This window comes from Folsomia candida, unplaced genomic scaffold (genome assembly GCF_002217175.1).
Source record: "Folsomia candida strain VU population unplaced genomic scaffold, ASM221717v1 Fcan01_Sc039, whole genome shotgun sequence".
Lineage (NCBI taxonomy): Eukaryota > Metazoa > Arthropoda > Collembola > Entomobryomorpha > Isotomidae > Folsomia > Folsomia candida.
Genome location: NW_019091231.1, coordinates 51,893 through 196,071, shown reverse-complemented (window position 1 = coordinate 196,071; position 144,179 = coordinate 51,893). Strand labels below are relative to the sequence as shown.

At 37.1% G+C, this 144,179-nt stretch overlaps 11 protein-coding genes and 1 long non-coding RNA gene across 13 annotated transcripts; 5 read left to right on the top strand and 7 right to left on the bottom strand.

Annotated features, from left to right (window-relative positions):
• Window positions 1-11,834: 11,834 nt before the first annotated feature.
• Window positions 11,835-15,132, top strand: LOC110861237 (gastrula zinc finger protein XlCGF52.1). Its single transcript, XM_035844587.1, has 7 exons — window positions 11,835-12,047; window positions 12,183-12,254; window positions 12,411-12,810; window positions 13,208-13,508; window positions 13,603-14,155; window positions 14,231-14,309; window positions 14,575-15,132. Exons 4-7 carry the CDS (start codon window positions 13,394-13,396, stop codon window positions 14,986-14,988), a joined length of 1,161 nt encoding a protein of 386 aa, XP_035700480.1. The 5' UTR covers window positions 11,835-12,047; window positions 12,183-12,254; window positions 12,411-12,810; window positions 13,208-13,393; the 3' UTR covers window positions 14,989-15,132.
• Window positions 15,133-17,867: 2,735 nt separating this feature from the next.
• Window positions 17,868-18,373, top strand: LOC118433021. Its single transcript, XR_004833141.1, has 3 exons — window positions 17,868-17,939; window positions 18,138-18,203; window positions 18,280-18,373. It is a non-coding gene; the product is annotated as an uncharacterized LOC118433021 (long non-coding RNA).
• A 4,895-nt stretch (window positions 18,374-23,268) lies between these two features.
• On the bottom strand, window positions 23,269-23,931 carry LOC110861236 (putative GPI-anchored protein pfl2). Its single transcript, XM_022110339.1, has one exon. The coding sequence runs from the start codon at window positions 23,929-23,931 to the stop codon at window positions 23,269-23,271; it is 663 nt and encodes a 220-aa protein (XP_021966031.1).
• A 41,125-nt stretch (window positions 23,932-65,056) lies between these two features.
• On the bottom strand, window positions 65,057-67,498 carry LOC110861234 (leucoanthocyanidin dioxygenase). Its single transcript, XM_022110338.2, has 3 exons — window positions 67,251-67,498; window positions 66,177-66,776; window positions 65,057-65,621 (listed from the first exon to the last, which is right to left on the bottom strand). The coding sequence occupies exons 1-3, from the start codon at window positions 67,428-67,430 to the stop codon at window positions 65,367-65,369; spliced, it is 1,035 nt and encodes a 344-aa protein (XP_021966030.1). The 5' UTR covers window positions 67,431-67,498; the 3' UTR covers window positions 65,057-65,366.
• A 176-nt stretch (window positions 67,499-67,674) lies between these two features.
• Window positions 67,675-70,781, top strand: LOC118433041. The gene is made up of 2 exons (XM_035844582.1): window positions 67,675-68,863; window positions 68,946-70,781. Exons 1-2 carry the CDS (start codon window positions 68,821-68,823, stop codon window positions 70,751-70,753), a joined length of 1,851 nt encoding a protein of 616 aa, XP_035700475.1. The 5' UTR covers window positions 67,675-68,820; the 3' UTR covers window positions 70,754-70,781.
• On the top strand, window positions 70,729-72,567 carry LOC110861233. The gene is made up of 7 exons (XM_022110337.2): window positions 70,729-70,970; window positions 71,045-71,263; window positions 71,339-71,572; window positions 71,629-71,840; window positions 71,987-72,155; window positions 72,239-72,344; window positions 72,414-72,567. Exons 1-7 carry the CDS (start codon window positions 70,763-70,765, stop codon window positions 72,478-72,480), a joined length of 1,215 nt encoding a protein of 404 aa, XP_021966029.2. The 5' UTR covers window positions 70,729-70,762; the 3' UTR covers window positions 72,481-72,567.
• A 4,574-nt stretch (window positions 72,568-77,141) lies between these two features.
• LOC118433029 lies at window positions 77,142-82,968 on the bottom strand. The gene is made up of 3 exons (XM_035844574.1): window positions 82,512-82,968; window positions 81,227-81,568; window positions 77,142-77,687 (listed from the first exon to the last, which is right to left on the bottom strand). The coding sequence occupies exons 2-3, from the start codon at window positions 81,351-81,353 to the stop codon at window positions 77,218-77,220; spliced, it is 597 nt and encodes a 198-aa protein (XP_035700467.1). The 5' UTR covers window positions 81,354-81,568; window positions 82,512-82,968; the 3' UTR covers window positions 77,142-77,217.
• A 1,025-nt stretch (window positions 82,969-83,993) lies between these two features.
• On the bottom strand, window positions 83,994-86,213 carry LOC118433025. The gene is made up of 2 exons (XM_035844564.1): window positions 85,723-86,213; window positions 83,994-84,648 (listed from the first exon to the last, which is right to left on the bottom strand). The coding sequence occupies exons 1-2, from the start codon at window positions 85,901-85,903 to the stop codon at window positions 84,188-84,190; spliced, it is 642 nt and encodes a 213-aa protein (XP_035700457.1). The 5' UTR covers window positions 85,904-86,213; the 3' UTR covers window positions 83,994-84,187.
• Window positions 86,214-86,462: 249 nt separating this feature from the next.
• LOC110861232 lies at window positions 86,463-89,749 on the bottom strand. Its single transcript, XM_022110336.2, has 3 exons — window positions 89,175-89,749; window positions 88,432-88,776; window positions 86,463-87,926 (listed from the first exon to the last, which is right to left on the bottom strand). The coding sequence occupies exons 1-3, from the start codon at window positions 89,620-89,622 to the stop codon at window positions 87,457-87,459; spliced, it is 1,263 nt and encodes a 420-aa protein (XP_021966028.1). The 5' UTR covers window positions 89,623-89,749; the 3' UTR covers window positions 86,463-87,456.
• A 21,477-nt stretch (window positions 89,750-111,226) lies between these two features.
• Window positions 111,227-112,532, bottom strand: LOC118433037. The gene is made up of 2 exons (XM_035844579.1): window positions 112,219-112,532; window positions 111,227-111,697 (listed from the first exon to the last, which is right to left on the bottom strand). Exons 1-2 carry the CDS (start codon window positions 112,487-112,489, stop codon window positions 111,243-111,245), a joined length of 726 nt encoding a protein of 241 aa, XP_035700472.1. The 5' UTR covers window positions 112,490-112,532; the 3' UTR covers window positions 111,227-111,242.
• A 3,684-nt stretch (window positions 112,533-116,216) lies between these two features.
• LOC110861287 lies at window positions 116,217-121,120 on the bottom strand. 2 transcript variants are annotated; one of them, XM_035844567.1, is made up of 2 exons: window positions 120,573-121,120; window positions 116,217-116,858 (listed from the first exon to the last, which is right to left on the bottom strand). In XM_035844567.1, exons 1-2 carry the CDS (start codon window positions 121,033-121,035, stop codon window positions 116,392-116,394), a joined length of 930 nt encoding a protein of 309 aa, XP_035700460.1. In that variant the 5' UTR covers window positions 121,036-121,120; the 3' UTR covers window positions 116,217-116,391. The 2 variants fall into 2 exon arrangements, with proteins under 2 accessions (XP_035700460.1, XP_021966083.2); XM_022110391.2 differs by lacking the exon at window positions 120,573-121,120 and adding an exon at window positions 119,794-120,497.
• Window positions 121,121-130,499: 9,379 nt separating this feature from the next.
• On the top strand, window positions 130,500-131,801 carry LOC110861230 (uncharacterized protein F54H12.2-like). Its single transcript, XM_022110335.1, has one exon. The coding sequence runs from the start codon at window positions 130,500-130,502 to the stop codon at window positions 131,799-131,801; it is 1,302 nt and encodes a 433-aa protein (XP_021966027.1).
• The last annotated feature ends 12,378 nt before the right edge of the window (window positions 131,802-144,179 follow it).

The window sequence follows — 144,179 nt, the reverse complement described above, 5'->3', positions numbered from 1 at the left end:
CGTTTGGACAAAGTTCACAAGTCTGCCTTAAAAAACACGGAAGTTTACGAGATAAGTGAAAGTCTTCAATTTCTTATTCACTGCTACCCCTCGGCACAACAGGGGGAGAAACAGGTTGTTTTTTTTTGGGTGAAAGTAAGATTTTAACCCTTTAACGTGTATGATTATCAACAAGAAAATCGGGGACGCTATAACTATGTTGTGGTCATGGCGCGGGAGGAGAAATTCAGGAGTTTTAATAAAACTCGAAAAACTGAAAAATCAAAAAGTTTAACATTACGTTGTATAGGGAAATATCCAAATTTTCGGGAAGAAAATCTTCAAATTTAGCATTGTGTTGGCATAGGAGAAATCCCTCAAAATTTGAGGTCGCGGAGAGAAAATGGTGTAAATCAAGGACCTCCTACATAGAAACGACAATTGTCTTCTGTCCGCTCCATGACCACAATTTTTCATGACAACTTTTTTCCTACTCCCGAATTAAACCATTTCTTATAAAACGACAATTGTCGTTTAAAAGGTTAAGGCCCTTTTGGATGACGCTAAATAAATCTCACTTTCCCCTGTCCAACGTGTTTAAATGAAATTACTAAAATTGAATCAATTTCATAGGTCTTGAAATAATTTATACTTTTGATACATATTTTCAATATGCAAAGCTAATTTTTCCTACTACATACATATGTATGTAGAGACAAGTCGATTTGAAAAAAATTAGTGCATTTTTGGGAAAATTTATTATAAATAAAGGCAAATGAATTTTTTTTTCAAATCGACATTCTTGTAGTGACGAAAATTTGCTTTGCTTTAAAATATCAAAAGTTGAAATTATTCCAAAACCAATGAAATTGATGCAATTTTAATAATTTTATTTATTTAATGAGGTTGGCAAGAGGAAAGTGAGATTTACGAGTCATCCAAATAGACCTTAAGCATGCAGAATACTATAAAGGTTTTCTAAATTCTACTGCATTCTTAATACCACCAGTCATAAAGCTGTCACCAACTGTGTATATGTATTACCTCTAGTGACCATGTACATATTTCCAGGTCGGTTACAATTTGTAACCGTGGTGGTAATTTGTGTAAATCAATATGTGCACTTTTTGGTTGTACCTACTTGAACTTATAACCTGTTATTAAGGGATGCAATTTTCAACCCTTAATTTATTTATGGATTTCTTTATTTTAAATTTGCAAATTTATTTAACTAGCGTATAAGCCCGTCTCCCACCGGGTGAGGGTGGATTTGATTTCCAAAATTCCACCAATTATTACGTAGTATTTTATTCTCAACTTTCACTTCCGTTGCAGACAAACATTTCCAGCTTATGTTATTTTACTTACGCACATACGTAATTTTTTTATCCCTGAATGTAATCCTTGAATTTGTAAATTACTTAATTATTTAAAACAGAGCATGGTCGCGCAAACACTGCTTGAAAACGCGACCGAGAAAATGATTCATATCTTGCCCAGCGTCACGGAAGGAAATCAGTTAATCTCGGAAACATTAAAAGAAGGGGCGCAACTCATGGAGAAATATTCGGAATCTGAAAAAGGATCGGAAACCAGACAAATTGTGTCTTCCCAGTTGAAGAAATTGTACGCGGATGCAGTCTCACCGAACAGCACGGGATTTCAAAATTTTGCCAACAATACGATGTCAATAGGGGATCTTTTTGTACGTATTTAGAGTTTTAATAATTAATTACTTAAAAAATAGTGAGTGGCCTCAAATTTATGCTTGAGGAAGAGGTCCACAAATGAGCATAATTTTAATGCCTCGACCGTTCATAATTAAAAAATTACTGGAAAAAATATGTATCCACTAACAATGGAACCTTTTTTCAAGCTACACCGGGATCGCTACTGTGCTCTGGGGAGTTACATATGCCAAAAAATCAAGCCAAAAATTTGGAGTCAAATAACTCGTATCATTCCATTGAATGGCCCTTTTGAAGAAAAATATTGGGGGTCAAAGTAGTTCACACTCCTCCCTGGTTTTCGCCCAGTGGAGGAAAAGCAAGAGAAAATTTGCTCAAAACTTGAACTTAACGACCAATATTTTTCTTCAAAGGGGCCATTCAAAGGAAAGATAAGTGTCACAGGATTCCTAATTTTTGGCTTGATTTTTTTAACATAACTCGCTACTCGATCCCGGTGTAGCTTGAAAAAAGGTTCCATTGTAAATAATGCTGCAAATTTAAACTTGGCATATTTTATTGTTTACAGGAAGCCCAAAATGAAATTTTTCAACAGGCTCAAACCGCTGAAAAGGAGGTTTACGAAATTCTCCACAAATTTGACGAGATTGAAGAAATATTTAAAAAACACGTGCACAACGCTTTACAACACGTCATGGAAAAACAGCGGGAAGATGTGTCCGTCCACTCGAAAATAGCATCAACCTCACAGCTCCCCTTCCTGGAAGATATTGATCTCGAGTTCTTCCAAGTCGTGCAAAACTTGTACGAAAATTTGTAAAGGACACGAAAGGTTTTTTTTTGGTTTGGAAATACTTAATTTATTTTTAAAGAAAAAACGTTCTTTGGAATTTTGCATGTACAGGGTGGTTTAAATGTCACGTTACAGTGGAAAATTTGTCAATAAGAAAAATTCGCAAATCTCCATTGGTTACCGAAATTTTGCGTCTCAAATTCAATATTTTGTCCTCATTGTTCCATAAGTTTTTGATAAAAATTACACAGACTCTCAATCCCAAATCTGTAAATAATCGAAATTTACGAGTTTTTCCCATTGAAAAATTTCCATTGTAACCTGACGTTTAAACCACCCTGTATAAATAATTCATTCATTCATTGAATTCAGATGGAGAAAGATGACGAGGAAGTGGAAAAAATTATGAAAACTATACAAAATCAAGAAGATCATATTTTATCCATAGTCGCGAAGACGGAAGCATTTCGCCAAGTATTCAGCATTCAATCGGTTACAAATAACATCCGGTCGAGAACTTTGGAAAATAAAAAGGTTTCATTGTCCAAGGTAGGAAAAAATTAATTGTAATTTTTAAAATAAAATCGATGTCAAATTAAACAATTTAGAAATTTTAATATGTAGTTTCAAATCTACCAACAACACGTGGCCACGTTTCAAACACTTATGGAAGTCAGACTGGTTGGTCAAAAAGAATTTGTCAAGTTTCGTAAAAGCTTGGAAGAGCTGTTAAAAAATGAGAAGAACGGAAATGAAATCGAGCAGAATTTATTGAAGGAAGAGCTCTAAAATTTGAGTTTGATAACAGAAATTAAAGTACTCTTGTTGAATCTATTTTTAGAAAAAAGAACTGCATTTAGTCTTTCACCGTACTTTTTAAGGGATTTTGTACCGATCTCAATTAATAGCTTCCAGGTGACTTAAAGTTATCCTTATCTGAAATTAAGTTAATTATGTTATTCAAGTCTGGGTAAATATTTTGAAATGATCTAAATGACGTGTAATACTCTGTACTATTTATAATTGTTTATTTATTATTAGAAATAAAAAATCTTTGTCGTACTATTGTCATGAGACCATTATTGTGAATGGCTGCAATTGGAGCGTGCATGAGAGGCCTATGCCGACAAATTTTCATGATTTTCCAGCGTATCAATGTTGAAGGAATAGAAATTTAAATATTTCGGCGTGGAAAATACTGCAATTTTTTAAGAGTAAAAAATTGCAGCCCAGCGGAAATTATGAGTTAACCTTGGAGAATTTGCCCTCAATACTACTAATAATATTGTGCACGCAGTAATTTGATGGACGACTGGTGGAAATGGTGGAAATAATAATAATAATTATTAACCGTTATAATAATATATAAATAACGACCTACAATAATAACTTGTACTTTTGTAAATAATAATGTTTGATAACGCTTATAATGTCACGTATTTTAATTTAATTTAATTATAATGAAAAATAATCACTAAAATTTAAATATTTCCTAATTGAAGTCAAAATTTTTATCTCCTAACTTTGTAAGCCTAACAATTACCGATTTTGGGTTCATTAATATCTTCATTGTTAAAAACGAAAGGCGGTGAAAATTTTTCAAAATCGCCATTTGAATACATGGAGGAAGGGAAGGTTGAGACACAAAAATTCAAACAAAAAACCCCGCATCAGCCAGCATGCTATTCCGCCTTAAATACTGCTAGATACCCAAAAAGGCACCCTCGTTTTTATAATTATAACAATATACAAATCGTTTTAAAAAATTAATTCTGCATTAGCGTGGAAAACTCAAATCGCTTTAAAGAAGTGTTGGCGAAAAATGCATTCAAAGTAGATATCACGTGAAAAATTCCACTATAGGGGCGCCGTCGCGATTTTGCTCCGGGAGCAAATTTCGAAGATCGGGCACTGCCAAAAATCACTCTTATTCGTTAACAGAAAATTTGAATAATTTTTTTTTGCAAACACGGGCGCGATTTTTTTTCCTGTTTTTCGGTCGGCTGATGCACACGAGTTTTCCGACCAAGTCATTTTTTCAAAATCTTAATTTTTCTTTTCACTCAACGCTTAGACATCCCAACCTTACACTCTCAGTAATTTTTGACGATATTGTTACCGGCGGAGGTACTATATAATTCTACCGCTCGGGTAATAATTTATCACCAATGGGTAGCATATATAAAGGGGCTAAATCCTGCCCAGCCCCCAATGTCAACGCTCAGGTAATAAAAATATTACCCACACCGGAGGGAATTTCTTACCCTCAGAAGACAATTTGTTACTATAGTGTTACCACGCGGTAGAGTTACATAGTACCTCCGCCGGTAACAATTTTGTCAAAAAATTATTTAGAGTGTACGAAGTTTTAGAAGAAAAGAGTAAAAAATAATTTCAGCTCGACTTTAATGTATTCAAGTCCATGGAATAGTGGGAAATTTAGCAATGTAGAAAAGAAAATTATTTAATAACCAAGCATAATCAGGCTAGTATATATTTAGTTTATTCCTGGAAATACTACATCACTCAATCATGTTTTAATAATAAGATGGTATTAACACAGGTAAATGCCGCGGATTAAGTTCTCAAATTAATGAACTCGTGTTTCGATAATGAGTGAAAATCGCATGGAATAATTATTCTAACTCCAACTACTTCAAATTGTGATTTGCCATAAGATTATGCGGGTAATGGATGGTTCGATTTTTTAAAGAAGCATCACGAAGACGCCCGTCGTGCTTTTCATGTCGCTATGACCAGGCCCGTGCCGACGATGGTTGTAAGTGGAGCGCTGGCTCCAGGCCGTACCGGCACGGCCTGTAGACTACATATAATTGCCCTATCATACGCCGCAAGATAATTACATATTAAGCTTATGAATATGGAAGACGTGCTTCAATTGCGAGGCCGAATGTTAGTAATAATATTTATTAATTAAGCTTGCTTCTTTAGAAAGCTCGTGACGCCTGACATATTAATACTTCACAGCACATAAGTTTAGTGTAAACAATTTAGCGCTTTTAAACACTAGTCTTCTCTTACAAATCCAATGCACTTTATTTACGAAATAGTCATGGCACACAAGGAATATTGACAGTTACTAAATCATCTCACACACTATTTATGCAGAAATCGTTACCAGGCCCACCAACGGAATTGACATAACTTTGTAACGATTTCATAAATTTAAATGCTATAATACGGAGGCAATTTCTTACGGGATTTTGTCAAACTTGCCATAATGAATCTAGTAACGTATTTATTTTTCGGTAGCGATTCTTAACCGGTCCGGTGTAAATTTTGGAGTTAATTTTGACACAATTCTGGTAAGAATAGCCTCAACTACGGCTCGGTAGTGATCAAATTCTAGCTTTTGCTACAACTTTGCTTAGAGTGTAGCATTAACATTACACGTAAATAGATACGTACATATGTAGAAGAATCAAATGCAATATTTATGAGTGTCAAATGGTAGTTTTATCATGGGATTAGAGCTTTCAAGTGAAAAAATGAGATTAGGAAGCGTTTCTGCGACTACATTCTCCGGGCCGTGCTTTCGCTCCTAAGTTCTTCGCCGTCGGGTTCTCCATCGGCCATCAAACAAAAAAATTATTCATATAAATTTCAAAAACTGAGTATTTTGTTAAATCCGGGGTGAAAATGAGTTTAGGAGCATTAGACGTGGTCTTGTGGAGGGGGGGTCTACGCCAATAAGAAAACCTTGAGAAGAACATGGAAACGGCGGAATTATCGTTTATGAAGGAGCTAAATTAAATTTGTGCTCGGCCTAAAAACTTACGAACTTGCCAGGTTGGCAGATAAATATATTATTGTAACTCATAACATAACCTGATATTTATGTGAGTTTGATTCAATTAGGCTGCTTCCTAATGAAAGCTTTAACCTAAAAATATCTATTAGGTAAGTTAACGTCATTATAGAATAATCTGCATAATTAAAGCACTAACTTAAATTGAAAGTTTAAATTCTTCTTCTTTCTGTCAAGCCTCTTACGTTAACGTTCGTTACATACGTCTGAAGATCATCCATCGATAACAATTTTTAACTTTTAAACACCAAGCCAAATTTTCTGCCGATGAAAAGTAGCGACTAAACAACTTTACGTATTGTGCAAAAATACTTATGTTGTAAAACTTGTTTTATGCACGACCCAACACTGATTAAAAAGTAATTAAATCAGTACGCAAAATGTGTCCACCCCGACGAGGTAAATTCAATTTGGCCTGTCCAGGGAAATTTTTATTTAATCCCTTACTGACTCTAAATATGTTCAAGACTTTCCCGAAATGCCAAACACTCACGCCTTACACATTTACCGTAAAGTTTTCCTATTTTATTTCAAATTCCCATGTTCGTACAACCCGTCGACGCGAAGATTCTATGCGACGTCGGGAAAGGATTTATTCTTCTCCTTCTGCGTCCCTGAATTTGCCGCGCTCGGCGGAATAATCCTAAACACGACGGAAGCCGTGTACACCGTTTATTCGGAAAGGATCAGAATTTTGTCAGTCTTGCTTCTGCTGATTGGTCTGATTCAATGCGTCTACAACGTCACTGCCGCGGTCGCGTTTTGGCTTGTGAAGTATGAACAGGCAGCTTTCTTAAACGATTTGGTGCGACAGGTAGAGAAATTGGAAGAAGGTGAGCCCCTTGAGATTGGAAATTGTTGTATGATTCGGGATATTCTCATCCTAATCTGGTTGATCTATTAAAAACGGGTCACTTTAGGGTCTGTTGAACTTCCTGTCAGTTCAAAGTTTTCAAAACGGTGTAAATTTTGAAAATAGGTAAAAAAAAATTGCAAGAACGGCTCAAACTCAAAATTCATACGAATTACGGCACCCACCAAATAATTTTGTAGGACAAAAAGGACACATTTTTAATTAATGAAACCAAGAAATTTATGACATTCTTAATATCCTCTCACTTAAGTTAATCTTACACAATGTATTTAGTAATCCATGAAGCCACAATTATCCTAAAGTAGCTTAATTTAAAAAATTTCTAAAGGTATGTGTGTATCATATTTAGGTTTTGGAAAACGTGTCCAAAAATGGGACACACTGACGATCATGTTATTCCAATTTATCGTCATATCTGCCACTCTGCCATTTCTTTTCTCCATGTTTGTCGCGTTCTTGACCGTCCACGACAAATACTATCACCTTCAGTACGCCGTGGTTGATTCAGTATGTCCAATGAACACGCACCTTTCTTGTAAATTGATCACTTTCATGGTATTGACGATCACTTATTCATACGTCGGGTTCCACTGCGCTGCCATCCTGGTCGGATCAATCGTAACGAGCGCGGTAGTTTTAAACATGCTGCTAGATTCGGTGCGGGACTTGGCTAAACTAAATCCCCGGCTGCGATCGATCCGAATGTATCAAAGGTAAACTTTCATGTTTACATACATAAATAAGTGCATGGTCCAATTACAGTAGTCTGATCTCCGTTCTGCCAGTGGTTTGGAATTTCACGGCCCTTCTCAAAACCTTAAAAAGTCGAGAGTCTAAATACATGGAGAATACAATATTCATTGGAAATTAGGGAAGTTTTCTGAAGAAATTAAATTTTTATCGGGGTCAATTACTTTATTTTTAGAAAAATGTAATTGGGAAATATTAAATTTCCTCACAAAACATATAATTTCGAATGAGTATTATATTTATGCTCGACTTTTTTCAGCTGTATAGGCCCTGAAAATCCCAACCACTGGAAGAACAGGTCAAATTAGGGAACGTCCATTTATTATTTGATCATTTTAGTTGGTGGGTGCCTTAGGTCCTCCAATCTTTCCTGTGTTAAAATTCCCTATCCCGTAATGTATATCTTGGGTGCTAGAATGTAGAATTTTCGATGACGTAATAAATATATGGGTGCATGTAATTATAAAATGTGTTTAATTGGCTTATGTTTTGATGAAAGATTTCGTATTATCTTCAAAACCGTGGAGAATATGACCACCTTCTTGGCCACGTTGATGCTCTCGATCGGATTTGGATTTACGGTAATGTGCAATTTCACCACGGTTCGAATGCTGGGTGTGATTCGGATGCCGTTCTATCTCTTCTTTCCCACCGCGGCCCTCGTGGCCATGGCGGCGATTGGAATCCTGCTCCCGTACGGGATCGCGAGCTGGGAGCGGAGCGGCAAGTTGTTGGCGGGGTGGAAGGTCAGGCTGAGGGTGAAAGGGGGCATCTTTTTAATGCGAAGATATTGCGAGAAGACGGTGAAAGGGCTGAGGCCCATTGGACTTCGGGCGGGAGGGGGGGAATTCAATTTCTTCGTGTTTAAAAAATCGACAAAATCAAGCTACTACGTGGCCGTAATGGATAAAACGATTGAAGCTTTGATGACATAAGGTGGCATTGTATGCCCAGTATGCGGGTCTTTAATTTGAATCATTGTGTCTCATCTTTCTCTTCTTTTATATATTCAAATGGCGATTTTGAAACTTATTCACCTTTGTGGGTTTTTCACAATATGAAGATTTTAATGCGCATAAAAATCGCTAATTTTTAGATTTACAAAGTTACGACTGTAAAATTTTGATTTTTTTCTTGCATGAGGACATAAATTTGAAATAGATGAAAAATAATCAGTAAAAACCAAATATTTTCTCATTTAAGAAAAATAAATCAAAATTCTAGACTCCTAACTTTGTAAGGCTAAAAATTAGCGATTTTTAGGTGCATTAAAATCTTCATATTTTAAAAAACCAAGGGAGATGAATAGGTTTCAAAATCCCCATTTGAATACATGGAAGAAGGGAAAGTTGAGACACATCAATTCAAACTCAAACCCCGCATACAAGTCCACGATAAGTTGTACACAGAGTAAGACAAGTGTAGGGTTGTTATTAAGATTGGTGTTTCGTTAATATGGTGGGTGTACTTGGACACAATTGATATACAATTTTCAGTAATATTTATGTACGGGTTAGAGCAATTATAATTTCTTTAGAACTTGTAGGTGCTTTTTTGTGTAAATCTTTACTCGGAAAATATGCATATTTGCACTGGCAGTTCAGTATTTCTGAACAAATAATTTTGAATGAACCTGAGATGTAGGAAGTATATGTCTTTAATTTTAAGTTTATGAACCGTACCTATATATGTTCTTATCTTAATATTGTGAACTTAGCTTGTTTCAGATAGCTTAATTAAATTATTTATGTATGTAGGATAAGGTCACATGACGTATCAAAATACGTATAAGTAATCAAATTCCTTAAGTGTATGTATATAAATAAGTTATGTAAACACAAAAGTCTTTCCCTGTACGTAAAAAAATATCACTTGAAATAAAAATTTATTCAACTCGTCGGTGCGTTCCTTGAAGCAGGTTTACATTTTTCTCATCAATAATTTATCAGAGGTTTAGAAAATTTTACTCCGTATTTATTCAAAGCAACTTGTTAAAGAAGTGAGCAGGGTCAAGGTCGGGGTCGGTCAAGGAATCAGGGTCAAGGTCAGGCTTGCTGAACTTCTCAGTCAAATACGGTTTACAACATGTGACCCTAGATTTGTGGGTCCATTCGTACACATCATCATCACTATCACTACTCGGACAAAAATTAGATATCGACGAAACTAATTTTACTTTTCCATTTTAACGAGAAAATAATTTCCGTGCAGAAATTTTTAATTTTTGTGCTTATCTGAACCCGTTATCAAGGGATCAAGATAACCACTAAATATGTCAGATTTCAGTCATACTCATTTTACTTTTCCATTTTAACGAGAAAATAATTTCCGTGCAGAAATTTTTAATTTTTGTGCTTATCTGAACCCGTTATCAAGGGATCAAGATAACCATCTGCATCTTACATTAATATATTGCTACATTTTATTAACATATTTCACACATGGTTTGCTCACTATAATTATCTAAATTATGTATATTAATTATATGAATTGCAAATATATTTTATAAAATTGATAAAAATGAGTATGAATGAAATCTGACATATTTAGTGGTTATCTTGATCCCTTGATAACGACTTCAGATAAGCATAAAAATTAAAAATTATTGCACGGAAATTATTTTCTTGTTAAAATGGAAAAGCAAAATGAGTATGAATGAAATCTGAAATATTTAGTGTTATCTTGATCCCTTGATAACGACTTAAGATAAGCACAAAAATTAAAAATTTGTACACGGAAATTATTTTGTTATTAAAATGAGAAAGTAAAATGAGTATGAATGAAATCTGACATATTTAGTGGTTATCTTGATCCCTTGATAACGGGTTCAGATAAGCACGAAAATTAAAAATTTCTGCACGGAAATTATTTTCTCGTTAAAATGGAAAAGTAAAATTAATTTCGTCGATATCTAATTTTTGTCCGATTAGTGATAGTTGATGATGATGTGTACGAATGGACCCACAAATCTAGGGTCGATTTTTCACATGTTGTAAACCGTATTTGACTGAGAAGTTCAGCAAGCCTGGTCAAGGTCCTTACCTGGGACATAGATATTATCCGCAACTGACTGAATTTTCATTAAATTTGTCCTTTATCGAGTTCCGGTTTCAACGCCCAAGTAGAAATTGCTGGAATTCTGCTGTACTCGACAAAAATGCCATACATACATATTTTATTCTGCATATTTAGTTTTTACATATTAATAATGCAGAAAATTTCCATGGGTATTATTCCCCACCCACGTGGCTTCCTGTGAAACAAGCTTTTATCAACTTTTTATCATGCAAATTTATAAATCTGGCTGGTCTCCATGCATTTTTTTCATTGAAAGTTTTCATGCATTTTTTCATTGAAAGTTTTCATGCATTTTTTCATTGAAAGTTTTCATGCATTTTTTCATTGAAAGTTTTCATGCATTTTTTCATTGAAAGTTTTCATGCATTTTTCATTGAAAGTTTTCATGCATTTTTTCATTGAAAGTTTTCATGCATTTTTTCATTGAAAGTTTTCATGCATTTTTTCATTGAAAGTTTTCATGCATTTTTTCATTGAAAGTTTTCATGCATTTTTTCATTAAAAGTTTTCATGCATTTTTTCATTGAAAGTTTTCATGCATTTTTTCATTGAAAGTTTTCATGCATTTTTTATTAAAAGTTTTCATGCACTTTTTCATTAAAAGTTTTCACGCATTTTTTTTCGTTAAGAGATTTCATGCATTTTTCATTAAAACTTTTCATGCATTTTTTCATGGAAAGCCTTTTTACGCTTTTTGTTTTCATGAAAACTGTTTTCCATGAAACTTTTCAGTTTCCATGCAATTCGTTTTCATGAAAAGCTTGCATGAATTGGGCGACGACCAGTTTTGAGAAACAAAGTCTATGGCGCGATCCATTTGACACTTTCACTACTCATCCTCAACTCACATCATCATAAGTTGTTTTGATATTTAAAGTTTCCATAAATATCAAAGTTTCCTTGTAATAAAAGAAGTATTTCTATTCACCTCCTCCATGAGGTAAAAAAATTAAGGCTGGTGGCCCTTAACCCAACAAAGCGGCGGACAAAAGCAAAAAGCAACGTTAATGAGGTCACAGAAAGTTTCTTAATTTTGCAGAGTTATCAACAAACAACGTAAGTTTTTCATGAATTTATTCAATTAAAATAATTAATTTTCTGATCATACCTGCAGACATATTTATGTATTACGTACGTATTTACATAAATGGAAATTTAATCTAAATAATTTAAACGATGCTAAATTTTTAGTGCAGACTCTCCACTTTTCTCCTTGGTTTGACGAAGAACTGGAGTCTCTTCGCTCCTCCCATTTTTGAATCGGTACGAATCTAAATAACTCCATTTGTGCTATAAAGTTGTTCGTTTTTAAGTGATTCCTTACTGATTAAGGAATATTTTATTAGATTATAATTGAAAATTTAAAAAATATATGCATTTATATTTAAATCACAAAATCTCTATTGTCACTTAAAATAGGTCAGGATGTCCTGCTTCCTCTGCTCTCAAGTTCTGCCCACACCCATCCCGTCGACAGCCTCCTTGGATAATAACGAAACCAGAAAAATAGTACCAATCTCGCTCCTGCTGGAATTGCTGTCGTCGTCGTCGTCACCATGTTCGCCAACAATGTGTCGTCGTCGCAGGAAAATTACTCCACCCTTTGGCAAGAATTTGGACAGCTGTGAATTTTGTCTAGATTGTGCCCCCATGATAAGCGAGATGGAAGAAATCCGGCACAAGATGTCCATCCTGGAGGGACAGATGGGGCAGAAAATTTCGAAAATTCAAGACACCCTGGCGAATTCTATATCCGTAGGGGGACAAAGTGGGGACCAGATTATGCAGCTGAGGACAAGTATACTCAACATGATGATGGGTTGAGTGAAATTTTATTGTACTTTGGATTTAGGGGTTGTCCATAAATTTGGTAACGCCAAACGCGATTTTTTAGCCTCACTTTAACATGGCAACATAGGCAAAATATCATATGCTGGAGCCTTAAGCCCTCCCACTCGCATTACATAATTTATGAATTGCCCCTTACTTTATTAATCTATATTATAAGCTGCTGGGAATGCAACGGAAATAAAAGTAATTTTCCGTTTCACTTCCCTCGCCAAGAGGCATATATTATATAATAAAAAATGATTCCCTGGAATTATGAACACTCTTACTTAATTTTCACAAAAATCAAATAAGCTCTCGCCCCGTGGGGGACGGGCTTATACACTAGTAATAATTATCAATAAATTTATTTTGATATTCATACTTAGGAGAGAATAATGAACAACGGGGGGACGGCCACATTGTGCTGGAAGACGTCCCCCCAATCAAAGTTGAAGCGGACGAGGGAAATCTGTTCCTTGATGAAAATTATGAAACTTTTGAGTACCCTGTTTCCTCCATGGATCACACTCATGGGGAGACTGACCCCTTGAAGTGTGAGGGTAGCGACGACGATGACGAGTCAGCCTTCTGCATCCAACCAGAACCCCGAAGGAGACCTGTCAAACCCAAAACTAGGCGGGGGCGACCTCCGGTCAAGGTCAAGGTCAATAAAGGTCAAGCAGTACGGTATGAAATTATAAAAATATATATTCAGAATTTTATTTTCTAACTTTTTGGTTTTCATCCTCATCTAATAAATTTATTTTATTTGTGACACTAGAAAGGAAAAAAGTTTCTCTTGGGGTCAAATCCAAAGAAAACAATAATTCCCCTCTTGACCGAAAACGTTGTTCAAATCGTCCCAAAAAGAAAGTTGTTCTTCAAAAAGTTGCTGTCAAAACGACCTCCAAAAATGTTAAAAAGATTAAAAACCGAAAAATTCTAATTTGTCCCTCTCCCTACTGCGAGAAATCCTTCGTCGCCGAGTACACGCTGAACTATCATATCGCCCGACATCACCACATTCCTTGTCCCGAGTCCGGTTGTTCCGCCAAGTTTGGCTCTGAGAAGGAAAAAAGGGCCCACATTAAGGACGCCCATGGAACCAAGGTCGCCCCCAAGACGTCGTCCCACCCCGACCACGACCACGTGTGTCACATTTGCAGGAAAAAATTCATAAGTAACGACTCCCTCAGGTCACATGTTCGAAGAAGGCACGATGAATCGAAACGTCCCCAGTGTGAAACGTGTGGAGAAAAGTTTTTGCATGAAAGTACTCTCCAATCTCATCGTGTCAGAGAACATGGGGCTGACCATTTGGTGTGCGAGGAGTGGTATGTAAATAATTCTTTTCTATCAAAATTTTGGGGAATTACGTAAAATTTATTTTTTACAATTTGAAATCGCAGTGGAGCAATTTTCTCGTCTCAGCTAGGATTACGACAACACAAGTGGAGACACTCGGGGATAAAGCCGCACAAATGTGAGGTAAGCTAAGGCTAAGTTGCAATAGTAATTAATTTTGGATACCGTGATTATGAAGAGGTTGCAAAAAATGTGCAAAAATCATTTCCTACCTGTAAGGATTCTGAATTTTCGAAAATGATTACGGGAGGGAAATGTTTGCGGCGCAATCTTTTTACCGTTGGAGAAATTGTCGTGAAAAATGATTTTTTAACGCCATTTTTAATTGCGAAAATATTTCGAAAAATATATCATCTTTTCCGTCAAGAAAATATTGTCATTTTTTCAGCAATGTGGCGCCTCCTTTTCCATCAAGAGAGACCTCGACCTTCACTTGTCGTCTCACTCAAGCCAGCGGCAAGACCCGTGCCTCCACTGCGACCTCGTGTTCAAGAACAAGGAACAAGTCCGCGCGCACGTGAAGCGGATCCACACCGTCGGCTATGTCACGCCCACCCCGCACAAATGCGCCCAATGTGGAAAATCCTTCCAGTACCCGGTCCACCTGAGGGCGCACGTGCTCCAAGTGCACACGGGAGAGCGGCCCTTCATCTGCGCCCAGTGTGGAAAGGGCTTTGCGAGCAAGTCCCTGTTATCTGTGCACTTGAAGAGGAAATGTGGTGGTGATGTCGTCCCTGTGAAGAAAGATAGGCTCCCGAGGTCGAAGAGGGACTCGTTTCAGGAGGAAGAAGTGGATTGCTAATTTGTTTAATTAGTGTATTTTGCAGTGTTTAATGTGGTTTTTACCATCCCTTTTTCCTACAATAAAAAGTTATCCATGTAAACCTCATTGTATGAATGCATACATATGTATTTTGGCGATATGATTAAACACTTTGCATACATATTTCGGGGTTTTTTCCAACATATTTAGCCGGACTCTGATAAGCACTGGTGGGCTAGTATTTTTCAACTGGTCAGATTGTTTGCGGGGCCATGTCACCAATTTTACTAAATTTTTTACCATAAAATGCATATGCTCAGCAGCGACACTTATCGTATTCAGAAAAAAAATTGGTCAAACCCCACCCCCATAAATAATTAATTAGTGATTATATCATAATATTACAATGCACAATAACTAGCCACAAAAAAGAGTTACGTCAAAACACTCGATTCATCTACCATAGCTATATTTCTGAGGAAATTTTTGCGACCAATTTTGAGTAGGTATTTCAAAATTTAGGGGTGTAACTGGGTTAACTATGACCTTAAAAAAATCTATATGCCAGGATCGGGGCCATTTAGGTTGCGATCTATATAAATAGGTCTTTAAAAGTTGAATATCATCGACGTTTTTTCAACCTGGCCCCGATCCTGGCATAACGAGATAAACGAGGTCAAAGTTTCGGGGGTGGGGTCGCAAAACAGGGGCGTACTGTTATTTACTATTTAGGAATTTAATTGCAGTTAAATTCCACAATATTATTTTGAGAGAGTTGAGATGTTGCACGTGGAAATAATCCCGGTTAAACATTATGCCTGCCGGCCCTGACGAGTTTTTGAGATTTGTGAGGTGTTGCAACATACCTCTCTTCTCTTGGTTGAGAGAGTGGAGTGGCAGAGTTAACCTGCGTGAGACGGCAACACCTTCTCGTCGACTCACCACTCACCCACAACTATGACTTTCAGTTTCTCTGATCACTTGAAAAATACTAGCCCTGGTACATAGAAGAATTTGTGTCATTTACAGAGACCGTCTTCGACATGTTACAATAACATGTTGTCTCTGTGAGTAGCGTAAACATTGTTACTCACAGAAAATGAGAATCAGGTAAAAAAATTGAATTAATTTTAAATCATCAATGGGAACTTGGATCATGCATATTAATAAGATGAGTACAATAGTTTTAATTGTGAATGAAATGAACGAAGTGCACAAAATTTCATATAAGTACTTTCAGAATTGTCGAGTAAAAACGATTAGAGTATTTCAATTGCATCATTTTCGACACGGTTTTGCTAATTAAAACTTTTAGTTAACAAAACCGTGTCGGATAAAATATTTTTATACATAACCCTTTTAATTTATATTGGTTATAAAAATATTTAGTAGTTACATACATACCATTTTATCTCCCTAAATATGTAAGCAGGGTTTATAAACGTCATCAAATTTTTGGGTCAATTAATTTAGATTCCTGTAAGTATGCAAGCAACGATATTGCTTATTGATATTGGGATATTGTGGACATTCTAGATTAAAAATTAAAATTTGACTTTCAACAAGGTGATTAAAATAAATATTAATATTATCATCAAGCTACTTAATGAAGGTAGTTGAGACGATTAATTAATTTTCTTTGAATATGCTGATCAAACTCTACAGTTAAATTGTGATATTGTCTATCATAATTTGAAATGATTTAATTTTTTCCATTTTTTATAGTTTATTGCTTCTGAATTGATTTTAGACATTTATTAATGCAACGTTTCCTCTAAAAGCAACTACTATTTACTTTATCCAGTAAATCGTCGGACAAATGGAACATGTGCTTGCTAAAGTCTTAGCGGAGTAATTACAATAAAAATTAAAGCTTTTAGCAGCAACCAGTTGCGTCTTCGCGAATTTTTCTCAGCTTCAAAAAGTTTACTTTCTTCCCTCTGCATTTCATTATAAATACACGCACACAGCGTTTGTTCAGATTTCATTTTGGTTGCAAAATATATGTACATACATACATATTTTATTACAATTAGACTTTTTTGATTGATTATTTTTCCATTTAATTACACATTATACGATTTACACTTTCCGACTGAAGTAATACATTGTCCTTAAACGAATAGTGTATAGTAAATTGCAAAATTTCAGGAAAATTTTCATTTTGTGCTAGTTGCGCATCGTAATTTCATACCTCACATCCGCAAATATGATTTGAGTTCCGTCACGTTATTCAGAATTTCATGTCATCAAACGATGTATGTATGCATGTACGTGTGAGATGATGTTGTACCGTGGGAATATTGGGTTCTCATGGTTTTGAGAGAAAACTTGGCAGGGAGCTTGTACTTGGCCAAAAGGTTCCAACGGTCGAGAAGTTGAGATACATACATAAACTCCATGCACAGTATTGAGATGGGCAGAAAGAGCGAGAGAAATCATACTTTACTCGCTCTTTTAGCATGAAACATATGTTATCATGCATCTCTCGCTGCTACCGTTCCATAACAATTTGCAGGAAAAAGCTGACTCAATTTGATTGCATTTAAGGTGAAATTGGATGACGACATTCCTAACACCCCTATTCAAGTTGGACTCGTCCCGCCCCATAAGCATGCATGTATAGTTTCAATTGTCATCATCTCCTTCATTTCTGCATCAAAATTAGTGAGGTGTGTTGCAATATGAGCTTAATTTATAGGTGAACAAACAAGTGTAGTTGAAATTTGCTAGAAATGAATTTGAGCTGAGATAAATCCTTTCTTAATTTATTAACCTAAGAAAGGATTTATCTCAGCTCAAATTCATTTCTAGCAAATTTCAACTACACTTGTTTGTTCACCTATAAATTAAGCTCATATTGCAACACATCTCACTAATTTTGATGCAGAAATGAATGAGATGATGACAATTGAAATAGTTTTTATTAATTTTTGTCGAGATTGGGGTAAGCTGACCCTGCCAAGCCCACGGCGGATAAGTCATAATACGTGAGTTTTACTTCATCACGAGGAAGGGGGAAACTCAAAGAGCAACGTTATTTGTAGTTTTACGTCATTTCGGACGGGCTGAGTTTTGTGTCCTCCCAAGACCGGTGAAAATAATAAAAAACGTGAGTTTTACTTCATCACGAGGAAGGGGCAGTTTATTGTCATGCCCAGGACTCATTATTGTTTCTTTATTTCTAGTTTTACGTCATTGCGGACGGGCTGAGTTTTACGTCGTCCCAAGACCCGTCACGATAATAAAAAAACGTGAGTTTTACTTCATCACGAGGAAGGGGCAGTTTATTGTGATACCCAGGACTCATTATTGTTTCTTTATTTCTAGTTTTACGTCATTGCGGACGGGCTGAGTTTTACGTCGTCCCAAGACCCGTCACGATAATAAAAAAACGTGAGTTTTACTTCATCACGAGGAAGGGGCAGTTTATTGTCATGCCCAGGACTCATTCTAGTTTCTTTATTTCTAGTTTTACGTCATTGCGGACGGGCTGAGTTTTACGTCGTCCCAAGACCCGTCACGGTAATAAAAAAACGTGAGTTTTACTTCATCACGAGGAAGGGGCAGTTTATTGTCATGCCCAGGACTCATTATTGTTTTTTTACTCGTAGATTTACGTCGTTCCGGACGGGCTGAGATTTTCGTCGTCATCATCATTATATATTTAGATTACCTATTTTTTGTGTATTTTTATTTATTTAGTTTTATGTTTATTTTAGTTTTGAATTTTGTCTATCGTGTATGTTAGTTATTTGTAGCAATGCCTCAAGTCTCAAAGTTCAGGCTTAGCCGAAAAGAGAATCATAGAAAAAAAAGTAAAACTATTGAAGCTACACGAGCATTAGAGGGGACAATTGAACCACAGGGGACAGTTGAACCACAGGGGACAATTGAACCACAGGGGACAATTGAGCCACAGCGTACAGTTGAAACAGAAGCAAGTATTGAATTTGAAGGGACAATTGAACCAAACGGAAGTATTGAATTAGGCGGGATAGTTGAATCAGATGGAACAATTCAATCAGATGGAAGAATTGATTTAGAGTTGACAGTTGAACCACAGAAGACAATTCAAAATTATCCATCGCCTGAATATTTAAAAAGCATTTCTGTAAAAAATGCTTCCGGAAGAAGAATTTTGTCTTTCAAAAGTCTAATCAATGGAATTACTGATATTTCAACTCACTCTTCAATTTGCCCGATCGCAGAAGTTTCCTTAGATTTGGAAAGACGTAATGGGTTATCTACTGAATTTGTGTTTAAGTGTGTCTGTGGATGGGTTGCTGTTATTTCTAGCGATTCGGATTGCAATACACTTACGATTAATGACAGTTTTGCATGGGGGTGTGAGTGCTCCCCCGTTGGCTTGACGGCAGCGACGTCATTACTAACAACAATGGACCTCCCAGTTCCAGACTATAGAACATTTAAGAAAGCAGAGGAAGAGTGCAAGGCCAAAATGGAGGATGCTTTTGTGCAAGAAATGAATGAGGCTTTGGCTCGAGAAAAGGAGCTGGCCATAGAAGAAAATAGTTTCGTTGTAGTTGAAGGCGTTCAATATGCTGCAATAACAGTATGTGTTGATGGTGGATGGTCAAAAAGGAGCTACGGTCACTCATACTCAGCTAACTGTGGGATTGGTGTAATAATCGGAATAAAAACAAAGAAAATAATATTTGCAGACACTCGATGTAGGACTTGTGTTGTATGCGATAAAGGTCGCGAAGAAAATGGGGACCATGATTGTCCAAAAAATTGGTTTGGTCCACCAACAGCAATGGAGTCTGATATTTTAAAAAAAGGGTTTTCAGAAAGTCGCGAGCACGGACTAGTTTATACTAAATTTATTGGCGATGGAGACTCTTCTGTACATGCAAACATTGAAAATATATACCCAGGTATTAAAGTAAAGAAAATTGAATGTAAAAATCACTTATACAAGAACCTAACAAAAAAATGTATGGCTTTAGCTATGAACAAGATAACAGGAAAAAATTCTCATAATATATCTCTAAATGAAAGACGCGATTTAAATAAACATTTGCATCGCATTCCCATTGCAATTAAAATGTCGGTAAAACATTACATGGAAAACAAGACAGTTAATTCTTGGAAAGATTTACAACAGGATATCCTTAATATTCCATTCCACATTTTTGGGCGTCATTTAAGATGCAAATCGTATTTTTGCGATCCTTCTAAAGCAGCTGAACCGGACACAGTGGCAAAAATGATGACCTGTAGTTTTTGGGAACCACTGCAATTAGCTCTTAGGAAAATAGCTAACGAGAGTTATAGTTTGATGGAAAACCAAACGAGCAACGTGTCAGAGAACTTCATGTCAGTTGCTAATAAATTCATGGAAGGCAAGCGAAAGAATTTGGGTCAGAAAGGACTATACAGACACAGAATTCTGGCTGCCGTGTTTTCCTATAACAATTGTTCATACTGGCCAACCAAAATCTATACAACACTTTTTAATAAACCTCCGTCTAGTCCATGGAGAAAAAAATATGCTGCTTCTGTTAGAGAAAGATGTCGAGCTAAAAAACCTAAAGCCGCACGAAAAATTGTATTTCCGGTGCCTAGTAATGCAAGAGGTGATAGCAACTACGGTACTAACCCAAGCAAGCCGGATCTGCCAGATGATGTGTTAGCTTGTGCAATAAGATCGCTCAAGAAATCCTTACAAGTTACCGAACCTCAGCAACAGGAGATCGAAGAGCAAACTAGAGGCCAGTCGGATAATTCAATGTGGCAATTGGAGAGAAGGAAGAGAATTACCGCATCAAACGCTCATTTAATCACCAAGCTTGGTAGGAAAACCGATAACACAGCCGCGCTAAATAAGCACTTTGGCAGACGAGTGTTTAAAAAATTGATACCACTCATGGAGTATGGAAAAAATAATGAAGTAAATGCCATAACACAATATGAGAAAGCAAAAGGCTTGGATCCCGGTTCAGTAAAAAAGTGTGGACTTTTTGTATATTCAAAAAATGGCATTTTTGCCGCATCACCAGATGGACTGCTCAACGAAGACGGTTTATTAGAAGTAAAATGTCCACCATCTATCCGTGATAAAGATCCGAAAGACTGGCCTATATTTTCGCCAAGAACAAGCTGCCTTGAAAACCGTGATGGGCAACTCCGGCTGAAGTGTTCTAATGCGTATTACTATCAGGTAGTAATGCAAATATACGTTACAAACCGTCAGTGGTGTGATTTCTTTGTTTGGACACCTGTTGGGTATCACCTAGAAAGGATCACCCGTAATGATGACACTGATAAATTATGGGAGATTATGCAGTTAAATATGGAATATTTCTGGGAAAATGATTTAGCACCAGAGCTTGTTGATTCAAGATTTGAACGGGGTTTCAACAACTATAGATGCCCTGAATCTAGGAAAGATGCGGTCGCGAAGAAAGCGAGTAAAAACGCACTGAACAGCGCACCCTCGAAAACCCAAGAGACAACAAAACGTAACTATAAGGGTCAACCAGTCGATAAGTTGGCTGATATTTAGAAACTCCAGCAAGATTCTCCCAAAAATCTCATTTTCTAATAAAGGTAGGTGGTACCAGCCCCTGTGCACTGTCTTTCTATTTCAAAACCCTTTTGTTTCATCGTCTCAAACTTTCATAAAATTTCAAGTTGTCCCATTACAGAAGAAATCATAATGATCTGCGATCAGGCCTTTCCAATTAATTAGCTAATTAAATAGCATTGTCTGTCTAATTACTAATTACTAATTAAAGTTAATTAGTAGAATACTACCTAATTAAAATTACTAATTAATTAGAATGATCGACAAACTAATTACTAATTAATTTGTTTTTTCTAAATAAAATTTTTTAATGCATATTTCTCGTTTAGCTCGTAAAAATTTTCGTGGCGGCTGCAAATATATTCGTGCTTTATCAACTTCAAAGCTTTTTTTAAACTTGTAGTTGTAACTTTAAACCTTTGTATTAAATTAAAACAACGAGATAGCAATATATTTTTGGTATGTTTTTGAATATAATGGACTCCCTTGCGCAGAAGCTTAAAAACTTGTTTGATAATATATGGCATATGGTATACTTTAAAAAAGTTGACAGCTACAAAGTAACAACTGCTTGTAAATTTTGTCCAAATAAAGCGATTACCGGCACAACTAAGGTCACCTCTAATTTCCACAGCCGTCTCAAGGTAGTGCGTAATTTGCAGAGTCCGGATAAATATGTTCTTAAAAACCCCGAAATATGTATGTAAAATGTTCAATCAAATCGCCAAAATATGTATACAAAACATATTTTCAATTCGCTCTAAATTGCTTCAAATTTAACTTATTTTACTGCAGAAACGAAAAAACAGCTTTCGCATTTCCTAATGACGAACTAACAGGGTTTCCACCTGCTCTGGTATTATTTCTACGATCATTGGAATTTTTTATGTATTGTGAATTTCTGAGGTTTCTCTAAAAGAATATATTTTTTTCGAAAAAATCGCTGAAATATGTAAAAACATATTTATGTGTATCAAAAATAATATAATTTTTTTTTAAATCGCCGAAATATGTAAAAACATATTTATGTGTATCAAAAAATGCATATTTTCTGCAAAATCGTCGAAATATGTTAAAACATATTTATATGTACCAAAACCTGAAAATACGTAAAATATGTGAAAACATTTTTTTGACCGTCTGACCTATGCCTGACCAGGAACAATATCCCAAAGTTTCAACCCGATCGGGTTATTATTGAAAAAGTTTAAAATACATACATAACCGGACTCTGGTAATTTGTTATAAATTTCAAAACAATTCGACATTTTTCATTCGCTGAAAGACGACTTATTCGAGATATCAGCCATGCTTAAATGTTGTAAAATTAATTCATCAAAAATTATGAATATGGTAAATTTAATTATTCAGTAATTAGAAGTAATTAATTAGATTTGCTTGTCACAAGTAATTACTAATTAAACAATTAATTAAATCAAAATTTTCGGAACTAATTACTAATTGCTAATTAATTAGAAAAGTGAATAATTAGAAAGCCCTGTCTGCGATAAATAACACTAATATGAAATAAATAATGATATGTAATAAATAGCAATAATATAAACAAATTAACTCCTTTATTCAAAAAATGTATATTGAAAATAACAATAATTAAAATTCCATGAGGAGCCGTTCTTCTTCTTCCTTGCTGATTTCAAGTGGAGGGGGCTGTTGTTGTTGATCCTGTGGTTGTTGTTGCTGATCCTGTGGTTGTTGTTGCTGATGTTGGGGAGGTGGGTGTCGCGGCCGCTGCTCCAACCACGACTCTAGCTCACGTGGGGGAGCACCACTCTCCAATTCCCGAAGACGTTGCATGAGCACAGGGTCCGCCCCACTGCTTTCGTGCTCTTGGTGGCCCGACCCGCGACCTCGGTGGACGAGGCCGCCATATCCGCGATCTCGGTGGACGTGGTCGCCATGCCCGCGACCTCGGTGGACGTGGCCGCCATATCCGCGACCTCGGTGGACGTGGCCGCCATATCCGCGACCTCGGTGGACGTGATCGCCATGCCCGCGACCTCGCTGGACGTGGTCGCCATATCCGCGACCTCGGTGGACGTGGTCGCCATATCTGCGACCTCGGTGGACGTGGTCGCCGTGCCCGCGACCTCGGTGCACGTGGTCGCCATATCCGCTACCTCGGTGGACGTGATCGCCATGCCCGCGACCTCGCTGGACGTGGTCGCCATATCCGCGACCTCGGTGGACGTGATCGCCATGCCCGCGACCTCGCTGGACGTGGTCGCCATATCCGCGACCTCGGTGGACGTGGTCGCCATATCTGCGACCTCGGTGGACGTGGTCGCCGTGCCCGCGACCTCGGTGGACGTGGTCGCCATGCCCGCGACCTCGGTGCACGTGGTCGCCATATCCGCGACCTCGGTGGACGTGATCGCCATGCCCGCGACCTCGCTGGACGTGGTTGCCATATCCGCGACCTGGGACTTGCTCCCTACATTGCTGGCGTTGCCGGCGACCCTGGCTGGACGGTCGACCTCTACCCCTACCCGCCTCGTATATGTTGACGGTGATCATCGTCCGGAACGACGTAAATCTACGAGTAAAAAAACAATAATGAGTCCTGGGCATGACAATAAACTGCCCCTTCCTCGTGATGAAGTAAAACTCACGTTTTTTATTATCGTGACGGGTCTTGGGACGACGTAAAACTCAGCCCGTCCGCAATGACGTAAAACTAGAAATAAAGAAACAATAATGAGTCCTGGGCATGACAATAAACTGCCCCTTCCTCGTGATGAAGTAAAACTCACGTTTTTTTATTATCGTGACGGGTCTTGGGACGACGTAAAACTCAGCCCGTCCGCAATGACGTAAAACTAGAAATAAAGAAACAATAATGAGTCCTGGGCATGACAATAAACTGCCCCTTCCTCGTGATGAAGTAAAACTCACGTTTTTTATTATTTTCACCGGTCTTGGGAGGACACAAAACTCAGCCCGTCCGAAATGACGTAAAACTACAAATAACGTTGCTCTTTGAGTTTCCCTCAAATTTTGGGCGGAACAGTACACTTTTTTGAGGGGTTTGGGGCAACACGCTACCATGTGCGGTTTAAATGGTGTAAGATGAACCTTAATCTGCTTTAATTCACAAAATTATAATTGTGTTGAATTAAAATCGTACTCAAATTATGTGCATTTAATTTTGCATTCACTCCAGATGTGAAATGAATCAATTATTTATACCTCCGTATCATGAACTTTTTCTTCATCGCGATAAAAGGAGGAGCGAAGTTGTCTGCCGAATACAGAATTCCTGAATCACCAGTGGGGTCAGGGGTTCCACAAAATTTGTCCCAAACTGGATTCTTAACGGTGCTAAAGACCTGCCAACTCTCTTATCCAGAACCGATCTGTTTTTTCCCTTGTATTTGGCAATCCAACCTCCACTCAACAGGATAACATTTCCCGCCACGGAAAACGCTATAAGACTCAACGTTACCGCGGCAAAGTATGCAGCGACGAACAAACCTATTCTAAACATATTTGCATCTGGATCATGCCAAAGTTTGATCGCTAGGAAGCACGAAGACAACTGTGTAAGGGGGAAGAAGTAGCCATAGGTTGCGAATGTCCGGTCGCGAATAACAGCATTGACGATTTTTTCAAGGACCTGCAATTCTCTGTACTTTGACATACCTGCGTACGGATTATTGGCCAATTTTAATTCGGAAAGTATGAATACAATGCATGGGACTACAACCACCAGACCGTGGTATCCTCCACCCCCGGCAAGGATGCCTATATTCGCAAACTCGATGAAAATGACGACAAGCTGCCCTGCAAAGTTTAAGTGTATGATCCCTGTCTCGCAAAAGAGGGCGCTTAGCAAGGGTGGTTTGCACGGCAGGAGGACCGCAAGAATAGTTACTAACGCAGGAACCATAAGGTATTCCAATTCTCCCATGTCCATGCAATAGTTGACACATTTCCAGACGAATTTTGTTTCCTCTGTGATCACATAATTTGCACCTAGAAACGATATGAATGAATTGTTAAACTCAATAATTTTGATTGTTTATCTGTAACCAACACATATGATTCAGAAGAGGAATTTGATCTCGATCGGGATAAAATTCCGCCCTGAGCAGCCAAGCGCCAATAAAGATGGACGTGATTCCATATCCTTCCGAAGTTTCGAGAAAGCTGATCGCTTGTGTTCGGGTACAATGCAACTGGAGTAGGATAATTAGGAATTGAAGAAGTATTGAAAGTCGAACGATATTGTGGTATCGCTTATTTCGAAGGATCAGTTTATTCTTATTTGAATCCCAGGTTGGGAAGACGCTAAGGAATGGGTCGCAATATCGGAGGTGCCTTTGAACTTTGCTTGCTAAAGGGGTTGGGGGAGTAGCATTTGGTTTATTTGGGATCATTGCATCAATAGCTCTCGCAGTGTGAGACATTTGTGGGATGGGAAAGCGAAAATAAATGAGATGTGAGGTTATTTTGGAACGCTTGGCAAAACGTCGATTTAATATGTAAATATTGAGAAAGTTATGTAGGTAGGTAATTCATGCATAACGCCTAATGTTAATTCGGTATTTTCGGTGGTGGTGGTAATATTGTAGCATTTATGCTTTAATATTACAAAACTAGTGGCAATTCCAGAGTTAGCTTTGGGCGTAGACGTTTAACGGATGTTTAATTAGGGTAAGTTTATTTATGCAAAATTATACAAACCTGTACTTGTTTCTCAAATTTAAAGCAGATTTCCTGCTTATTTACTTATCTACATAAAACACCGTTTTCTCGTCCATTGAACAAAATTGTCCAGCGAATAAATTTATACTATGATAGTCCTGTGATATATTTTAAGCTACGCATTTCATATTATCAGGCGATGTAAGCGGTGAAAATCATAAACATGTTTAGTACCATTTAATTTGTACACGTGCAGTTTGCTTAGATGAATCAGCAATTGTTTTTGTTCAATATTTCTTCCCCGTTGATTTTCATTTGACGATAAATAAATTATATAAATGCGACAGTACCATGATAAATTCTTAAATTGACTATTTGTAAAATTTATTTCGGAATTGAAACCCCAAAACCCTAAAAAAGTTTTTAAATTGAAAAATAAATGACGAAGAAGAAAGTTATTACAAACGCTGGTGTTGAATTTGTGGATGTAACATAAGGTATACATACATATAACACTAAAGTTGAGGAACCTTGGTCAAAGTAGAATGGATCCTATTTGAATTCATAAAATTGTAATTTTGTCGAATAATATGGTGGAAAACAATTACTCATCGTGATAAAAGTAGGAGCGAAGCTGTCTGTCGAACGCAGAATTCCTGAAGCACCAAAGGGGTCAACTGTTCTACAAAATTATTCCCAAATTGGATCCTCAAGGGTGCCAAAGACCTACCAACTCGCTTATCCAGAACCGATTTATTTCTTCTCTGATACATAGTAGAGGTGAGCCGGGCCTGGACTTTTCAAAGCCCGGCCAGCCCAAGCCCGGTTCAAAAGCCCGTCTCAAAAGCCCAGGCCCGCCCAGGCCCGGAAAAATTGAGCCCAGGCCCGCCCAAGCCCATTGGGCTTTTTATTAAAAAAGCCAGCTCAGGCCCAGGCCCACCGGGCTAAGCCCACTGGGCTTTTTTTAAGGCTAGGTTTACATGAATGATTATCAAAAATATCCATCATTCAAGATAGTTATTGAGGGGCACCCTAAAATTTATAAAATATAATTATTTAATAAGATGTACATAAATAAAAATTCAACTTCCTGAATTAAAACTGCAATTTTTAATTGATTACAGTACAATTTTCAAGCTGTGTAAAGGGTGTTAATAAAGTCCGATCCCATGAATTTTTTGGAGCGCGGTTGTTACAAATTCAGCTGGAACTTTTGAACCAGTGAAGTTATTTATTTCAAATTTTTACCATGGGAGGAACAACTAAACGTGTAAGTCATGAGCATCTTAGAGTTGAGATACCAACATTGCATCAGCAGGGGCTTAAACCTACAGAAATTGTGCAAAAATTGGGCTGCAGCCGCAGAACTGTTTGGAAATGGAAGAATAAAAATTTTGTCCACGACAAAAAGCGACCAGGGCGACCCAGAAAGGTGTCACCTACCACAAAAAGAATGATTAAAAACAGACTTTGCAAGAAAACCGGTAGTTCATTACGTAATTGAGCAAGGGAGTTAAATGACTCAAAACGCTATAAAGAGAAGAAGAAGCAAATTAACTGTGTGACCGTGCAAAAATTTGTGAAAACTACGAAGTGGGGTCACACAGCTTACAAACTAACCAAAAAAACCTCTCATGTCACAAAAATATATCGATGACCGTCTGAAATTTGAAGAACTCCTTCAGAAAAGTGCCCATTTGAGTGAAAAAAGACTTGGTGAAGAATTGCGCAGTCACATCCTTTGGACTGACGAATCTATTATTGAACTATATCCAAAATTGAACCAACAAAATGTTCGTTACAGGACAGAAAACAAATCGGATGTACCATCAAGAGCGATCCCAAAATTCGGGCTTAAAGTTATGGTAGCGGGTGGATTTTGTGCACGTTGCGTGACCCCTCTACATATCATACCAAAAGGCCAATCAGTCAATGCAAAGCATTATATGGAAAAAATATTACCTATCTATTTCGATAGCATGGGGAACAAGGAAATATTTCCGAATGAAAGAAAAATAGTTTTCATGCAGGATGGTGCTATAGCCCATACAGCAAAAGCGAGTTTGAGTCTCATCAAGACGCAAGTTTCAACGGTCTGGAGCAAGGGGGTGTGGGCCGCTAACGGCCCAGATTTGAATCCCCTGAAGAACCAGTGGTCCATACTTAAGGAAAATGTATACAAAGAGCCACAACCCCGGACGAGGGAAGAGCTAGTAAAAAAAAGTTCAAGATGTATGGAATTCGATTTCCAGAGGCACATTGGAAAAATTAGCACAGAGCCTTAAACAAAGAGTTGAGGGCATGGTTAAAGTAAATGGTAACAAGACCAAATACTAAGGTAAATATGTCGAACATTTTTTGTAAGTATCACGGGTAGTTTTTTTTTATACTAGCCTTCACTTTTTTACAGGAAAAATGGGATCGGACTTTATTAACACCCTTTAGTACCTGGGACTAATTTCAAGTTCCCTAAGTGTAAGATATGTTGAACATGTGCCAAGAAGTGATTGTCCTGATTTTAGCATTAACAATAAGGATGACATATACGTATGTATGTGTATATAAATATACATATTGTAATGATAACAGAAAGGAACAAGTAAATTTGTTGTGTAAGAAGATAACTGATGGGGTGAAAAAACATCAAGAACTTCATGCAGTTGTACTGGTGTGCTGCAATTTTGAATATAATCTCATTCACCCCCAACAAATATGAGACTGGGTTGTTTTGATTCGGGCTTGGGCTTTTCCTAAAAAGCCCAAGCCCGGCTGGGCAGAAGCCCGCCCAGGCCCGGCCCAACTAAATTTGGTTCCTCAAAAGCCCAGGCCCGCCCAAGCCCGGTTGCTGACAGGCCCACCCGCCCAAAGCCCAATGGGCCTGGGCGGGCCCGGGCTAGCCCACTTAAAGCCCAGGCCCGGCTCACTTCTAATGCGTAGCAATCCAATCTCCGCTTGACCGGATAACATATCCTGCTACGGAAAACGCTCCTACGGAAATCTGACTGAACGTTACCGTAGCCAAGTAGCCAACGAACATTCCTATTCGAAAAATATTTGCATCTGGATCATGCCAAATTTTGATCGCTATGAAACATGTGAACAACTGGATAACCGGGAAAAAGTAGCCATAGGTAGCAAATGTCCGGTCTCGAATAACGGGATTGAGGATTTTTTCAAGAATCTGCAATTGTCTCTACTCTGAAATACCCGCATACGGATTATTCACCAATTTCAATTCAGACAGTATAAATGAAATGCATGGGACGAGGACGACCAGCCCGTGGTATCCTCCACCCACAGTGGCAATACTTATGTTCACAGACTCAATGAGAATGAGGACAACTCGTGTCGATATACTCGAGATGCCTCTTGGACAAAAAATCGCGCTCGACAAGGGTAGTTTGCATGGAAGAAGGACGGCAAGAAGGGTCATACACGCGGGAATAACGAAGTAATCCAATTCACCCAAGTCCAAACAAAAGTTGGCACATTTCCAGATGAATTTTGTTTCGTCGGTGGTCACGCAATTGGCACCTGGAGAAAAGAACGAATGAATTAATCATTTTTTAAATTAATATGCTAAAACACTAATATCGTCGTACTAATTAATCAAAGGCCTAAGTGCAATCTATGCTTAATTCAGAAACGACTTATGTGCACAGAAAAAAAGCAAGAAAAGACCTACGCGCGATTTAGCCATAAGTAAATACATACTTGCACATAGGTCTTTTCTTGATTTTTTTCTGTGCTTATAGGTCGTTTCTGAATTAAACATAGACTGCACTTAGGCCTTTGATTAATTAGTACGACAATATGTGAATAGATTGTTCAGATAGTTTGACCAACAGATGCAATTCAGCCGAGGAATTAGATCCGGATCGGGATAGAATTCGGCCTTAAACAGCCAAGCACCGAAGAAGACCGACGTGATTACAAATCGTTCCGCAGCATCGAGAAAGTTTGCAGCGTTTGTTCGTGTACAATACAACTGGAGCAGGATGATCAAGAATTGTAGGATTATTGAAACTCGAATGATTCTATGCTTTTGCTTATTTCGAAGAATCAGTTTATTCTTGTCTACATCCCAGGTTGGTAAGACGCTAAGGAATGGGTCACAATAGCTTAGATGCCGTTTAACTCTGCAGGATAGAGGGGATAGGCGAGTGGTAATTTCTTTAACAGCGCTCATAGTATCTATGGCGCTCATTGTGGAGATTGATTGTCTGATTAAAGTTTTATTAATGGTCTAGTGTGAACGTCAGCACAAGTACTGATTTTAAACCTTAGGCACAATACTAGAATATGATTTGACAGAAATGATATTGTCATAGACGGATAGATAACTGAGCTTAGCTAACGAGGCTAAATCCCCCTTCCATCATCCAATTGCCAATTTCATTCAGGTTAGATGTTATTGCAGGAAGCTGAGATAAAGTACATATTTAGCTGTATTTAATAAGTAGCTTCTGCTACTTTATGCGAAGACTTTGTCTGTTTGTCAGCAGGATAAAAGGAGAACGGGTTGAGATAATCGAAATCGGTTTTCGCCATTATGCATAAGACCCCAGGGGGAGGATCCTATCAACTCTTGGGGTCTACCGCACCACCCCCCTGGAGTCAAGGGGTGTGGTCGAGGCAAAATTAGATTTTTAGTGCAATTTGATCCATAGATGAAATAGAGTGAAATTAAGTTGTCCCGAATTGCGCCACACCCCCTCGTCGCCAGGGGGTGGGGTCGTGGCAAAATGGGATTTTTTACAAAAATTGAATATATAGATGAAATACAGCGGAATCGAGTATTCCCGAGATGTTGTAGGAGTGGCTGGGGTGCAGAAGTCTGAAGCTACTTCCTTATGAGCGTTTATTTTAATATGCACTTATTGCAAAAGGGAAGGAAGAGTATCGAATAGTGTAAATAGCTTGTATCTGCATATCCAAAATTATGCTAAAGCATTCGTGTCTCTACAATTTAAGGTACATTTCCTGATTATTGACTTACCCACACGAAACACCGTTTCCACCCATCCCGTACATGAACAAAATCGATGTAACCATAAATTTATATATTGTCCTATGCCATTTCTAAGCCTAGGAATTTCAAATTACCAGACGAAATAAGAGGTGCAAATCATTAGAATTAAATAAACATGTTTAAGTGCATAATATTTGCACACGTGCAGTTCGCCTTGGTGAAAGATATTCCACCCCTTTAATGGTCAACTGGCGATGAATAATTTATAAATATGGAACAGTATCGAGGTAAATTATTTATTTGCCTACTGGGAAAATTTAATTCAAAGTTTTAAATCTAAATTAATGTCTTACATAATATTGAAAAAGGAATGATGGAAAAGGATTACACATGCTAGCATTGCAAGCGGTGAGTAGAATATGGTTTTATAAGTAAAATATGGTTCAGCTTTATATTGTGCGTGAATAGAAACTATGAAGCTTTATTCATTAAAAATTGAGGAAATACAGAATAAACGGGTAATTTCGGGAATAATGAGTTCCTTTCAAATAATTGGGTAATTTATTTAACGATTGCATATTCATCATTACAAATTCATGAAGTACTTGCTTCAATTCATAACAATTTGCATATATTAAAAGCTTTGTTGTGAAATGAATCAATTACTCAAAGTTCATTATCCCAAACCAATTATTCATCCCGTAAAGTTAATACATCGCCATAAATGTTCATCGAGACAAAAGAAGGAGCGACGCTGTCTGTCGAATGCAGAATTCCTGAAGCACCAACGGAGTCAATTGTTCGACAAAATTATTCCCAAATTGAATCCTTAGCGGTGCCAAAGATCTACAAATACGCTTCGACAAGGCTGACTTGCTTCTCTCTTTATACCTCAAAATCCATTCTCCGCTGATCGGGATAACATTTCCCGCAACAGAAAATGTTACCAAAGTGAGTGTTACTGCAGCCAAGTATGGAGCAACGAACAACCCTATCCTAAAAATATTTGCGTCTGGGTCGTGCGATAACGTTATCGCTACGAAACACGAAAATAGCTGTACACCTGGGAAAAAGTATCCAAACGTAGCGAATTTTATGTCTCGAATAACAGCATTGACGATTTTTTCAAGCACCTGCAATTCTCTGTAGTCTGAAATACCAGCGTAGTGATTATTCGCCAATTTTAATTCAGATAGTATGAACGAAATGCACGGGACGACGACGACGAGTCCGTGGTACCGCCACCCGCAGCGTGAATACATACATTAACAAACTCAATTAGGATTAGAACAATTCTTGCTACGATGTTCAATTCAATGACCCCACTGAGGCAGAAGAGTGCGCTCAGCATGGGGGGTTTACATGGGAGGAGGACTGCCAGAATAGTCATGCAAGGGGGAACAAGGAAGTACTCAAATTCTCCCAAGTCCATACAGAAGTTGACACATTTCCAGATGAATTTTGTTTCTTCTGTGATCCGGTAATTGGCACCTAAATAAAATCAGGATTAATGCATCGATTAAAATATAAATACTTTAATAAGTACGATAGTTTGACCAACAGATGTAATTCAGGAGTGGAATTTGATGTGGATCAGGATAAAACTCCGCCCTCAGCAGCCACGCGCCCAAGAAAATAGACGTGAGACCAATCCCTTCCGCAGTATCGAGAAAGTTTGTCGATTTCGTTTGTGTACAATACAACTGGAGAAGGATGATCAGGAATTGTGCGATTAATGAAAGACGAACGATTTTCTGGTGCTTCTTATTTCTAAGGATCAGTTTACTCTTATTTGCATCCCAGGTTGGGAATACGATAAGAAATGGGTCGCAATATCTGAGGTGGCGTTTAATTCTACAGGAAAGCGGGGAAAGATGAGTTGTAGTTTGCTTAATAGAGCTCATATTTAGTACCGATGGCGCTAAAGGTGCTACAGATTACTTGGCTGGTATAACCAGAGTAAATCCCTTCGATGAGGTACAAAATTGTCCTCAACGATATTGGAGGTCATTGGTCAAAGCTGAATAAAACGTCGGTATATGTAATTTAGTATGAAGGCAGGGAACGGAAGCAGTAAATTCATGGGTGTTGAAAGGATGTTTGATTGGCGTAGGTTTGTGTATCCAACGGCTAAACAATACCTAAACACGAGTTTCTCAAAGTTAATCTAAATTGTATTATTATTTACTCAGTTAAACATAACACCCTTTCCTTGTCACATCAAATCATCAGAATCGATCCAAGAATAAATTTAAATCTGTATACATTAGTTTATCAGACTTTCTAGACTTATGGATTTCAAATTATCGCGACAATTACTTAAGAGATTAAAATGATGATAATTCACTCAAAATGTTTAATAATATCGTATTCGCATACGTGCATGACGGCGATTCGAAAATTGTTTTAGTTTCTGGTTTGTGGTTTCTGTTGAAGAGCATCAGATAAATACTGTATGACACGCAAATACACATTAAATCAGCATGCGTTGAAAAATTCTTTGAGCTATCAAAAAATCATAAATTTTTATTTTATGAATAAAATAAAGTTTGGGTTTATGATCAGACACGAATTAATATTTAAAATTACGTAGGTTTCGTCTATTAGTACTCAAACAGAGGAATTATGCTTTAATGCGTTTCGTTAAATTATGGTTTGATTTGAGAACATATTTCAAGAAGAAAATGTCCAGTTAAATGCATACTTTATTTATTACTTGCTTTAGTCATGATTCGTCCCACCAACCGAATCAATATATCTAAGCTTTTCTGGGAGACTTTTTAAATTGGTGCATATGTACATATTTATCTAGGACGAAATCATTTTTATATTTAGTATTTATGTATGTGCATATTTATATACTTAAATCGATTATTATTAACTCCTTGCAAGGGATAGTTCCCAACTGTTGTTCATGTCCAGGCTTTCCACTAACCCTAACGTTGGACGTCTCTATGTCACCCGATTTTGGCCAAGAGAAACATGTCTGAAATGTGCATTGTAAGCACTGAAGGATCGTGACTTCAGAAAATCTGAGTAACTTCTATTTTTACCAAAATACATACATGTTTTCAAAACTTCTGAATGCAATAATGGGCTTGATATGTATGATCATTAACATGGACGTTTTTTAAATATGTATCCATCTATGAATAAAAACCTTTTATTCTAATATATTTTTTTTAAATTTAACAGGACGAATCCATGGCCCACGAAAAATTCGAAATTTTTCAAACCCTGGAAGATATCCATTTTTGTTAGCATGCTAAAGTTGAACCTCTCGTTATCAAATTAGTAAACCACGTTGTAAAATACAGTATCGCTATGCAACGGTGTCAGGGTAAAAGAAATTTTTAATGGATCCAAAATATTATCAAGTCCTAGCAGTCCGGAAGCAAACCTTGTTAGTTATGCCCCCTACATGGAAATAAGTACTTCACAAAAAAGTTACCCTTATTAAATATGTATTGGTGTAGTTCAAGTAATGCGTATGATAGCAATATAATATTATCTACGTACATTCGTCCAAGGTCTACATGGCGGAGTTATTTTCTTGAATTTCGCAATGCCATAATTAGATCATGAAATTATATCGTTAGATTGAAAACGTTATGTAAGTACATATGTATATGTATGTATGAGGTCTATGTATGTATGAGGAACTGAAACACACTGAAAAATTTGGTAAATTTGCATAAGTATGTACTCCGCACTGTTATTAATATAGAAATAATTTCGGACCGGATGGATAGCAGGTTTTTTCTAAGTGGTAAATTTCTCATTGCCACAGTTTCCTTAAGGGTAATGCCAGTAATTACCGTTGCCGCTACATAGAGTTAAGTACGCACTCTGGTCATTCATGAGTTAATACCGGTTTTCTAAGAGTGTATGAATTTCTTAGTTCTCAAGTATGCATGAAAACAAGGCTAGAATTATTCTAGTTCGGTTCACATAGACTGAATCCTTCCTCCGCTAGAAGTATCTCGTGGCCGAATTTTTATTTTACATATCTGATATTTACTAGCTGCCGGTAAGCCCTACAAATATGGCTACCCCAGGAATGTGGGAACTTATCGACCTATTTGTTCGACTGTATGGAGATAAGTTATATCTACTCCCGTACAAGGCATCCATTCCTAACAGGCAATTGCTCCTAATCAGCAATATATCAAGAAAAAGACGTTATTTCACAAAGTTGTGTACCCTTTACGTCTCCTGTCATACTCTGTTTTGTTTTGCGATTTTGTGTGAACCTATTTTCAAGGGGAAAGATCCAGCAGCAGTTGAGACATCTCAAACTATCAGGGTCGTTCGAGTATTCGTACAAATCCTTGCGGCATTATTGCCGTCTGCTTTTTTGGCAATGAATTATGTCATCGCCGTCACACCTGTAGTTGCTGAAGTCATCTTGTGCAAAATTGCGGATTTTCAGAAAGAAGCACAAGGTAACTATGGCAACCGTATATTTCCAGTTCTATGCTATTAGAAATTTTGTTCCCAAGTAATTACTGGCCGGTAAATACATGTAACTCGACCGGATGGTGTTCATGCCCAACAGTTCGTATTCAAAAGTTCATACCCGAGCACGGTCATGCCCTGGGCACTACAGGAAAATATCCGAGAAGCAAGCACAGCCACAAACTGTTAAAAATCTAGTAGTTACATGGATACTCCGTGCTGGTATTGATTTGGTAATAATTTCCCACCGGATTGGTGGTAAATTATTCTTGAGTGGTAAATTTTTTCATTACCACAACATTACTGAACTAGTTCATACCAGTGCCGGTACAGTCACATGTGTACTCCGGTCGGTAATGATTTAATTCCAATTTTCTAAGAGTGCACCAACATAGCAAAAAACGATTACCATAACGTAACAGATAGACACCTATCGGTGGAAGTTTTATGAGTTCTGAAAACTGTCGAATCTATATGTGTATTTGAAATGTTTGATATCAAATTTCAGAGATAGCCGGGACTAAAACCCTCCATAATTATTTCCTCGTCGAACTTGGCATGAAACTAATGCTTTGGATCACCTTCACCATAATCTTTCCAGCTATACCAACCGGTGTGTACTTGGCAATTGACCCACGTCATGTCCTAATGGGAGGAAACATTGAAGAGAACAATAAGTTTGGCTTAATTTTAGCTAGAAACATAATAGCATTACTTGCCTGCTTTGAAGTTATGAAGGCCGTGAATGCATTCTTTATCGTGGGACTGATGGTCGTCTCTGCGATGAATGATATCATCCACGATCTTTCAAACAGATCCAATCTTGATTATAATTTGATTAGAAGATTAAACGAAATTAACCTCTACAGAAAATTGTTTATTTGGAATAAGTATACAAACCAGAATTTTTGCTCATTTTCGGTCCCGCCATTGATTTTTTTTTGGAATTTCTGTCGTAGTGCTAGCGTACTATGGCACGATTAGAATGTGGGGCAAGGTTGGTTTTCTACTTTACTTGGTTGTGCCTGTGCTTAGTGTGCTTTCGTCATGCTTCGTAATAATTTTGATTCCGCTGGACGCAAGGGTATTTGAATTTTCGGAAAATTTCATTTCCTTTCGGTTAAACGGAGCAAATATATCCAGATTTGAGCGAAAAACGTGGAAATCCATGAACCCATTGAGTATTCAGGTGGGTTCGTTCGGTAGTGTGAAGAAGTCTTTGAAAATATTAGCGTTTAAATACATTGTTGAAAGTACGATTAATTTATTGCTAGCTTTTTAAGGTACCATACATATTTACGGTCTCATTCGACAGTTGTTATACAATTTCAATGTTGAAATAAGTAGGGCACAGCACAGTCAATCATAAGCTCTTTTATGCAGAATAGATTGGAACATAAAAATAAAATACTTAAATAGATATTTAGCTAATTTAAAACCTTCCAAATAAATAACTAGGCACAGTATGTCGCCAAATAAACCGAGGGCAACTATTGTCATTTGTGTTACGATTGTACTTAAGTATGTTCAAGGAACTGAAATACGGAGAAAATAAACGAATTTTGTAAATAATTAAATATGTGCTTGCACAAGTATCGAGATTTTACTTTTTTTGATTGTGCATGCAATTATCCAGATGTGTATTACGTATTACCCGTAAACCTATACTTGAATTTTTAATGAAAAAGGTTGCAATAGGGCATGCTTAAGTTTGGATTAGAAAAAAAAAAATTTACCATTACATGTAGTCGTGGAAAATCTTTAACTTGTAGCATTTATCGTTCGAGGAGGTACAGTCCTATTAATTATACCTAGTCTAAACTTAAAAAGTGATAGTAGAGTAGATGACTATACACGCTTAAAAATGTTCCCGACTTTGCAAGAAGTAAACTGGTAGACAACTATATATAAAGTAACATTGACTAAATTTAGCGTTAAATGGATAACTTCAATTTTAGTTATGCATCATTTAGCCATAATTTTAGTTAAGTCGGTATATTACTTTAAAATAAGTTAGACGTTACACCAATCAGGGTCAGACTGTACTAGCATTTACTACATTCCGGGTACTTTGTCCCGCCAAAAAAAAGCTTAGTCCACGCTCAACTTTTCCCTCGCCGTTGTAACAAGAGTGAGAGCCCGATTGCGAATTAAAACTAAAGTATACATTAATTAATTTGCCTAATAATTAATTAGTTGAAGCTCGTGAAATATTCCACACCAACTGTACTAGATATGGAAGAAAATACTCGACTACTATCGCAATGTGGGCTGGATTATTGTTTTGATACTTTCAAGGGTAAGTTTATCTACAATTGTCCATAACTTACACTTTGCTCATTTCATTTTATTTTATTCTGTAAAATAGAAAATGCAACGGACGACGCGACGCGGAATAAAATTTGGCAACAATTGTACCAATACGGAACTTTTGAAGGAATTCAGAAGTAGCAAAATGGCACTATTTACGTATGTTTTCAATGCAAAAATTCCTTCACTAAATTACCATTACTCTCCGGTCACTTTAAATATGTACATAGGTTATCAAAGGCGATTATTTCATATTATTTTTGGTTGTTTTATAATTGTGATTTAAAGAGTGCAAGTGGATTTAATTGAAATAAAAATATGCTAATGAGGATATTTACAAATACCGCATTCATTTTATTGAGACACTAAATACCGCGACCATTATTCATTTTACTTAATATGGGGTTAGAACAGTAACCCCAACCAGGGTTAGCACCAAGACGAGAATAGGGTAAATGGCTATTTGCAAAGGGTAACTACCGTTACTTTGTTGCTGCGTGGTGGCTGTATACCCCAAATCGGGTAAAGTCACTTTTACGTTTATATGTAGTTATATTTTACTCCTTTTAGGGTAATAATTTTTAAGCGTGTATTAGGTTAGTTTTAAGGAATTTCAAATTTCTTTTTATTCCATTGAAAAGCCAGTTAAATTTCACGTAGAAAACATGTATCAGACTTGAAAATATATGCCTCCTGTGACCATGAAAAATTGGTTATCAGAGGAGAAGCCTCTATCAAAAATACGCACGAAATTTATTGAAAAAGTGTATCATTCCCGGGTCAGAAATTTTTTTGTGACCCTGACACTTCGATGGGGCTCAGAACAGACCTTTTTCCTCAATTTTAATCATGATTTGGCGGTGAAATCAATTTCGGTTCGAAAATACCAAGGACAAACTTAAATAGGAAATGAAGTCAGAAATAGATTTCGTCAGCCAGGTTTTCACGAATTTCGCTGCATTTTTGCTGTGGGGCCCTGCACAAAGGTCGGTGGCTTTCCACCCAATATGGACTGGCCGAGGGGGTGTTCCATCTTCATTATGACGTCAATCAAATATTTTTTAAAACTATCCCCTCTCCATAATCGAGGAAATTGGGCGGTTTTTGCCCAATTCCGCCGATTCCCGCCAAAACAATATATGCAAGCCCGATAAGATAACATGCGACCTCCTTTTCGTAATCAACTAACCCTAAGAATATTCAGCATAAATTCGGCTTCTTTATTTGTGGAAATATGGTTCCGTCTTAAAGAAATTCTCATCGGTAAATGGAAAATTTTGTTTGTTTTTTTACCGTACCGCTGGGAGAGGGAGGTCGATTTATTGACCTTAGCTTATGTCTAGAAAATCTGTAGCGCGTGATGCTTTCTACTATAAAAGGCCTCCATCTTAGGATCATTTTTCCGTGCTCATCTCATTTCTAAAGTTGGAGGGTCATTTGTATGGCCAAAGCCTTCGGCGTCAGACAGAGATTTTATGCTATTCTGGCGTTCAAAGCTTCGGACATCACTGTACTCCTCCTTGACCTTGGACCACCGGAACTTTTATGTCATAAATAGTCACAGTCCCTAGGGTTAATTTAATGGCTTGGGCAACCAGATCGTAGTTGTCCTTGAATTTCTACCTTATATCTAACATTGTGAATTTTTTGTCTCGCGTAAAAAGTGAAAACTTATTGTCGCGCGCGTGTGGTAAAGCTCCTCTAGCTTTTGACCTAGTGAAGTCAGGCAAATGAGGTTAACAACAATGACCAGCCACTGAATGCAGGTACAAACTGCAACTTACATTTTAATTTTATGTTGACCGGGTCAAATACTACGCTCTACTATCACTTCTTATTGTTAGACTAACAATGGAACCTTTTTTCAAGCTACACGAGATAAGCTTCGTGACATATGCTAAAAAATCAAGCTAAAAATAAGAAATGACGTGGTACTTATCTTTCCGTTGAATGGGCACTTGGAGGTCAAATATTTGAGGGCAAAGTTCACAGTAGCGGCCTGTTTTTTCTCAAGCGGGCGAGCGGAGGAGTGAAAATTTTCTAATTCGAGGTCACTCCGCTCCCTTCACTGTCGCGCTAGTTTCGTTACTAGTATGCATTTCCAAAAATATACAACGAAATGTGGCAATAAAAATAAGTCAACTTTAAGGATTATGATTTCTAATTAATTAATACATTAATTAAATAATTAGACGCAGTTATAATTTTTAGTAGTCATCTCTGCGGTTTTCGAGGATAATATTCGATTTATAATTTTAATTTATAATATAAATAATAATAATTTATTGAACCTATCGGCACTTTTTTATTACGGATCGGTGGATAGTAGGATTTTAAAAAGAAAATATAAAATTAGATGAATGTATACACCAATTTACGAGATTGTGAAATTTTGTCAAAAATAATATGCATTGAATGAAGTGCGAGCGTGCGAGAGTGACCTCGAAGGAGAAAATTTTCACTCCTCCGCTCACCCGCTTGAGAAAAAAACCTGCCGCTACTGTGAACTTTGCCCTCAAATGTTTGACCTCCAAGTGCCCATTCAACGGAAAGATAAGTACCACGTCATTTCTTATTTTTAGCTTGATTTTTTAACATATGTCACTAAGCTTATCTCGTGTAGCTTGAAAAAAGGTTCCATTGTAAGTACACAGCTTTCAAAATATCCACAAACATACCAGTGGTTTTATTTGTTCTTCCATAATAAGAAACGAAACTTCATCGTACTACTGCTACTTGCAGCACTGCATAAATTTACAATTAATTCGGAAATATTACAAACCGTGCTTTACCTCCATTCGAGGATGCCACGCAATCCTACTTTTTGAACCCCTATTGTTTTTCCCAGTCTTTAAAGACCCAATACCAATACGCAAGAAAACATTCACTTATTCTCGCAAGGAATAGGTTGATTTCCGTTTTCAAATTCTACGCACAAGGCAAATCAATTGTTTCCTGATCGCCATGCTGGTAAATCACGTAACCTACATGACCGTTAAAGGCAAACAGCATATTCTCCAACTTAACGCGCATGTTCGCACTCAAAAATATGTGTACCACGACCTAGCCAAGGACGACGGCGGTGGTAGTGACAGGTATGGATCCCCGGCAAGAATTAATAGGCACATAGTTATGCAAATAATTTTACTCCACTTCAGTAAAACTGAAATAGCTGATCAACTAAATTTATTAACGCGTAGTGTCTTTCCAGTCCGATCTTATTTATTTATGCGGATTATGATCTATATATTCCACCCTGATAGCGACTCCTCATTTTATTTACTTTGTCACGTGAACATAAAGTTAATTAGATCTGGAACTTCCAATTTCCAGATAACATAGAAGCGTTCAAGAAAATGTTTCAGGAAATTCATACTATGAAATATATCACAAACGTGCAGCATTTTCACAACGTTTTACTAATTCTCAACGTTTCACAAAAAGTTTGGTATGACGGCCTACGAAATGAGGGGCTGGTTTGGGAAACAAAGATTATGGACGACTTGTTAGACCGACATGCTCTGTATTATCAACTATCCGAGCATGTCATTCCTTTAAACACCTTATCCTATCGATTCCTGACGTGCTACTCCATACCAGAATTATCGTTTCAGTTTTATCTTAAACCATTCCCCCCTGGCTGTTTGGGCTTCAATAGGCATTTCGATAGTTGTTCTGGTAGCATTTCTAAAACTTCACCAAATCCAGGGTAAATACCCGACATCTTTTTCTCATTTCTTCCACGTTTTTGCTATGCTATTCGAAGAAGCCTACTCTGCACCTGGTACCCTCTGGAAATCGACAACGTTCCGGGTTTGTCTGATTCCATGGCTATTGATGTCCCTCATTTTAACGAATGCGTACATTGGTGTTGCCGTTACGGATATCTGTTCACCCCTTAAGTTAAACAGTGTGAATAAATTTGAATATTTGAAAACAACTCTATGTAAAACAGTTTGTCAGTGCGCGGAAGAATTTGGATATAATGAGGAGATATTTGAAAGATTTCAGACAGCATTGGATAGAAGAGAGTTTAATCCGGAATATCATTTTCAGTGGTTTTCTAAGCGTGAAGGGAATCAGTATCTACCAAAGGGAAATTCAAAAAATTTTCAATTTGGAGATTCTCTTAGCAAGATTATTAACAAATTGGTGTACACAGTTAAACCTCGGCCTACTAAAAGTTGTGGGGAACATCCGAACGACATAATGGAACATTTCAACTTGTTAAGCACGCTATTTACTGCTCGAAATTACCTGCCAGACTTAAACGACGATGAGCATGGAAACAATAGCCTCTCCATACTTTCTGGAATTGAAAGACAACTCGCAACTTGCGGAAGGGTTGTATTTGTGATGAAGTCTAACGAGGTTGAAGACGAGTATCAATTCTTGCAAAATAGTTACAAAAATCTAACATTTTTTAAGAGTGAAGAATCTCTGAAATCGTTATCAATAATCATAATAAACTTCGATGGATCCAACATTCGTGAGAAGATTGTGCGAGTGCTGGAGGCCGGAATTTATGCAAAAATAAAGAAAAACTCTTACAGGTTTGATTTTGTACAAAGATACAATAATTTTACGAGGCACCACTCGAAATGGTTTGTCAATAGGGTTAAACCAATTTCGATGTTTGGGAGTGTGCAAACCATTTTTATAATATACGTCATGCTATCATTGATTAGTGTGGGTGAACGAATAATAGAAATCATGTGGAGTACCCGTATTAAATTTTATAATACTGTTTGTCGTTTAATGGAGATTTTATGGCGTAGAATTCATGCACTATGGGTATTTTTGATAATAAGAGGGGGAGTGTTTAGTATATGCTGCGATTGAAAGGAAGTGTTTTATCCGGGGGAATCGAACTAATAGGAACAAAATAATATAATTAATTGCTTAATTTATTGTTAAATCGCATCTCAACATTATTATAAGTGTAATGACGAAACCCCATATAAATATATAAGAAATCCTAGGATTATACACCATGCAATTATAATTTTAGGTGAAAAGATCATACCATAAAACCATGATTACTAAATACGGCACGGTGAAGAAACTTTAATGATATATGTATTTATATAGATACAGGTATGCACATAAACTTAAACATACTATGTAGCACTAATATATATTTCATGATGATAGGCTTCGCCATTGGGAAACCACAGACATGTAATCATGAAATGACTAATTATCCAGAAGCAGTTAATACATACTAGCCTAACAAACATCCCATTATTTAACTTGGATTCCTTGCAATAAGAAGTAATAATGTTATACCCACATACATAGGCAAAAAATAATACATGTTAAATCCCCCAGCATAATAATCTTAATTCCTAAACTTGTCTTTCATAACAACAGAGCGGTCACAGTATAATTTAATAGTGACGAAAAATATTCCGTCCTGTTCGATCTGCAACACTTAAACAACTTAAACCCCATTATTTCCCCGTAATAAGACATCGATTGCATAGAGTGGAACCTCCGTTTAGCATATTTAATCTCCTTACTTCGGCTAATATTGAATCTACACTTTTCCAAAATCAGATTCGTTGTGTCATTAATACCGACAAATAAGGCAAGGATGACTTCAATAGATATCAGGGGAGCTAGCCCCACGGCAGGACAAAATACATAGATAAACCTTGGAATTTGGCTCCTTAATCGGATCGAGATGTAACTTGACACAATCGTAAGTATGAAAACCATTGTCAACGCGGTCAATATTATCCCACTTAATTTGTCGGATATTCCAGTAGCGCAAATTCTTATGGTGTTATAATCCAGAAAATATTTGTCAACCCGACTTCGCAAATGGCTTCCAATCCGAGAAACCGTCTTGCCAATGTGGTCAAAGCAGGTTAGGGTAAGATTACCAATTATTGTACCCGTTAAGATAAGAAAGCATACACTTCGGGCCAACTGCATGGTTGGGAAGAAATATAAGGGTCCACCAAGATAGTAAGCTTGCCGCAATAATAGATTCCAGTCAATGGGTACGCAATGTTTTATAATAAACCAGACAGGATCCAACCTAATATTGAAAACCAAAACCAAGGCAACGGTTAGCCAGGTACTGCATATGTTGCCGACCAGTAGAATCCATCCGAATACACCGAGCCAATCCCAGGTTATGGTTGGATGTGGCAACGAATCCATACCTGGAACAATTCAAAAGGTGAGACAAATTTAAATATATACCTCACTTGTACATATATATGCATGTATGCAGAGCTTGGAAATTGGTTAATGTTTTACTTGGATTACATATTGAGGACTGGTAATTAAAATCTGGGGGTTATATTTAGGATTAGAATTAAGTATGGATTCTGGAATTGAATAAGATTCAGATTAGATAACTTTTCAAAAATGAATTAGATTGGGGATTGATTTAAATCGCTTCAGTTCGGAATTGGAGATTATTTTCATAGCATATTTTCAAATTCTGGATTTTCGATAAAGGATTAACTAATCCCAATTCAGACTATCAATTCACCCATCCCTGGGCTGCATTGTTCCAGATCTGAACGAACCTTCGCAATTAAAAATACAGCAAAACCAGTAAACATGACGCCGCTTAAACTCACCTGATTGAATCTGGGCATCACGTCGCTTCAAGTAGTTGATATAAAATTTCAAATCATCACCATGCTTGGAAAACGCCCATTCCGCTACAAAAGTAAGCGTAACTAGTAATAAGAGCGCGATGGTAACTAGTTCTTCGAGAAGGCGAAGCTTACAGAAACCCAATGATTGGGCAGTAAATAGTGTGACGCATGTCAGAGGGGAGAACCCTAAAATCACCATGGATAAAAAGTGTGGAAGAAATTTTGTCGATTTTCCATGCGCTATAAATTTCTGTCTCGAACAATCCCACTCGAATGGTTGGGGCCAGAAGTGGGCGTAATACTTATAATGTGAATCAAGTGCAGACCACATTAGTTTTGTTACGATCATTTTTTATGATTAGTTCCTTAATTTGATAATGTTAAGGTTATTCGGGTTAGAAAGTTGGGTAAAAGTTTTACTGTTCAGATGTACAATATTTTGGCTAATACATACATCAATTTATTCTCAGTTTTTGAATTAAATTTCACGTTTATGCTGCTTCGATTTACCCGAATAAGTGAGTGGCTGATTTCCAGACGACGGGTCATTTACATGTATGCACAAACTCGAGTTGTTCTTCGAAGAAAATTAGGTCAAAATGTGGTTCTCGTCTTTATTTAGCATCATGACGTCAATTCTGAGCACTATTGAGGGAAACCACTACGAAGAAAAAACACGAAACATAAAGAACCATCCGAGAGTCAGGTCGAGAGCAATTAACGATTGTGTGCCAATTTCACTCGGGAACATACTGCTAATTTAGCGACATGTGAAGTTGATTAACTCCAAAATTAAATGACACGACATAAATATTTAGAATTTCATTAATTCTTGGGCTATACATACATACATACTGTTAAGACCCCGAAATCGGCATACATCTTTAACTAATAACAGCTGATATTGCACTTATTGTATGACATGCATGCGAGAGAACGTGGAGATTACGTGTTAATGACTGGTATGAATAAAACCAGGGAAATCCTCCAAGGAAACGGGAAAAGGGAAAGGCATTTGCCTGAGCGGAAGTCTCTCAGGTCAAGGCTATTACCCCTTTCCGTATGAATAAACTTTTGCCTTTCTCGCCAGGCAAATCCCCCTGGTTTCGGGCAATTCCCCTAACTTTAATTACATATAATTAAAATGATACCATCGAAACTAAGACAAATGCATTTTCCAAAATTTCTGACCATGTTTTTTAATCAAATTCTTAAGGAAATGTACCCCTAGTGACCCCCACTGGTTTGTGCTGGTTAAAAAAGCTGAAATTCAGTATGATGGTACAGGTGCATCTCAGAATTGCAAAAATTAAATAAATTTCGGGGTTGTATATTAGTGTATTTGATTTCATGTGTTTGAAAATGTATTTGATTTTTTGTACACCCTCCAAACTCACTCACAATGCGATGACGCCAGCGCGCAGCGGTCGCGCTCCGATTTTGATGGAACTTCGATAATTATGTAGCCTTAGGTAAATAATTGAATACATGTTTCGGGATTTTTCATAATGCTCAGTTTAAACAAAGTTATGATGGCATAAGTGGCCGAAAATCCGCATTTTTCTCCATCAAAAACAAAAAAGAAAAACGTCACGAGAAAAATGCGAATTTTCGGCCACTTATGCCATCATAACTTTGTTTAAACTGAGCATTATGAAAAATCCCGTAACATGTATTCAATTATTTACCTAAGGCTACATAATTATCGAAGTTTCATCAAAATCGGAGCGCGACCGCTGCGCGCTGGCGTCATCGCATTGTCAGAGTAATCCTAAAAGACCATCTTCAAATGCTAGCCAAAAATCCAGTTTTTCTCGGAATTTACAAACTCTTGTACGATTTTAGTCCCAGTTGTTGTACAGTTGTTTTAAAATATCCAACATCAAATTCATTTTTGAATTTTTATAGATTTTCGAAATTTTCCTAACCAGGAAAAAAAACTAAAATTCTAACCTCCTAACTTTGTATATACTTAAAAATCATGTAATTTTTGTAAGAAAAACACACGGCGATGAACAGGTTTCAAATTCGCCTTTAAACGGAAGAAGGGAAAATTGAGACACGAAAATTCAAGTTCAAAACCCGCACGCAAAAGACCCTTAAAAGATGAATAAATGAGCGAAAGCGGAATTTTTCCAAAATTGGAAAATTTTCAACATTTGCAATTACATAAGTAGCATTTAATATGCTACTTGGGCGATACCGGTAGCTTGACCAGTTGGATATCGAGCCCGAAATTTGAATTTAAAAAAAGTTTCAGAAAATATTTTCAGGTTTTTAACGAAAATATAAAATAAATTTTTTCGATGTCGGTAGCAAATAAAAATCTGCATATTTTTGTCGATAAATTTTGTTTTGTAAGTTTTAAGGCCCTACCATGTCCAACTTGTGTCCAACGTTCATAAAAAGTGCAGCAGATGCTTAAAAAACTAAGTTTTACTGCTAATTCCGTTAGTTGGGGTCAGCATAATAGCTGATCGGTAATTTTTGGGGAGATTGCCTGAAGGAAAGGCTTTCACCTTGGTTTTATTCATACGAAAATCCCCGTCTCCAGGGAAAATCTTGAGGTTGAGGGAAAAGCTATTCCCTTTTTCCTTTCCCTCAGGGAAAAGCAAATGCCGAAATTTTTATTCATATAATTACGGGAATTTCCCCGATTTTTTCCGGAAAAAGGATTTCCCTGGTTTTATTCATATCACCAAATAGCCCAAGGCTTATCAATGCTGACGAGTGAAGACACGAATCAATGAATGACTGAGTCATCTTCTTGACCCAACGTTTAATTCATTACTTATGTAAAGTTAGATCTGTTTAGCAACTAGATAACATCATACGACATCCTGTTGTTTTTGTACAATCGACATTATTGCGAACACTCGATCTTTATTCAATCATGGAACTTGGACTCCACACGACTAAATTAAGTGAGATGATACAATGTTGTTCTCATTGGAATATTGGAATGACCTACCCATTTTTGTGTGATAATTGTGCAACGACGACCCACGTAATGTACGGATGATAATGATAATGTAGAATTACTTGCCTTTTAATTAATCCACTTTTAATTATTACGACAACCACTTTTAGTTTAGCAATCCTGAATTGTGCAGGATTTTAGTTTAGTTACGAGTTGAGAGTGAAGATGTGAACTACTTCTTTTCTCATTTAATAAATCATCCAATACAGCCTCAACGGGAATGTGAGACTAATAATTATTACGGGTACTTTGTATAAAACCCCACAAGAATCAGTGCATCAATGTGTTAACAATACATACATAAGTGTAGACTACATAAAGTAATTACATATACATATTCATTAAAATAGGATATTTTTACTCATGCAATAATTGGAATCAATTCTATCCCAAAACAAGTCAGGATGGGGAAAATAGGAAAGTTAATAGGAAATTTTTTGCTTGACTGAAAATACAAATGGACGAAGATACGGTTAGTCCGGGTGGGCTATAAACCGGAGACGAATGGTGAAGATCATTTATGAGTTATTATAATAGCAATCATACATCATCGTTATGTACGTGATTGATCGCTACATATTGTGTAGTCCATAAGCCTCAAATCCCGACCCTGTTGAAATTTAAAAAATGCCGGCCCTTTTTCAGCTTTTTGTAGTTTTTACTAAGCAACTTTACTAGGGCTAAGGGTATTTCATTACAAGTAACTAACCGCTTTTAACAAACGTTTTATTGCTGAATTAATGTTTATTCTACTAAACTTTTTTTTTGTAAAAGTATAAATAAATAGGGCAGAATCAAAATTTTGAGTTTCATCTCATCAAATTGATAGACTACAAGTTTAACTAGCCTATATTGTCCCATTCTTGAACTTTTCAGGTTGAACGTCGACAGTTTTTTATGATCTTTGGTGTTGAAAATGATATTTCATTCGGGTTGCCGGTGAGATGAGTTAATATCAAGTGAAGATGAGTTTGAGATAAGATGAGATGGTCGCTAAACGAGTTCAGAACTCACCTGAGATATATAAAATTGTGTGGGATGAGATGATCTTTGATGAGATGAGATGAGTTTCAGTGAGATGGGATCAACTCATTACCGAATATTAGTAGTTTTTTGCGATTGTATTGATTCAAATTTGTTTATGTTTTGTCTAAGAAAATGTGTAGTGGGTATTAAAATAATGTTCGTGTAATAAACATGTTGTTACTAGATTTTCAGTTGATAAATAGGATCCGTAAGAATTTTAGGTAAACTATGACTAACAAGCGTGCAAAGCGTTAAATGGACCATCTCATCGATGGATGAGATGGTCCATAGAAAGATGAGTCTAATTATGTTTAAAAAAGAGGCGAAGAAGTACTTGTTAAATGTCCAGAATACAAAAAGAGTTATGGAATTATTCGAGTTATTCGATTCGTTTGAGTATCAAGATTGTTTTTCTATGACGTAATCATCATGTGATATTTCTATGTATTTATGTACAAGCAAAATGATAGTTGTGTAGTGTATGACTTTCTTTTTATCCTTGAGGTGTAAAGTCTCATGCAGTGGGGTGCCTCATTGAAATAAATCAAATCAAATCAAAATCATCCGAACGTGAAATGACATGAGACGGGTTACTATTTTGACCAAGTTATTTTATATTCATATAATCTGACCAGGTATTCAGATGAGATGAGACCATCTCACTTCATCTCACCGTCAACTCTATTGGCAAAATATAAATAAATACGTACGCTCCTTATGCGTAGAAAAATCTTATCATATTAATAATTTTCCAAGACGCTGACCTGGCCCTGATATTATGGTCCTTACTCTTAAAATGAATTAACATAATCGTTAATTTTGGACATATTGATTTGCAACAACAGACATAAATCGCTTGGTTGACTTAACCTTTTAATTCATAACGGAGACAATTATCGTCTTATAAGAAGTGACGGTTTTATTCGGTACGGAAACAAAAAAGTCGTATCGAAAAATCGCCATGGTGCCGAATGAAGACAATCGTCGTCCCTGAAAGGTCATTGCTTTTCAACATTTGTTTCCCTCTTCCTAATCTGCTGGAATTTAAGAGATTTCTCTAATGCCAACCAAATGTTAAATTTGAACATTTTCTAATTAATTCAATGTTAAATTTTTGAAGTTTAAAACTCTTGAATTCCTACTCTCGCACGATGACCACAATATACTTGTAACTTCCCCAAATTATTTGTAATGCCTTTTCTTGTAAGTAATGATACCAGGTAAGGGGCTGTAGGTAGGTAAGTAGAAAAATTGGAACCATTTGACTAACCGAGTTGTTTTGGGATTAAGTAAAAAGGTTTAATCCCTTCCTTTCACCAGTGACTTTTCCAAGTTAAGTCAACAAGTTAAGTCATAAATTAAGTCATATCAAGGGAAAATATTTAAAGTCCACCGTTCTATCATTTCTACGTCCAAATCCGATAATGGCCAAGTAAACATATTACCCGTTACATCCATCGAAAATTGTCAACTTCTTAATTATGCACATTATCGGAAAATAAGTCACGAAAAAGTATCATTTTAATCGGATATTATCGGAGCACAACGCAGATACATACTTATGCTAGAATTATAATATTATTTGCGAGAATTGCGAACAAGTAATTTTGTTGACGTATACAATGCCATAATTCATTAATGGAATCATATCGTCAGATACTTCTTAAATCGTAAATACTTGTATAAGAAAAAGTTTGGAATTACGACTTGCGTATGTAGTAATTAGCCACATCCTCACGGCCAGAATTCTGGGAATATGTATAGCATTTTTGACTTTGTGTGAATACGCATATGTATCAAGCTTCAGATTTATTTTCGAACCTCTAAATTCCGACTCGTTAGATATGGCCACCCTAGGAATGTGGAAACTGGTCCAACTTTTTGGTCGGCTGTATGGCGATAAGTTATATCTACTTCCTTACAAGACATCTATCTCTAACAGGCAGATGCTCCTAATTCGAAACATATCCAGAAAACGACGCTATTTCAAAATATTTTGCACCCTTTGCGCCTTCGGGCATACTCTTTTCTGTTTTGCAAGTTTGTGTAAACCATTTTTCACCAGGAAAGGCCAAACAGATCCGTTTCTTCCGGGGATGTCTGAAGCCGTCAGAGTCGTTCGAGTTTACGTACAAATTTTGGCGGCATTGTTGCCATCCACATTTTTGCCAATGAGTTATGTCATTGCTTTTAGGCCAGTGGTTGCGGAAGTCATTTTATGCAAAATCATTCAGTTCCAGAAGGAAACACAAGGTAACCATGGCCACTGTATGTATACATCTAAAAGCGCTCCTTTCTTAATTCGACGTGCAGTAATGCTTACTTTGGTAGGGTTTCCCTTACATGGAGCTTAGAGTACATTTTTATTTTCAACAGTCAAACACTAGTTTTTAAGATATTATTTGATGAGTTGAACTTTTGCGGAAGTCGGGAGTTCGGAGAAATTACCATACTGTTAGGCTCTCCCCCATAATGATTTGGAATAATTTGTTAGAATTTGAGGCCCACAATCTCGTAGTTTTTCAGAATCATTTTCTCCTGTAAAAGAACAACAAGAAATGTTAATGAGGAGCAAACATATGAATGTTTCTAAAAATGTATGTTTCAGAACTTACCGGGATCAAAACCACCCACAAGCATTTAGTCGTCGAACTTGGCATGAACGTCATACTCTGGATTAGCTTCACAATGCTGCTGCCAGTAGTAGTTACCGGCTTATACTTACAAATCGACCCTCTTCACGTTGTAGTTGTGCGTACCGCTGAGGAGAATAATACGATTCTGCCACTCCTAACCAGAAGCATGATCACTTTACTTGTCGCGTATGACATTGCGACAGCAGGCAATGCATTCTTCATCGTGGGACTGATGGTGGTGTGCTCGACGAACGACATGATTCAAGATCTCAGATGCAAACCTAGCTTTCGCCATGATTTGATAACAAGATTCAAGGAAATTACCTTGTACAGAAAATTGTTTCTATGGAATAAGTACACGAACCAGAATTTCTGCTCGTTCTCTGTCCCACCATTAATCTTTTTTGGAATTTCTGTCGTTGTGCTGACATACTTTGGTACGATCAGAATGTGGGGTAAAGTTGGCTTCTTTCTTTACCTGGCTGTCCCTGCGCTTAGTGTGTTTGCAACATGTTTTATTGTAATCATGATCCCTTATGCGGCAAGGGTGCTGGAATTTTCGGAAAATTTAATTTTAATTCGATTGGGAGAGACAAGTGTATCAAAATTTGAGCGAAAAACGTGGAAGTCCATGAGACCTTTAGGAATTCAGGTGGGTGTCTTCGGAAATGTGAGGAAGGGTTTGAAAAGACTAGCCTTTAAGTACATTGTTGAAAGTACGATTAATTTATTGCTAGCTTTTTAAAGTATTTATTGTATTTCGTGGGATGAGATGGGATTTCTGGAATTATTTGTCTTAGAAACTGGAGTGTGGGAGTTTTTCTGTGTGTGGTCTCTGCAAGACACCTTGCTACGCTGGCCTTGATAAGGCAAATTAGCCAGTTTCTTAACTAATGGGAACGAGTGGTGCAAATTTTGACATTTTCAGGTTTTGAGCACTCGTTATCGCAGAAATTGCAGAAGATGAGCTATAAATTCTAATTCACATTAATTGTAGGAGTTTAAATAAAGTACAACCATTTGGTGGGGTATACTCAAACCATGACAAAAAATTTGCTTTGTTCGACTGTCGTCATAAAATTTTAATGTTGAAATAGAGCACAGCAAAGTCAATCATAAAGTGTTTTTTAATAGGATTGAATGTAAAAATGAGTAAACATCGATTTTTAGCTAATATAAAACCTTGCAAATATATACCTAAATCACTGGTCACGGTATATCACCATCAAAATCGAAGACCGCAATTAAAATCGAAGCGTACTTGCTATTACCTAAATTACGATTTCATTTTCGTGGAACACTAATGAAGTGCGGAGCAAATAAACGGATTTTGCAATTATGGTCGAGGAATTAAAATTAAGGACATTTTTATATACATGTCTCATGTAAAAATGTCTTTAAATTATAATGCCTCTACCATAAGTCAATCCATTCTTGCTTAAGTATAAAATATGTCGGAACCTATATTTTTAGTAGCTAAAGATGCAATTATGTATATGTATGTATGTATTAGGTACATGGCCGTAAACATATACATACCATTGCTTAACTTGCGTTTCATGCAATAAAAAGTAATAATTTTACACATACATATATAAGCAAAAAATAATACATGTTAAATCCTCCAGCACAATAGTCCTAATTCCTCAACATAAGAGCTGTAACAGTATAATTTAATAGTAACGAAAAGTATTCCGTCCTATTCAACCTGCAACATTTGAACAACCTTAAACCCATTATTTCTCCGTAAAAACTAACCGATTGCATCGTACGGAACCTTTGTTTTGCATACTTAATCCATATATTTCGGCTAATATTGAATCTACACTTTTCCAAAATCAAATTCGTTATGTCATTGATTGAGACAAGTAATGACAAGATGACTTGAATCGATATCAAGGGAACCAGGCCCGCGGAGGGAAAAAATAAATAGATCGAATTTGGAACTTCGCTCCTTAGTCGGATAGAGATGTAACTTGTTACAATCGTAAGTACGAAAACTGTAGTCAAAGCGGCCAGTATTATCCCACTGAACTTTGCGGATATGCCAGAAGCACAGATTCTTATGGTATTGTAATTCAGAAAATATTTGTCAACCAGCGTGCGCAAATGGCTTCTAATCTGAAAAGCTGTCTTGTTCATTTGGTCAAAACAGCTAAGGCTTAAATTACCAATTATAGTGCCCGTGAGGGTGAGGAAACACAAACTCCGGGACAGCTGCATGACCGGGAGGATAAATCCGGGACGGCCAAAATAGTAAACTTGCGACAATGATAGCCTCCAGTCAATGGGTATGCAATATTTTATAATTAACCACACTGGATCCAACCTAATATCGAAGGCTACAACGAAGACTACAGTTAGCCAGGTACCGCATATGTTGACCACAAGTATAATCCATCCGAAAACACCCATTCGATCAGTTTGATGCGGCAAAACGTGCATACCTGACACAATACAAAATGTAAGACAAATTTAGAGAACTCACTTTTGTCACAAACCTCAAAAATTACACATCCAAACCAAAAATATCGTAGAATAACTTCGCACTTAAACTTACTTGATTGAATCTGGGCATCCAGTCTTTTCAAGCTGTTGATGAAAAACTTGAAGTCGTTGCCCTGCCTTGAAAACGACCATTCCGCTACCAAGGTTAGTGTTACTAATAGTAAGAGCAAGATTGTTACTAGTTCTTCGAGAAGATCCAGGTTGCAGAGACCCAATGATTGAGCAGTCAAAAGTGTAACACATGCTAAAGGGGCCGACCCAATAGCCACCATAGATACAAAGTGTGGTAGGAATCTTGTCGATTTTGCATGTGCTACAAATTGTTGTCTGCAATAATCCCACTCGAATGGTTGGGGCCAGAAGTAAGCTTGGTATTTGGAAAATGAATCAAGTGCCGACCACATTAAATTTGTTATGATCATTTTTTCTATGATTTCTCCCTTAATTTGAAACTTATAATGGTGTTTGTCCGCCAGAACTTGTAAGAAAGTTCGTTAAAGCAATATACATTGTTCGGATGTGCAATAATTTAAGCCACTAGACAGGTTTGGCGTTTATGATACTTCTGTTTAACCTAATAAGTGAATGGTTGCTTCGCAAATGTTAAATGTCAAGTTATTTATGTACGTACGTGCTAATTTCTAACGACTCGAGACATTCCAAGAATAGAATTAGGTTAAGGCTGTCCGCAATTTATTTCGCATCATGACGCCAATTCGACCACATATGTATTCCTAATTGGTCCATGTTCCAAGTTGATTAACTTCAAAACTTAATTGAGCTACATAAGCATTTACTTAGGATTTCATTTCATTGCTTGAGATCTATAAATATGTATCTAGACTAAAGTACCTGAATTACAGTTAAGAATTTTTTGGCATGCGCTAATTGGACTCAATGCTACCAGCGAAACGTGGGTTAGCGTGGCTAAGCATGAATACATAAATCGATGTATGAAACTGTAGGCAAAACGAGGATACTATAATAAAATCGATTTTTTGCTTGTGCCTTAAAACTACGAATGGTAATATCTCTGTACGTGACTCAGAGTACGTGGCGCTGAGTTTATTATACTTAACGCATCAGACTCAAGTAAAGCAGTCGACTAGTAGAGAAGTTATAAAGCAAAAATTACTTCGTGTTTCAAGTTTAACGAGGAAAAAATAATACAGTGACCATGTTATGGTGAATATATTGACACAGGTAAAAAAAAATTAAAATGTTAAATTTAGATAATTTTACCCAAGTTAACTATGCTTCATTTCTAGTTCTTGTGTAGAACATTAATCAAGCATAGTCTTGTACTACGATCTAGCCAAGGATAATGGGGATGGTAGCGATAATTATGGAAACCCTTCAAGAATTAATAAACACGAAAGTATACAAATAATTGTACTTCAGTGTATAGAATTCCGTCAAGCAACGGGTTGAAAGCATGCGTAGTCTTGGGGTGGGGTAATGGACAGGAGGTGTTCATAACTAGCTGCTTAGTTAATTATTAAATTGAAGTTTGGAATGTTATTTAAAAAAGTCTAAATACCCAATCCCATATACATAAATAAGAAATTCTTGAACAGTATACCATACATTGTACACTCACCTGTACTACTCATTAAGACTAGATACATAAAATTTCGCGGTTGGTAAACCACAAACATTTAATCATGAAATCACTAATTAAGTATTCAAACCCAATACATACTAACTTAATAAATATCCTTTTAGGTAACTTGCATTCCATACAATAACAAATAATCATTTTATACATATATAAAATCCTTCCTGCTTTTTCCTCTCAGTACGTTAATCTAAATTCCTCAACTAGCCTTCCGCGATCAGAGCGCTCACAGTATAATCTGACATCAACGAAAAATATTCCGTCCTGTTCAACCTGCAACATTTGAACAACTTTAACCCTAGTATTTCCCCGTAAAAACTAATCGATTGCATCGATTCTAACCTTCGTTTAGCATACTTAATCCCATCACTTCGGCTAATATTGAATTTACACTTTTCTAAAATCCCATTCGTTGTATCATTAATTTCGACAAACAGTGACAAGATGACTTGAATCGATATGAGGGGAAATAGTCCAGCGGCGGGAAAAAATAAATATATCGACTTTGGAATTTGACTCCTCAGTTGGATAGAGATGTAGCTTGTTACAATCGTAAGTACAAAAGCTGTAGTTAACGCGGCCAATATTATCCCACCGAATTTTTCGGATATTCCAGTAGCGCTAATTCTTATGGAATTATACTCGAGCAAATACTTGCCAACCTGCGTGCGCAAACAGCTCTCAGCCGTCTTGTTAATGTGGTTTAAACAGCTTAGGCTCAAGGTGCCAATTATAGTACCGGTTAGAATAAGGAAACACGAACTACGGGTCAATTGCATGACCGGGAAGATATATAGAGGACGACCAAAGTAGTAAACTTGCGACAAGGATACGTTCCAGTGACTGGGCATGCAATATTTCACAATTAACCATCCGGGATCCAATCTAACATCGAAAGCCAAAACGACACCAACAATGATCCAGGTACTACATGTGTTAGCAAGAAATATAATCCATCCGAATAAACCAAGTCGATCCCAAGTTATAGTTCGATGAGGTAAAGGGCGCATACCTGAGACAATACAAAAAGTGTAACAGATTTAGATAAAGAACTATATGTCACGAACTTAATAAGTTCGATCATCCTTTCAAATTAAAAATACGAAAATATGAAAACAAGTATGCTTGAGCCCACTTAAACTTACGCGATGGAATCTTGGCGTCAAATCTTTTCAAGGAGTTGATGTAAAATTTGTACTCGTTACGATGGCTCGAAAACGACCATTCCGCAATAAAAATTAGTGCTACTTGTAACAAGATCAAAATAGTTACTAGTACTTCGAGCAGATCAAGATTGATGAGACCGAATGATTGAGCAGTCAATAGCGTAATACAAGTCAACGGCGCGAACCCTATACCCACCATGGATATAAAGTATGGTAGAAACTTTGTCGATTTTGCATGTGCAATGTATTGTTGTCTGGCATAGTCCCACTCGAATGGGTGTGGCCAGAAGTGGGCATAATACTTGGAATTTGAATCAAGTGAAGACCACATTAGCTTTGTTACGATCATTTTTTAAAATCGCTAGATCAATTTAAAACTTTAAGAGGGCATTTATCCGTCCGAAATTATCGCCAAGGCAATATGTTTTCTGTTTAAGATGTACAATAATTCTGGTTGAATTTAGACAGCTTTAAAATTGGACAGACTTGAAGCTTATGATTGTTCCGGTTGATAGAATGAGTGAATGGCTGCTTTGCAAATGTCAAGTTATTTACATATGTACGTGCTAAATTCTAAAACGTGGAGACATTCCTAGAATTAAATTAGGTTAAGGCTGTTCAAAATGTATTTGGCATCATGACGCCAATTCGGTATACCAATTCGAGCACATATTGCTAATTGGTCGACATTTGAAGTTGATTAACTTCAAGACTTGATTTTAATTAAGTCTTTCTATGAAGTTAATCAACTTCATAGAAACATAGACTATTTGGTTAAAACCAAATACGAATTTAGGATTTCATTCCATTTCTTGAGATACATAAATATGTATGTAGAATAAGGTACCTGACTAACAGTTGGGGATTTTTAAGCATGCAATAATTGGAATCAATTCTACCAGTGATACACGTCAGCATGGCTTAAAGCATACATAAATCGACGTGTGCACCCGCATGCCGGGCGAGGATATTATTATAGATTTTTTTCCTTGTTATTTGAAACTGCGAATGGACGAAGATAAGCTGGCAACGGGCTGGTGGCATGTAACACCGGGGAATGATGAATGACGAAGAGGATTTGTGGGTCATTTTGATGGCCATCATTCATATACATATTATTGCCAGGAGATGGATAATTTCTTATTATTGTCCTCACTCTTAAAGAATGTATCCTTACTTGCATAATGTTGGACATATTTCTCGTAAACGGGGTTTACTTTGTAAATTTACTTCGTCCCTATTTTCCTAGGTACTTTACTAGGTACTTGGGAAACTACGGTGTGTTTGAAGGTTAAAATTTCGTGAAAATATCCAAACGGGGTTTAGGTATTTGGATAAATATTACAAAAACAAAATTTTGTACTTCCACCAATCGAGGTATCTGCGTTCCTAAATATATGCCTGTGTTATAACTCCATAAAGCCCCGCGAACAAATTTGGTTTTGTCATTATGCCCTGACCATAGCAACATTTTAAAATTAATGGTGGGTCTTGTTGTTGAATCGTATAATTCTTATGCACTGTATAAAATTAAGGGGAACAAAATTTAACCGGATCTCTATGTTGTTATACCGGTGTGTTCAGCGCTCAGTTTTGGATTTTAGCCCCTGCTATGAATAGACTATTTATGGTAAGTAGCAAAACAGAAACAAGTTTACGAACCCGTCTTCCCGGGGACCACATTTGGGATTGGTTATTACATTTTGTAATTGTCGTGAAATCATATGTTCAAAAATAATAGAACTTTGTTTGAGATAGTTTATTGCATTAATTCAAACAAAATTTACCGGATTTATCGAATTACTGACGTACTTAGTTGCAATTTAAATATTAGGTAACCATGCCAATTAATTGCAATTTTTAATGTAATATTTTCTAGCTGAACGTTAATTACCTTTATGTACTTGACTTCGTAATTATTTAAGACAGCATTTCATAAGTATTCACAGACTTGCAATGCAAATGATATATATAAAATTAACAGATGAATTAATCCAAATAGATTTGTTTTAACTGCAGTGAAGATTTTCCATGGTGGATTTTATTAAGGACGATTGCATTTCATGGCTGACCTGCGCCCGTCGTCGTGTATGACATTCCGGCAACAGACAATGCATTCTTCATCGTGGGACTGATGGTGATCTGTTCGACGAACGATATGATTCAAAATCTCATATGCAAACCTAGCTTTCGCCATGATTTGATCACAAGATTCAAGGAAATTACCTTGTACAGAAAATTGATTCTATGGAATAAGTTGTGATGAATCAAAAAGTTGAGCTATAGAAATATGCAAAGCATATGCCAATTCTAATAACTCGCTTATAATGCTATCACTTTTGGAGTCCACAAAGCTCCTTAGCCCGAGTTCTTCGCAACCTATAACTACAGTCGCCCTCGTATTGTGGGTTCGAATTGAAGAGTGACCGACATGTAGAAATGAAGATGAGACAAGCAACGATTTAAGAGATGAGAAAGAAATGCCGATTGAGAAACAAGTCCTGGTTTAAGATTAACGAATGCTTGCTCGGAGAATAAGTAGTGCTCAGATTGGTAGTCTAATCAGAAGAGAGATAGATTGGATTTGAATAACTGATTTGAATGGAATACCTGATTTATCGGACGAGTTTAATTTGTACGATGAACGAAGCTAACCCTATCGAGGCAACGTAGCCGTGCGGTCGATAAGGCGAGGTGGCCTTACAACACCGTAGATTTGTTGGTATATGTGAATAGGGTTGGTTACCTTGTGTGGGGTGAATGGGTGTATCACCACCACAGTGCGTGTCGTGTCGTGTCGGTTATCGTAGCCCAGGCTTTTTGTCTCAAGGTCGAAACGCGAGCCCAGAATGTTGCATGCGTTCGCTGAGTATTCGATTGGAACCTGGCTCCACAAACGGAGAACTCTTTGCAAGAATAAGTTGTCTAAATTACTGCAAATTACAACTTGAAAAATATAACATTGGATAGAGGAATTGTTGTAGAGGATGATGGTGCATCCGGAATTTCTAGATGTCAAATGGTTATCGAGATAGTTGAGAAAACCCTAATTTGCGAGAGTATGTATTTATTTGGTATTGGGCTAAAAACTATATGTAACCCCTCTGAGCACCACAAAGTACACGAACCAGAACTTCTGCTCGTTCTCTGTTCCACATTAATCTTTTTTGGAATTTCTGTCGTTGTGCTGACATACTTTGGTACGATCAGAATGTGGGGAAAAGTTGGCTTCTTTCTTTACTTGGCTGTCCCTGCGCTTAGTTTGTTTGTAACATGTTTTATTGTAATCATGATCCCATATGCGGCAAGGGTGGTGGAATTTTCAGAAAATTTAATTTCAAGTCGTTTAGGCGCGACAAGTATATCGAAATTTGAGCGAGAAACGTGGAAGTCCATGAAACCTTTGGGCATCCAGGTGGGTGTCTTCGGTAATGTAAATAAAGGTTTGAAAAGACTGGCGTTTAAGTACATTGTTGAAAGTACGATTAATTTATTGCTAGATTTTTAAATTAGTCATTGTATTTCGTGTCTCCAGGAATTTTAATAGTAAAATTGTAAATATTGCAGTTTGGGATTTCTGGAATTATTGGCTTACAAGGGAGACTTGCGAGGTTCCCGTCGAGCTCAGAATACTCACTATGTTTTTTAGGATCTACTATGACCCTAGATGAAGGATCCATTCATATTTACGTTCAAAACTTATATTTCGCCTTGTGCTGCAGCGCCAAACTTAAAAATTCGCATTTTCGACCAAGTTCGCACAGCCATAACTTTTGCAGTTTCTGTTAGATTTTCAAGATTTTGTACTTAAATTGATCATAAGCCCAAATTTTAGAGAAAAAAGTAAAAACCAATTAATTTTAATTTTTACGATATTTTTAGATTTTTTCGACGAACTGCTATGTCTAAGAATTTTTGCGAAAATTTTAAAACCCAAATTTTTAGAAAAATTTCGTTATATGTATTTGAAAGTTGAACGCGTCCTGGATTTCAAAAGTTATGACGGTTTTAAAATTAAAAACAATTAAATTTGGCGAATTCTGCGCGTCGGCACGCGGCCATATATAAGTTTTGCACGTAAATATGAATGTATCCCTCATCTGAGTAGATTACAAAAAATATGGTGGGTACCCTGGACACGACGGGCACCTCGGAAGTATGCCTCGTTAGAAATCCTTTGTGGGAGCCTTTCTGTGTGCGGTCCGTGGGACACCTTGCTACGCAGGGTATTATAAGGCAAATTAAGTTGTTTTTTAACTAACGGGGACGACTGGTGCAAATTTTGATACCTTCAGGTTTCGAGCACTCGATATCTCAGAAGCAAGATGCGTTATACATATATTCTAGAGGGTGTTCCGGAAGTAATGCAACTTTGGTAAAATGCATATATGCAAGGGTATCAATTTGCCCCAAATTCGAAATTGGGTGAATATTGTAGTCCACACATTTATCTAGTAGAATCCGAAAACCAGAAGTCGATATCTATATCCGTTCCAAAATGAGGTCAAATACCACCAAGCAACTCGCAACCATCGTCTGCCACTACCTCGAAAAAGTGGTTACGCGCTCCAAGAAATTGAGCTGTGTTCACTTTAAAAAATAAGAAATTCCAAAAGTGACGATTTGTTGTGTTATACTAAGGTATGAGCTGCAAAAAACGACTAATCGCAAAAAATATCTGGTCGGTACATTCGTGTGGCAGCCCCGAAAGTAATAAACTTCGTGTAGATAGAAATTTGTTATGTCGGAGCGAAATTCGCTGAAGTACTTGAAGTTCTCACCGAACACCATACATTATTTGAAAGCTTAGAAGTTGGACATCAAATCCTAGAAGGTTCTAGAAGCTTATAAATATAGTCAAGAGTAAAATAAAAGTAGCAAGCAGGAGGGCAGAAAAAATCCTTGACCTGAAGTAATTAAAATTAACCAAAATTGATCGTCCTGTACAAGACGATTTACTGCTCAGATTATCAAAATGCTTTTATTTGCACATAGTACAACTCTCCCACCTTCAAGAAAACCATTTATGCAAAACTGGAAATTAAATATAAGCCAAAGTATCACGCTCCGCCTTAAAACGGATCAAATGCAATTAACATGGGAGAGGTAACATGGGAAACGTTCCCAAATTTGTCAAATACAAGACCTATTGAAAAATTTTAGTTCCTATCCTAGAAAAAATATTGTAATCGAAAAACTTCAGTCAAAAATTTGAACTTATTTCAACACATGTGGTCAAAAATCTCAAAAAAGGTGACCAAAAACAGTGGCGAAGCACTAATTGTGAGCGCCCAACAAAAACGTCTCCAAATTTGGCGGAAGGGGTGTACGGACCATTGGAAGCAAAACTTAATTAGCTTTAACCTTTGTCCCTTTCTGACCAAAATTTCGCTTTAAAAAATTCATTCGTTGAGTTTATATGTGCATTTGACCAAAGTTGCATTACTTCCGGAACACCCTCTAATTCACGTTCAGTGTGTGAATTTAAGTCTAACCATTTAGTTGGATATATTCAAATCATAACTACAAATTACATTTAAATTGTCTTGCTCGACTGTCGTCATAAAATTTTAATGTTGAAATGGAGCACAGCACAGGCAATCATAAAGTATATTGATCTTAAAAATTACAAAAAATCAATTTTTAGCGTATGTAAAACCTTGCAAATATGTTAATACATAATATCATAATAACCAAATATCCCTTTACTCAACTTTCGTTCCATACTATAAAATGTACTCATTCCTTACAGGCAAAAAATCGTACATGATCCTTCCCCTACAACGATAATCTTAATTCCTTAACTTGTCTTCTGTGTCATTAGAGCAGTCACAGTATAATTTAACATTAACGAAAAATATTCCGTCCTGTTCAACCTGCAACATTTGTACAACTTTAAGCCAAGTATTTCCCCGTGAAAACTAATCGATTGCATCGTGCGGAACCTCCGCTTAGCATAGTTAATTCCGCTACTGCGGCTAATATTTAATCTACACTTTTTCAAAATCCCATTCGTTGTGTCATTGATGGCGACAAATAATGACAAGATGACTTGAATCGATATCAAGGGAAATAGTCCAGCGGCGGGGAAAAATAAATATATTGACCTTGGAATTTGACTCCTCAGTCGGATAGAGGTGTAACTTGATACAATCGTAAGTACAAAAACTGTAGTTAACGCGGTCAGTATTATTCCACTGAATTTTAAGGATATTCCAATGGCGCTAATTCTGATGGAATTATAATCCAGAAAATACTTGTCAACCAACCGGCGCAAATGGCTCCCAACCCGAAAAGCCGTCTTGTTCATGTGGTTTAAACAGCTTAGGCTCAAGGTACCAATTACAGTTCCGGTTAGAGTAAGGAAACACAAACTGCGGGTCATTTGCATGACTGGATATATAATGGACGCCCATAATAGTAAAGTTGCGACAAGGATAGATTCCACTGACTAGGCATGCAATACGTTATAATTAACCAGACAGGATCCAATCTAATATCGAAAACCAAAACGACCCTGACAATTATCCAACTACCAAATGTGTTAGCGAGAAATATAATCCATCCGAATACACCGAGTCGACCCCAAGTGACGGTTTGATGAGGTAAAGGGTGTATACCTGAGACATTGCAAAAATGGTTACTGATTTAGAAATTGTGACGAACTTAAAAAATTCCGTCACCCAACCAAAAATATTAAAATAGTAAAACAGGTATGCCTGAGCCCACTTGAACTTACGTGATTGAATATGGGCGTCAACTCTTTTTAAGTAGTTGATGTAAAATTTGAACTCGTCACGATGGCTCGAAAATGACCATTCCGCTACAGAGACTAATGTTACTACTAACAAGATCAAAATGGTAACTAGTACCTCGAGAAGATCAAGACTGACGAGACACAATGATTGAACAGTCAAAAGTGTAATACATGCTAAAGGGGCGAATCCTAAAGCTACAATGGATACAAAGTATGGTAGGAACTTTGTCGATTTTGCATGTGCAATGTACTCTTGTCTCGAATGGTCCCACTCGAATGGGTGTGGCCAGAAGTGGGCATAATACTTGGAATATGAATCAAGTGAAGACCACATTAGCTGTGTTACGATCATTTTTTATGATCGCTAGATTAATTTAATACTTTCAGAGGGCATTTATCCGCCCGAAATTGTTAGAAGGTTCGCTAAAGCAATATGTTCTCTTGTTAAGATGCACAATAATTCTACATGAATTTAAACAGATTTAACATTAGAAGTTCTTTGAAGTTTACCATGGGTATTTTTGACCGAATGAGTGAATGGCTGCTTTTCAAATGTCAAGTTACTTGCATACGTGCTAAATTCTAAAAACTGGAGACATTCCAAGAATAAAATTAGGTTAAGGATTTTGGCAATTTATTTAGGATCATGACGCCAATATGGGATACCAATTCGAGCCCATATTGCTAATTTTTCGACGTTCCAACTTGATTAACTCCAAAACTTAATTAAACTATAGTTATTTAGGATTTCATTTAATTTCTTGATATATATATATATATTTCTTGAATTACAGTTGGAAATTTTTAGACACGCAACAATTGGAATCAATTCTATAGCGAAACGCGTCAGCATGGCTAAGCATGCATAAATTGATGTATGAAACTGCATGTAGGACGAGGATATTAATATAAATTTTTTGCTTGTGTCTTAAAACTGCGTATGGACGAACATAAGTTGGCAACGGGATAGTTATAAAACTGGGTAATAAGGAATGACGAAGAGGACTTATGGGTCAGTATGACAGCCATCATATAGATAGGACTTCTAAAAGATGCATAATTCATTGTTTGTTTGTTTGCTTGTTTAGCATTTATTCATGTGTTATTTCTCAATCAAGTACATGAAATGACTGATGGAGTGAGGAAAAAAACATGCAAAAATAAGAGAAGAAATATTACGCTTGTTCTCACTCCTAAAAATTCAGAAAGTATGTTTGTATCCTTACTTGCATGATGTTCCACACGATAAGGAATATATGGACAAACAAACAAACTACAAACAAAGCTACATTTCTTATCGTGTGATGATGTTCGACATATTTCTCATAAACTGTGATGATTTAATTCGTCCCGATTTTCCTAAATACTTTCCTATGTATTAGGGAATTTCCTACGTACTTTACTAGGTACTAGGGAACTTCAAGGTTCAAATTTCGAGAAAATATCCAAACATGGTAGAAGTATTTTCACAAAATTACAAAAACAATAATTTGTACTTCCACCCACCCGTTCTGGAAATATTTATCTGCGCTCCTATATGCACTACGTACCCCGTGTTATAAATCCATAAGGCCCCCTGGGTAATTTCTCCCGGAAAAAAATTGGTTACGTCATTACGCTGAATGATACAATTCTTACTCAATGTGTAAAATTGGCCGGAATAAAATTTAACCGGGTCTGAGCACTCAGTTTTTGGATTTTAGCCCATGCTATCAAAAGAGTATTTACGGTAAGTAGAAAACAGAAATAATTTTACGAACCCTTCCGCCTGGCGAGCAGTTTTGTTTTTACGTTGTATAATTGTCGAGAAATTAAAATAGGTATCAAGAATAATAGAACTTTGTTTAAGACAATTTATTGCATTAATTCAAGCAAGATTTACCGCATTCTGGAAATTAGGGACATATGTAGATGCAAATTAAATATTACGTAACCATGCTAATTGCAATTTTTAATCTTTAATTTTCTAGCTGAACATTAATTACCTTTATATAATGGACTCGTAATTATTTAAGACAGCATTTCAAAAGTATATATATATACTTGAAATGCAAATGGTACATATATGTAGATTAAATTAATGGATGAATTAATCCAAAGAGGTTTTTTAAACTGTCGTTTAGATTTTCCATTTTCTGGTGGATTTCCTTAAATTCGATTGTACCTCATGGCAGACCTGCTCCCATCGTTTTTATCGTAATGTCTCTCCTTAATGATTTGAATTTCTTTGAGGTAGAAGCCTTCCAATTTTTTTCCGGGAACGGGCAGCCGATCCGACCACTTCCAGCCGGGCTTCTGTTCTACCAAAATGTCGCACTCGGCATCTCCATTTGCGGTCAGGAAGTAGCCCAAGCTTTGACGGATCTCTTTCGCCTTTTCTTTAATCAGTTGGACACGGTGGAGCTGTGGAATAAATCAGTTTCTTGTACAAGATATAAAAATATTCGGAATTTTAATTTTAATGATAAGAGAGTCACAAATTTGTGCCTTGGGAGGATCATGTTTAGCTGTCCTTTAAGGGTGAATCGGATCAGCGTTTTCAGAAACCCGACCGGTTCGGATTGGCGTTTTTAATTTTCACAAATATCCGACCCGATCCCTTTTTAAATTTGAAAAATAGCCGATCGGTTTTTTTTATTTAAAAAGTATCCTACCAGATCGGTTTTTTGAAGTTGGAAAATATTCCCCGATTTTGGGATTTAAATAAACAGAATAACGGGATTTGAATTTAAAAAGTAAACATCCAAGTCAAATCTGCCAGATTCAACTACTTTAGAAAAGTAGTTGAATCCTAACTAAATACAAATACCATTTGCAAAAAAATTGTAGTTAACTAGTAGTTACATAAATGTGGCCAACTTCTACACCACTCAAATCTGGCACTAGATTCAGATTACTTATTAAATCTGACCACAAATGACGCATGCTTACATATTTTAGTATTTAAAATGTCCATACCACACCAGGAATGCGTCCACCCGTCCATAATTCCAACGAGAGACCGGCATTAACCACGAGCGCGCCCGGCACGTGGGGAACCGGGATGTAGACTCCCGCCCCGTTTCGAGCCTCCAATCCGCCCGCCTCGTCCTGCACGAGAAACGTGAGCGTGTCCCCGTCCGGATGTTCCGGTAAGCGGAGATGATCCGGACCTATCGTCGCAAGATCGTCGTCCGTCATTGCGTGGTAAAACCGAGTCTTCATGTCGGCCCAGCTGTCACGACTTCCGGTATCGTCGAAACAGTCGGAATGCAATTTTATCAAATATTCTGCGTCGTCCAGACCAAAATGGAGGCCGAGTGCGAGCAAGATTTTTTTCGAGAGGGTGGTCGCCTTGCCGATGAAGGTGGTCATGGCGGGGAAAAGTTGCGGCGTTTCGGACGGGTAGGCTGACTGGAGGTACATTTTATTACCCGCCAAGGCTAATTGTTCCTTAAAGTCGCCGCGTGGTGGGGCATACCCGTGGCGAAGGTGGGCCTGGTCGAGACGGGTGTAGGGAGCTTTTAAGGAGGCGGGGAGTTCGAAGAAGGCCTTGCTCGCGGTGAAACAGTCAGTTATCTGGAAGATAAGAAAGGAAATTTAAAGTTTTTGGGAAGAAAATTTGGGAAATTGTTTCTCTGAAAGTATGTAAAAGAGTGTTGAGGAAAGTAGTTCGTGTATTAAGGGAAGGTGACTACTTTATGGGAATGTCTGTCTGTCTGACCGACCGCTTTTGGGGCGATAATTTTAGCACCAAGTCATTAGACCAGCAACTTCATTACGGTCGCGACACATAATTTTTGAACTTCCCATTATTCATAAAATCCTCTGTGTTTTCACCACTTTGCTACATTTTGGTTGATACGTATTAAATCTGTTAGTCATTTTTATGTTAATATTATAAATCGCAAGTTACGGTAAATTGCATAAACTCAAAAAGTCGCAGTTTTAATGTTTAACTTAATTAATTTTGAACAAATAAATTTTGTATCGAAATTTAGATAGGATTTTTTGAATAATAATTTTTGTGTATGATATTTGCAATTTACTTACGATAGACTCCTCAATTCCATGATTGATGAAGTAGACGAGACCCATTTGACAAAACCCGTTGCCCAGAGAAGTCGCAAATTCCTTAAACTCTGGAGAATCTTTCAAACTTAGGGAATATTCCCCGTCTGAAATAATGGCACAATCCACAATTGGAATTTCTGAGTTTGTCAGTGAACCCATTTTTTATGGAAAAATGGTAAAATTAGTGATATGATGTGACTCTGGAGAATGAATGCGATGGAATGGATGGACCTTGTCATCTTTATCGCTCGACTGGATTTTAGGAATTAAATACTGACAATAAAACTCCCTCGAGTGTTGGACACGGATTTTTAAATCATTCTTTTTTTATTTTCTAACTTTTTTATTCCCTAATTCTGCGCCAAGTCAGAAGGATTTTTAAACTTTCTTGATGCTATCTTAACTAAAATTCCAGAGCTATTTTCTTGTGGAATCGGGAAGGTTTATACATATTTGTTGAAACTTTAATTCATATTTTAAAAAAATAACAATCATCGAGCAATACATTCTTTGGATAATTTCGTAGAAAGAGTTTGAAAAGTTGAAACCTTGTAGTTTCTTAATTAAATACATTTTTGAACCTTGGCTGAAATAGATTCCTTAAAATTTAAATTTAAAATACGAAAAATGTCATGTGTTTGCCAAAATGAAATTGGCTTCCTCAAAATCGAAGATATACATGTGAACAAGTTTCCTTAATACTTTCCTGATGCTGATGCGTACTTGTAAGCATTTAATTGAATGCTAAAAACAAATGAATCTACGTGGGGGGACGTGCACACCGAATTTCCTCGTTTTTTAAGGATTTGATTGAACCTAGGCTTCATTTACATATATGTACATATCCTTCCCGTTATTCATATTTACATTTCTTGACCAAGCCTGCCACTTGGTGTGTCATCAAAATCTGTAACATCCATTGCGCACGACCCGAACTGATTTTGTGAATAAATAATGTCATGCTTAATCCCAATTTATCAATATTCAGGTTTGACTGGAGTTAACAAATATTTTTGTACATGCGTCACACGACATCTCACTCGTGCTATGCTCATCGCTTATTTGTAAGTCCAGTTCATTCGCCTCACCTTGAAACTGACTGAGGTTATGTACTTGTTGCCATTGAAATCTGTTTATATGAGTATGTATTTAGGTATAAATAACCTCTTAGGAAAATGTGTAATGTTACAATTACAAATAAGCGAGTAAAGTGTAAATACATATATGTAAATATTTCCCAGGCTGCACCAACCGAGAAAATCACATGTATTATTGGTGTCCCCGGTGTCAATTTCGTGTTTGGGGCATTATTCGTGTAAATATTTTTTTAAACACGTTCGTAACACGTATTACAAAAACGACTTTCAAACGGATTCTTTATCACCAATTTTCTCGTTCATAACACATGTACAACCCGAGAATTACAACAACCCGAAACTCGTATTTTCGAACACCAGAAATTCACGAGAATTTCTAGTGTTGTTGGTCACAGAAACCTAAATGCTGCTCTCTCCGTTGTAAAGAAAGAGGGACAATTCTTTAGTTCGAGATGAGTAATGGAGAAAGCACGATCAAGAAAAATATTCCGAAAAGTAAGGCAAGGAAATTCGGATTTTGCATTAATTTCAGAAAGTGCAGAAAAAATAATACCGCTGCCCTCGTCATCCTTGCCAGAGGCACACACACAGAGTTCACCATCACCCGAATATTTGATTTTTGAAGCAGATGACATCTCGGATTATTCTGACAATAATTTATCCACGCAGTCAAATCTAAGTGATAGTGATTTTGAACAGTCTAATACGGAAAGTAGTGCAAGTGATTTAAGGGGGTGGGCACTAAAGCATAACATTACATTCTCTGCTTTAGGAGATCTGCTGGAAATTTTGAATCGACATCCTAATTTTGATTTACCGAAAGATCCTAGAACACTTTTATGCACTCCAAGATCGACTACAATTGAAAAGGTGGAGCCTGGCGAATACGTACATTTTGAGTGGATTTCATCCGTCGAAAAGTTAATTCAAGTTCCAACAGCAGACTATATTAAAATTCAAATTAATATTGACGGAATCCCCCTCTATAAAAGCAGCACAAGACAATGCTGGCCCATTTTAGCGAAAATTGTAGAATATAATCAGGTCGTTGTAATTGGAATTTATTCTGGTTTTGGAAAACCTACAAATATTAATAATTTTTTGAGACAGTTTGTCAACGAATTCAACACCATAGAGCAATCTTCGAATTTAAAACTTAAAATATCTGCAATTGTGTGTGACGTCCCAGCAAGATCATTTATTTTGGGGACAAAGTGTCATAATGGTTATAGTTCTTGTGGAAAGTGTGACATAAAGGGTGAATATTTGGATAATAGAGTTACCTTTCCACCAGGAAACTATAATTTAAGAAATAACGAAAATTTCCGATCAAAATTAGATACAGCACATCATAATCAAGCCTCAATAATAGAATTACTACCCATTGATTTAGTAGAAGATGTGCCAGTCGATTTTATGCATCTTGTGTGCCTGGGAGTGACCAGAAAATTACTATTTTTATGGGTGAAAGGAAAAAAATGTCCAGGTCGTCTGCGTCCTCACCAAGTTGACCAATTATCCACTAATTTGCTAAAAATCAAAACCTCAATACCAAAAGAATTTTCAAGTAAACCACGTCCAATTAGAGATCTCGAACACTGGAAAGCAACTGAATACAGACAGTTTATTTTATATACTGGCCCCACAGTTTTGAAGAAAATCCTTGCTCCTCAATTTTACCAGCATTTTTTGTGTTTCCACGTAGCCATCACGATTCTTGCAAATCCTAACACTTATCTGAGTAAAAATAATTATGCACAAGAGCTACTAATATATTTCGTTAATAACTTTGGTGAATTATATGGGAAAAAGTATAACAGTCATAATCTTCATAATTTACTACATTTATCCCGGGATTGCATTCGACACGGTCCCCTTGACCAATTTAGTGCTTTCCCGTTTGAAAATAAGTTACAACAAATAAAGAGATTGGTGAGATCTCCATCTCTCCCCTTGCAACAAGTTTACCGGCGGTTAGTTGAAAGAGAAAAAATAGACCTGTCCTCTTTCAAGCAGCCAGTTTGTCAAGTATCGTTTTTCCAAGTCGACATTAATTCACCCGAGTGTTTCAAAGTGTGTAAGTTTGCAAATTTCGAATTATCCAACAAATTAGGGAACAATTTTTGCAAACTAAAAGATGGAACTATAATTAAAATTCACCATTTTGTTAGAGGATCACCTTCAGAATTATTTGGACAGAAGTTTAAAAAACGTGAAGATTTTTTTCAATCTCCTTGTCCTTCTTCTTTAATTGGTGTTCAACTTATCTCCGACTTGAGTGCAGTACGAAGATTTAATATTAATTTAATCGAATCAAAATGTGTAGTACTTCCATTTGAGACTGAATTTATATGCTATCCCTTGATTCACAGTGAAATTCAGTGACTTTTTACAATGCAGTACTCTATAGTTCATTTTGTTGAAACTGACGAGGTAGAAATTATCCCAATCAATTGGCTGTCAGCAAGTAAAAATAAATGTTGGTGGCCGCCGTACAAATCTTCAGAACGCCAATCGAAGGCCGTCATGAATGGGGACACGCCAAATCAGCAAGTTTGGTTATCGTTTGGCGTAAAAGTTTTAGGCGGAGGCAAAATATTTGGTGAGTCTTTTTTATTGCATACATTGATAAAGTTATTTATAAGAAAGAAAAATGCTGTTTATTTGTTTGTTAAGGTTCTTATAATCAAGCAAAAAATAATGTTGGAAAAGCATTGGAAGAAACTGATCCGGAATTTGAGAGCGACTTGGAAGTAACTGGTCGAGGGCAACGACACAAGAAAACTGTTCATCTACCATCGCCCGGCGACTCCGATAGTGAAGAAGAACCGCCCAAAATGAAGCAAAATCGTTCTATTCCCACGAAGACAATACCGCCACCACCACAATATTTTAGTAAGTTAAAATCGCGCATTTTTTATATTTCATTGCACCAAAAAAGTAGTATAATAAATAATACTGTTTATCCAGGTTTAGTGGGAGAGGGCTTTCAATCAGAAAAGGAAGACGGCCACGAATCAAGTTTACCAGGACCGAGTGACCCCCCATCGCCAACTAATTCACAGCAATACCAAGGCACACTCTCTAGCGAGCAAGTTTTATCTAGCTCTCACGAATTGGAAAGCCGTTCGATTCCTCAGGCAGAGGACATTGATACAACTTTCGGCAGAGATAATGGCACGTCACCAAACGCAGGAAATTTAGGTAGGTGTGTGACAATTTATGTAATGTCTCAGTAATAAATAACTTGTATTTTACAGAATTCCAAAAGTGGATGGTACGTCAAATGAATGTGATGAAAGCCCAACTGCGACAACTACAGGAAAGCGTAGACGTTTTAGTGAGCAATTACAATTGGGGGACCAAGACGGGTGGTCAAAACGAAAAGTTTCCAGTGGGTTTATTACCAGTGGATGATGAGTCTGACTTGAAGAAACTCGAGGATTTCGCCAAGGCATCAAGAATCACATTGGTAAAATATTTATCAAATAATATTGCGAATTACCATGTGGCGTAATATAAGTATTATAATATAAGTAATAATATAAGTATTTATATAAGTATTATTCATGTTGCTATTTTTAACTATGCATATATTAATTGTTGCAACTTTGACAGATTACAGAACTGCAGAAAGGCATACGTGCGACCAAGGATGTAAAGATTGCTACACAGCGGATACTAGCCAAGTTGCTGACAGATAAGTATGCATCGTCATACAACTGGATTGGTTCAAGAGGACCGAAGTCACCTTTTTCAAAATCATGGATGAAGCACATTATATATGGTAAATTAGTTGTATGTGAATTAATTAAATATATAATGCGCTCCTTTAAATTAAATTCACCAATGAAATTGCTGTGTTTTCAGAGGCAATTCAAGGACTGAAAAACTTGGGCAACGCTGACGACGACGAGATTTGGGAAGCAATTAAAAATTGGCTCAAAAATTCCAACAAGCGTATTGAATCGGATAGGTAGGACAAAATGCAATATTATTTGTACCTACTTATAAAACTTTCATAATTTTTACTTTATTTAATTAGGAAAAAGTTGGAGAAGTCCAATGCAGCTCTTCCATTAAGAAATACTGGACCAGAATCAGACAATTGATTTTTTTCACAATTTTTTATTGTTATTTGGATTTAAAACTTTATGTAATGTTAATGGTCAGTAATAAATCATAATTCCCGCATCTAATTTGCAAATAAATCTCGTGTTCTGAACGTATAATTTCACTTTTTAATACGTGTTTTTTTGGGGTTATTCTCGTGATTTGGTCGCGAAACTCGTTCCTTCAACACGTGTTTAGAACGAATAAGATACGTTAAAAATCGCGACACTTGCACCCAGTTGAGCACCAAATCTATACCAGTCTCCCACGTCGCTAACACGAAAACTGGGGTCGCCAGATTCGTTAAAAATTGGTGATAATCTCGTGATTGTGCAGCCTGGGTTATGTATGAGACTTGTGGTTAAAAAAATGCATAAATACGTTTTTAGTTGAAGCATTTTAATATGCCTCAAGTTACAAACGTACATACATATGTATTTATAAAAGAGAAAGTTTGGCCGGGTCTCTACCTATTTATGCCCGGTTTGTAATTGTACCCGGATCGTGCTGTCTTCAGTCCCGTCTTCATGTAAACGGATTATCTACGGTACATACATTTATATGGCACAGTCCAATAATAAGGCTAATTCTAAAAGTACCTTAAAACTTCTATTTATAGCCGGGGCTAAAATTCAAAACCGAGGGTCACGGACCCGGCTATAATTGGAGACCGGCAACAATTAGAGACCCGGCTAAATTTTGTTCCGCCCAAAATTTTAGATGTTACAAGATCATACTGACTCAATTTGAGTTTTCTTATTTAGCAAGACATGCCATCAGTAACCCATTCACTTTAAACCTACATACATCTTTAAACGAAGCTTAGCAGGTTTTTTTAATTTTCTGTCATGATTATATCCATTATTAGCTTGAAAATATTAGGTAAAAATTAGCAGGTCAAATTACCGGTTTATTAGCATAATGTGCAACATTTTTCTTTAATCGGGTATGAACGGGTACACGGCAGACAAGACAGGCCATAATTAGAGACCCGGCTAAAATTGGGGACCCGGCTATAATTAGAGACCCGGCTAAAATCTTGAAATCCTAGTCTCTAGACCCGGCTATATTTGAAGACCGGCTATAATTAGAATAGGGCTATAAATAGAGGTTTTACTGTATTTGTGACTGGTCGCCTTATCAGATTTAAAGTCACAGATTAAGTATTTATTTGTTATTTAATTAAAGTGGTTTACCTGGTAATAATATCTTTATTATAATTTCGAAAAGTCCGTCCCGTGAAATTTTCCGTGACATTTCTGCATTCTGATTGGCTGTTGGTTTTCCTGCTCCAGCAATCAGGGAACAGATACGAATTATGATTATGATTATGATTATGATTATAATTATAATTATGATTATGATTATGATTCTGATTCTGATTCTGATTATGATTATGATTATGATTATAATTATGATTATGATTATGATTATGATTATGATTATAATTATGATTATGATTATGATTATAATTATGATTATAATTTTGATTATGATTCTGATTATAATTATGATTATGATTATGATTATAATTATAATTATGATTATGATTATGATTATGATTATGATTATAATTTTGATTATGATTCTGATTATAATTATGATTATGATTATGATTATAATTATAATTATGATTATGATTATGATTATGATTATGATTATAATCATAATTATGATTATGATTCTGATTATGATTATGATTATGATTATAATTATGATTATGATTATAATTATGATTAAGATTATGATTATGATTATGAGTATGATTATAATTATGATTATAATTATTCCCAATTTCCCTACCAACGTTAAAAAATTTCCTTAGCAACATAAAAATATTTCCTTAGCAACGTTAACAAATTTCCTTAGCAATGTTAAAAAATTTCCTTGGCAACATAAAAAACTTTCCTTAGCAATGTTAAATAATTTCCCTAGCAACATAAAAAAAAGTTTCCTTAGCAACATAAAAAATTTCCTTAGCAACGTTAAAAAATTTCGCTAGCAACATAAAAAAATTTCCCTAGCAACGTTAAAAAAATTTCCTAGCAACATAAAAAAATTTCCCTAGCAACGTTAAAAAAATTCCCTAGCAACATAAAAAATTTCCTTAGCAACGTTAAAAAATTTTCCTAGCAAAGTTAAAAAATTTCCCCGGCAACATAAAAAATTTTCCTTATCAACGTTAACAAATTTCGCTAGCAACATAAAAAAATTTCCCTAGCAACGTTAAAATAATTTCCTAGCAACATAAAAAGTTTCCCTAGCAACGTTAAAAAAATTCCCTAGGAACATAACAAAAATTCCTTAGCAACGTTCAAAAAATTTCCTTATCTGATAAGGAAATTTCTTAAATCCCTTTAAGGGATTTAAGAAATTTGCAAGTAAAAAATTCAATAACTTCTTTAATAACAATAACAAAGTTTGTGTTCAATACTGCGGCAGGATTTATTTTTATTTTTTAGAAAGGATCTATTTGTTAGTTCCTTGCTTAATTTCCCCCAGGGTTCCGGTTTTCTCCCTTTCGAAATTAGAAATTCAGTTAACCAAAACATATTTTAGTGAACCCACGTTTAAAACTAGCTAACCAAGCTATATAGTAGAAACATCTAGTCCCTACAATTGGCTACTGTATGTGCTCTAATCTCATTATGTACCAATTTGTGATGCGATAACGAAACATTTTTTTTTTGCATTTTGAGGTTGAGTGATAGTTATTACCGACAGTGATCTAACAATAATGTTAACGAACAAACCGAACCGGTTAACTAAAGTCGAGGATTGATAGAGGACGTGGGCGACGCTCTACTCCCTCACAAAATTTACGATATATTTACCACTTCCGATGACTTAACTATACCAGCAGAAACAGTGTGCGTAGCGGGACTAGTCATATTACTTCTTATTATCGAAATATCAATTAAAGGAAATTTACATTTGTATATTTGATACTCATTTACCTTTAGTACCAAATTCGATTACTTTTATAGTATTCGGGCAAGTTAAAAAGTGCTGTGGTGGCAGATGGTTATGCCTGCTTATATTCCTCTGGAAAAGAAGCAGGCCTGATCCGGAAACTTATGTCGATTGGGCAGATACAATCGCACAATCAAGGGAAACACTTAGACTACGGAAACGGGATTTCCCTTCTACACCTGTCAGGTCAGGGACCAGAAAAGTGAACGTCACTGGTTTATTAGTTCCAAAGCACCCGGTGGTAGTTGAGAGGCAGGTTCGCCAACCTAGTACATCGTATCAGACTTTGAAGTCTCTGGGCAATTGGGTGGGGCTTGATAATAAGTCGGTCAATTTGCTGGTTCCCTCTGTCCCTCGGCAAGCCGACCCTGTCTCTGACACTGATAGTAATTCAGCTCAAGGGGTTCTTGCTCCTTTTCCCCAACCCCTTAGCGATCCCTGCCAGGGATACCCCAGTCCAGGGCCACTGGGCCATTACCTTACACTTTTCTGAAATCCTCACCTACATACAAGTCACCCCCCAGAAAATGGAAACGTAAATTGACATTAGATCCTCAGGGGTCCCACCAAAGATAACGATAGTTTGTCTTCACGATTTTTTTTATGGAGGATTACCTTTGTTCCTCATGTTCCCCGTGTAAAATCAACGTCGCAATTCCTAGTCGATGGAGCAAAATAAATAAGGCCTCACTTCCGATTTTTTTAAAGAAAACAAAAATCCATAATCAATCATAACTGGTACGCAGGTTGAAACTCTTCAAAATCACTATCTATCCACTCATGTTGAAATATACATACTTCTGATCAGTTCGGGCTTGTTATTATGTGCCAAGGAGAAGGAAAATTTTCAGAAGCTAAAATCCTTGCGATGAAACAATCGATATGTAAAGAGAAATGTGAAGAAGAGTAACAGAGAAAGACACCATTACCCTTTGCAGAGTTTTAAACTTCGATAAAAAGGCAAAAAACAGTTGCAAATAGATAAACGCAAAAAAATAAATTCTTTGTTATACGCATTAGACGAAAATCCTCATTCCAATTTATGCTATATACATGACTGGAGATACACGCATTGTAGGAGATTCGAATTCGATTGCTTGAACGTCAAATTTGGAACATATAGCGTTTGTTTTGAACATAATAAAGCCAGTGAGATGAACTAAATTCACATCGGGAAAGTCGCCCAAAAAAGGAGGTCTCTGACGGGAAAGAGGCGAGCACCTGTCAACATAAAAAAATTTCCATAGCAGCATACAAAAATTTCCTTGGCAACATAAACAAATTACCTTAACAACATAAAAAAAATTCCTTGGCAACATAAAAAAATTACCTTAGCAACATAAAAAAATTACCTCAGCAGCATAAAAAAATTACCTTAGCAGCATAAAAAAATTCCTTAGCAACGTTAAAAAAATTTCCTTAGCAACATAAAAAAATTCTTAAGCAACGTTGAAAAAGTTTCCTTAGCAACATAAAAAATTACCCTAGCAGCATAAAAAAATTTTCTTAGCAACATAAAAAAATTTTTCGTAGCAAAGTTTCGCGTGGCCAGTCTTTAGGACGGGCTTATAGGCTAGTGTTGCTATAATATTTCGTTACATTGCGTAATACAACTTTGAGCCACATCTAAGCTTATTTAGCCATGTGTAATTTATGTACGTATTAATTTATAACTGAATACAGAAAATCACACCTGAAAACCGTATTTTATTCTGAAGTTACCTTTCACAAAGTTCTGTTCCCCAAATTTTTAAACAGACTCTTTAAACAGCATTTAAACCCTCAGATCTAAAAACCACATCCAATAGTGCCGTATTACTATCTTGGCGTGTATGCTGTTCGAAGAATCTGTAAATCAGGACTCCTCCCAAGGCTGCCAAAGAAATTAAAACCATTCCAAGAAATGACAACAATATTATTCCCCAGAGAATAAAAGTGGATGAAAAGGTCAGACAAGATTCGCCTGCATCACAGTTGTCCCGGTCGGCTACTTCTTTTCCGCACAACTGGACAGATTTCGGGTAATATGGAATCGTGTGAGTGAGAAGTTTCTGGACATAATAATCTCTCGATTTCCGCTCCGTTTGGAAAACATGAAATTCCTCCGTTTCTTGACACCCCTGCGAACCATAGAGGACCACGCATTGACCATAAGTACGGATGGATAAGTACTTTCCATCCTCGTTGTCCAAAGTGACGCAGCCCCCGCTGAGGTTGACGTGGGTAGCGTGGCCTGAATGTTTTTAGGAAATAAATATTAACCTCCAAAACAAGTACGTAAAGGGTGTTGATTTAAGTAGTCACGAAGGTGGGTTTTTGGCTCCAACCGTATTTAAGCATACATAACTCAAACAATTTTTACACTCTCAATAATTTTTTCGTACGATTGTTCAGTGGCGGAACTATAGATTGGGGGCCGGTACGTGAGCTAGATTTTGGGGCCTATCGAAATTTATTTTTACCAATATGGGCCTGTAATTTTTTATGAAGTTTGGCATTTGCAGTTTTACGATCATTCCTTAACCACTTCGCCCCTATAACGACTATGTGGCGTATTTGACCTTTACGCCGAGTACGACCATGTGGCGTAAGTTCCCTTGGCACCGGAATACGACGATGTGTCGTATTGACCCTTGACAACGGATACGACTATGTGGCGTATTTTCCGTTCACACCGGCCTACGACTATGCGTCGTATCCGGAAAAAATTAGGTCATTGCCTCTCCAAGCAAAGCAAAGCAAGAGTTATGAGTCAACAACCCGCCCTTTAGGCGGGATAATAAATTTTGTTAGGAAATAACATTAGAAAGGGATGCAAAATAAATTAATAGCCAAGTGGCTATATCTAGCCAACACGCCGAGTTGTGAAAACTGTTTTTTGCAAGGAAATTTCGACACCGATTTATTTCAACAACGCTTTACGATAAGATTAGAGAAATTGTTTTGCTCGCATGTAGCACAAACGGGCGTTTTGGGCGAGAAAACTAAAAGTTGGTTGAATTCCATCATTGCATGGATTTAATTATAGGCCACAAATAATCTTGCCAGTAGGGTAAACTACGTCAAAATTAATGATTACGTATCGGGTGCCGCTGAAATATCTTTTGGGCGGGAAAATTAAAAATTAAGAGATTGCAGGAATTAGTAGAATTTAATTTTCCCGCTTTAAATTGATTTCTATTCACCAGATGCGCCATAGTCTATTTTCGAGCAATTTCCTCTCACGGGATAATTATTCATTGCCATTGCTGTCTATTTAAAGTCATTGTAAGGATTTTTGGTTTTCCCGCCCAAAATCGGCTCCTAAGGCGCTTTAGGCGCTATAATCAATATTTGCGAGTTTACGTACTATTATGCAAGTATTACTCCATGGTTGCAACTTTTCATGCAATTACAATCATTTTTAAAATTCGGCGTGTTGGCTATTTTCGGCTATAAACATTGGTGGTTCGCCACAACTCAAAAATTCAAATTATAACTCAAAATCCCTTCTTGAAAGGTTATTCACATCAATTTTCATAAAAAAGTGTCCAGAATAATTCCGGTGGGAACACCATTTTTTAATTCATGGCCCAGGAATTAACGTCATGCAGTAGATAAAAATTTCGGGCTCAAGGGAGGTAAAAATTCGCGGTTACTAGGGGTGAAAGGTATGAAAAAACTCGTCCCCTAGGGTTGAAGTGGTTAAATTAAATATACCTTGCGTTATTTAGTTTTCGTTATGAAAATATTGTTGAAAATTGGAGATGACAAATTTTAAATCAAAAATCACGTTTTTGGGTATTCCGATTTTAGCAATCTCTCGAAAAACAGACTTTAAATTTTTTTTTCAAAGTTTGGTAAACCCAATTTTTGATAAATCAGATTCTGGAAATCTTTAGTAAACCGGCTTTCTATTCTTCACAAAATCGGATGTAAACCAATTTTTAATTTTAAACCTATTGTAGTGCTAATTTAAAAAAATTTGCCAATTTAATAAGAAAAGATAAAACAAAATTATAATGAAATCTAAAATTGACAGGGATGCTCAAAGTATACTTTTAAAAAATACAAATACACTTCACAGCCCAAATTGCATTTGTAGTTTCAAATTACTTCGAAAATTGTTTGCAAAATGCATTTGCATTTTCAAAGTGCTTCGATTATTTTTTGTATTTAATTTTTGTACTATATTTAACGTTTTGGAATGCAAAATACTCCTCGTTTAATGGATTTATTATATCCAAAAAATTAAACATGGTTTTTTTGTATTATTAATAGTAAATCCGATTTTCTAATCTTAAAAAACAAGTTAAGCCACAAATTATTTCAAATTCACATTAAACAAATGTATGACTTGAGCGACAATAGTGGGATTAGGCTTTCCCACGGGTATTTGTATTTTCAAAATACTTCGATTATTTTGCATTTAAATACAAAATAGAAAATACGTATTTTGTATTTTCAAAATGCATGTACATATTTTGACCATCCCTGAAAATTGGCAATCTGGTATTTGACAACTACATTAGCTCCGGCAGAGTTTGTGCACAAATTTGTTAAGACCATGGTCTTAACAAATTTAAACCCGGGTTTTCAGTATATAAAACCGGTTTTGCACAAAACCGCTGTGTGAAACAAACCTTGCAAAACTTAGAACACAGGTTTGTTTCTTAAAAATCTTTTGCTTTGCAAAATCGGATTTCGAATGTGTAAAACGGTTTTTTAAATGTAAATTTTCGATTAACGATTTTCTGTTAAATCTATATCTGGTGCTAAATCGGTGTTCCGATTTTCAGCTCTAGTTATAGAGCTTTTCAAATTTTGTTGAAACTTCAAATAATTTGCACAATTTCAAAAATTTTTTTAAAATAAAGAAATATTCATTCCAAATCCATGCAACATTTCATGGAAAATTCTATAGTATAAGTTCTTTCAACAAATCTTCAAACAAATGAAAACATTCCAAAAAATTAGAGAATCTTAAAGTAATATTTGCATAACTTAAAAAAATTCTGCACATTAATACAATTTACACAATTTCAAAAAATTGATAAAATTAAAACACTTGGCACATTTTACAATGTTTGCACAAGTTAAGAACATTTCTATAACTCCAAAAAATTTTACAAATAAAAATAGCCGCTTGGGGGCGTAAAGTTTAACAGATTTATTAGTTCATTTGATCCTTATTAAACTGGTTCTGATATTATTTTTTTGGTTTCTTTAGAAATTATGTAGGTTATTCTTATTGAACAAATTTTATGCCATAGTCGGAGGGCCGGGGGCCGTTTCCTTGCGGGGCCGATACGTGGGACGTACCCTACATACCCCTATTTCCGCCAGTGCGATTGTTACGGGTGGAGTGGAGGTACTATGCAATTCTACTGGCTAGATAATAATTTATTACCCAAAAGTAACATACATGCTATGGTTAAATCCTGCTTAGCCCCCAATGTCTAAGCTCTCTGATAATAAAAATGTTACCGACACCGGAGGCAATTTCTTACTCTCAGAATATGTACAATTTATAGCTATAATCTTATTATGGGGTAGAAATTCCTTGTACCTCCGCCAGTAACAATAATTTAATATCACTAAATTATTGAGAGTGTATAGTATTTCGCTTTGAAGTTTAAGATAAGTCCTCATCATAAGCATCGTAAGATTCGCCAAAAGAAACAAACCTTTTTGACTTACAAGTTTTCAAATATGTACATATTTATGAAAATTCGGGACGAATTAATTCAACACGTATTCCGGTTTATAAATTTAAGAGTTTCTACAACTTACCATAGTATCCAGTATAGTCGTAAAACGTGACCACGTTTTTCTCCCGGGTTCCCACAGGGTTTGGATTGACGTGAGGCACTGATTTATGGCAGAATGCGCCACATCGAGATAGCGCCAATGCTTTCATGGGGAACAACTTCCAGATGGTAAGGTCGCTAAGTCCTAAATACCCGGGACGCAATTGGATTCTTTCCCCGGCACAAGAGGGCAGTGCGTGCAGCTCGATGCATTCATTTCCATCATCCCATCCATCCCCCCTGATTTTCACGCCAACTGGACCCCAGGTATTTTGGGGTATTAAGAAACAGCCATCCCCATCCACGTGGACGGTTGAATTGTTCCCTGTGGAGTGGATTAACTTAGCATATTCATAAAATATATAAATCTACAAAAAGAATGGTGATGTCACAATTTTCGAATAACTATGAACAAAGTTTTGCATCTTGAACCCATCAATTTGGTCGACTCATTGAATTTAATATTAATTGTTCAAGTGGAAGGTCGCAGGTAATGCGCAGGTTTGGCGGAGATATTTGCATCCAAGGCGGGAAAAATTCGCAGTAAATTGGGAAAGTGGAAAATTTGCCAGCCTTTGGGTGCGTTTTCTCCTCTTTTTATGCAAATATCTCCGCGAAACCTGCGCATTGGCAGATAGTTCCATTTGCAAGTTTCATACTAATTATATTTGTGATCGATTGACACTAATTTCGTCCAAATCTGTGAGCATACGTTGGGAGACCTCCACTGTTAGTGCAGGAGGGAAAAAAATGAGCTGAAACGGACGGACGGACCGCCAAAAATATGTACATATATAGTATTCCCATACAATAGGTTTCATGACTTAATAAAAATTTATACGAAATATGAGTCTAGATTTTTTTCTAAAATTCAAATTAAATTCTTTCAAGAACAGATGGATATCTATAAACATAGATTCCACAAATTTATTGTAATTCTTTCAAAAATTTGCCAAAATGTAGTCTGATCCTTGTATTATTGGAAAATGCTAATTTTTCTGAAATATCAACTCTCTCCTGGAAAAATTGAGTGTCAAGTTGATAAAAAAAATCGTAGTTGGATTTCTGTTACATACTGTACGCTAGCGCATAAGCCCGTCTCCCGCCGGGCGAGAGTGAATTTGATGTCAAAAATTCCACCAATTAATATTATTGCTTTCTCTACTTTCACTTCCGTCACGGAGAATTATTTTACTTCCGTTGCAGACAAACATTTCCAGCTTATAATATATGTAGATACTGTACATTTAGATATATATATAGTATACCTGAATAGCTAAATCCTGCAAATAGGGTCACCTCAACCCGGCATTTTTCATCCCCCTGCCAATTTCTATGGTCACACCGATCCAATGTGTAAATCTTTTTCGATTAAATCTTCCCCCAACCACTGAAAAGTTTTTGGTTCTTGGTGACCCTCAGGGAACACATCGGTCCGAATAAACCACCCGGTGCAATTTTTTTGCGGGTAAATATTAAAACATTGTCCTGCCGTTTGCAGCCTGGTCACTCTTCCCCCCGGGGCAGATGGGATGGTCGGATTACAATAAGAAATGTTGTAATGGGTCAAATTCCCACGATTTGCGCGCTCACTCGTGCCCTGAATATTGATAATGTTTGAATCCGTGGCACACCACGTGGACACAAAAACTGTCGCTATTATGGAGGCGATTATGGAGTACAATTTTAACCGATTTGTGGCCACGGGAAGAGGAGAATTTCGCATTTTGGATAAGTACGTATGTAATTCTTATTTATTTTAATGGTGTTAAATTAAATTAAGTTTCACTTGTACATAATTGCAGCAGGGATTGGGATAAGTGCTGGAAATATTTATGTACACTCTGAATTAAAATAAGCACAATTTACTCAAGTTGTGAAAAAAGAGGATGACACAACCAAAGGGTAAAATCTGTCCAACAGGTGGACAAATTTTATACAAATTTGGACAAATTTTACACAACCTTGGATAAATTTTACACAAATTTGAACAAATTTTACACAACCTTGGATAAATTTTACACAAATTTGAACAAATGTGGCCAAACTTTGGACAAAATTTACCTTTTTCTTGCGTCATTCCCACTTTTTACACAACTTCGAGTAAGTTTTTCCTATTTTTATTTAGAGTGTAGAGTGATTATTTACGTAATGGGGGCTAATTGTAACACTTAAAACTGTTCATTAATGACTAAATTTGTGGAAGACGTGGAGGAAAAAATTACAGTGGGAAAATAGCACGATTTACTAAAATCAATACATGAGGAGGTGAGAATTCCACATTTTGAAGTTCTTTGTGGAAAGTTAAATGAACATGTGTTCCAAGTCCGGCTGACATTGGGTTAATAAATTGAATAAAGTGAGTATTTAACGCGGAGATGAATTATGCATATGTAAATATGCGACCTACTTCTCGGCTGGACATGGTCCACTTGCTTAACATTGACCTTTTACAACACAGATTGTGAGTTGACGATTAATTCAAGCATGTCAAGCCAACTTATGTATGAATGAATGAATTGAAAATATTGTCATGAACTTGTCTATGCAAATATTTGCATACATCCAAATACATATGGTTACATATATTTGTAAGTCAAGCATATGTATATTTGAAAATGAAATCCGCCCATTTCCAAGTAAATTTGAGGTTTTTGTTAATGCAAAGTTGATTTTTGTTATTGTAGAAGTACGAATTAATTATAAGGAAAAAATAATACACTTGTTAACATCAAATTAGGTAACACGAGACTATCCAAGTTTATTAGGTAAATTTAGAGCAAACTAAATATTACATAATCATTTGTTTAATATATTGTACAAGGAAGTATTTACTTACTTGTCGTGAAACAAATCTTTACGTAAATATAACTACACCCCAAACATAACAAATGTGAAGTTATCATTTACATGCAAAGTTTTGTTCAACAAGTTTAATGACACTTTAAACATTAGATTTATAGACCACATCCAACATGGCCGTGTTATTACCCTGGTGCACATGGTTTACGAAGGATTTAAAAATCAGAACTCCGCCTAAAGCTGACAGAGAAATTAAAATAATTCCAACAAAGATCAACAGTATAATTCCCCATAAAACCGAGAAACACGACAACTTTAAACAAAATCCGCCTGCATGACAGTCATCTCGTACTTCAAGCTGGTCATTTCCACATAACCGGATAGATTTCGGAAAATATGGAGTCGTCCCGGTCAGAAGTTTCTGGACATAATACTCCTTCGACTTTCCCTCCGATTGCAAAACGTGGTGTCCCCGCGTGTCTTTGCATTCTTCTAAAGCGTAGAGGACGACGCATTGGCCGTGGGTACGGATGGATAAATATTCTCTACGTTGCTTATTCAGAGTGACGCAACCTCCACTGAGGTTGACGTTGGTAGCGAGGCCTGGAAATTTTCAGGAAATATAGATTATGGTCTATCTATAAAAAAATGCGTATTTTTTTCTACAAGATTTCATATTTGGTGGACGCTACATTACTTATGAATTTTGAGTTTGAACCTTTCTAGCAATTCTAAATGTACATATTTTTAAAAGTAAAAATGTTTCGAAAACTTTGACAGGAAACTGTACAGTAAAATGACGCGTTTTTAATAGATGAACCATATCTGTAGGAACTAATGCTTATCAACTTTGCCTTAATTTGTGACCCTGCGACTCAGCATAGTATCCAAACTCGTCATAAAATGTGACCACATTTTTTTCCAAATCTGTTGGACGATCTGGATTGATTTGGGGTACAGATTTATTGCAAAATGCCCCACATTGTGATACAGCCAATGCTTGGTAAGCATAGTTTTCGCCTCCCAAGTTCCACTTGGTGAGGTCGTCAAGTTCGAAATATCCGGGCCGAAATTGGGTAAATTCCCCGCTACAGCTGGACGCAGAGTGTAGCTCGATGCAAGCATTTGCATCCCCACTGATTTTCATGCCAGATGAGTGATATGAATGTCGTGTTATTAAGAAACAGCCGTCCCCATCGACCATGATTGTGGATGTATTCGCTACGGAGAAAAATGCAATTTATAGAAAACTTACATAAAATAATTGTGCACCTTAAATTGTTACTTTGACGTGCAGAGGTGTGCAAAATACTAATTTTAAAAAACAACACCTCCATATTTTTGGTGGAAGATCATAAATAAAAAATCCAGCCTCCAAGGCTTACTTATGTCGTGAAGACCTCGGCGCATACATTTATTTAAAGGTTACTTATGTTGTATCAGTCACATAAATATATTGGAAAAATATCGTATTGGTCTGGATATGAACTCCAAACCTGAGCATAGGGATATCAATTTATTAGCTCTTGTGACAATTTAATACCAAGTCGGTGCCAATTGTAATTACTCGATGACAAATTTGTATCCACGGCGGTAGATTCACATACGCTTACTTTTTGGTTATAATCGTAACCCCATTTCTAAGAGTGTGTACATGTGCTATATGTAAATAGGTACCTTTAAAGTCGTGGTACTCATAGAAGGTGACCTCAACCGAGTGTTTTTCATCGCCCTGCCAATTTCTCGGGTCACACCGATCAAAACAAGGGCCGATTGATCCTATGCGCAAATCCTCCTTGATCAAGTCATTCCCCGTCCACTGATATGTTTTTGAAAGTAGCGCCGTGTCGGACAACATGCTGGCCCGAATAAAGGACCCGGTGCAATTTTCTTGCGGATAAATATTAAAACATTCTCCACTCGTTACCAGCACACCAAAGTTTCCAATTGGGATGGTGGGACTACAATGGGTTGTGTGATAGGTTGGAATTTCCGGATATTCTTGAACGAATTCGTGCAAATCACTAATTCAAACAATGCCTGAATCTGTCGCACACGTAGGGACAGCAGGAAACATCCATGGTATGGAAAAGTAGTAAAATTTGAATGAATTTGTTTACATGATAAATGGAAAATTTGTAATTTTTGAGGTGGTTTAATTGTGGAAAATTAAATAACTGTGTGTATGGTTATTTATTAGCAGCTGAGATGAAAATATGCAGATGTAAATGTAAATATGCAAATATCAATATGTCGATTTGTGCGCATATGTATCTGCCCATGGTGAGGCTGACCTCTGACCTTTTTACTACACAGAGAGAAGAGTGTAAGTTGAGTTTTAACACATTCATCAAGTTACCCTGCGGAATGTATGTATGTAAATTAATATGAATTAGTTTATGCAAATTAGCACATGGTTATGTTATTATTGATAATCAAGGGTTTTTAATATGCCAATTTCGTTGGATTTATAATTCTTCGATTTGTCGTACATAGTTCCGGGTCATAGTTTAATTAGATTTTTTCAAGATCACGAGTGCTGAATTTCACAAAAATCACATAGTGTTGGTATGTATCACGGTGCAAAACCGGAAGTTAGTATGGTTTCCATGTAGAACTATGTCATTTTCATATAATCAGTCTGCGTGAAAGTGGATTAGACCGTTTTGCATTATAAGGCATATATTTAATTGCAAATAATGATGTAAGTTTTGTATCCGAAATGGGAAATAAGATTAAATATTTTCAAAATTCAGTACATACATAGAAATGAATTTTTAAAATGTTTACTTCTTAAGGAATATTTTACAAATATACCGCACCAACGAAAGTAGAATTCTCCCCAACGGAAAACTTCATTACCTTATTTTTAGAAATCAAAGTATTTTGTTGAATATGATAAATAAATTGGTTTTACGATTGGGCGAATAAATTAATTTTGGTTGGGCTAAGGTACAATTTCGTTGGACTGTTTAATTTGACTAATCTGTAGATATACGCGTATATTTGTGATTTTTATCTACTTCGTGATTTATGATTTCATCAAGACAAAATCCAACCGTTGTCATGGTGACGTTTGTCTCCACATTCTGGATGGCGTTGTACACGATACATGCGTACTTTCGTAACTAAACATCTCCGCATTTTTAAAGTAAATGGATTAAATAATTTTTCTTGATACGGTTAGGACATTTAAAATTTGGGACGAGACTACGAAAGCTTCACGATTTTATCCAGTAGAGCAAATTTCAAGCAAACTGAATATTAAGAATGTGTGATGTATGTAACTATTTATCATGAAACACAACTTTGAAACCCTTTTATCACACCTGAAACTGCATCTTACTTATTCTTAAACTATCTTTCACAAGGTTTTGTTTAACAACTTTTACGACTGTTAAACAAACAACATTAAACATTAGGGACCTCAGATTTATAAACCACATACAGCGTAGCCGTATGACTACCCTGGTTTTCGAATAATTTGTAAATCAGAATTCCTCCCAAGGCTGAAAGGGAAATTAAAACCATTCCATAAAATAAAAACAATATGCTCCCCAAGAGAATAGAAGTAGACGATAAAGTCATGCAAAATCCGCCTGCATCACAGTCGTCTCGATCTTTATAATCCGCTTCCTTCTCGTGTTTCCCACATAATCGGATAGATTTCGGGTAATATGGACTCGTGCCTGCGAGAAGTTTCTGGACATAATAATCTCCCGATTTTCCATCCGTTTGCAAAACATGGTATCCCCGGGTTTCTTTACAACCTTCTAAAGCGTAGAGGACCACACAACGACCGTAAGTTCGAATGGAGCGGTGGAATTTCTTCTCGTCCAACTTGACGCATCCAGCACTTAGGTTGACGCTGGTGGGGTGACCTGAAAATTTTGAGAAAACTAATATTAGGATCCAACTATGGAATCCAAAATCGGTTCTTTCGATTTTGAAAAATCGGTTTTCGATTTACTGGAAAAACGGTTTAGAATTTTAAAAAAGCGGTTTTGAAAAAAAACTGGTTGCTACACTTTCGAAAACCTGTTATCGGTTTTTAACAAAACCAAGTTTTTTTAAAGCTAATGTTTAATGTTTCTTATTCTTAAGACAATTATTAATTGTTATGCAAATATTTAATAGCTTATTCTCCGGTGTACATTTAATTTTAATTTTGCACTCAATTTTTGGTTATTACATTTGCAAACTTTTTAAAATTTGAACTAAAACCGATTTTAAGAACTTCTTTTGCGCAGAATTGAAAACCGGTTTCCCCAAAATTTGAAAACCCAAATAATCGTAAAGCCTATAGTTAAAAATTCTACAATTTTGGACACCCTACATCCGACCAAGTAAATCTTATAAATTTTATTTTGATTCCCTCCAACTTACCGTAAAATCCAAAATAGTCATAAAACGTGACCATATTTTTTTCCAGGGCTGTCGGAAGTGGATCTGGATTGATGAGAGGCACTGATTTATTGCAAAATGCGCCACAACGAGATACAGCCAGGGCTGCGTCAGCATCGTTCGCGTCCCCCAAGTTCCAGTTAATAAGGGAGTTCAGTTCGATATATCCGGGCCGAAATTGGGTGAATTCCCCGCCACAGCTGGGCGCAGAATGTAGCTCGACGCAAGCATTGGCATCCCCACTGATTTTCATGCCGGATGAGTGATATCCACGTCGTGTTATTAAGAAACAGCCGTCCGTATCGACCATGATAGTGGTTTTATTCCCTAAGGATAATAATGCGGTTTATAGAAAACTTACAATGGAACCTTTTTTCAAGCTACACCGGTATCTACTGGCGAGTCATTTCTAAAAATCAAGCTAAGAATTTAGCGTCACATAACACTTATCTTTCCGCTTATCTTTCTGAATAGCCCATTTGAAGAAAAATATTGTAGGTCAAGGTTCACATGAGTGCTCAGTTGAGGAAAAATCAAGAGAAAATTGGCTAAAAAATTGAACTTTAACGTCATTATTTTTCTTCAAAAGGGCTATTCTACGGAAAGAGAAGAGCTATGTGACTCCAGATTTTTAGCTTGATTTTTGGAAGTAACTCGCCATTGGATCCGGGTGTAGCTTGAAAAAAGGTTCAATTGTTACTGTATGCGTAAAAGAAGCACTTTACCGTCCAAGCGATTGTCCTCGTAGAAAGTGACTTCCACGGGTAGTTTTTCATCGTTCTGCCAATTTCTCGGGTCACACCGGTCAAAACAAGGCCCCACTGAGGCAATGCGTAAATCCTCCTTGATCAAGTCATCCCCCACCCATCGGTTCGGATCGGTTTCTGGATCGTATAAAATCCGAACGAACATGTTGGCCCGAATAAAGGACCCGGTGCAATTTTCTTGCGGGTAAATATTAAAACATTCTCCACTCGTAACTAGCTTGTTTATTCTTCCGCTCGGTGCGGTGGGGATAGTAGGATTATAGTAGGTCGAACTTTCAAAAGGTGCTCCATCAAAGGGGGGCAGACCCTGAATTTGAATAATGTTTGAATTTGTGGAGCACTCCGTGAAGACCAGAAATGTCGACGTGATGGTAAAGTAGAGCAATTTTAATGGGTTTATGGACATGATAAATGAATGGAAAATTTACAAGTTTTCGATGTATGTAATTTGTAATTTATAATTGTAATTGTGGAAAATTAAATGGAAACCACTTTAGCAGCTGGGATTGGGAGAAATTTTGGGACGTAAGTAAGTAAACAGTGAATATGAAATGAGATACATAAATATGCAGATATGAGCCACATTTACATATGTATATCTGGCCATGGTAATGCTCCCCTTTGACCCTTTACTACATACATACACAGAAGGAGAGTGCGAGTTGACGATAAAATGTAAGCACATTCGTCAGGTTAGGATACATATACTTTAGTCCTCAATGGAAAGTAATGTGAATTAGTTAATGCAAATACTAGGTGGCCCACTGAAACTGTAAGTGAAATGAAACCCTGTGGCTTCAACAGTTTTTATGTTACGAATTTCGAGTTAATTTTAACCGAAAGCCAGTTAATTTCTGAGTAGAAAACAATTTTTAGTTTTCGAAATTTCCTCCCCTGCCATTAATGCAGCGCTGAGGAAACCGCCTGCAGTTCTCCGCTGAAGCACGCACTAATTCCTGGGCAAAGTGTTCCATTCCGTGGTCAAAAATTTTTTTCCGATGTCTACACTTCTACGAGGCTTAGAACACACATTTGCCCCTAACTTTGACCATTTTTCATAATCCGGAGACTCAAATCCAGAAAGTAGAATTACCATTTCCGAGAGGAGGAAAAGTTCGGAATTTTGTTTTTTACCCACGCTTGGGTCATTTTTTGCACTATAAGCTGATTCCTAGTCCTACTGCAAGGTCCAGTCGACTTCAATGAATTGGATCTCACTTAGGGGATGTACCGCGGACTCGAAAACGTATTTTAAGAAATTTGATCCCCCCACCTTCCCCCCATTTTCAACAAAATGTAGAGAAATTGCCCCAATTAGCTCCCACCTGCCAAAATCATCACAAAGCTTGGATAATGTGGCTTTCTGACCTTTTGTCTATATTGGGGGATGTCTCTGACAGATTTGGCGTAGATAAGGCCAACTCGCTTGTTAAAATATTTTTCCTATGTGAAAATCTCCTCATCTGTAAATAGAATCCTCGTCACTTTTTCTGAGCGTACCGCTTGAAGTCACTCCTGGGTTTCTTTAATCTGGTTTCCCTTTGGGGGATGGTCGGCATGTGGCAAGTACCACATTTCAAAGTCCTAAGTCTAAGGTTCAATTTAAGCACTCATTGAATAATCTGCTTCTACACTGTCAGCTGTGAGGTTGGTTTCCGTTGGAATTTCGTGAATTTCTTCGGATTCCATCCTTCAGCGCCTTCATGATGGGTGTGGTCCTTGTAGGATTTCAAAATTTTTTTCTTCGACTGTTGTTAGTCCACCCCGCCCCCATGAACGTCTTTATAGTCTGTTGGGCTAAATTATACGGCTCGTTCGATTCCTGCCACACTTTTAAAATTCGCCATTTCTCTCCCCATTTTTGTAATGAAAAATTTTCGCCGCCCGCTTCCATTCAACATTTTCCATGCGAATTTGCATTGCAAATAGTAAAAACCTGATTTATGGTACTTATGCAAAATCGCACGGGGAATCCAATGCAATCATCAGATTTTCATTATCTCTGTCGGTTTCGAAGAAAACAGCCACTTACAGTTACAGTGGGCCCAGTATGAATGTACTCTGCCATTCCAATTCTGTTCAACTCGAAAAGAACTTTGGGGCGAAAGCGTCGAAGTAAAAGAAAGGCGTCCAGGAACGACGTCATAAATAAATTTAAACTTTTGACATAATATAGAAAACAAATAAAATTATTTTTCTTATATTTTTTTATATCTTACCTGTGTGACCTGTTATTAACGGGTGGTAAACCAAGAATTGTTTTACCGTGTCCGTCTATCTGTCTTCATTCTAATTCCAATTATTAAAAACTTGATGTAAGTAATGCCAATTATTAAAATAAATACATATGTAAATGCTGGACATTTTTGAAAGGATTGGTTACTTTCTTACTTTTATTTTTCATTATCACCAAATTAATATAAAGTAGTGCTCGTTATTGCCATGGCCTTATACATGTACCGACATGTTTTATTTGTACAACAATCCCAGTTTTCTTAGAGTATACATAGCCATGTACGACACCTTTCGTTATTAAAGATTTATGTAGAATTTAGGAGTATGTATGCACATATGCAAATACCTACGCAAGTTAATAAATTTTGTGCACGTAACAAATCATATTTAGGTACCAAGTTTGCTCATGAAGTGTTTAATATGTCACTGAAGACGGGATTGATTCTTTACTTAATCGAGCTAGAAGCTCTGATCCGAAATTTGTTCTTTTAGTGCATGTAAGTAAGTAACGCTAATCAATATGGGCCACAGATTTAACGACATTTCCCAGCCTATGTTTTTTGTTTGCTGCATTTTTCCACTTCTCCTGCAGGAAATTAGATAATTGTACAATAACTGATGTCAGTTTTAAATACGTTTTAACGATCATACTCCATTCATACCGGCGACACTCAAACATTAAGTCTGCTAAGGTTAAACATATCAGTACTCCACAAATCATAAAAACTGTTATAATCCTTCCATCCAGCTTAACCGGCGAAACAGCGTGTAGTGTATCGTTTGCAACGGGTTTTCTACGTAGCCAGGTTTTTTGCGCCATTTCATTTGTCAGCCTTAAATAAATTCCTGAATACACCAAGCTCTGGAAATTTCTTTGCACGATAGAAATACCACTGGACGTAGTACTTCCTGGATAATCTGGGAATATCCAGACAACATATCTCGGTTTTAAAGTGTACTTCCAAAATAAAATTCTTTTGATGGATAGTTTTTAGCAAGGAAAGCCCTTTCGGCCTGAACGTATTGTAAGGTTGACACAAATACGCTTTTTTTCTCGCAGTTTGTAATATCCTTCTCGACCAAGGCTTGTAAGGCGCTTGTAGAATAGTCTCCTTTGCTTGCATTGAACCGCTTTGGAAGTGGGTCATGAACCGGAAAAGAAGGAGGAACAGTACTTGCTCTCTGGTTAAATCTACAAAGGTTCTCATTATGGAAACTATGTTCTCAAAGATTGATGCCATATCACAATGCCAAAAATACGGTGCAAACCCTCTACAACCCGTTGCCATCGGGGTGGAAAGAATACTGTAACACGTGTCTGATGCATACACATTTGTAAAGTTTGGTGGAGGTGCCCTGTATCCTATCCCCCAATATGCCACATAATTGTCGAATTCAACAGTTTTGTTAAACAGAGTAGTATTAACAGAAACATCCAGAATGTGGCGATTGTGACATATCAGATCCTCAAATATTTTAGGCCGTAGATTATGCAATGGCGCATTTAGTTGTGAAACCATTAGTCCGCTGTAACAATTTATCAACAAAACTGCGATCGGACCCCATACAGCGAATATGATGCGATAGAACAACTGCTTGTCAATAGATTTTGGAATCGAGGTAAAGTCGTCAAACAGTAGGGAAATGAAAGCTAACGAAACGGCAAACGAGGCTCGCCCAGTGTTCAAGCAGATATATGTGGAAAGGATGATACAGGTTAACGATAAACTTATAATTAAATTCATCCATAACATCGGTTGAAATGGTGCAATATAAAAATCAAAACTTAGATAGTGTTCTGCGTAACAACTAAGAAATTGATAACCAGTGGAATGCGTGAATTCTGAATGAAATGGGGGGGGGGGAAAGACAGTTGTCATCCTCCACAAAGATCATTGGATATTTATGCTCAAGTCGATTCAAAGAAATGGTCGCATTTGTCTGTCCTATTACAATTACTGCTATGTAGTGTGGTATGGAAATGAACACATCACGGTTGAATGGATTTAACGTTGGAGGTGGCAATCTTTCCACTCCCAATACGCCCCGATGGCTGTCCATAGATATTACGTTGAATCCTTTCGGTGGAGTCACTAGTTTTTTATAACCCAACAAAATTCTTCCGTCATCTATAAACTTACAGTTGTAATCCTCTCTATTATTATAGAACACACTAATTATTCTTACACATAACTGAACGCCTCGCTCGGATACTAGCATAACGAGCAAGTTTCCAAACTTAAATGTGAATATATTCAAATTCTTTAGCAGATCGTCCATCTTCAAAATGGTTGGCACGATTGCATACAAATTGCTGAGCAAAGTTATAAAATGCCACCGGTCACGTTCATCGTATTCGCATTCTGTGCAAGGTGATAAGTAATGGTACTGGAAGGATATACGATACCAATTTGCAAAGTACATAGACTCGTCGGGAATGTTTTGCTGGCGGAATAATGACTTCGAAATCCAGATACTAATTTTATTGGGACCAGGGCGACATCGCATAACGTCTAAGTTGTGTGACAGACCAGTGATTTCGTTCCTTAGCTGCATCGGTAAATTAATTGTCGTCATAGGGAGAACGCTATTTTGGAGGAAGCTAAAGTGATTCGAGGAAAGGTCATCGTGCAAAATCTGGATGTCGAATTCTGGATGTTCAATATGTTCGAGAAATTTTTTTACTTCGAGCACCGCATTTTTTGAAGTCACAGAATGACAGAAAGTGTCCAATGGGCAAAAGAAAATGTTAAATATTAGTGCGAGAGAGGAAACCGTCCCCATCCCTGCGTACCTGGTGATTATCATCTTCCAGAGAAATGTTCCGCTGAGTCACTGAATATCTTCAAACTATAATTTGTGGAATCATATTGGTACCACTATTGAAATTTAGTTCTTTTATTACATTTGTGATCAATCAACACTATCAGTTCAATCAAGATCTTAAAGCAATGTGCTGCAAGTTAGCCGTGGCCGAGATGCAATTTAGCCGTAGCCGTGGCCAAGCCGAACAATTTCAAATCACCCCAAAAATTTCACTTTACCCCAAAAATTTCATTTTACCCCAAAAATTTCATTTTACCCCAAAAATTTCATTTCACCCCAAAAATTTCACTTCACCCCAAAAATTTAATTTTACCCCAAAAATTTTGTTTACCCAAAAAATTTCATTTTACCCCAAAAATTTCACTTTACCCCAAAAATTTCATTTTAACCCAAAAATTTCATTTTACCCCAAAAATTTCACTTTACCCCAAAAATTTCATGTTACCCCAAAAATTTCATTTTACCCCAAAAATTTCACTTTACCCCAAAAATTTCATCTTACCCCAAAAATTTCATTTTACCCCAAACATTTCATCTTACCCCAAAAATTTCACTTTACCCCAAAAATTTCATTTTAACCCAAAAATTTCATTTCACCCCAAAAATTTCACTTTACCCCAAAAATTTCATGTTACCCCAAAAATTTCATTTTACCCCAAAAATTTCACTTTACCCCAAAAATTTCATCTTACCCCAAAAATTTCATTTTACCCCAAACATTTCATCTTACCCCAAAAATTTCACTTTACCCCAAAAATTTCATTTTAACCCAAAAATTTCATTTCACCCCAAAAATTTCACTTTACCCCAAAAATTTCATCTTACCCCAAAAATTTTGTTTACCCCAAAAATTTCATTTTAACCCAAAAATTTCACTTTACCCCCAAAATTTCATGTTACCCCAAAAAGTTCATTTTACCCCAAAAATTACACTTTATCCCAAAAATTTCAGTTTACCCCAAAAATTTCATTTTCCCCCAAAAATTTAATTTTACCCCAAAAATTTTGTTTACCCCCAAAGTTACGTTTTCTCTTTTTGGGATAAAAAAACACTATAAACTGATGGTAGATAATACATTTTTTATTCCTTTAAATTTACAGCGACCGGTTTCAGAATTTTCATCAGGCTGTATAAAAATAAATTGAATAAGGACTAAAAATAATTGAATAAGATAGTAAATGAATTATTAAATGTGTTGGCAATTTGTAGTATTTACATACCTGTACAGAGCCCCACCACAAGAGAGTTTTCCCAGAACCGACACCGAAACAGCAATTGCTATTCTTGGGGGGTCATGCATGCAATCTTGATCAAAAAGTGAAAATATTTTATAAATCACTCAAGGTGTTTAATATGTTTAAAAACATGTAAACAGGTAAGTAAAAGTTGAAGATGTGAGGAAGTTGAGAATTTGCATTGTAGGTAAAATGCAAGGAAATATTATGCATGTAATGCATATGTGTGTATGATGGATGGCACGAGAAACTTGCTCGACTCGCTATACTCTCGCTTTGTGTCAACCACCAACGCATACAATGTAAATACATCCAACTTTGTTCATGAAAAACAGAGAAAGATGTATGCATATTATTTATGCGACGGTCAATTCTCGGAATGACCAAAATAACTGCGACTCAGGTCACGTAAGCAGCGTGCTTTCGCGTCCGACCTTCTGTATATAAACGGTCACGGTCCACCACCAAAACAGGTCCAAAAAATCTATGTGCTAAAGCAAACGCTGTTATGCACAAGCGTGTTTCATTAAAATCTCACGTTACCTCAAATGAGAAGGAACGGAGAAAATAAATATACACGTATCAATTTGCCTCATAATTAATTATAAATACAAAAATATCAATTTACCCCAAATAATAATAAATATTGCATGCATTAAATATGTGTATGTAATATGCCAAAAGTGTAAATAAAGCAATAATCGTTACGTTATTATAAATATTAACCGTTTCGTACACAATTTAATTCTTCACATAAAATCCATCCTCACAAATACAAATTACACCAAAAAACACTTATCACAGTTTCTCACGAACCTCAACACAAGGGGAGAGAAACAACTGCCAATTGAAAAAACTTTAAAAAAACTTTTTCGCCGCTAAAGTTCAAAAAAGGGGAAATAGATGTGTTTTTTGCGGTAAAACAATAATTTTATGTGGCGAAAAGCATTGACCTGTATTCCTCGTAATTATTTATACATTTTTAATGTGCAAGTCAAAATGAACAATTTCAACAATTTGAACAATTTTGAAATTAGTGGTTGACCCTTCTCATAGGCCGGATTGAGTAAGTTATGCACGGTGCCTGACGGTGCGGTTGAGGCCGCGATGATGAGAGACTCGCGGCCTCCTTCACTCTATGGTCTGGAGGTAAGGGTTTCTAACTCATCCGAACCATGCATAACTTACCCAATTCGGCTTATGAGAAGTGTCAACCACTAATTTCAAAATTGTTCAAATTGTTGAAATTGTTCATTTTGACTTGCACATTAAAAATGTATAAATAATTATGGGGAATACAGGCAAATGCTTTTTGTCACGTAAAATTATTGTTTTACCAAAAAAAACACATTTATTTCCCCTTTTTTGAACTTTAGCGGCGAAAAGGTTTTTTTAAACTTTTTTTCAATTGGCAGTTGTTCCTCTCCCCTTGAGTGATTTTATAAAATATTTTCACTTTTTGATCAAGATTGCATGCATGACCCCCCACGAATAGCAATTTACGAACTGCCATATGTATTATGGAATGCCCAATCTAAGGCGTGTCCAGGGTTAAGTTGGAAAAGACGACATTAAATAATACCGCGCAATTTCTCAAGATTTTTGTCCTGCTATATTATTTTTTTGAGACGCAATTTCAAGGGCAACTAGCAGGTATAAAGCAGTTTTTATAAAAATGGTGAAATTCAACAGAAAGCTGGGTAAAAGTACAAGCCTCGCGAATCGAGTTTTTTTTTCAAATACAGAAAAACGTCGCTTGACGTGACTCGAGCTCGACGTGACAATCCTTCAAAACGGAAGAATGTTCCAAAACAAGAATCTGCCTTTATATTTCGAAGTGTAAGGATGCTAAAAAGCGCAATTTCAAAAAAATTCCAGGCCATCTCTTGTCATACCCACCGATTAAAAAGTCAAAGTCATTCAAAATCTCTTTAGCATGCACAAACTTGTTCCAGTCAAGTCGTGGCTCTGCACGGATACTGAAAATTTCAAAAAGCTTGTTTCACAACATTACAGTACATAAAATGGGGATTACAGAATAAAATAAACAAAGTCCCCCAAAGTACATCAAAGACAAAAAAATCAAGTTCCAGAAATGATGCAAAAATTGTGTCGATAAATGTCAATACAAATTGTCATCATTTGTGACGAGAACTACGTTGATCCCTCAATGACTTCGAAAAACACATTTCTTCACTCAGTCATCCCTGCGAGTGTAGATTATCCGGCATTTATAATTCCACCCCCACCCCCACCCAAATCGACCCCCACCCCCACCAAATCCACCCCCTTAAAAATAATTGCATTTAGTCAAAATCCCTACAAAATTTTCCCGACCTCTTCCGGGTTTATATCCGCAGTCGGGATTATGATTCCCTGAGACATGAATTATTTTTAGAAGATACATACTAATATTATATGCGTATAAAGGATTAAATCCGCCTAGCCCTCTTTTTGGGTGGGTCATAACAACAATGAAGACCTCCAACGATTTTGCTCAATTTTTTATATGTTGTGATACAAGTATCGAAGTGTCATCCCCGTGAATTTCATGAAAGAGGCATGCCTTGAACTCCCGTATTAATTATTTTAGTGGTGGGGGGTTTTTACATGCATTTAAATGGGAGAAATGCATGTACTAAAATCATGCTAGGATAAAATCGTTGAAGACCTCCAACGATTTTCTTAAAACTTTACACACTTACTTATTATATAAGTAAGCATGTTTTAGCAAAGTTTGGTGAAAGAGGCATGCCTGGTTCGGGTGCAGCATGCGTAAATGCACAAAAAATCATGAAAATCGTCGTCATTTTGATCAAAACTATTAAATTTAATGGTAACCATGTCACCATTTGATGACGTAAAAAGACTATTCCAAGCAGGGGCTGTTTAAGCTGGCATCTCTTTATGAAAATGTCTTGTCTGTCCGTCTGTCCGTATCCACGATAACTTTAGAACGGATTCGAATTTCGACATGCGGGTTTCGCCAACGTGTTTCTAATTTTTCAAGTAAGGATGATTTCGAAGATGAGCATTGCAGGTCATAAGGTCATGGCGCCACGGTGGTGAGATAAATGGTCAAATATATCGAATTTTTTGTTTCGACCGTTCTAGACATAGTTTTTTTGGGGGATTTCAGAAATCGATATAGTTTTGAAGTGCCATGACCGTGTGACCGTGTAAACGACGCCAGAACGGAAGTCGAAAATGTCGAATTTTTTGTCTTGATTGTTTTAGACGAAGTTTTTTTTGGGGGATTTCAGAAATAATTTCAGAAATAATTTCAGAAAACCTATACTATACAATACAAGACCACCATTGTTTTTAGATTTGTTGGGTGACTCTATGAGCGATTTATTTATTAACCTCCATATTTTTATTTACAACAGATATTTTGCATGTAATAGACAGCCCAGGCGAAGTAAAATTATCTGGGTAGCGGAGGGATGCCGGGTGAGGTGTGGTGAGCTTGTTTAATACTTTTAAGTGCACTTCCTCACCTTAGAAATTTTTACTTTTTCAAGCTATATTTTATTATTATTGGTGTCTCATCAACTCAGATTATGAGATGTAACTAGAAGTGTCCATGGCCAGTCTAAGTTTACTCAAACATTGTGAAAGGAATAGCCAAAGTTGAATCGGGAGCCCAATTTTTCGGGTTATTCTTGGCCCGATCAGTATAAATCGGATCGGGCTTTTTTTAGCGTCCAAAAAACAGTCACCATGCGACACCTGGATTTGGTTGTGAATTCTTCATCCATAAGGACGTGCCGGATTTGATAAGAATAAAGTTGTAATCTCGATTTAGCAAACGTCGTTATCACATCGTGTGGATTAAATTCATCCCATGGGGACTCAGACAGGAAGCAATTGTAGGATGGTACTGTCTCTGCAAAAATGGGGCAGGAACCCTTGGTTATTGTGGACATATAGCTGCAGTAATTTATCCACCTTAATTACCATCAGGCAACCATCCCAAATAACTACCATCAGACAACCACCCCCAGAAAACTGCCATAAGATATTGGGTGAAGTCTCTTTGGTTTGAACATGTTCGAACTGAACTTGCACTAGATACACTGATATGGCAGACAGACTTCGGTTAGGTTATATTGGGTCGCGGAGACAGCATCGATGTTATCTGGGCGCATATGCACGCCCCCGTGTGCGCACAACTTATTAGAGCACCAGTGCTGACTTGACACAACTCATCGACTCTGTACTGAGCGCTCAGAGGGACAATGTCCTCAAGATTGTTCGATGTCCCTATCACCTGTCCATGTTATACAAACCCCTCCCTCCCCTATCCTGCAATGTAAATGTCCCCAGATGTCCCCACGGCTTCCGCAGCCACTGATGTAGTGCATGTTCGAACTAAAGTGACCTCACCCAATATCTAACTTCACTTTACTTAAAAGTGAAGTGCAAGTCAGTAACGGGTATGCAGGGTTGGCCACTTTAAAGTGAAGTTACAGTGAAGTGGAAGCCACTTTCGCTTCCATTGCGAAACATTTATCTTCATTTCTCATGCCAACAAACATTTCCATTCCATATATAGCTTATAATATTGATTGATACAATTAAAAATTGATTCGGTGGAATTATGCACAGTCCCACTCATTTTCATGAAAATCAAATAAGCTCTCGCCCGGCGGTAGACGGGCTTATACGCAAGTATTAATATATTGCATCATCAATTTTTCTGCGTAACGACATGACACTGTAAAATACTTGCATCACAACCAGCATATTTTGCTTGGAAACCCTTCAGAAATTGGTAATTATTCACCACCCAAAAAATGCCCTTAATTTCTGTAGTGAAGTAATTTGCAAGGGAGAAAAATCCACCCAAAACGATCACCATAACAGATACCGTCCTTTAGTATTCTTTTTTTAGCTCGTGTCGTGTCTCAGGGTTTATGTATCCGTCTGTCTGTTTATCTATTACGCTCTTAGAACATAACTTATCCTATAAAAATGGAATTCGGTACACGTAGTACAGGGCAAATGAGGAGTTAAGTTCGAAGATGGGCGAAATCGGTCAAGTGGTTGACCGGCAGTGGTCATTTTGGTGGATGGGATATTATGCACGAAAATTTAAAAATTATCGTAGCAAGCCGAAATTTGGTAAATAGGTTGCTAATATGTAGCTCCTAATGGGAGAATAAGAATTGCAATTGCTAAAATTTTTATGCGAAGTTACCCATACCAATTTTTCAAGATTGTCACATTGAGCTGAAATTTGGTAGAGAGGTTGCTTATGGGTCTTAATTGAAGAATATACATTGGAATTAGTATAGAACCCTAGAACCCTATTGGGGACCCCCAACGATTTTCAGAAATTAACATATAAAGCTGAAATTTTGACCAGAAATCCTTACTGCTTTTTAACGAAATAATATGAAGTAAATATGAACAAAAATTGATAGAGGGGCTATAGAGACGACCTCCACTGGGAAGTATTCAAGGGGAAGGGATAGTAAATATTTTTAGAATTTACAGCCGGGTAATACGAAGGATTGATGCAAGAATTACTGCAAACTACTGACAAACATGGGTTTACTAGTGTTACTAGTGTTGCTCGTTCTTCAACATATGGTGAACTTAATTCCGCTTTAATTAGATCAATATCTAAATTAGCGGGACTAGCATCCTCAATAAAGTTGCAGCCCCCAAAAACCTTACGCGTACCGTTTTTCGAAAAATCGACGCCCTGACAAGGCGAAAAAATCTTCTGACCCAAACTCAAATTGGGAAAGTTATAATAATAATAATAATAATAATAATATAATAATAATTTATTCTGAAATTCGTACATGGCCCATAGAATTACAAGTTATTACAGTGTTGGAGTAGTAAATCGAGTCCGTAAATACATCATCTCATCATAAAATTTTAATTGGAATACAATTTATTATACTTATTTGATAGTTGCATTAGTTGTGTTAGTTCGGTTAATGGTCAGATTATCTTCCTCCAGCATCAATCTCCGCATTCTTAAGACCTCATTTAAATATTTGTAAATAGAGTCAGCATGGCCAATTTTATTGCAGAGTAGACCCATTGTTTTATCCTTTTTCCTTTCTAGTTCTCGTATCCACATTCTACTACCACCGTAAACCCTACAGTTCCACAGCACATGAAAGATAGATTCCTCTTCCTTGCAGTTACATATATTGCAGATTTCATCAACATTTAGTTTATGAACATATTTCTCATGGTAGAAGGATGTTAAATTTAGTCTCGCTTGTGCTATTAGAGTCAATTTTTTAAAAGGTAGATTGAACTCAAGATAAGGGGCTGGACCTGGTGTCAAGTTAATGAGTTCTTTGTAGTGGCTGTATCTTGTGGAACAGTTCACTTTACTTATGTCCTCTTGACGCGAAATATCAATGACTCGCTCCAGCATTGCTGGGATCAGGGATGCAAAATTGGGAAAGTTGTTAAAATATGGGGTGTTACATAAGTATCCGGAATTTTTTCATTCGCCTATATCTATGGGATATCAGGTTGCCCCAAATTCGAAATGACCTAGGTCGTGTAGCACATACATCCTTCTACCAAAATCCGAAAACCGGAGTCGATATCTCTTCGTTCCAAAATGGGGTCAGAAACCCTGGAGCAAGTAGCAAAAGCTGTCCGCCACTACGACGAAAAAGTGGTTACGCGCTCCGAGCAATTGAGCTGTAGCAACTTTAAAAACCAAATAATTCAAAAACCGAAAATTTGCTATACACTACTGAGGTATGAGCTACAAAAAACTGCTAATTACAAAAATTTATCTGGTCGTCCCATTCGTATGGCAGCACTCAAAGTGATAAGATACGTAAAAATAGAAATCTGTACTGTCGGAGAGTAATTCGAGTCCGTACTTGAAGTTATCACCTAACATAATACATTATTTTAAAGCTTAGAAATTGGACATTAAATCCTAATAGGTTTTATAAGCTTATAAATACAGTGAAGGATAAAATAAAAGCTACAAACCAGATGACAGAAAAAAGACTGGACCTGAAGTCATCAAAATTGGACGTCCCGTACAACACGAGTTACAGCCAAGATCATCAAAATGATTTTATTTCCACATAGTACAACTCTTCCAGCTTCAAGGAAACAAGCCAAACTTGAAAATAAATCTAAGCAAACTTATCCCGCTCCGCCTGAAATCCGATCAAATGCAATTAACATGGGAGAGGTGAACAACGTTCCCAAATTTGCCCCAGACAGGACCTATTTAAATTTTTTGTCTTAATCCAGTAAAGAATATTATCATAGTCGAAAAACTTCAGCCAAAAATTTGAACTTAGTTCACAAAGTGTGGACAATAATAGCAAAAAAGGTAGCTCAAAACAGTGGCGAAGCAGTTTTTGGAGCCACTGACAAAAGCTTCTACAGATTGGGCGGAAGCATAGCTCGCAATAAATTGGTCCCTGGTCCCTGGTCCCCGAGGGACCATCTAAAAAAATGGTCCCTGGTCCCTGGTCCCCGAGGGACCATCTAAAAAAAATGGTCCCTGGTCCCTGGTCCCCCGAGGGACCAGGGACCACCATGTTAAACTCCCATTTGGGGACCAGGGACCATGGTCCCCTAAATGGTCCCTGGTCCCCCAGCTCATGGTCCCTGGTCCCTGGTCCCCGGGGGACCATCTGAAAAACTGGTCCCTGGTCCCTGGTCCCCGAGGGACCATCTAAAAAAATGGTCCCTGGTCCCTGGTCCCCGAGGGACCATCTAAAAAATGGTCCCTGGTCCCCGAGGGACCATCGAAAAAAAATGGTCCCTGGTCCCTGGTCCCCGGGGGACCATCGAAAAAAATGGTCCCCCGGGGGACCATGGTCCCGGGGACCATGGTCCCCTGCGAGCTATGGGCGGAAGGGAGTGCATGAACCATTTGAAGCAAAAAATAATTAGTTTCAGCCCTTGTCTACTTCTGCCAAAACTGTGTTTAAATAACTTTGTTACTTTATTTTATATGAGCGAATGCAAAAATTCCGGATACTAATGGAACACCCCATATGTCCGCTGCATGTGAATTGTGCCATCAACAACAAACTTCAAAAAGAGGTCCAAAAATGGCCAAAGTTCACGCGAAAACAAACTTCACCACGAAAATCTCTGGGAAAATGACCGACTATGCAGCCGAGTTAAAACGAAAGTTACGGATTTCAATCATTCCTAATTCTCAGATACCTGTGACAAGTTCTGATGCCACTCGTTTAGATTTTAAATGGGTTTAGACTACTAGAACCATAGCTTCATCTCAGACGAGCTCCAGTTTTTTGGTGTTTCGGAAAAATCTTCAAGAGGAGTTGAAGAAGATTGCCCTCCAAAACAGCCCAGTAAACTCAGCTGACGAGAGACAGGCCCACTTGGGCAAATTATTCGTGATTGGTTGTTGGCATACATTGTGAGATACATAAGCCGCTGCCCAATTTGTATCTCACAGTGTATGCCAACAACCAATCACGAAAAAGTTGCCCAAGTGGGCCTGTCTCTCGTCAGCTGAGTTTACTGGGCTGCTCCAAAATATAGGAAAACTAATGAATTCATGAAAACGGCGTTATGGGCTGGCTAAAGGTCGTAGGAACGTATTGAATAACTAGAGTAGAAGCCCGTTCAAGAACGGGCTCTAGGCCCCCGTGGGGGGTGTGCCCCAAACGAAAAATCCCAAAACAACACTAAATAATTCCCAGCGGAGAGTTTGTCCATTGTTGTCGTACCACATGTACATACGTACATCACAGTGAGAGTTTGCCCAAGTCATATGGCATTTCAACTTCCCTGGTGACGGTACAATTTGGTTTCCCCCACTGGGAGTGGCTGCATAGCTTACTACTTAAATCCCCATCGCGTGGGAGTGGCTGCATAGCTTACTACTTAAATTCCCACGCTTCACGCTCCCGTTATGTTCCACAAACCCCGTTAACTTCCTAAATTAACCCCAAGCTATTGACGGATTCGGATTCAGCGTCAAAAATACATTCGAATCGATATGCTACTCGCTGTGGGTGAAGTTTCTCAAACTAAAATAATTAATTAATAGTGTTTATCACGATCACTTATCATGATAACCACTATTGATGAGTGATGTAGGTATGTATACTGCTCACTCACTGTACATGTTCATCCATGCATTCATTCATTCATGCAGTGCATGCAGTGGTTGCTCCGCTTCCTCCTTTGTCTGCTCTACGGGGCAACTTGCATTCGATCACTCATTCAGCGACTTAACACTAACGCTTTATTAGAGTAGATAGAAACAAATTCATCGACACCGACTGAAGGTTTAAGGTCAATTTTAAAATCTGTGCAAATACGATCCATGATCCTCTGTATAGTACAGGTATGTAAATACTACAAATTGCCAACACATTTAATAATTCATTTACTATCTTATTCAATTATTTTTAGTCCTTATTCAATTTATTTTTATACAGCCTGATGAAAATTCTGAAACCGGTCGCTGTAAATTTAAAGGAATAAAAAATGTATTATCTACCATCAGTTTATAGTGTTTTTTTATCCCAAAAAGAGAAAACGTAACTTTGGGGGTAAACAAAATTTTTGGGGTAAAATTAAATTTTTGGGGGAAAATGAAATCTTTGGGGTAAAGTGAAATTTTTGGGGTAAAATGAAATTTTTGGAGAAAAATTAAATTTTTGGGGTAAAGCGAAATTTTTGGGGAAAAATGAAATTTTTGGGGTAAAGTGAAATTTTTGGAGAAAAATTAAATTTTTGGGGTAAAGTGAAATTTTTGGGGTAAAGTGAAATTTTTGGAGAAAAATTAAATTTTTGGGGTAAAGTGAAATTTTTGGGGTAAAGTGAAATTTTTGGGGTGACTTGAAATTGTTCGGCTCGGCCACGGCCACGGCTGTCTTGCATCTCGGCCACGGCCACGGCTAACTTGCACCGGCCACGGCTACGGCTAAATTGCATCTCGGCCACGGCTAACTTGCAGCACATCTTAAAGCATACACATGTTAGGAGACCTCCATTGTAAGTACATACAACTGAGAATGAAGTTGTAAAAACGCAAGACTTCTACATATATATTTGGGACTTTGTTCCACAAATTTCTCGTTTTTGCTCTTTGTTTCCCCTGAATTCGTGAGGTTATATAAATTTATTATATACCTATTTAATTAGATTTATTATGTCGCTTATCATTCATAAAGACGGACACTTAACAGTCTTCAGTTTACTTGATTATCTGTCCAAAGACCGGTTAGTTGAGTTGCATGAAACATTTCAGCTACAAACCTAGATACTTTGAGCGACGCAGACTACATATTTACTGTTTCAGTTTATTTCTGTCACAAATGTTTAGCTTCTTCTCAACTTTATCTGGCACACACTTACTTTCAAACTTATTTGATGCATGTAGGTTGCAAACCCCTGCGATCCAAATGACTTAAATTGGCAGTAAAAAACGCATCATCGCTGCTATTCGACATTGACGGTTATATGTACCGAGGGTATAAAATAATGTAAAGCCCCTACTTATAAATGTAGTGTACACTGATGTCAGGAATTATCCATCATTGGACAAGCTTATCGTCCAAATGTATATTTCTTAAAAAGTACAGTAGATATTCAAATACTTTTTTTTGTCACTAGTAGACCAACCAATTGGTAGTACAATGTCACGTAATCAGGTCTCAAAAAAATTTCAATATGGGGTAAAAATAAATTATCTCGCGGGCATTCAAAATCAACGTGTTATAAAATATCCATCTTTTTTGCTCCTCAGCTGAAAAAAAGAATAATTTGTTTTGGTAAGTTCTTTCTTTAATTTATTTTTGTTCTGAGATCATTTTCTTACGATTAACGAAGAAAACTTGTACAAAATAGGCTATGGGGAAGAAGGTCAAGGAGACGCCATTTGCAATTCGCGAACTGGTAATCAAGCACCATCAGGGCGATGCCAATGGGAAGAAAACCCAACAAGAAATTGCAAATTTGCTTAAAATACCTCGTTCAACAGTTCAGTATATAATTCGGAAGCACAAATTATGTGGACTAATTGTAAACAAGCAAGGAAGAGGTCGAAAGCCAATATTCTCTAAGAGAGAAAAAAGTGCCATTATCAAGAAAGTGAAGGTCAACCCAAAATTGACAATTTCTAAGATCAGAGATCAAGTTGCAAATGAAACTGGAAAACTAACCTGTCGTAACACAATCATTAAAGTAATCAAGTCTGAAGGATTTAAGAGTTGCAGAGCCAGGAAGAAGCCACTCATTTCAAAGGTCAACCAGAAGAAACGGATTGCGTTTGCAAAGGAGCATGTGAATAAGCCCCAAAGTTTTTGGAATTCGATCTTGTGGTCTGATGAAATCAAATACAACTTATTTGGGTCGGATGGACGTGCCAGAGTTTGGAGAAAATCGGACGAGGCTCTAAAATTGAAGAACCTCAACCCCACCGTAAAACACGGCGGTGGAAGCGTTATGGTTTGGGGCTGCTTTAGCTACGCAGGGACTGGAGGTCACGAATTCTTAAACGGGACTATGGACCAACACGTGTACCAGGGTATATTGTCCCGTAATATAAAGCAATCTGTAGCAAAACTTGGTCTTGGGCGCCGCTACACGTTCCAACAAGATCGTGATCCCAAACACACTGCGAAGACTACATGGGAATTCTTCAAGAAAAACAAGATAAAAGTGCTGGAATGGCCCCCCCAAAGTCCGGATCTGAATCCAATTGAGCATTTGTGGGACCATATCGAAAGACGGATCAGAAACTATTATATTTCAAACAAACAGGACCTAAAAAATGCAATTTCCGATGCATTCGAAACTGTGACCCCGGAAGTGACAAAGACTCTCGTCGAATCGATGGGTCGCCGCTGTCAAGCAGTAATATCTGCTCAGGGTGGGCCAACACGTTACTAAAAATTACTTTTACCGATCATTTATTACAAGATTGTTAAAAATACGAAGTTAAATAAAAATGATGGATAATTTCTGACATCCGAATTTTGAAAGCTCGCGGTAGAAGACATTATTTCCCCATATTGAAATTTTTTTGAGACCTGATTACGTGACATTGTACTACCAATTGGTTGGTCTACTAGTGACAAAAAAAAGTATTTGAATATCTACTGTACTTTTTAAGAAATATACATTTGAACGATAAGCTTGTCCAATGATGGATAATTCCTGACATCAGTGTATGTATGTATGTGAATAAGGGAGGCAAGACGTTAAGGGTTCACCTACATACTTAAAGACTTCACTTTATTACATCAGTATGTAATATTACCAAATGGAAAGAAGAATAATGTAGAGATAGTAACACAAGGAGAGGCGGATTCAGTCTGCTGAGAAACATGCACTTGGCTGATACATAAGTAGAAACGGGGACGTGTACTGCCACGTCGCCATAAAAACTGGACTAGAGGTCGACGTCGATGACACAATCGGCGGCGTGAGTTTTACTAAGGTTCCGCGGCGGTGCCAAATTTTAAGTAGTTTCATAGGAACCTATAAATTTCAAATTTTTAGTTCGAAGAATCAATGTCTGTCCTGTAAAAAGAATTATGTTCGCAATCTTTTATGTTTCTCTGTATCTATAGTGTTAAACCTGATTTATAAAAACGTTATGTGTGCCGGTCCGTCTAGATGTAGGATACTGAGACCAACGACCAAACTGTGCAGCACTTTTGAAGGTAAAATTATAACATCTATGTATTAATCCTTTTTTCTAATAAAGGTACATACCTACTACTGCCATATATTCTGTCTCAAGCATTCCGCGCGCAAAAAACATCAGTAGCAGTTACGTTAGCCAGTTGTACTGTTTTTTATTGAATTCCCCATGCAATGGTCTATCAGAAACCATCTTCCGAAATTTTTTGTGATACAAGGTGCTAAAATGACAGATCGGACAAATCGACGTGTTGCACTTTTTCAGAAACATCTTTGCAAACATAAAAATTCGGCATTTTTCAATAGATCATTAAAAATCGGAACTAATTGCAAGATGGTCGACCATACCATAAAATGATCCACTAACATTGGCAGTGTTGATAACCGAAAACCGAGTTGAAGGGAACGGTCGAAAAGGTCACAAAAAGTCACGAAGGCGCACAAAACCTGAACTCGGCTGAATTCACGCCGGATCCTAAGAAAAATTTCCCTACAAATGAACGGTCAAAGTAAAACTACGTCCCAGGCCCCTAAACTCGACCTTGGACTTATGTTTTTAAGATGTGAAAAGAAACACTTGCTAACTTCACGCCAAGTAAAAATAGGACCCTTGAAAGCCGGGCACTGATCATGCAGTACGCGCTTGAAAAATGGAAATAAATATTTTTGAAAAATTAGTAAACTTTCACAATTTAGGTTATATAAAATCAGCAAAATCACTTTGTCCACACCCCACCAGTCCATATTATTCATAAAATTTTTTAAAATATTAATCGGACCCACCATCCAGATTCTGTGATTTTTTTATTCGGCGTAGATTGGATTTGGTCAAAACAGTGAATTGTCTTCCTCTGGGGGTGAAATTTCTTGTCAAAAAGTATTTTTTGAAGTTATCGAGCGAATGGAAGAACCACTGGACCACACTCTATTAAAAAATAGCTGCTAAGTATTCGAGCAGGGCTCAGGACCTGCTGATAAGGCCAAAATAGTAAAAATGGGGTAAAATTCCAAAATTTCTTACTCCATTTCGGATCAAGAATAAAATTCACTGTCGCCGAACCTCAACCTTCTGGAATACGATATGTGGTCCAAACTGAAGCTAGATACATGTGCTAAACACCACACAAGTTTGGAATCCGAGAAAAAATCTGTCGCTTAGAAATGAGACTAATATTCCTTGGAATGAGTGCGTACCGCGAGTGAGATGTGGATATCTAGACTTTGGGCTATTGTAGCTTCGAAAGGAGGAAATTTTGAAAAGTGCCCGGTATATTTTGTAGGGAATTTAATAGGCTTTCTCATGATATCGTTCGTTTTTTAAAATTCACTAAACTGAGTCCGCTACATTAATTTGTTTAGTGGTCAAAACTTATGGCAGTAGTAGGTATGTATCTCCAAAATATTTGTATCTTCGTTCTGCAAACTAAACAAGGAAAATTCAGCTGGTCAAAATCGGAGAAAATTTGTTCATGCACACGAGACAACTAAATGTAAAGTCTGGTTTGAAAGTCCGATACTGGACTGAAAACATTGGTACAACTTTTCCTTTGTAATTTTGCATAATTAGAAGAAAATGAAAGTATTTAGGCAAACTAAAATCGGCGCCAGATTTTTTTCGCCTAGAACCTTGCCCCGGTGTTGGCAGCACGTGAAATAGTCCGACGTCGGCGTCGACATATACTAGTTTAGACTGAACATCTTACCCTTTAGATACATACATAATTGTATGAAAAGCTACATACATTTACAAATACATATAACAATAAATGTCAAACATAAAAATAGCTAGACTATACTGCCCACATTCTAGTCCATTCTACAGATATTTCGCACTTACGAATATTAGTATTTTTCTGTTGGACAATCGAACTAAATACTTACAGAATTTCGCTTGTACTTACATATGCAGCTTTGTAAATTTATATGTTCAATCCCTCAAACATGCATGGCTTGAATTGAATTACTGAGGGTTACTTATCCTATTTGAAGCAGTCTAAAGACAAGCCTAAAAATGTAATATCGACAGGAATATCTTTGGAAAAATTGCAGCATCCCACTACTACATATTGTTTGGGGAATTACTTGTTTAACCCAATTGCTATATTTTGTTTGCTTTCCTTTACTTTTACCAAGTTTAAGATTTTTTAAAGGAAAGATATACGGATGGTGAGTTTATTTAATACAGGTTAAGGAAACTCCCGGGGTTTTGCCATCGTAATCCTTACCCAGGGTTTTACATATTTAGGTTTTTCGGGTAATCGGGGGCAAACTGAGTCACTGTCTCATGTATTAAGTTGTGAAAACAATCGGCTTTTTAAAAGCAATTTCGAAACAGAGCTGCTTCTTAATTCAAGTCCAATAACTTATTAAATTATATGATTTTTAGTAAAGCCTTATTGTTGTCATACTTTATTAAAGTTGAAAATCCCAACTACCCGTCGGTTTGCTCAAATTTGCTACCCCAAAACCCACGAAAACCTGTAAAATCCCAATACCCTAAAAAACTCGGGTAGCATAAATACCCTGGTTTAATACCCACGTTGTGATTTTGGTACATGCATTTTTGACTTAGATATTTTGTGTTGGTGAGAAAACGTCTCCTCAATCATAACCGAAAAATAGAGCACCATGCATATATTTGTACCCAAATTATTTAGAGTGTAGCATTTCTTAATTTTCTCATAGTCCTCACTATCTATTATGGAGTCACGCAATAAGGATTGGACGACAATAAATGATAAAACTGAGAATAAAACACGCAATTCTACTCCATTTATCTACACTCTAAATAAAGTTGTGGAAAATTTCTAAGGTTGTGCAAAATTTTGTCCAAGGTTGAGTAAAAAAGAGGATGACACAACCCGTGGTTAAATTTTACTCCATTAGTTATCTTTGTGCGTTAAGGACATTTATAAAATAAGACGAGACCATGAAAGCTTCACGATTTTAACCGGTAGAGCAAATTTCAAGAAAATTGGGTATTAAGCATATTTGATGTAATTATCTACTTTATCATCATGAAACACCTTAAACTGCATCTTACTCTTAAATTACATTTCACAAGGTTTTGTTCAATAATCTTTAAACATTAGGGACCTCAGCTTTATAGACAACATCCAACCCTGCCGTATTACCTCGGTGTGCATGTTTTTCGAATAATTTGTAAATCAGAACTCCTCCCAAGGCTGACAGGGAAATTAAAACCATTCCACCAAATAAAAACAATATGATCCCCCAGAGATTTGAGGTAGTCAAGCAAAATCTGCCAGCATCACAGTCATCCCGATCTTCCTCCTCGTCTTTTCCACATAACCGGATAGATAGCGGGTAATATGGACTCGTGCCAGTGAGAAGTTTCTGGACATAATAATCCCTCGATTTTCCCCCCGTTTGCAAAACATGGTATCCCCGGGTTACTTTACAACCTTCTAAAGCGTAAAGGACCACACATTGACCGTAAGTTCGAATGGAGCGATGGGCTTTCGTCTCGTCCAACTTGACGCATCCAGCACTCAGGTTGATATTGGTAGGGTGACCTAAAAATTTTCAGAAAACTAATATTAGTATCCAAACAAATAATGCTTCACTCCAGAGGCCGACGCCTACAAATTTTCGGCTGCGGCGGCGCCAATTTTTGGTGACTTTTCGGCGGCGCGGCGCGGCGGCGCAATGTTAAAGGAATAGGAAATAGATTTCGGCGGCAGCGGCGCGTAAAATGCTACAGGCGTTCGGCGGCGCCGCGACGTACAATCGGCGGCGTCGACCTCTGCTTCACTCTTAGAAATGGGGTTACGATTACTTATAACCAAAAAGTACACGTGTGTCACTCTATCGCCGTGGTTGTCAAATTATCACCAACTGGTTATAAATTTATTCGCTCTGGTGACAATTTAATACCAAATCGGTGAAACTTTATAATTATTCGGTGACAATTGTAACCACTTGATGACAAATTTCTAACCACTGCGGTAAAGTCACATACGTTTACTTTTCAGTTATAATCGTAACCCTGATTCTAAGAGTGCTGTCAATTTTGATTCGAGTCCCTGCAACTCACCATAATATCCGAAATAGTCATAAAACGTGACCATATTTTTTTCCAGGGCTGTCGGAAGTGGATCTGGATTGATGAGGGGAACAGATTTATTGCAAAATGCGCCACATCGAGACACAGCAAAGGCCGTGGCAGCATCGTTTATGTCTCCCAAGCTCCATTTATTGAGGGCGTTCAGTTCGATATATCCAGGCCGAAATTGGGTGAATTCCCCGCCACAGCTGGGCGCAGAGTGTAGCTCGATGCAAGCGTTTGCATCCCCACTGATTTTCATACCAGGGGAATCATATGAATGTCGAGTAATTAGGAAACAGTCGTCCGTATCGACCATGATAGTGGTTGTGTTACCTGTGGAGAATAATGCAATTTATGGAAAACTTACTGTATGCATAAAATAAACCCATACAAACGAAGTACATATTATTACATAACTTACAAACGATAAAAAAGTAACGTCAGAAGTACAAATATGACCCCTTCAACCAAAGAGTGATAGATATCCTGGCTTTGAGGTCAAAATGGAGGTCACGATTGAATTTGTCGATGGAAAAAATGCGTAAATTTCCATTTGTTACGGATTCGGGATTGAGATTTTTAATTAATTTTTATCAAAACTTGTAGAACACTGATGACAAAATTCTTAAAATATTGAATTTCAAAGGCAAAATTTCCGTAACTAATGGAGATTTGTGAAGTTTTTCCTTGACAAATTTTCCATTGTAGGCTGACATTTAAACCACCCTGTATATTTATGTATGTACCGTCCAAGTGATGGCCCTCATAGAAGGTGACCTCAACTGGGTGTTTTTCATCGCCCTTCCAATTTCTGGGGTCACACCGGTCAAAACAAGGGCCGACTGATCCAATACGTAAATCCTCCTTGATCAAGTCGTCCCCTACCCAATGATAAGTTTTTAGATCGTTAAGAGGCCGAACGTACATGCTGGCCCGAATAAAGGACCCGGTGCAATTTTCTTGAGGATAAATATTAAAACATTTTCCAATCGTTTCTATCTTGTATATTCTTCCGCCCGGTGCGGTTGGGATGGTTGGATTGCAGTACGAAGTGTTATAGTATTTTTCATATTCTCCATAGACCCCGGGCCAACTGTTGGTGTGAATAATAATTGAATTTGTGGAGCACGCTAGAAGGATCGACGTTAAGGTAAAGTAGTAGAATTTGAATGAATTTGTGGACATGATAAATGGGAAAATTATGTAAAATTGTGGATGTGTTTAAGTTGTGGAAGACTAAATGTGTGCCTTTTGGGCCAGCTGGAATTGGGATAAATTTGGGTGTGTATGTAAATATTTATGTATTGAGATGAGATACGTATGTAAATGGATAGGTAGATATTAAGCCATGAAATAGCTTGATATGAGTGGACGCGTAGAGAATTCTCGGTCCAAGATTCTCATCTCTCGCTCATTTTCTCCACTTATGTACAATGTACGCAAATCGGGTACGAGAGCCGATGAGAAAAACTATGTATCTATATAGCGAAGCTACATCAGTCATCGATGATATTAAGCAGCTTTTAGTGAATATGGGAACGTCCATATACTACGTCATGAAATAAGAGGAGTGGGTGGTGTTTGGTCTTATCTTATTCGTGTTAAGATTAACATGAGGAGCTTACGAAAAAGGTGGGTGTAAAAATTTGCGTATTTTTGATGACGTAATATATGGATGGTCCCTCTCTGGCTGTGGCTCTGTTCACCTTTGACCTATTACTATGCATAAAGAGGGAAGAGTATGAGTTGAGTATATAATTTAGCATGTTAAGTCAACTTATGAATGGATATCTATACGATGCATTTGTCTAAGGACCATCCATATATTTCGTCATTAAAAATACTCGATTTTGGCACCCAATGTATAAATGAAGGGATAGGAAATTTTTATATGGGAAATATAAGATGATCTAAACTTCTCACCCGTATTGATAGCGTAATATGGGTGTAAACGGTGGTTGGCGCGCAGGGTGTCCTCCCTACCGATACCAGACTTGCTAGTTTGGGTCAGCGCACCACACCGCGAACCACACCAAGAAAAATCCAAAATTAAGCGCACCACACCGCGAACCACACCAAGAAAAATCCAAAATTAAGCGCACCACACCGCGAACCACACCAAGAAAAATCCAAAATTAAGCGCACCACACCGCGAACCACACCAGAAAAAGTCTGAAACCCAGCGAACCACACCGCGCTCCCCACCGGGTGTGGTTCGGTGCGCATTTTTTGCGAACCAGTGGTTCACTGACTGCTTGAAGATACAACATACGAGTTATGTTTAAAAAATGCTGTGGTTTGTAGAAAAACTCCTGCATAAATAATTTTAAAAATGCAAAATTTTCGCATTTTCACCAGTTTGATCAATTCAGAATGGAGCATTTTGTTATTCTTTATAGGAAATGTATTTTATAATTAATCCAATGTTTCGTGGTGGTTTTAACCGCCGGCTAAAATAGCTTTCAAAAAATGGTTTTTGCCACTTTTGGACATCATACATAGTTCTGACCTGCAAAATGTCTGGATTATTTATTGACAGATATGTTATCTCCTCTTCATTTTGAGCATATTATGTACATAGTATGGTGCGGCACGATTTAGAGAATTTATGATTGATTTCTCATAAGATATTTTTTTTACATGTTTGCGTATTTAATAACACATATTTAGTAAAAGGCTTTCTTCAAATTTCGTGGTATTGCTAATTACATTTCCCAAAATTTAAAGGACATTATATCTGAAAATCTATTTACCAAACGTCACGAAAACCTAAGCTGAAGGAAATTGACAAATTTTCCCATTAGGCAATTTTGGACACTTCAAGTAAAAAATAGTTGTATACGTCTAAAACGACACACTGAATTCATTCTTGACCAAAATTTTTACCAAATTTTAAAATAGCACCAAAGGTTATAAGGTCCATTTGTGATCAACAAAAGCGACCGAACCGCAGCTCCGAACCACAGCCCCGATGTGTGATAAGGGCCAACATCACACAAATTCACAAGATGTTTGAAATGAAAATCTTGAAATACACGCAACGGGAAAGAAATAAAACAATCGAATCCAGTATTCTGAACCAATTTAAAAAATAATAATTTCCACTAAAGAAGTTAATTGAATCCATTTAAAATATGAAAACTTGTTAACAAATTATTTAAATATAAGTAGGGTAGACACAATAATGAATCGGTCAAACCCCCTTAGCATTAATTATGTAAAGTTCAATTCGCAATATTTTAACATTAAAATATTTGTAGATTCAACAACTTTATATCTCCATTCCTTCGGAAAATTGACATAAGGTACACAAGTAGTCCGATATGTGGTTAATAAATGGTATGAAAATAATTTTGATAGATGTAATTGTTCTTGAGAAAATTGAATTGGAATTTGAAATTAAAAATCGCAGTATTAAATAATTTACATGCTGTATTTAGTCATGTGACTAAAAGTCTGGTTCATTAAATGAGTCACTGTCGACAGGATATCTATACCAACTTTCGGCGATATGGATTTTCCCTGTTGCATAAATTTTGAATTCAAATCTAAATTTTAAAATTCATTTAAAAAATTTAGAATGAAAATTTTTCCGAATTATTTTTGTGACGTCAGGAAAAAATGTCAGACACACTGCTGGCCTGCGGCCAGCAGGGTGTCCTTTTCTGCCTTCGGTCAGCAGGGTGTCCCGACACGCTCGACATTGAGGTGGGAAAGTATGGTTCGTACGTATTAATCATACTCCGAGTTGATTTTGTATAAGTCGTTTAGTTTTTGGATTAGTGAGGACTCTGGGAAGCGAGGTTTTGGCAGGGAAGAGATTTAAATCAGTGCCACGAGCTGAATTAGCGCATTAGTGAAATTCAAAAACCATGGGCGTGATTATTTATTCGCGGTGAACTAAATAAATCAAACTCATCTCATCCACATATGAGATTTAATTATCGAACATTTGCCTTGTAAATATACATTACCTGTCCTTAAAATTAGGTCGAAAGAGATTTTATAAAGTTTATTGCGTATGGTAAATTTCAAAACCAAATATTAGTCATACATTACATAAACACTTATCATGAAACAAAAATCTAAAAATGGCTACTTAAACCTTAAAAGAATCTCATTCTTAAGTTGTCTCTCTACTTCAGCAACTTTCACAACCCTTTAAACACTATGTCTCTCAGATTTATAGGACACATTTAGCATTGCTGTGTTGCCTTGATGGAAATGGTAGAATTTAAAAATTTGAGCTCCTCCCAAAGCTGACAGAGAAATTAAAACCATTCCAATAAATGATAACAATATTATTCCCGAGAGAATGGGAGCAGACGCTAAAGACATGCAAGAACTGGCTGCATCTGGATCTTCATTTTGGGCTTCCTCCTCCTCTTTTCCGCATAACCGGACAGATTTCGTGTAATATGGGATCGTTTGGGTGAGAAGTTTCTGGACATAATAATCTCTCGATTTTCCCTCGATTTGCAAAACATGGTATCCCCTCGTGTCTTTGCACCCTTCTAAAGCGTAGAGGACCACGCATTGGCCGTAGGTACGGATGGATAAATACTTTATAACTTCATTATTAGCCAAAGTGACGCAGCCACCGGTAAGGTTGACGTAGGTGGGGTGACCTGAAAATTTACGGGAAATATATATTCAGCTCATATGTAACTGTATATGTAAGGGCGTGCAAAATCGTAAAATTTTGGAAAATCGGATTTTCGATTTATTTCGATTTTTGAAATTTTCGTCAAGCCGGTTTTCGATTAATCGGGCTTTGGAAAATTTTACAAAACCGGTTTTCGATTAATCGGTAGGCTTGGGCAAGATAGATACTTTAAGATACAAGGTACTTCTCGTATCTTGTATCTTCCAGCCGCCTTAGCTCAAAGTATCTTGTATCTGGAAAATCCTCAATGAGTATTTTGTATTTGTATCTTGTACCTGATATTTTCCATCCAGAGGAAAGTATCTAAGATACTTTTTAAGATACAAGATACCTTTTGCAAAATATTTTACCCGCGACATCTAAAGTTCGCTTTTCTTATGATTTATGAGGTAGTAATTGTAATTTTTAAGAAAATATGCGTTTTATTTTTGCTAGTGGAAGGTGTTTTTCAATGTTTTCCTACCTACTCAAAAGTAAAACTTTCATCTTACTGGCGATACCTAAATGGCAAAAATATGAAATTTTATCTTTTTTCAATCTTAAAAAAATCAAAAGTATCTTGTATCTTGTTAAATATTTAAGATACTTTATCTTATCTTGTATCTTTAAAAAAATACTAAAAGGTATCTTTTACTTACAATGGAGGCGCAAACCATGTTCAGCCCAGATTATTTTTTGACCATGTTAGTTTGAAAGAGCAAGTCTTTACAAACAACATTTGGTTCGGCACTTGGGCAGATGCGCAAATTTCAGCACGTTATAGGCGCCGCAAGTTCGCAAAAACGCACGAAGTTGAGCTCGCGCTGGGCATTGGCCGAAAAATCGTGCGTTTTTGCAAACTTGCGGCGCCCAGAACGTGCTGAATTTTGCGCATCTGCCCAAGTGCCGAACCAAATGTTGTTTCTGAAGACTTCCTCTCTCAAACTGACATGGTCAAAAAATAATCTGGGCTGAACATGGTTTGCGCCTCCATTGTTAGTATCTAAGTATCTTGGCAAAAACAGAGAATAAAGTAAAGAACGTCCGGGAATGAATGGGAATGCGCGCTCTAGCGAGTATATTGACAAATCAATAAACCCGCGAACTATAATAATTTAAATTTCTGAAAGCCCACTTCATTAGGGTCAATTTGGTATATCACTCTTAAATTTCAAAAATGGATAAGGGTAGAAGAAGCTTGTTTGAAAGGGAGCTGTTAGCAAAACGAGTGATGGAGTTCTACAACACGACAGCCAACCGAGACTCCAAGGTGACCTGGAACTTTTTTAAGCAGGAAGGAATTCCAAGTTCAAATGTGTATTCCTACATAAAAAAGTTCAAGGATTCCGAAAATGTACAATTCAAGAAGCCAGCTGGTCGTCCGGCGAAGCTAGCGACCACTCGAGTGAAAAATAGAATTGAAAAAATTTTCAAAACCAAGCCATCAACGTCAGTAGCTGTAGCTGCCAGGAAAGTCAAAATTTCCAAAAGCTACCTGGGGGAAATTAAGGTCCATAAATTAGGAATCAAAGCAAGGACCAAAAAACCTGCACCAAATTACAAGCCCGTACAAGAAAGTCGGATCAAGGATTGCTGTCAAAAATTGTTGAAGAAAATGCGTGGAAAAGTAGTGATCCTGGATGACGAAACGTATGTTCCGGTTGACCCTTCAAATCTTCCAGGGCGTCATTTTTTTCATAGCTCGGATCCCTCTGAAGTGGCTTATGAAGAAAAAGTACGAAAAAAAGACAAATTTCCAAAGAAATATTGCATTTGGCAATGCATCTCCAGTCACGGACATGTATCAGACCCGGTAGTTCTCGAAGGGAATATCAATCAAGATATTTATCTGAAAAATTGCGTCAAGGCTGGATTGGAAGCATTTATTAATAGGTTTCACAAAAATGATAAAGTTTTGTTTTGGCCTGACCTCGCCACTTGTCACTATGCAAAGAAAGTGACCGAGTACCTCAGAAAGAAAAATATTGATTTCGTACCAAAAGATATCAACCCACCTAATGTACCCCAACTCCGCCCAATCGAAAAATTCTGGGCACGTTCTAAGTCAGTATACTCCCGGCTTCAAGATGTGCCTGACACCTTTCGAAAATTCAAAGGACGATGGAAGAAAATCACCTCGGAAGTGGCAAAAACTTCGGGAAAAAATTTAATGAAAAATCTTCGCAAGAAAATCGAACTAGTCGCCAACGGGGGTGTGGCGGCCTTAGCTATTAATTAAATTATGTAGGTACGTATTTGGTATTATACATATGCAAAAAGTTTAAAATTCCGATAACTCATTGTGATTTTATGACCACATTTTCAGACCATTCCCATTCATTCCCGGACGTTCTTTATCTTGTATCTAGTATCTTCGATTTTTTTTCAAAAGTATCTTTATCTTGTATCTTGTATCTTAAAACAAAGTATCTTGCCCAAGCCTGTTAATCGGATTTTAGAAAATATTACGAAACCGGTTTTTGATTCGGTGCAAAACCTGTTTTAAATCGGTTTTTAAAATCGGTTTTAGTGCAAATTTTAAAAAGTTTTCAAATATGATAGCTAAAAATTGAATGCAAAATTATATGTTATCCATTAAATTATAATTAATCCAAACTTGGGAATAAGGTTTACAGAACAGTAAATTCTTGTCTCAACGATAAGAAACATTAAGTATTAGCTCGAAAAAGTTTGTTTTATTAAAAGCCGAAAACCGGTTTTCGAGTATGTAAAAACAGGGTTTTTCGAAAACGGTTTTTGACAAACCCGTTTATTTGGAAAATTTTAAAACTGTTTTTTTTTCGGGAAATCGAAAACCGGTTCTTCACCGATAAATCGGTAAAACCGATTTTGGATGCCCTAATCTGTAACAACCAATGCTTATCAATTTTAGTTTAATTTGAGTCCCTGCAACTCACCATAATATCCGTAATAGTCGTAAAACGTGACCATATTTTTTTCCAGGGCTGCTGGAAGTTGATCTGGACTGATGAGGGGCACTGATTTATTGCAAAATGCGCCACATCGAGATACAGCCAATGCCACGCCAGCATAGTTGTATTCGCCGCCCAAATTCCAGCTCATTATGTTGTCAAGCTCTAAATATCCAGGCCGAAATTGGGTGAATTCCCCGCCACAGCTGGGCGCAGAGTGTAGCTCGATGCAAGCATTTGCACCTCCACTGATTTTCATACCAGTTGAGCGCCATGAATGTCGTTTTATTAAGAAACACCCATCCCCATCGATCATGACGGTGGTTGTGAAAGATTCAAAGATTTCGTAAAACTTCGCAAGTTGTGTTGCAACGCTCAATTTGCGAGATCTGCGACGCCAGTATGCTCACTATTTTATAATGTTGCAACTGATGTATTTGTTCATGTAACTTTTTAAAATAATGATTTAAAAGACATTTCTTCAAATATACAACTAGCGAATAAGCCCGTCTAACGACGGGCGATAAATTTCACACTTTGAATGTCTGTCCGCAACGGAAGTAAATTAAATTAAGATAATTGGCGTAATTCTGTTTACAATACAATTAATCCTCAAAATCATCCTTTTGCTTCTAAAAGTGCATTTGAACCCGATTAGTGAACTCATGGAGCAAGAACCCCAAATAATTTTTCTAAGGAGCTAATCCACTCACTACATAAACGTTAACTAGTGTGGTTATATAAAGAAAATAAATACACTATACCTTCAAAGTTATAGTCCTCATAGAAAGTGATCTCCACGACTAGTTTTTCATCTCCCTGCCAATTTCTCGGGTCACACCGGTCAAAACAAGGGCCCACTGACCCAATGCGTAAATCCTCCTTCATCAAATCCTCCCCCACCCACTGGAAAGTTTTTGGATCGTTTACAGTTTCTGGGGACATGCTGGTCCGAATAAACCACCCGGTGCAATTTTCTTTCGGGTAAATGTTAAAACATGCCCCACCCGTTTGCAGGTCAACTATTTTTCCTCCAAACTCGGTTGGCATGGTGGGATTGCAGTACGAAATGTTATAGTGGGTTGAATTTGAATTATCTGGATATTCGCTAAAGAACTTAAGCGCACTATTAATTTGAATAATGCTTGAATTTTTCGCATACGTAGGGATGACAAGAAATATCGATGTTATGGTAAAGTAGTAGAATTTTAATAGATTTGTGGACATGGTTAATGCAAAGTTTAGGATTTTTGAGGTAATTTGTGTTTTAATTGTGGAAAATTAGATCGATATATGGTATTTAGCAGCTGGGATTGGGAGAAATTTTGGAATAAAGAGTGAATATGAGATGAGATATGTAAGTATGTAGATATAAATTAACCACGTGTATATGCAAATGAATTTGGCCATGGTACTGCTCACCTTTGACCTTTTTTGCTATACACAGAGAAAAGTATGAGTTGACGATATAATTTAAGCATGTCAACTCATATTATATCCACGGATGAATAGAAATTAATATGCATTTGTTTATGTAAATACGAGGGGAGGTCGGAAAGTTTCCGGGTTGATCATGATGCCGCAACATATTTATTTCAAATTTATTATTTTGTAGTGAATTTTGAATTGTTTTGTTTATTATTAATTATTTTGTGTTGTCTAGAATCCATAATTTTCGATGACATAATTTATGGATGGCCCAACAACGACAGTGATCTACGTTATAGAGCAAGGGGATTAACGGCAAATAATGTTGTAAGTTTCTGGTTCGTAAATCAATATAATTTTTATTTTAAACATTAGTAATTTAAAAATGCATCCTTTTTCGAGCCATGGGTGTAGTTGCGATATTTATATGTCGAAATTTCGATTTATGTAAGACTTTATCCAATCGTGGTCATGTTGGGCTTTGTTCGAATTCTGTGCAGGATGGCGTTATACACGAGGCGTTGTTGGGTAGCTAAATATTTCCTCATTTCCGAATTAAATGGATCAAAGTGAGAATTATTTTTCTTGGGACGTTAATAACTTCCGTTTTTCTTTTTAATCACGCAATTCATTACGGTTTCGGTGACAGAGACCTAAAGTTAGAGCGACATTTAGCATTTATAGAAACTTTAAGTGTTTACTATTAAAGCAAGCATATGCAGAATAAGAAATAACAAATATTTTTTTGAATTAATTTCAACATTTCAGGTTTTAAAAATTCTGTTACACTTTTAAAAAATGTATCCAGTCTGAATTGTATGTAAATTAAGGGTTCAAACCGAACTCATCTTTGAAAATGTGAACATTCTTTTTAAGATTGATTGCTTTTTGGTAGCATTGGATTGTAAATAATTAAATAGAAATAAATAAAATATCGACGACGCAAAATAGGAAAATGATAATTTTACCTCCAGGAAATCAAGAATTTTGATAAGTTCCTGTCTCGTAGTTTGAACTCTGAAATTTGGGCAATCCGTTGTATATAATTTATTAAATAATTGTTTTAAGAACGAGTAGTCGTAAATCAATTATGTACAGTTGGTGATACGTCGTAATGAACAAATGATCTTGAAAACCCTGAATCCAATTCAGATTGGTTTGTAACCACGAGTCGGCATTCCATGATACGAAGGACGACCAGTCTGCGACGGTAGAATAAATACAAAATTATTTTTTGGTAATTTAAAGAATCCAGAAATTACTAAAGCTTCTGGATACCTTACGTGATTTTTTGACTTTTTTGATAATCAGTTACCAACATTACATACGTTAAATAGGGACTTTAATTTATATCCCATTGTAACCAAACCGGTTTAACTTCACATATTTGGTATCGAGTACATAAACTATTTATTCATTACGGATATTAAATTAATAAATTCATGAATAGGGGGTGTCTAATTTTTTACAAATTTTATGAATATTGCAGAAATATTCACTCATTTCATATATGTAAATGAAGAATAAATGAATAATTTTATTGACTACTCATTTTGCACTCTATGTATGAATGCTTGATTTATCGGGTATATTGAGAAATCCATCCAGTCTGACACATTCGAGATAAAATGATGAAATACGTATTTAGTCTCGAATACTTAAATGAGTAATTAATTTGTTCCAATTTTCAAATTGAATGAATTTTTAAGGAAGAAATATGTAGGTATGTTTCGTGTAAGTATTTATTTAGTTTGTAGAGTCAGATTGTTTTAAGTATTTAAAAATTTAACCCTTTAACTCGTAGCTAAGACAATTATAGTTTTGTAAGAAATAGCTTACTTCTGGAGTAAAACAAAAGTCGTCCTGAAAAATCGTTGTCATGGCGCGGAAGGAAGACAATTGTCGTTTCTAGAAGGTCATTGATTTTCACCATTTTCTCTCCGCGGCCTAAGATTTGTTGAAATTTTGAGGGATTTCTCCTATCCCAAGACAATGCTAAATTTGAAAATTTGCTTACCAAAAATTAGGATATTTCCCAATCTAACGCAATGTTAAATTTTTGATTTTTCAGTTTTATCGAGTTTTATAAAAACTCCTAAATTCCTCGTCTCACAACCATGACCACAACATACTTTAAGTACGTAATAATATTACGTACCCGAATTAATGCATTTTCTTGTAGTCAATGATACTCGTTAAAGGGTTAAGTATTACCGCGTAACTTGGTAAAATTTATGCGACGATGATCAAGAAACTTACGTACATCGTCCTCGGTTCCGTGTGTATGGCTCCATCCCGGCGTGACCCAGGTGTCCGGCAATGTATCGATTGAAGTCGGCGACAATGGCTTCGGCCGGGGTTCGAATGAGTAGAATCGCTTTTTGAAATTGTGCCCGTGCTGTGGTGTTAGATTCGTGCGTTTTAACGACTATGACACGTCCGTCGGTGACACCTTCACCGGGAAAACCATTCTTTAGAAGGGCCTCATCTTTGTACACACTTCCGGTGTAAATTCCTGCAATACGAAATTTATATCTGAGTCTTCATGTAGGATTCAATCGTCAAAATGGGCACATTTTAATCATTTCCTAGCCATGGGAATTTATTTTAAAATTCTGAATGACCAGGTAAATGGGTAAATGTATGAATAAAATGGCGGCGAGTTGTTTTAAACCATTTTCGATTGTTTCAATTTTTCTGAAGGCCTCGTTACCATAAAACTTTCCTAATCTGGAGTGCATAGTTTGATAAAATTTGGAATCACTTTCTCTACAAATCTGTCGTCCAGAATTTTAAAATATGTTCCCAGAAATAATACTGCGAATAACATGAAATTAGGTATCAGAGCATCACTTTAAGGGTGGTAAAAAAAACAACTTTGAAGTATTATTCCTTTACTCACCAGTTGATAGTTGGAGGAGATAGCGAAGCCACGTGTTCCCACTGCCGGGAACGCTGACTAATCCTACCACCAAGGCGGAAGTGGCTTCAACACCTTGCCGGAAATGGAGCCGGACGCATGTATTGATTGGGTCACCCGTGTCGTTAAAAAATTGGTTATGTCGGGACGATTCGTGCCGTGTTGAAATGGATTCTGTATGACTCTTTTGTCTCGAGGTTCTCGAAAACTTGGCATTTCCGGAAATAAAAACGTTAGTGGGGTTTGTTGAAGGTGGAAAGGTGGGGTTGTCCTACGCAAAAATTAAGCAGAATTCATACCTATTCGTTCTAATTGCTTTGGTTGCGTTGATACTTCGTAATTTCACGACAATTTGTAGGACCAAATAGTTACACAACCAGATAAGCAACTTATCGTGAAATTATTAGGTATCCATATACGCAGCTAATGAAAACAAGTAGTAGATCAAGCAATCAAGTAAATTAACGTTACAAGGAACACAAAAAATATTTAAATAATTGCTAAAATAAGGTGTTTACAATATTCTGGGTCATTGCCGCTGTAATTTTCGGAATCAGTATTTGAACTTGAGGAGATAAAAGCTTTACAGGTTTTTTGGATGGTGGCGGGAAGACGTTGTTGAAAATTTTGTGAGCACGTGACGGAGCAACTTTATTCTCAAAAATATAACTTGCCAATTCTCTTGGTGATGCAAAACTCTGTAAAACTCGTTCTCTTCCTGTTTCCTGGTTAAAGAATAAATACAACCCACAATTAGGTAGAATAATGCGACCAATTTCAGAGACAAGGAGATCGACGAGTTGGAACGTTTCGTCATCCTTACTTATGTATTCTGCAAGTTGAGATCAAGGCGGAAAATCTCATAAGGGGCCGTTCATAAATTATGTAGCGGATAACGAGAGGTGAGTGGGGTTACAAGCAGGGTTGCAGAAATCTCATCTCACTGAGATATAATGAGAAATAGTGAGACATGAGAAATATGAGAAATAGCGAGATTTATGAGCCATGCACTAGCGCCACCTAGCGGACGGGGTCATGAACTACAAGTTTATCTTATTATTTCTCATATTTCTCACTCAGCCCCAAGTGAGATGAGTGATATATATCAGTAAATCTCACTAAATCTCACTCAGTGATATATATAACTTGTACCCTGGTTACAAGGCCAATGTTGCACATGTCAAAGAGGGAAGTGGGTGCCTAGAAAATCGCGAAAATTGTTCGTTACGTAATTTATGGACGCCCCGTCAGTGTTAAAACAATCTGTGCTTTTTGCGACTTGGGACAAGTTTTGAACTTCAATTTGTTTAGTAAATGTGTGGAATTATACAGGTTGGCTGACCCATTGTTCGTATTCTAAATTTTAAACCAACTGGCGTAAAAAGCTCGTATGTATGTAAATATGCCGAATTTGTTTGTAATTATATGATTTATTGCATCATAGCCAAAAACCTTTGAAATTGTAATTATGAATAAGAAATAAAAGTGAAATTAAAGAATGTAGGCGAGAAAGCTGATGGTAAATGTTTATTTTATGTATGTAGTTGTCAAACAATTTTCTATTTATTGAATACACATCAAGTGGCTATTCTTGTTTAATGATTCCATAAGAATGATCCAGATTTGCCAGACGGTTTCATGGTGCATATGTATTGGAAAATAAACCAGAAATTTAAAAACACCTGGGATAAATACGAACAGAAGACGCAAATTCAGAAATAAAATGGATCCCAAAAAATTTCCTTAATATTTCATACGTCAGATTTATTAAGTGATTCATAGTTTCCAATTCTTCAATAGAATATATTGCCATGGCGGCTGTAAATGATACCACTATATATTTTGTATTTTAAGAGCGAGTATTTTTCATAATACTCCTGAACCATAACCTCCATCAAAACTTTGAACACATTAACCCCGGTTTCTTCTCTTGTCGCCGCCCACTCAACCTGTTTCCCCGCTAGCATGTTCGCCTCACTTTAACCACGCTTGTTGAAGTTGTAGGTACGCGAACGTGCCCAAGGTTTGCCAAGGAGAATTTTTGCAGGGAAAGATGAGAATGCGGGCCGAAATGTGTTCAAAGTTTTGATGGAGGTTATGGTTCAGGAGTATTACAATTTCATCCTTAGTTGGGACATCTCACGAAACCCCACAATTGGGACGGGTCCGTACTATTAACTGGACTCACGGCTTCCAGCTCCAGCCCAACATCGTTGGGCACGCTGGTAGTCAAGGTAAATTTGACATATTATGAATAATTTTGATTAACCGTTATTTGTTTAATATGTAAATATGCTTACTCAGTGTATTTGAAACTCGATCGTGCTGTGCCCGTCTCAATTGTATAGAAATTACTTGCGTCAACCAGTTGGATTTTAAAGTATGCACAAGCACAGCTTACTGGCTGTAAATGTTCATTGAAGGAAAAATCAGCAGGAGAGAACCACTGCATGCATAGGTCAAACCTTCGAATACCCGAGATCATGATTGGTTGTAGAGTTTCATCCCTTTAGTGAGCTCTCAATTAAAAGAATTTATATATTTGGTCTTTTGAAATTTTGAGTATTCATCATGAGTTGTGAAGCAGAAAATTGCGGTAGAGAAATTAATTTTTACAATGTTTTACAATTCGAGTTTTTGTATATTTAATTTAGGCCAAAGCTTAATAAAGTAATATGAAGCCGGTCCCAGCGATGAATAAATCTAATCCAAAATAGTTTAAAGTGTTTTTTGCTATTACATTTGGTAAAAAATTAAAAAATTTCCTGCACACTAAAACATCCTTAGCAATGTCAAAGATCAAAACTAAGGATCAAAAGTCTAAACTAATTTGTCAGCGCTACCTTACAATATAAAATTCGTTTATATACGACGATTTGGCTATTTAAGAATGTGTAAAACTCAAAGCCGGGCTATCGTATGCAAACTAGTTTTACATTAGCGTATGTATTTATGCATGGATCTACATACATGTAAAATTTCATAGTCGTGTTCTCAAATTTCAATATTATTATTTTATCTATGTACAGAGGGTGGTGCACTAACGGGATGACAGAATTTTACTGGCTGGAAAGTAGGGCATCCAAAACCGATTTTTAAATATTGGGGGACCTCAGACACACAAAAAAAATCGTCGCTTAGAATTTCGCTTCGTTTTTCGCTTATCGATAGCATGGCCAAAATTATGAAAATTGTAAAATTTTGTTCCGACTGGAGCTAACCGACCTTAACCCCACTTCCGAGTTGAGTTTCTGTTCCCTTGTTCCAGAGCTCGCTTATCAGGAAGTAAGCGACATTCTAAGCGACGATTTTTTCGTGTGTCTGAGGTCCCCCATTGTAAACGGGTTTTCATTTTTATGAGAAATAACGTTTTTGAGGCACTACTTGCCATTACTTATTTTTCATGTAATAATTTGTTGTTCCGATGTAGGTCTCTACTAGAGACTCTGTCGAAACTTGCAGAGTCTGTACAAAAGCCAATCCTAAAAAAATTTCAAAAACCAGAAAAAATGAAAACCGATTATAAGAAATCTTTCTTTTGGTTGCCTACTGGAGACTGAACAACCACTCAAAATATCAGGGGTTTGTATCATATCGCAGCTGGTTCTCTCAATTATCTGCCTAATAAATAATGGCAAGGTTTTTAATAAATTTAATTTTATGAGCCGAAATCAATATGTATTTCATACTGCAATAGAAACGGGAGGAGTGGTGGAATTAGGGTGCAGATGAATGTCAGCTGTCCATTGCTGACTTCCGGCTCCTAATGCAGAATTGATTAAGTAAGTTTGGTCTGAAGCTGTAGAAAGATAAAAAATTTTCAGTTTGTAAAATACCAAAGTAGCTATTCTGACTCGAAATATTAATATTGGAAAAAAATATTGTGTTTGGTGTGAAATGTACGCGCATTATAATAAACACCAAGTAAGGAACAACTCACACAAAGTCACGGACACAATCTTACCGCGGTACTCTAATCTGAATACTTGAGTCAAATCCGAGCAGTCCGCCACTTGAACAATTGTGTGCACCTTCTGGTGATTTTCAAAGAGTGACTCGTATACGCTCAACGCCATCTAAAAGTTGCGGTGGTTACAGACATGAATATGCATCTCTTTTTCAGACAGGAGTTAAAGTAGTTATACTGGTACTGTTTTCGCGCCCAGCATGAGTAGGATACCCCATATCTTTAACGTTGATAGGTATGGGCTGGGCGTTACCCTCAGTACTAGCGGTATAAAGTGGATATATTTTGGCGCCCAGCACGAGTAGGATACCCCCATATCTTTTAACATTGATAGGTATGGGATATTTGTAGGCGAAAGTCAAAATTTCTAAGATGTATTTACATGTGCAGAAATGGTAGCGCAAATTTCAAAACTGACTCACAATACCCCAATTGTCTAAATTCTCAACTTCAACTTCACCCAGATGACTCATTTTGCCCCAAATGCCTAAAATTACTCCGAATGTCTCACATTAACCCTCAATGTATTTCTTACGAGAAAAAATCTTTCAGATGTGTGTACATGGGCTGGCAAGAAATGATGGCGGGGCATTTGAGACTTTAGGCCGCCCAAGTTATTCTTCAAATTATCCCAAACGCCTCAAATAGCCTCAAATTTTAATGTTTGGCACTCATCATAAATAATAAAAATTTCTCCTGTCATTAGTTAGTCACTCGCAGAGTGTTCAAGATGCCATTTTACTGCGTGCCAAAACATTTAGTTTGGTTGAGTCTGTTTTTGTTGGTGTTAGATATAGCGCTACTCACGATAATATGTTCATACTTTATAATTGACGGTAGAAATTCAAACTATACCGTATGCAGTCCTCCAAACAGTCGCGAAACTGAATTAATAAATTTGGCTAGAATAGTGACTCAGTATGAAATCCAAAGCAATACTTATTGTAGAGTTTGTTTGTTGTACATACGAAAATTAGGAAATAGTCAGACAATTGACTATAAAACCCTCAGCAAGAACTTGGTGAACGTCACACAAGTTTAGTCGTCGCAATTGAAATTACTTCACCATGTCGTCCTTTTATGTTCACATTGAGAGCAACTCCTCGTTTTCTCACTTCTAGGACAATACAATATCAAGCTTCAGAAACTGGTTAAGCTCGCCAATTAGTTTAGAGTCCAACTCGTACGAAGTGGCCTTGGTAGAATGTAGTTACCCATCATCACCAATTCGTTTTGCAAAGGGCGATGAACTGTACAAAGTGAAACGAACAAATAATTATGTTCCTACCTCGACAAATGAAAAAATAACAAATACAGATACTGTCCCACTTGACAACATAAAATATAATAATTATTCTGAACATAAATCTAACTATGAGTGGATAACAGTGTGCAATAATAGTATTATCGAAACATTTGACGATTTACTTGATGCAATGACTACGCAAAACTTTGTCTTTAAACATTATAATGGATTTACTCTTTTATCCACATGGTCATTTGTGGAAGATGTCCGCTATGATTTTGAATTTAATTCGGTAATGGCCAACATACTCGGTTTCTCACATAAAATTCATACCTCTTCCAGCTTAAGTGCAGAGTATAAATTTAACTTTAAATCAAACAATACGAAACATTATGTTTATTGTGATGTTGGCGAAACCTCAGCACCAATTCTAAGATCTTTTGTAAATCCTTATACTGACATTGACAAAATAATTTCAAAAACATTTACCAACTTACAATATGTGGCAGTGTCAAAACCATCGATGGACCATATTCATATGTATATAAGGAACGAGTTTGCTCAACCTCCACCATTCTCATTTGGAAGTTTTAGTGCTACACTCCATTTTAGGAGAAAACGTTTCTAAAAATGTATTCTGAAGACGATGATGATGATTACTACCAGGCCTACGAACCTCAGATTGGGGGTTCATTGGCTTATAAGGCAAGTTACTATCGACAAAAGGGAGCTGGCCTTGGTGGTGTCTTTGGTGCCATAGCAAGTCGTTTATTACCCTTTGTCAGATCATTGCTACCACACGTTGTGCCTCCATTAAAATCAGCCGTTAAAAATATTGCGCTGGACGTTATAAACAACAAACAATCATTCAAAGACTCCTTACGTTCGAATGCAATGAGTGCATTAAAAGAGGCTGGAACTAGTCTACTCGGGCAGTCTGGTGGGAGGATTAGACGACGAAGGAGAGTTCGAAAGCGACAAACGAAGACTACTCGTAAATCAAAAAAACGTAAAATCAAGCGAAAACCAAAACGTAAACCTGTCAAACGTTTGAAGAAAACGACAAGCAAGAAAAGAAAAACGAGCACACGAAAACTCATCTCCAAACCATCCTTATTTGATTAACAAGAATGGCTAAAGCAAAGCAGGTCATGAACTTTATACGGTCAGAGACTGATCTCTTCTCGGAACCCGGATATGATTTGACTCTCTCCAGCTCCCACAGGGTCGACTACCATCCAATCACCAACATTTCAGATCGATCAACTCCTCTGACATTTATTATTCAAGGAAATGACTCCCAATACATCGACTTTTCTGAAACTCAGCTCTATATTCGCTGCAAGATTGTAGATAGCAAGGGCGCAGATAGAGATGCCGCTCAAATTAATACTGCACCAATTAACAATTTTCTACACTCAATGTTTAGTCAAGTTGCAATTTATTTTAATGATACGCAAATCACGTCACCTACTTCATTATACCCCTACAAAGCCTACTTGGAGACTCTTTTGTCCTTTGGAAAAGAATATACCAAGACTCAAGCAATGGGTGCACTATATCACAAAGAAGTCGATCCAAGTACAGGAGATGAAGGGTGGAACACTCGGGATAAATTGGCCAACAACAGCAAAGTTTTTGAACTTTGTGGAAAACTGAAGACAGACATATTTAATCAAAACCGATTTTGTATTCCAGGAATCGATATAAAAATAGTACTTTATCGTGCACCGGACAGTTTTTGTCTACTCAGCAGGACTTCTTCTAGCGGATCAGATGCAGCACAACTTGAGATTATGGAAGCGAAAATAGTTGTTCAAAAACATACACTACTTCCATCAATTACTATGGGGCACTTGAGATTAATGGACAAGGGTCAGCCTGCTTGTTATCCAATGCGAAGAGGAGATTTGAAATCATTTTCCCTATCATCTGGAACATTACAATATACAAATGAAAGTCTAATTACGGGTCTTTTGCCTGATCGTTTAGTAGTTGGCATCGTCTCAAGTAAGGCCGTACACGGTCATTACAATGAAAACCCATTTAACTTTATTCAAGCAGATATATCGAGCATCACTGTAACGGTGAACTCTGAGCAAGTAACATCTCAAACGTTTGAACTGGACTTTGATAATAAGAAAAGTATTGAAGCTTACTTTAGTGTATTTTCGGGGCTTGGTCTAACAAATCTCGACACTGGAATAGAACTAACATTTGACATTTTCAAAAATGGGAAAACTCTATATGTTTTTGACTTGAGACATCAACACGATGGATTCGCCATACGAAGACATGGCAGTGTGAAGATTGAGATAAAACTACGAAATGCAACTACCACCGCCCTTACTGTCCTGTGCCACTGTGATTATCAAGCAGTTTTGTATGTCGACAAGAATCGTCACATCTACTTTAAGGAATACTCCATGTAAAGATGAATACTGACCAAATTTATCGTATTCTATCGGGGTTGTTTTGTAAAAATAAAATTACTTTTGACGTCTGTGCCTGTAATGAGTTGGATGATCTTGTGTTTGAACACTACCCAATTGCAATTGTGATTAATAACCGACCCACTTCTCACCCAGGCGAACACTGGACATGCATGTTTATTGAAAACCGGAACTTACCAATAAATTTTTTCTGCAGTTACGGAGTAGGAATTGATGAATATGCAAGCAATTTTCGCGAATTTATCCAACGACATGGGACTGGTGTGGTTCAAAATTCTATGCAATTACAATCCCCAAACAGTAACGTATGTGGACACTATGCAATTTGGTTTTTATGGAAACGAGTAAACAATTTTAGTGTAAGAAATGTGTATAGTAATTTTTCGAAAGATTATTCTAAAAATGATAGATTAGTCAACGAATTTATAAATAACAAAATTCATTTATTAAATCAAAAATGTTGTCGTAAGGAAATACATCAAAATTCAATAAACTTTGTACGAAATTAAAATGGTTTCCACTTTTGCATTTTTCTTGTCAATTTGTGCATCTTTTGTTCATGTATCTTCTTTTGCATCCATACACTCTTCTTCTTCTTCTGTGGTTTTCTTTTTATACGGCCTCCTTTCTGCTTGACAATAAATTGGTTGACGCTATTTGGGAGGAGTTCGACTGGAGGCGACTTGGACTTTATGAATTTTAACAAATTCAACATTGCGGGGTCTGATTTTAGATTGGATTTTGCTGAAAGTCCTTTACATAGTCCCACAAGAAGAATGTTCATTTTCACCAAAGTATATGTCACGCCATTTACGATGATTTTATCAGCAATTATCTTTGCACCATTATCTTTCAGAAATTCAAGAATTTTACGGCCACGTTCACTTGTCCCCTTTAAGAGAACTTCAAGCGTAGCACTTGAAATTTCACGCGTTGATGTAATCGCTTCCGATGGCACAGCAGTTTCATTCTCTGCATTTTTAACAAGTACAGGTCCCTTGTCATCCTGCCTCTTGTTATCGATAAGTTGACGATTTAAATTTTGTAAAAGCAAAATCTTGATTTCGTCCGGTATTGTAGCATTCCCAAAAATGTTGGTTTTCTCGGCTTTAAGTTTCTCTTCAAGATCCAATTCAACATCTTGTTGTGAATTTAGCGACATGATTTTCTTGTACCAACTTTCTAGCACCACCTTCATTTTTCTAGCCATTTCCCAACAAGCCCACCCACCAGCGTGGCTACAATTGGCGCTAGTACAGGAAGAAAGCCGCCCTTTTGACACAGATACTTCTTTTTGTTTTTGATTGGTGACTTTAAGCACAGTTTCTGAATGGCTGTCTTGTGGCGCAAAAGCTTTGTTCTCTGAGACTTGGTAACGGGAATGTTTTTGTTCTTTAAATTGAGGCAGAGTTCACAAATGGAACGTATTTCTTCCCCCGTTGCTTTATTTATAAGAAATTTTCTGTCCTTTGTACTACTTTTACACAGCCGATGCAAGTAAGATGCATGGAGCTTAGCACGATTTTTTCGAGCCATAATCAGCCCGAACCTTTGTTCATGACTATGGCATATATCCACAAACGTTGGTTTATATATTAGCCAGTTATGAAAATGGCTTCCAAGAGGAGTGCAGCAAGGATTAAGGCTTCATATGTAAACGCCAAAAAGCCAGGTGCCTGTAGTGGGCTAGGAGGATTTATAAAATCTGGAAAACGAAAAGAATCACGTCAAGAAATTGAAAACGTTTTGAAAACTATTCCTGCTTATACGTTACACAGGTCACGTAGAAAAACTTTTCCGAGACGGGTGGTGTACGTTAAGCATATAAACGATCAATGGGGAATGGATCTGATGGACGTCTCTAAATATTCAAAGTCAAATAACGATACTCACTTCTTGCTAACGGCAATTGATATTTTCTCAAAACGAGGATACATTGAACCACTTAAAAACAAAAGTGGTCTAGTCGTAACAATGGGAATCGAAAAGATTTTTAAAAGGAGTAAAGGACTCCCTCTGCGTATTCAAGTTGATTTAGGCCGCGAATTCTATAATATAAATTGTAAAGAATTACTTCAAAAACACGAGATAAAATTATTTTCAGTTCAGTCAGAACTTAAGTCTTGTGTAGTTGAGAGGTTCAACCGAACAATATTGGAAAAAATTCATAGGTTTATGACAAACCATGAAACAACTAAATTTGTTAATCGCCTAGCAGATCTGGAAAATAACTACAACTCATCATATCATAGAAGTATAAAATGTGCGCCAAAAGAAGTAAACAAGAAGAATGAGAAAATTATATTTGCTCGGTTATATAACAAGCTAATTGGAGCAACAGACTCTCGCAAAGAAAAATTCAACGGGGGTGATGTAGTATTAATCTCAAAAGTAAAGAAAATATTTGAAAAGGGAGCCATAGCTAACTTCAAAAAAGAAAAATTTATCATTAATCAAATAAATTCAACCATACCTCGTACATATTTTCTTCGGGATCTCAAAGGAGAAATTGTGGAAGGGGGTTTCTACCGGGAAGAAATGCAAAAAATATCAGCATGAGTTGTTTAAGGGGATTAGTTACCCACACAATCAATCTGTTTGCTAGATTTAAGTCAAGTTGCTGTATTTATGCTAAATTTATGTGCTGCTCTTCTCAAGTCGATGCACCAATGAACCAAGAAAATTCGGTAGAGATTTTAGAAATAGAATTTGCATTGACAAGTGAAAAACGAAAGCGTGATTTGTGCAGAAAACTACAAAACGTTATTATAACAATACAGAGAGCCCAAACTTTTTATTTTTATGTATTGATTGTGGAATTGTGTACTTGGAAACGTTTCCAGAATCTTACAAAAAAGCAGAGTCCGTTACTACTTTATGAGCAGTAAACGTTGACCCTGGAAGGACAATGGACAACTTTTATAGCCCAAGATTATTCAACCGTGGGATTCCGTTCCAGACTAGATTGGAGGAAGAATCGCAAACGGAGCAAGAACGTTTCTTGAAACTTAATGCATGGTTTAAGAAAACAAGCACAAACACGACCATAAATCTTTCAAAGGAGGTCAACCACATTGAGTTTGACATTCACGAAGTACCTCGACTGTGCGAACAATTGCTAACCTTTTACATGCAAAATGGTGGAAACGTTTTGTGTGCACTTACATTGAGGACAGAAATAACCCGCTTAGTAAAGGAGCACAATGAAAGAGAAATCCATGACCTGAAAAGGTTCTCAACGGTACTACCGACCCTTTATGAGCCGGATTTCCAAAGGTCCATAACTCCTCCACTAATGTATTCACAGCCAATCGATGTTGAGCATTATTACAATAGCATTGGAGGAAAGGATTCTCCGCCACTATAAGAAGCAAGCTGATTCTTCAATCTCCAGTACAGTCTTGTTTCTACTTTCACAAAGCAATCATCATGTCTGCCAACCAGTCCACCCATGCCAAGAGCAATTCTGGGAATATTGCTTCCCCAAGTTCCCCAGAAGAGAAGGATGACCCCACTCACCCGTTTAACCCATCAACTCGATCTGACAAGAGAGAAATGAGCAACCCAGACCGCCAAAACAACAAGAAGCTGAAGATTTGTGACGATCGAATCATTCAAATCTATCGTATCGGACAGCCCGAAGAGGTTCAAGTTGCAATTGAACGAAAAAACAAGCGGGTCTGCCTTGATTTGCCAGTTTGTTTCTATGTTATGAAGCGACTCATCGGTACCTCCTACAAGGACCCCTTTTTACCCAGCAAGTTGGAGAAACTTTGCGATCAGATGCTCAAAGAATTCCCGTACTTTGCAAGCAAACTGCTCTATGAGGAAGCTGCAAAAAATCAATTCAAGAAGACGAGTCTTGCTTATTCGGATTATCCAACTATTTGGACAAGCAGTTTCAACGACACTTACTATGCATTTGTGAGGAGCAAAGGGGTTGTGGTCAACTTCAACCTTGAAGAATCGTGGAATTTCATGAAGCAGTTTGTAAGGGTTGCATTCTCTTCAGTGATTCAAGATGAGGGCCGCTACATCCCGTTTTTCCAATGTTTCGAAAAGTTTCTGGCCGAACTCCCTACGACTTGCTGGTTGGTTGAAAAGATACCGTCCTATATCAAATTGAAGCAAGAAATGATGCAACTTGGGTACAATGAGATGCGACCCATTGCCACACCCAATTTCTACATCTTGAACAATTGGACGAGTGCTTCCTTTCCCAAGATTAACGCCCCCGACCCTCAAGCTGACGATGAAGAAGAAGAGAAAAAAGCACTGGGTTGTGACATAACGGTTGATATGATCCACAACCCATGGTTGCTATATATTTACGATCAACCCTTGAAAAACTATGGAGTTTTGGATCGAGACGAATATGAAGGCAAGATGAAGATGGTGACTTCTGTTTTTGCCAGTAAAAACAAGTTACGGTATGGGATGAGCATGCTGGCAGAATATTTTAGGGGATGTGGGTGGGCAACAGTTGCAGAGGAGGAGTTGGTAGAATTTGCCGAAGAAGATGGGGTTTACATTTTTGGGATTGATGAAACGGGGCAAGTTTGGCGAAAGTTTCGGACTGAAGCGATCAAGGACGTATCCATTTGGGCAGGGGTTGTGAAGGAGCTAAAGAAAACCGAGATGAAGATTGCTGCCGAGACTGCTGAGGAGGACCCATCCTCATCACCCTTTCCGACATAATTGGCCACAAGTTTACTTTATGCTACGAAAATGGATGCGAGTTGCCAAGGTGGGTGGCTTTCCTCCATTCTACAAGGCAGAAGAGAGCAAAGAATATGCCTGGCAGACTGATTCTGAGGGACAGGTTTGGGTTAAAGAGTATGTCAATTTTGATGATGATGTTGCTCTTCCAACTTTTAACGTTCAGGAGAAATGTGACTGCGGGTCATTACCTAAAATGTAATTTGATTTTTTTTAAAGGAAAAATAAAGTGGTATATACACAGTGGAGTCTTAAGTTCTCGTGAACGAGTTTGAGCTTTGAATTCTGGCGTCAAATTTTGCCGAGGTCGGGTTTTTTCATTGCCACTGATTGCCCAAATTGTGCTTAATGACATACGATAAAGGTTTTTAAAAATATGAAGAATTGGTCAAATGGCGACAAAATTCACAAAGACATCTGTAATTTTTTAGTTAGTCCTCCAAATAAAAAAAAAATATGTGAAATTTTAAAATTCTGCAGAACTTTGGAGAAAAATTCCAGACGGTTAACGACATAGCTAAACCTTAAAAGGATACTGGTAGTCCTGATGACCAGAAAAGATCCGGTTGACCTCGACCAATTCCATGGTGAAATGCCATGGTGAAAGTATGGAAAGCCCGAATTTGGCGAAATCCTCGTTTTCATCACAAGAAGTTAGCTCTGCAAACTAATGCTTCCAAATCATCCATCATGAGGGCACTAAGGAATGACCTTAGGGTTAAGGCTATGCGGGGGGATACTTGTCATGTGATCACTAACAAGCAAAAGAAGAATCTAGTCAACTGAAGCAAAGCGCTTCGTACACGGTACGCGGGCAAAAGGTACCGAGTTTCCTCTTCACGAATGAGAAGATTTTGATTGTTGGAGAAAAATTTAAAAAAAAACAAAATGGCCGGATATTTGTTCTGTGGAAGTTTGACGTCCCTTTCAGTATGCGGAAGTAAATTACAAGTCATCACCAAAGTGTAGATGGAAGCGAGATGGCTGGAGAAAGCAAGTCTCCGTTTTTTCGCAAAGGGTATATGTTCGAGCCAAGAATTATTTTCAGAGTATCCAAAAGCTAACAGTTAATCTCCTGGACCATGAACTCTTCGAAAACCAACATTGGATATTCAACGATTCTCTGCTCCTGATCATGGTGCAAAAATTGCCCAAAAATGGTTTCCGACGAATTTTCGTGACTTTTTTCCTCCCAAGAAGGGTTCTCAGCATCTACAGACCTTAATCCCCTAAATTATGACTAGTGGTCAAAATTATAGGTCTAGGTATGTACTAAATCCCACACAAGTGTGGAAGGCCTGAGGTCATACTTACTGAAGATCTGGGCGCCTTTCCCCTGAAAACCGTGCGTGCCCCGGTCGAGCAGTCTCCGCTACGACTTATGTCTTGCGTACAAGCCCGTGAACGAAATCTTCAAAGAGAAGTTATGATTTCTAAACAATATTAATACCTTGTTCACCTATAAAAATTTCGAACAGATAGCTCTAATACTTTGTGATTTATCACCAGAAATGCCTTCACGAGAACTTATGACCCCACTATGTACACCAATGTTTTTGTAATTTTGCACTCAGTTTGATTTCGTATTTCATTTGCATGTTGTAGTTGTTCAAGGAAAATGGAAGCACAAAAGAAGATAACGTTTCTTGACAAATTTTACGCAAACATATTCATACTTATTTCATGCATTCTTTTGGCATCTAGTTACATTATATATAGAGGATCATTTGCTACAGTGCGAGTAGTTTTAAATCATCATCTTGAAGCCACAAGACCACTTCCTTTCGCTTTTTTGTATCCTAATAATTGTGACATCCAACCGTGCTAATATAAACCACAGTCTTGTGCTTGCTATAATCATTTTATTTTTGCAGCTTGTCAAGTCATCATGGAGCCGACTGTAGCACCCAAGAAAAACAGGAAAACGTTTCTAGAACGATTTTACTCTTACATAATACTTTTCATATCCTTTCTTGTATTTACTGCTAGTTATATTATGTATGTTGGAGCCTTTGCCAGTTTTCATATAGTGCTGGATCATCATATTGACACTACTAAAAACTTTACATACGTGACCCTGGGCCTAGTCTAAAACGTTTTGAGATGGCACCCCCTCAAAAAACAAATGAATGTGAACGTTGTATTGTAGAATTTTTCCAAATTGTATTTGGTTGTTTGTGCGTTTTTGTGGTTATTTTTATTGTTATAGTAGCAATTACAACAATGGTTTACTCTATGACCTATTATCAAGGGTTTCTACGTTATTTTTTTGAATCTATAAAGCAAGAAGCACTGCAAAATTTAACTAGTTTTGTTCCAAACGTCCATGCAACAACACCTCGTCCGTTATGGAGTGTTTAAAGAAAGAAAATAAAAAAACATCGGCCAGACATGTCAAAATTTAAGAAGCCAAAGCCGATCAAACTTGTTCGCAAGTCATCCTTACCATGTAAATCTGAGGGCGATGGGACGATTGAAGTAAAGCCTATGATGCTTTACAATCCTTTTCAATTCTACAACACGTGTGGAGGATACCTTAACCTATATTCAAAAGATTGTCAATACATGTTTTCGCCCCAGGGAATACCAATCTGTGCCCCACGAAACCTTTTTGTTTTGACAAACAGCACTGGTCGAGTGGAATTTCATCAAGATCAACTTTTTCAGACAGCATTACTCATGCTTGAAGCGGCTCTCTCCAAACCCTTTGAGTTTGAAGACCTGGACGATTTTAAAAAAGGTTGTAAAGCTCTATTGGAGAGTAAGTCTCGACGTCCTCTGTTGAAGGATAACAGCATTCAACCCTATGATGTAAGGAATCCGTGTCCGTTAACTGATGGAGAAAGGAAAATTAGAACGTATTGCGAAGAATACAAGAAGAATGGGCCCCACAATGATATGAAAACGTTTCAGCCAGAATATAAAATGCAAGAGACATTAGTGTAACAAGTCAGAAGTTGTTGCGATGGAGCCGACGAACGATCAAAAAGTTTTTCCTATTGAAGAGTCCTTTGGACTTTTGCGAACGTTTCTAAAACATGGAGCGTACAAGCTTCATGGCAACCCATATTCTCCTCTTCACTTTTTGAGGGATCGCATTGTTTTGCAGAATGGAACTGGGCAAATTGAGATTGAGCTCGAGTCTGTCTTACATTTGGCTCTCAACCTGGTGATGGCTGCCCGTGAGTCACCGCTCATGTCGCGTGATATTGCCTTCTTTACCAGCGAATGCCAGAGTCTGTTGGAAGATGTTAACAATAAGAAGCATCACAAGGGGGTGTATTTGGATAATCCGGGGCTGTCGTACCAATACAACCCAAAGACCTACCCATTTAAGCAGTGGATTGGGATTGCAAGATTCAACAAACAAGAGGCTCCTCTAACCAAAGTGGAAATTCGAATTAAACACAAGTTTGTGAGTCAACGTCTGATTGCTCTGGAGGATATTGAAGGTTATCGTCGTCATAAGGGCTGCCCTGCTGATCCACCCCCACAAGATGTTTATGGTGTACAGTGCGGAGTTTGTGAGCATTCTGCTGGGGATCACGCTTCGTGGGAAGAACCGGGACCTCCTGTATGCTAATATGCCAATATGGCAAAATATATGCCAATATGGCAAAATATATGCTAATATTTCAAAATATATGCCAATATGGCAAAAATATGTAACATATACCAATTTTGGCTTATTGCCATATATACCCATAGGGTAGAACGATTTTGGCTTATTGCCATATATACCCATAGGGTAGAACGATTTTGGCTCATTGCCATATATATACCTATGTTAATATATCTACGATAAGGTCTGTCTCTCCCTCTCCGGGGAGTTTTTATATGAATAAAATTGTTTGAAATGTAATCATTTGTAATTGAGGCTTCATTATGGCATCAGCACCAGAAAGCATTAGCGATGCAGAGTTTTTTGATACTCTTATTCACTTGCCTAGGCGAAAGTACATGCATAAAAAACGCGTCATATGCGTTGACTACTGAGTCATCATCAAAGGGACGAACGTTCATCACCATCAGCCAAACGTTTGATGGAATAGAGCACAAGGTGCAAATCAATACAGCATCTCTACCAAGTTTTCTCAAGGACCTTGTTGACATTTCAGTAATTTCTTATGGCAAGACCCTGGTAGAACATGCTGGTTCGAGTTCAAAACAACCATCTGGATTTTAACTTATTTATTCATTTTTTGTGTAAATTATACAATCCTCTTCAAATAAACTAGATCTAAATCTAAACCGCTCGTCTTGAGTCTGACTTAAATCAATAACAAGATAACCATATGGCTTTTTCATTACATCTTCAAATGCACATTGTAGAACTGGATTATTTTTGCCTCCATTCATTTGCCTCCCTAGCTTTGCAACAAAAGTAGTATCTCTTGGATTTTTTAATGCTACAATATATTTTGAATTTAGAGTAATACTTCTAGGTTTCCTCTTTTCAAAAAAATTTTGAGTCAAAAATATAATGGAAATGTTGTTATGATGGCTATAGATTGTAAACGCCTTCACCATATCTTCAGATTTTGCAACATCAGTCATCAAATCGTCAATAATCAGTAACAAGGGTTGTCCAGCGCCTTCAAAATCCGTGGGTAGCCCCTTCTGAAAAACAACTGATGGAGTGTCCTTTTTAATTTGTTCAAATAGAATGGGTTGGTATTCTTGGTAGCAGTAATGAACAGATGCTATGGGTGGATGCATAATCTCCATACGACGTTTTATGATACGAGCTGTGAGGGTGCTCTTCCCGCTTTGAGTACCCCCTGCCATCGTTAAAGTAAATGGTGTTTGGAGGCGAATGTCAACTTCATTGCTACAAGTTTCGTCCATGATGAAAAAATGGTACTGAGATTTATTTACAAAAATTCAAACAATTTAACCTCGACACATAATGTTATGATTACAGAAGCCCTGTGAATTTAAAAAATCTTGCTCTGCTCTATACTTTGGAGCATCAACATGACCATGAGCATATGTAAGCAAAGGATTTACAATGAAACGTTTAGTGTCAAACCCATTTAGCGCTTTCTTTTTACAAAATATAGTATTAATGCTGTGTTTGTTGCTAACTATGGATCGAAATGAGATTTGCTCATGGTGGCAGCGGTTGATGACATCTACAATCAGCTCGTAAGAAATTTGGTGAGCTATTGCAGAACTTTTGCAACCTTTTGCAGCAATCTTGATTTTCTTGACCATTTGACCCCCGGCATCCCATGATATTGCTTCGGCGGCATACATTTTGGGTTTCGCGACAGCAAACTTCCACAGGATGGCAGACCCGAATTCGTCCTTCATCTTTTTCAAACGTTTGTGGTTGGTCGGATCCTTCATGAACTCGAGTATTCCTCCATGCTCACTCAGATCGAACCTGTCCTTGTTTGCCTGCATATCCTTGTAAATATCCTCCGTCTCCACAAAGTAGACCAAGGAATCTGAAATCACAGGCAAAAAGGATTGAGAAAAAGTTTGAAAACGTTATTCCCTCCTCACTACATGTGTCTCCATAAACAACCTTGGCAGCGTCTCCATACTTTGGCACCATATAGTCATAGTGGAACTCGTACATCATATCCTTACTTATGTCAAGGATCGCCACACCCACAGCAATCGGTTTGTCCAAATAGACCGCCATTTTTTCACAGTTTTTTGACAGTTTTTTCACTGCAATTTGAACCTCTGGGTTTATTTCTATAATTCTCTGGTAGGTTGGTTTCTTGAGGACTCGTCTCATTTGGGCCTCGGTGCTAATGATGCTCATGGATTGCCTCTTCCTCTTGTTTTCTATGCACTGCAAGGAAAAAAATAACATTTTTTTTAGAAAAAACTCGAAAAATTGGCGCCCAATGCCAAAAAAGGATTTTCAGGGGGTGTGGTTATTTTTGTAAGGGGGTGTAACCTTCCCAAAAGCCGCATTATTTAAAAGCTTGTAGAAGTTCTTCTCGTACTCCATGACGGCCTGAATTCGCTTAAGAGTGTTGAATTCGATAAACTTTTTCATCCAAGGTGCCTGGGTGAACTGCATGCCCCGATGAATCTGAGTGGATATGGTTATTAGTTTTCATTAAAGCCTAAATATAAACGTTTACAAACCTTTGTGATTTGTAGCCCCAGTTGAAGAAAACGTCTAATATTCCTGTAGTGACAAACATAGTTCAGCTTGGGGTGCAAGTCGGCTACAAGTTTCTTGGTTGTAAATGCAGATTTTGTAATTTCCAGCTGACCCACTTGATGTTGTTGGAAATTGGATAGTTCTTCTGAAGTTATGATACGTTTCGTCGGAGCAGGGGGGTAGTCATTTAGCTTATTGTGGATTGATCGGGGCACAATGAGATCAATTTCGAAAAAATAACCGGTGGGACCATCATCAGCCACCGAGTTGAAAAATGATTGAGGGTCAAGGGATATTGAGTCCAGCTTCTCTTGAGGCATCCACTTGTAGTTCTTGAGGGGGAGGGACTCACACATTGCAGATCCTTTGGGGATAAGAATAATTTTTATTAAATCATAACTCCTCATATACGAGCAAACGATCCTACCGTAAAGGTTGTTAATGTCCAAAAATGATATATATGATGAGGGTTTAGCTGGGTCATATAAATCTCGCATGTATGGGTTGTTGGCCTGGCCACACCTCATCACTCCCGCTCCACAAACTCCGCCACGCACCGCCGTCTCGAGCCATTGGTACTCGTCCAATCCTAGGTATTCCAGATCGACTTCTCCAAGTTTGCAAACCCCGTCGAAAGCAATCATCGGCAAACTCAAATAGTGGGCAACATCCAACCCATAAGACTCCCAAAGAATTTCTCGGGTCCGCTCTAGACAATCCGCCAGAATGGTCACGTCCAACAAACAGTATACATCATGCCACTCGCCAAGATTTTTGATTTGATATCTGTCCCAAACCTTGAGGGCATTATTGTACTCCTCAAGGTCACATGGCTCCTCGGTCAAGTCATTGAAGAAGTGTTCGATTCCTGGCAATTTCTTTTCCTCGAAATTGGAGACTGATTTCATGTAGGAGTATGGATAAATTCCTTTCTTCATCAAAAGATCGACATTACCATTCCGATACAGCGCTTGTCCGTCGAAATTTGAAAACACGGACTTGGTGGTCTTGAAATGTTCCGAGTTGTTGCCATGCCCCAATGATTTTGACAACTTGTCAATTGATGTGGTCATTACAGCTGCGCTGTCTACAAATCTTATTTTGTGCTGGCCCATTTTTACGCTGAATGCCAGGAACCTAACGAATTTATTGTCAAAAAATATTTCGAAACATACTCTTCATTGAGAGAAGGTCAAACCTTTCGCTGGTACAAGGGATGACTTCAACTTCCATTTCTTGCGTAAAATTTGAAACCAAAAAGTGTGCATCGTAATTTCTACGCAATAAATTGATTTTAATTTACAGTTTATAATTAAGACTCAACCATGTTTTTACCTTAGCCCATGAAAGTAAACGGGGGCTTGGCTTTGGACTCGCGCATCAATATTGCATCCACAAAGTTTAAAGGAAAACTGGTTAGAACTACGAATTGGATCATTAATTGTATGAAGACCTACGTGTGGTGCGATAGTCCAAGGAATTGACAAGTGAAATGATCATGATGAAAG

What these genes read in the sequence shown, in the direction of transcription:
- LOC110861234 (XM_022110338.2), bottom strand. Translation starts at nt 67,430, where the DNA reads ATGGGTTCACTGACAAACTCAGAAATTCCAATTGTGGATTGTGCCATT. An exon ending in ATGGAATTGAGGAGTCTATC is followed by an intron (nt 66,777 to 67,250) that starts GTAAGTAAATTG and finishes CTTATCTTCCAG; the next exon opens with ATAACTGACTGTTTCACCGC. An exon ending in GTGGACGCATTCCTGGTGTG is followed by an intron (nt 65,622 to 66,176) that starts GTATGGACATTT and finishes TTTATTCCACAG; the next exon opens with CTCCACCGTGTCCAACTGAT.
- LOC110861230 (XM_022110335.1), top strand. Translation starts at nt 130,500, where the DNA reads ATGGCTAAAGCAAAGCAGGTCATGAACTTTATACGGTCAGAGACTGAT.
- LOC110861237 (XM_035844587.1), top strand. Translation starts at nt 13,394, where the DNA reads ATGACGAGTCAGCCTTCTGCATCCAACCAGAACCCCGAAGGAGACCTG. An exon ending in AATAAAGGTCAAGCAGTACG is followed by an intron (nt 13,509 to 13,602) that starts GTATGAAATTAT and finishes TTGTGACACTAG; the next exon opens with AAAGGAAAAAAGTTTCTCTT. An exon ending in TAAAGCCGCACAAATGTGAG is followed by an intron (nt 14,310 to 14,574) that starts GTAAGCTAAGGC and finishes TCATTTTTTCAG; the next exon opens with CAATGTGGCGCCTCCTTTTC.
- LOC110861287 (XM_035844567.1), bottom strand. Translation starts at nt 121,035, where the DNA reads ATGTCCACAAATCTATTAAAATTCTACTACTTTACCATAACATCGATA. An exon ending in TGAGGACTATAACTTTGAAG is followed by an intron (nt 116,859 to 120,572) that starts GTATAGTGTATT and finishes GTAAATTTTCAG; the next exon opens with GTCACCCCACCTACGTCAAC.
- LOC118433041 (XM_035844582.1), top strand. Translation starts at nt 68,821, where the DNA reads ATGAGTAATGGAGAAAGCACGATCAAGAAAAATATTCCGAAAA. An exon ending in CAAGAAAAATATTCCGAAAA is followed by an intron (nt 68,864 to 68,945) that starts GTAAGGCAAGGA and finishes CATCCTTGCCAG; the next exon opens with AGGCACACACACAGAGTTCA.
- LOC118433037 (XM_035844579.1), bottom strand. Translation starts at nt 112,489, where the DNA reads ATGAAAATCAGTGGGGATGCAAACGCTTGCATCGAGCTACACTCTGCG. An exon ending in TGACTATTTCGGATATTATG is followed by an intron (nt 111,698 to 112,218) that starts GTGAGTTGCAGG and finishes GAAAATTTTTAG; the next exon opens with GTCACCCTACCAATATCAAC.
- LOC118433025 (XM_035844564.1), bottom strand. Translation starts at nt 85,903, where the DNA reads ATGTTGTCCGACACGGCGCTACTTTCAAAAACATATCAGTGGACGGGG. An exon ending in TGAGTACCACGACTTTAAAG is followed by an intron (nt 84,649 to 85,722) that starts GTACCTATTTAC and finishes GAAAATTTCCAG; the next exon opens with GCCTCGCTACCAACGTCAAC.
- LOC110861233 (XM_022110337.2), top strand. Translation starts at nt 70,763, where the DNA reads ATGCAGTACTCTATAGTTCATTTTGTTGAAACTGACGAGGTAGAAATT. An exon ending in AGGCGGAGGCAAAATATTTG is followed by an intron (nt 70,971 to 71,044) that starts GTGAGTCTTTTT and finishes TTGTTTGTTAAG; the next exon opens with GTTCTTATAATCAAGCAAAA. An exon ending in AGGCATCAAGAATCACATTG is followed by an intron (nt 71,841 to 71,986) that starts GTAAAATATTTA and finishes CAACTTTGACAG; the next exon opens with ATTACAGAACTGCAGAAAGG.
- LOC110861236 (XM_022110339.1), bottom strand. Translation starts at nt 23,931, where the DNA reads ATGGCAACCACGTCCAGCGAGGTCGCGGGCATGGCGATCACGTCCACC.
- LOC110861232 (XM_022110336.2), bottom strand. Translation starts at nt 89,622, where the DNA reads ATGTCCATAAACCCATTAAAATTGCTCTACTTTACCATCACGTCGACA. An exon ending in CGAGGACAATCGCTTGGACG is followed by an intron (nt 88,777 to 89,174) that starts GTAAAGTGCTTC and finishes TATTATCCTTAG; the next exon opens with GGAATAAAACCACTATCATG. An exon ending in TGACTATTTTGGATTTTACG is followed by an intron (nt 87,927 to 88,431) that starts GTAAGTTGGAGG and finishes CAAAATTTTCAG; the next exon opens with GTCACCCCACCAGCGTCAAC.
- LOC118433029 (XM_035844574.1), bottom strand. Translation starts at nt 81,353, where the DNA reads ATGAAAGCATTGGCGCTATCTCGATGTGGCGCATTCTGCCATAAATCA. An exon ending in CGACTATACTGGATACTATG is followed by an intron (nt 77,688 to 81,226) that starts GTAAGTTGTAGA and finishes AAAAACATTCAG; the next exon opens with GCCACGCTACCCACGTCAAC.